This window comes from Candoia aspera, chromosome 1, assembly GCF_035149785.1.
Source record: "Candoia aspera isolate rCanAsp1 chromosome 1, rCanAsp1.hap2, whole genome shotgun sequence".
Taxonomy (NCBI): Eukaryota; Metazoa; Chordata; class Lepidosauria; order Squamata; family Boidae; genus Candoia; species Candoia aspera.
Genome location: NC_086153.1, coordinates 22687978 through 22809873, shown reverse-complemented (window position 1 = coordinate 22809873; position 121896 = coordinate 22687978). Strand labels below are relative to the sequence as shown.

General features: G+C 42.3%; 2 protein-coding genes across 4 annotated transcripts in view; one reads left to right on the top strand and one right to left on the bottom strand.

Annotated features, from left to right (window-relative positions):
- Nucleotides 1-2349: 2349 nt before the first annotated feature.
- Nucleotides 2350-96832, top strand: EFR3B (EFR3 homolog B). 3 transcript variants are annotated; one of them, XM_063300361.1, is made up of 23 exons: nt 2350-2538; nt 40079-40155; nt 43366-43493; nt 53671-53821; nt 60513-60634; nt 67564-67713; nt 69255-69389; nt 71454-71532; nt 72738-72873; nt 73464-73625; nt 77237-77348; nt 80622-80673; nt 81316-81488; nt 83023-83098; nt 83297-83458; nt 85746-85877; nt 86842-86909; nt 87268-87395; nt 89693-89784; nt 92604-92652; nt 92981-93087; nt 95533-95582; nt 96332-96832. In XM_063300361.1, exons 3-23 carry the CDS (start codon nt 43387-43389, stop codon nt 96435-96437), a joined length of 2349 nt encoding a protein of 782 aa, XP_063156431.1. In that variant the 5' UTR covers nt 2350-2538; nt 40079-40155; nt 43366-43386; the 3' UTR covers nt 96438-96832. The 3 variants fall into 3 exon arrangements, with proteins under 3 accessions (XP_063156431.1, XP_063156421.1, XP_063156412.1); XM_063300351.1 differs by having other exon boundaries at nt 2412-2543; nt 92984-93087; XM_063300342.1 differs by having other exon boundaries at nt 2412-2543.
- Nucleotides 96833-116006: 19174 nt separating this feature from the next.
- The window catches only part of POMC (proopiomelanocortin), a 6248-nt gene continuing 358 nt past the window's right edge, over nt 116007-121896 (bottom strand). Inside the window, exons 2-3 of the mRNA XM_063300329.1 lie at nt 118983-119140; nt 116007-117096 (exon numbers count right to left, since the gene is read on the bottom strand). Coding sequence (XP_063156399.1) covers nt 116431-117096; nt 118983-119114 — 798 coding nt within the window. The 5' untranslated portion in view covers nt 119115-119140 and the 3' untranslated portion in view covers nt 116007-116430. The remainder of the gene's footprint in view (nt 117097-118982; nt 119141-121896) is intronic.

The window sequence follows — 121896 nt, the reverse complement described above, 5'->3', positions numbered from 1 at the left end:
AATAAAGCCGGATTATGGACCCCTCAGGTGGGATGAGGAATTGCTGAGGTTCTTTTGAATACTAATGGTGTTTACAATGCAGCTAGGTTAAAGCCTTTTGGACCTCTAATTGCTGATAGTATCATGAGGAAAAGAAAATCTGAAGCTGCAAAGACAGAATTATATTGGGAACATGTAATGTGAAAAGCATGAACATGGGAAAGCTCAACATAATGAAAGATGAAATAAATTGACTACACGCTGACATCTTGGGCACCAGCAAATTGAAATGGATTGGAACTAGACACTTTCAGTAAGAAGATCATAAGTTTACTATTCAGGTCACAGACACACACACACACCCAACCCCATACCAAAAAAAGAATAGCATTGCTTTCATAGTCAGGAAGAATATTGCAAAGAGAAGTACTTGGGCACAATGCAGTCAATGACCAACTAATATCGATTAGATTTCCTGCAGACAACTCTTTAATATGACAGGTATTCAAGTTTACACCCCAACCACTGATGCAAAAGAAGAAGTTGACATGTTTTATGATTGAGTTCAGTCTGAAACTGGCAGAATATGCAACAAGATATGTTGCTTGTGATTGGAGACTGGAAGGCCAGAGTTGGCAATAGTAAGGAGGAAAAAATATATGTTTCTAGGGAACAGAAATGAAGCAGGAGAACAACTTACCAGTTTCTGCCAATCCAATGATTTCTTCATTCCCAATGCATTCTTCAAACAACCAAAACAATGTCTTTATACATGGACATCTCCTGACAGAGCACCTAGAAATACAACTGACTATATTATTGGTACTAGGAGGTGGAAGAGCTCAGTTATAAGAGCTCAGGTGTGGCCAGGGGCTGATTGTGGAACAGATCACAAACTGTCAGACTAAAGTGGAAGAACAAAGCCAATATGAAGTTGAGCATATACCCATCAGTTTCAAGGAAAAACATAAGGAACTGCCTTGAAGTCATGAATCTCACTAATACAGAACCAGAGGAGCTGCAGTATGAAACCAAATACGTTGTAGAGGACAAATGTGAAAAAAGACTGCCCAGTATGAAGAAATGGAGCAAAACAAACTGCATGTCAGAACAGATGGTAAAAATTGCCAAGAAGAGAAGAGAAACCAAAGCCAAGAAAGATGAAGATCTCAGGAAAGAACTTAACAAAGAATTTCAGAGACCTCTTAGAAGAGACAAGGAGCAGTATTATGACAACATCTGTAAAGACACTGAAGATAAAGAAAACAACAGAAAAACAATGGCAATTTTTCAAAAGACCTCCAGACTCATAAGAAGGTTTGAACCTCAAATTGACATACTAAAGGAAAGCAACGGACAAATAGTAACTGATTCAAAGAAGATCAAACAAAGGTAAAAGATGTGTACTGAAATTTTGTGTAATAGGGATATCAACGTCCAAGATATCCTACAAGATATGCAGTACATACAAGAACCTCTGGTATTGGAAGTTGAATCAGCACTTTGTTCTGGAGAAGACTCTTGAAATGCTATGGATAGCCAAGGAGACAAACAAATGGATCACAGAACAAATCTGTCCAGAGTTCTCACTCAAGGCACAAGTGACCAGGCTCAAATGATCATATTCTGGACATATTATGCAAAGACTCAGAAACCCTGAGAAGTTCATAATGCTGGGGAAAGTGGAAGGAAAAAGAGGACAACAAGCAGCAAGGTGGATGAACTCAATTACAGTGGCAATGGGTATGCCATGCTTTGAAGGGCAGGTTGAGGATAGATCTTATTGGAAAAAGAGTACCTATGTCAGTGTTTCTGAACCTCAGCAACTTTAAGATATGTGGACTTCAACTCCCAAAAGTCCCTAGCCAGCATGCTGACTGGGGAATTCTGGGAGTTGCAGTCCATGAATCTTAAAAGTTGCTGAGATTGAGAAACACTGATCTATGTGGTCACTATATTCAGCAGCAACTTGACAGAACTAATCACTTTTAAAAAAAAAATCAAACCAAGAGAAGGACTGACCCTAGGTGCCCTCATGATTCCTTGGGGATTCAACTGAAATCTTTTTGCTCCTAGTGACCTAATCCCGAAAACCCATTTTTTCCCATCCGGCACCAACCAAATGTGTTGGACTACAAATCCCATCACCCCTTGCCAGGGTAGAGAACGCTCCCCTAACCCCAACACCACCGCAATTCACCCCGTGCATTCTTAGAACGACGACTTGGTGTCCTCTCCAAGCGTATCAGGCCCATCCCTGATGCCCGCGGGGGCGTGTCTAGAGGAAAAAGGACCGCCTCCTGCTGGTCGCCACCCCGTCCCTCGCCCATGCGCAAAGGCAGCAGTATCCGCAGCCTGCTAGCGGGCCCGTATTGTGCCGCCGCCGCCGCCTGCGTGTGCTTTGTCGCTTCATTCATGCCCCCTGCTGGTTCCGCCCGCTCCTGGCTGCGCCGCGGAGGCCGCGTGAACGTCAGAGGCGCCGCAGAGGCAGAGTGAGCGCGCGCCGCGGAGCTGGAGTTTCGAGAACGGGCCGGCGGCCGGAGGGGTCAGCTGAGCCATGTACGGTAAGGGAGGACGGGCGTCCGTTTTCTGTCGCTTTTTCCTAGAAGTGGCTGCTTGGTCTTGCTGGCTGTGTCCAGAGGGGGGTTTCTTTTCTCCCTTTTTGTAACCTCTTGCCATGTGAGCCGCGCAGGTCCGTTCCGCTCCCCCTCCCCATTTCCCTCCCGGTCAGAGGCATTCAGGCACTCCCTTCCGCCCGGCGTTTTCGAGGGCCCACCTGCTCTGGGAACATCCCTCGTGCCGGGAGCTTTCCCTTCCCGGACTGAGACTTTCCTTCGCGAGCTCTCCGGAGAGCGGGCGAAAACGCGGTTCCTTCCCAGCGCTCCGCGCAGCGTTTGAAGGAGAGCGTGGTTAGGAGTTCTTGACAGCCGGTGGACTTCTGGTGGGGTTTACGGCACTGCCTTGTTCTGAAAATCAACCAAGTGATGTTACAGGCGCCAAGTTCATATTCTTCTGATTTGTAAACGAGCCGCTTTCAAGAGTCGTTCCTCCCTGTTTCTAAGAGCCGGTCAGACAAATGAGGTTACTTCTTTCTTATTCCAGCAAAGGCCAGAGATGTAGTTGGAAACACACTATTTGGGAGGGAAAAAAATCAAGAGTGTTTGCCTCTCCCCTTCTACCATTTTTTTTTTGAAGTAAATATTGGTCTAAAACAGTGTTTCTCAACCTTGGCAACTTTAAGAGGGGTGGACATCAACTCCCAGAATTCCCCAGCCAGCACGGGTTGAGAAATACTGGTCTAAAACATACCTGTTGGACATTATGGCCCCCCCGGGGGGGGGGGTTGTTTGTGATGGAGGATCCCTCTATCCCCCTCAGCAAAAAGATCTCCACATTGACAAAGTTAGCTGTCAGAAGGATTTTTGGTTTGTTTTGCTAGCATGTCAGAGAATTCCCTCTGTGAGCCCAGTCAGAACTGCAGGCAGCTTGGACACTTCTGGAGAAAGAAATCCTGCATGACCCCTTTGAGCAACATTAGAAACCCTTTCTCCAAATTGCTTCGTTCTAAGCAGAGAACCACTGTCTGCTTTCTCTCTCTCTCTCTCTCTCTCACACACACACACACACACACACACACAATCAGAGCTCTCTGATGCTTTGGGACCCAAACAGAACAGATGACAAGCACACAATGCTGCACAGGGAGCTGGAAAGGGGGTGTAGCATCAAAAACTAAAGCCTCTCTTTTTGGTCTTCAGCTTGCTCCATTGACAGCTAATCAAAGGGCTTGCAGTTTATATGGCATGGCTAGCATAGATCTTGCTGCAGAGGCACACCTTACTCTCTTTTTCCCCTGCTTGCCCCTTCCGCAAGCCATGTGTTATCTAATTCTCCTGGATTGCTATATTGCACTAGCTGCAGTTTTACTGGGCAGTTGTAGTCTGTCTGTGTCTGCAGCTGGCATTGTGCTGGAACAGGGAGGAGAAGTGAACCCAGTGGACGGTTTGAGTACAGGAAAAGCTCACCGACTGCGCTTTAGAAGATCTGAGTTACAGGACTGTGAGCAAATGAAGTAGAGTGTGCCAACCACGCTGTCCCTCCCCTGTAGTCATGCATTCCCTGCATCCTGGATATGCAAGGAATTAGTAGCAAGCTTCAAGAATCAGTAGAGATGGAGCTGCTCTCTAGCTGTGCCCATTCAGTGGCTGCCACAGTTGGATGGTGCAGATCCAGGAGTGGGGTGAGTGGTGGAAGGGATTCATTGAACCTGGGATGTGCCAGCTCCATCATCTCAAGGATTGCATCTGGCTTTGCTCGGCATGACAAGAACTGCAGTCTAATAGGGCCCAGTTTGAAGGAAGGGGACTCAGAAATTTTAAGGAGTAAAATGTGTGCTTTAAGCATCTTCAAAGCTTAAGTTAGCTATTTTGCCCCTTAGTCATTCCCCTCAACCCACCCAAAATGTCAGGGGAAAAAAAAACCCCAAATTTTCAGCTGGGCCGATTGCAGGGCTGGCTCTGAAGCCAGAAATCGACCCCTGATTGTGCATCCCTGGTAAACACATATATAGCTGGGTTCTGCTGAATGAAGCTCTAATGTTTGCAAACACTGGTCCGGCAGAGTTGTTCTGTGGAATTCTGGTCCGGTTTCAGTATTGCGTTAAAGTTGTCATTATAGATTCTAGAGGGGTAGCCATGTTAGTATTTTGCAGCAAAAATAACAGTCCTATGCATCTTAAAAGCGAACAAGTTTATTTTCATGTAAGTGTTATAGATCATTAGCTACTTTATTTATCTAATATAGTATGCTATCATCCATAAAATCTTATGATATAATACATTGGTTAGTTTTCGAGATCTGTATGACTCTATATTGCTGTTTTTTTACAGCAACTCCTCTAACTCAAAATTAGTTTATTTATTTATTTATAACTTCAAATTATACAGTTTGTGGTTTTTGTATGTTTTTATTTACTGGCTCTTCTCCAATGATGTGAACCAGCAGCCTTAGAAACCTGTAGAAGAGGAAAATTTCCCTGTCATTGCACAAGAAAATCTTTGGCTACTATATTTCTACATACAGCATTGGGCATTTCAGCATATTAAAGGCACAAAACTAGCATTAAGGTAGCAAATCTTATATAACATTTCAGGTTATGTTTAAATATAACCCAAACCTGGTTTACAATTCAGGTTTATAAGGGATACAAGACAGGAATTCAGTTAAGACCGTATGCTAATATTGACATTTCAGCTTGATCTTAGTTTAGCAGTTTATCTCATCGACAGAAAGACCCAAGTGGAAGGAAATAATTTGTGAACTGTAAGCCAGGATTCTCCAAAATCTGGCTTACTTTATAGGTGAATACAGGCATAGGCTGTGCTTTCTCTAGAAAAACTAGAATCATTTGGGCACATATTTATCCAATGTTCAGTTTGAGTAGCTTGTTGCTCTTCAGATGCCTACCCCCAGCTCTAACTGCTCGGTAAAAGATATAAATAAAAAATAATAATACCTATATGTTTCGTCTGTGGCTTGGTTTTCTCTTTCTCTTTCTCTTTGGCAATATGCTGAGTCTGAATGCATTTTATCCCTTTTTGACCCTGCTAAAAGCGCAATGACTTGGCAAGGGTCCCAAGAGACAAATCCTTACACTTATAGGGCTGTTCATGTCAAATAGATTGCTTAAATCCCTTCCTCTTCCGTTAACGTTGATCCTTCAAACATGCCAGGTTTAAAAAGTGTGGCAAGAGATTATTAAATTTATGTCCATCTGTTTTTTTGCATCAGTGAGGGTAAAGGACATTTGTGTCATTTCCTGGCCTGGATGGGGTACTTTTCCTGCAGGGGCTTGGGGGCCTGCCTGAACCAGGAACCCCCAAAAAAGAACTGGGTGAACATCATAATCAAAAAGCACCCAACTCCTTCCAACATTTGTTTTGGAAGGTGGTGAAATGGTACCTGGTATTGCACCAGACTTCTCATTCATAGTTTTTATTTTGGGGGTGTGGGGAGGAGACATGCAATAAACTTGCATTGTGTCTTGTCCTGGGCTTTCCTCAGCAAACGGGATCTGTTCTATTTCTATGTGACTCTTGCAAGACCTCTTGTTAATTCTTGCTCTTGTTTCCTTATTCTTCAGAGCTAGATAAGAAAGCATTTTAAAATATGCAGTATGGGTTCTTCTTGCAATAGGCAGTTTCTCTGATTTGCTACCCAGGAGTTTAAACCGAGAAGTGTCTGTTGCTGTGATTGGGTGGTAAAGTGGGAATTCTGCTGTGTTTCTAATTCTTAATGATCCTTTCCTGGTGATTCTCCTGAGGAGAAGGTGAAAAAAGGGCTGAGGGGCAGGGGCAAGGTGGTACAGGCATAGACATGCCCTGATGCTCACTGTGCAGTGTCTGATGATAGAACTTTAATGTATGATTATCATGAAAACACATGATGCTAATTAGTTTTAAGGAGACAACTGCTTTTCAAGTGGAAGGGTTGTATGAAAACCATGGAGAGCCTATTTTAGAAGAGAAAGTCTTAGTATCTGAAAAGTAAAAGGGGTTAATTGGCACGCATTGCAGTGAGTTTGTTAAATTTCAAGAAAGTTACATTTCATGTGAGCTTGCACATATACAGAGAAGCTTTTTGTATCTTCTTACTAGCAAGGTATCCAGCAAATGTTGAGAAGGCATCAAAGATAGTTGCAAGGAATAAATGCCTTTCTACCTGGCTTTAATTAAAGTTTTAATTAATTTTAATTTAATTTAATTTAATTTATATAATTAATAATGTATAGCATTTATGTCCTTTCTTTTCTCCCAGTATTAAATGGGGTCTCAAGTTTTATCCTCCAAATAATAACAAGTAGGTTGGACTAAGCCATAGTGATTAACTATGAGGTTGATGATCAAGTTGGGATTTGAACTTGGGTTTTTCTGAACCCAGTTCAGCACCTGAACCACTACACTACACTGGTTCTGTATCTTTAATTGCATGTTTTTCATTGTTGTCCCTAATAGAGCCTCTGGCTTATCTCTTTGCCTAGAGGTGACTGAGATGCACAGTAAGAAAAGTCCAGTATTTGATGGATTGCTACTCATCTTGTAGAATTTTTCTCTACTGTATCATACTTCCTTGTGCATATATTCTTGACTTACTAAGCATGGCATTGTTTGCCCAGCTCATTTATTAACTGCTGACTTGATTACTGGATATGCAAAATATTTAAAATAAAAGTGGGAACTATTACAAGAGCTGCATGTTCTTTGCAAAAGATTTTGCAATAATACAGAACACATGCACCATTCCCTGATCAGGTTTGCTATCCCTTTACATCATCTGGGAAGGTGCCCTTTATTAGCCCTCCCCTGAACACACATGGTAAAGGTCACATTGCAGGGGAAGATGCCTGGTGGTCTTCTCATGTAGGAATCTTTGTTCATCATTTATGATTTCTCACTGAGGAATCCACAGGGTCCCAAGAAGATAGGTTGAAGATATAGCTTGTGAGCTGGATTGAGTATCATTCTATCTGTCAATTAAATGCAAAAGTTTGCACAGCTGAAAGCTGACTAGCTTTCAGTTATGGATGACTTGGCAGAAGTGTTTGTCCAAGGAAAATAGCCCTGATGGAATATCTCAGTCAGCGCTGCATCATAAGATGATGCAAAACATCAGTTGATTAGGATTTACATGAGTGCAATTGGGAGTATAATTCTCCTCCCAGGCTCTCTTCTAGGAGTAGATGCTAGTTGTATCAGAAAGAGACTCTCGCAGAAAATGTACAATAAATTAAAGTTTACTGTAATTTGACCCAGACTGTATAGAGGAGGAGCTCTCTGAACATATAAAGAGGAGAATTTAGAAAATCGTATTTTGTTGAAGATGTTGGTGTAATTTGTACCTAAAGTCATAAGTCTTTATGTCTAAAGAGGCTAACCAGACTTGGATCAGAAGCACCTACCTCTCTATATAATTAACAACTACAGTTCCAGTAGGCCATTAATTTAAGGGGCATTTTTATTCTTTTCTTTATAGTTTTCCTGTTTGTTTTAATCCATAGCAACGCTAAGGACCAAGAATGATTACCATGCATCCTCTGTTCTCACAGCTACATGAACTCATATTCATTAACACTTATTAAGATGGATACGAGAATGGAAGAACATTTTCCTAGGTGGTGGTGCATCCTCGCAAATTTACTTGCTGTACTTGAAAAAAATGTAGACTAGCTATCTCTAAAATGGGAGAAAAAGAGTTTAAATAATGGTTTAAAGTCCAAATATACAGTCACGCATACACAAATGAGAAACATTCCAGTGCCCAAGCCTATATGATTGCCATAGCATGGAACTGTGTTTTACATAGACACAGACGGGGAACTTTGTAGTTTGCCAAATAAGGAGGTAAGCAGCTTTTATCAGTTGTGTATACAGGCAGATAACTCCCTTGCATACAGAAAGATACACTTTTTTTCCATAAACCTGGAGTAGAAATAGAAGAAAATGGCTGCTTCAAAGGGGATCATTCCAAAATAAGGATACACTCCGTATATGAAGAGCACTTTAGTCATTGATTATCATGAGTGGTATTGACAGTTGAATTCTCGGATATTGCCTTTAAATGCAAAGCTGTCATCCAACCTTGTGGGTAAAATGCCAGATTTGGAGGCATTTTGGAGGCATTTCTCAAGGGCAATTGACTTCCCACATAAGGTGCACAGATAAAACAGATATGCTTGATTTCACCCTGAATAGTCTGTACATCTCCAGGTCCTCTCCACTGGTTCATTAAATCTTGATGCCACCTAGCTAGTTGCAGGGTTTTTTTTTTTATGCTTTGCTCTAAAAAAGCAACAGAATTCTTTCTGAAGCCTCCTGTGACCCTGACGCCGAGAACTCTGCAATTCCATAATTTGTTCCAGGCATTCTCAAGGACTGGTTTATCCTATTGTTTCTCTTGATCAACTAATTGCAATTATAGTACACAAACTGAGGCTGGAGATTGTGTCTAAGGTATTTGGGGGCCAGGGAGCTTATTCTTAGTGACTCTTAACATGCAGGAAAAATCCAACAGAATTGGAAGGAGAGCATGAGTAATAGAGAACAGCTCTGCCAATGTTTATCTGCTCTCCATCAGTCACTGCCTCCTCCTCTTTGCAACTTGGAATAATTTGAAGGACAGCTTGTCTCATTATCTGACTAGTAGCCTGCAGGTGGGTTGTTGAGTGATTTTCCAGACTCAGGAGGAGGAGGAGGAGGAGGGGAGGCTGAAGCTGCTAGAATTTCTGAGCTTGCATTACCTCAGAAATTAGCTATTCTACCGTGGGTGGGAGGGAAGAGGGAAACCTAAGCAGAGTTAGGGGAGGCTCTTTGGGTAGTGGCCGTGGGAGAGGCAGGATCATGGCCTAGCTGGCTGGAGGGGCCAATTTTACTATCCAAGTTTCTGATGTGCAGCTTTTGTCTATTTGCTTGCTTGCATCTCTTAGAGTTTGGAGATCTGTTGCAGCCAAGGAGAGTTCCAAAGTGGTAGCTGCTGTGTTAAACCTGCCACAAAAGCTTCATCTGTGGTTCCTGTGGCTTTTTGAAGATTGCCGGCTTTATAGAGCCATCAGCTTTTATGGTAAAAAGTTGTTGTGGGCTTTTTATATATATATATATATATATATAGCCTGTCTGACCAAATGGAACATGGGAGTTGATACCATTGCTAACGCTTCTAACAAGCACGGATGCTGAGCAACAGAAGAGTACAGTGCTGATTTAAAAAAGAAAAGGTGGGGAGAGAAGAATAGGAACACATGACACTCTATGCTTGTCTTTTCAAGTCACATGTCACCCAGATACTGGAAATTCAAGGAGGTGTAATCTTCATTATGTCTGCAGCCCAGACTTTGGTTGGTGTTCTGCGTATTGGTTTAGAAGTGAACCCACCATGTTGGTGTGCATCCATGCATGTTCTTTCTTCGCTTCCTTGAAATAAATATCGGGTTGTATATGGTTTATTTGGGTTTGTTTTAACATGTGCAAACCCAATCAGTTTGGTTTGTAAGCCACAGTTTATTGATGAGCATATTATGTGAACCCAGCCAATTGTGGTTTAGCTGAAGGGAAGCAGTGGGAAAGGTAGAATACAGTGGGCCCAACTTGGCTTGGATTTTGTTGTCCTACATTTTGTAAAGGGGGTTTTGGTGGTTCTTGGGTTATTAAAAACATGGTAAGCCTTCTTTTAGGGCTGATAGTGCCAATTTTTTCAGCCTTAAAATGCTGGAAATGATTGAGGTGGTTTTCTGCTAATCACAGAGCTTAGGAAAGGGAACAGAAAGGGAGCTTGGGAATTGTCTATCACCTTGCGTCCATAGGTTGCCCAACTCTCCGTTAAATGTGTTTTCTGATCCTCTTTTTGCTATTGTGAATTTATAGCAGGATCCCCTCCAGTGTTTTATAGCATCTTCTAGCACCATTCAGCCATGAAGCTTGTCCTCGTTACTGTTATTTTGGGTCAAAGTAAGTTATGGGTAAGAGCCTCATATAGCTTTGGGCTAGATTTTTCCCCTGCATCCCTGGGGTCTGTTGGTATAACCAAATGATTGGTTGGATCAGGCACATCCAATTAGATGGTGGGGGGGCAAATTCAACATTTCTTCATTTTAATAAAGCATTGCACCTCCATAAGCCTGTTCAGAAATGGTGGATTAGCGATGGGGTTTCTTTGCTGCTCTTCTCACAACCTGCCCCTTGGTGTTGAAGTTTGTGCAAATGTATGAGGGACATGCAGTTTGGTCATGACCAGGTGTTGAAAAACTGCTGCCAGTCAAAGTAGATTATTTTAAGCCAGATGGGCAAAGAGTAATAGGCACCTTCTTGTGTCCTTACGTAGCAAGCAGACAGTAAAATTTGTGCAAAATGTGACTGGTTTTGGCAGGTAGTACATAATAAAGTTATCAAATCTATCTTACCTGCTGCTGCTTCCATTCCAAAGTCTAGGTTGGTTCCAACTGCTAGTAGAATTTAGGGACATAGGAAGAGTCTACATTATACTGCTTGTGTTCACACATCACAGTACATCATGTGTGAACCCAGAATAATGGGTGAATCTAGTCTTTGTTACTATTAGGCCTAGCATGATGTATGAATCAGGCCATTATGCTAACAAGCTATAGGTTAGAGTTAGCTTATAGTGGTAAAGTCAATCTAGTTTACTGTTAGGGTTGTGCAGTGCTTTGGATTCAGCGGAAAGAAATTCTTTGGATCACACAGTAACATGAATGGAGCACCTGTATGGAACTTATTAAGGCAGCTAAGCCTATTTCCAGGATTACAGTTGTGTGATTGGAAACAGTCACTGTTGTTTTAATGAGCCACAAATAAGTGCTGCACTTGTGCTCCCATGTGATCTGAAATATTTCTTCCTAATTAAGCTTGAAACATTGCACAGTCTTACTTGGCATTAGTTACATTGATAAGCATCAGCTCTCCAGGATTTTAGGTACAGTATTTCCCAACTGTACATCTGTATCTTTCATATTGAGATCGTATCTTTTCCCAGTGGCTGAATGTCCTTAATTTCTGCTGTTGGCTTTCTGTCTATGCTATTCTCTCCCAATAAATATATGTTCCATACTGTTAACTTCGAAGATTTAGGTTAAAAAGTTTTCTGCATCTTTTTCGTATTTGCTTTTTTGCCTTTTTCATAAATTAAAGTTTATGTTTCTATACTTAATGATACTTTTAATGTAAAGTCTCCTAAATCCTCTGGAAAAGTAAAGAGGTGTTAATGTTAAGTGTGTTGTTTTTTTTCACCTTGTAAAAAGCAGAGAGTTTTGGGTTCCAGAACCATTTTATTAATGTGTATACAGTATTGATTTTTTTCTGTTTTCTAGTATGAGAAGGAGAGAAGGAAAATGAAACTTAGATCCATTCCAATTTCATAAAGCCTTAGGGAATATGCTGGCTACAAAATTGTCTGGGACATTGAATTCACAAGCATGTTGAAACATATGGTCTACAAGACAGTTTTCATATTATGGATCAAAGAAATAAATTGGGGGAGGAATTATGGAATAGAAATCTTCTCAGGGTTGTTCAGTCATAATTGAACTTTGTCCAGGCAAAGAGGAAGCTGTTCCCTTCTCCAACATCTCTTCTCCCAGGTTTATGATATCAAGGTCTAGGACACTGTTTCTCAACCGTAGCAACTTTAAGCTATGTGGACTTCAATTCCCAGAATCCCCCAGCCAGTAATGACTTTATTTGCAGAGGATGATCATAAATCATAATGGACCAGCGTAACAATTCTCAGTTAGATTAACCATTGGTCAAGGTATTAATACAATCATGAATGTGTGTCATACAGGGCTGAAAAAAAGATATATTCTTAGTTTATTTGGATGACAGCTAAGTAAAATTGCTGCATTCTTGCAAGGAGAACACAGCAGTTCTCTGATTGCATTTTAAAAAATGTATTTGTTCTGATCCAAACATGGATCCCGAATGAAAAAGATTTCCAAGCAATTGTATATTTATCAGCTAGAACCTACTGCACCATAAACATTTATCCAGGCCATCCTGTCTCCCCCTTATAAACCACCAAAGCATATAATACCCATCAACATCCAATATTCAGGAATAAAACCTGGGGATCTGTATATTGTATTCTCACCGCTCTCCCACATTTAAAATTTCCCCTTCTGATCCACTTACTTGCTGGGCAGAAGATGTAGGGGGGCTATCCAGGTCCCAGCAATATATGATACAGCTCTGCTTGTTGCTTCCCCTTTGTGCACTGCTTCATCTGCTGTGATGCTGAGACTGTCCCTTGCCTCTTCTTGCTGCACCAACAGAGTTAACGCACAAATAGCTGCCACTCTAGACTTTGGAAATATAGAAAAGACTCATAGCTTAGTGGCAGAGAGCATGCTATGGATGCAAGGGACTGAGCGTCATTCCCTGGCATCTCCACTTTTTTGGAAAAAAGGATCAGGAATGGATGGCATGGGAGCCCAGAGAATTGCTATGGCCAGTTGTTTTAAGGCCGCCTTGCTGCTATGTTCCCGGAAGTGTTTGTCTTATTAAGTAGGATTTCCGTCAGTTTCCTGTCTGTCATGGACCCCTTGAGACTCCTAACTCTTATAATTAAAGATATAAGTCAGACAGTGTTAACTAGCATTTTTATTTATTTAATTCTAGGTGGCATGGAAGAAAAGAAGGATTAGAAACAGAAACACAATAATACAAGAATATAAGATAAGGAATAGATACATAAGCCTGCATGGGGAAACAGTGATATCATAAAGAGATATCACTGAACAAGATTACAATCACTCTGGCCCAGGGCCTGCTGGGAAAGCCAAGTTTTTATTACTCTTCCGAAGGCCAGCCAGGTTGGGGCCATGGAAATTTCTAGAGGATGCAATTCCACAAGGTGGGGCAGCCACAGAGAAGGCACATCTCCGGCATTCTGCAAGATAGTATTGTCTCACAGAGGTATCTGGAGCATGCTGACCTTGTGAGATCCTAGTGGACAAGCAGAAACCATTGGAGAGATGTGGTCCTATAGGTATCCAGGCCTATCGGATACATCATCTCTATCCCTAAATTGTTTTCTTAATAGTGCAGAATAGAGGAAGAATTACCTGGTGTCTTAACTTTCCATCTCTATTCTGCTATCGTTATATACTGTGGAGTCCTTGGTGCTCTCTGAGCCTGGTTGTTTTCTTGCAGACGTTTCATTGCCCGACTCAGCAGCATCTTCAGTGCACTGTTGCCTAGTTGGGCAATGAAATGTCTGCAAGAAAACAACCAGGCTCAGAGAGCAATAAGGACCCCACAGTTCAACCCTGAGCTACAGATATTCTCTTTGATTGATAGTGATATACAAAAAAGGGTTAAGCTGGAATAACCAAAGGCCACTCCCTTTGAGACCATTTTTGCCAGGAGTCCCCAAACTCTTTAGCTCATTGACCCCTTCATGAAGTTGCAGATTTTTCATCGATCGCCCCCAAACATTTATTATATGAAAATAAGTTAATAAATATTATTTTAACTAATAGTACAGTAATAGCATAGACCCCTTGGATAGTCTTATTGACCCTGGGGGGTTGATACTGACCACTTTGGGGATCCCTGGTCTATGCTAATTACCCCCAATATTGTTTCCAGTGGCTCTGAAAAGTTCTGTCCTTTAGATATAGACATATACTGTAGATAATATAAATTCTTGCCTGTTGTTCATCTCTCTCTCTCCCCCCCCTCGTTTTTGCTTGCCTTTATCCCATTTTTCCAATTAACTTTTTTATGTTTGCTGATGCTTAATTAATAAGCATCAAGCTATGTGTCTGCTACCTTAACTGAGTGACGTGTGTGCTTGCTCTGATTTGGACATAGGGACTGACTAGGAATATGCTGGATGCAAATTAAACTGGAAATTACCCATGGTAATTTTCCAACAGCCTCAAGACAGGAATAATAAGCTAGGAGTACTGGAAAATAAATTGCATTTTCTTGGATAGAATGTGTAAAATATAGGGTATGCTAATTTATTTTTCCCCTTATGCCTGAAATAAAAAGGATAGAAAGTTGACTGGGTTTTTTAGTGAATGGTATCTGGCAATACCTACCTTTCCGGCTCCTTTGCAGCTTAAATGGCAATGGGAGATAGAACAGGACGTTCCCACAATCACAAAATAAAGTAGGGGAAGAGTCACATGTTAAGGGTTTCAGATCCAGTAACATTTTAGGGTAGTAAAAATCAAAATCAGGACCTTGAATTTGTCAGAGAAGTAAACTCCTTTTGGATATACCAAAACACATGATTAATCTGTGACCTTCCAGAAGACTGGCAGACTGTTATGGCCCCAATCCTTGGAAGGGGACTTAGATGACCTTGCCTGATTGTGTGATGTTCTCAGGAAAGATAGGGAGGTTGCCAAACTCCATTCTCCATAGAGGCCCTGGGAAGTAGAAGAACAATTCCTAGAAGGAAACACCTGAATCACTGAAAGAGCTTCCTACACATGTTGATTTGAAAAGTGTTGTTTAAAAGAAAATGCACAGTTAGATCCTGAGTCAGCAAAACAGGAAGTAGTTTAAGCTCACCTCTGCAATTATGACCCCAAAAAAGGTAAAGTCTCAAGGCAGGCTCAACTCTGGATGATTTCATGGAGATGTCAGGTTGGTCGTCTTGGCAGCAACATGGAAGTGATTTGCCATTGTTTTCTTCTAGGATGTTAGGTGGTGGTGTTTTTTTTAACTTCGTGGTCTGTCCTGTAGTACTGGAATTTCCTGGTGGTTTCCCATCAAAATGCTGACGGGTCAGCCTTTGATTTCTTTTTGAAATCAGCCAAAGACAGCTATAGAGGGTCAAAGCAAGATGCTTTATGCCAGGTCATTTTATTGTCCATCGAGTTCAGTGTTGCTTGCTTTGGCTGGCAGCAGCTATCCAGGGTCTCGTGGAGAGTGGGTCTTTCCAATTCCTTGCCATAAGCATTTTTTTTAAAAATAGGAAGTGCCAGGGATGTTCTTCTCATATCTGCCTATCTGAGCACACTTGTACCTTCACACACACTAAAATACATTTGACAGTAAGTGGATCAAGTCATTCTTAAATTCTTCCAGTCTAGTAAACAAAATCAGAGCACTTAGATACCCAAGGGTCTGCTTTTTATTTCTCCGCACTGATTCTTGCCTGATTGGAGCAATTGACTGTTATACTCCAAGGATGATAAAAGCTCTCTGCAGGCTGAGTGCTCCTGTTTATCAACAGCATAAGGGAAAAAAGACAGAGGAAAACAAATTTCTCAAAAGACATCAACTTAACTGTTTGCTCTCCAGGGTGCTGCACAGCAGGATGGAGCCGTTAGGTACTAATAGCATTGCATTTGGGTCATTTTTTCAGGGATTACCAAGAGAACCGTTGCCCCAACTGCCCTGTGTCATTCTCAGCTATGTTCAGATTGGCAGTGGTTTTCTTGTCGTGTTCCTCTTGAAGGCAGTGGGGAAAAGGCAAGGGAGAACCAGCTGAATTTGGCTGCTGGAAAATGGCAATTGTTGAGCCTCTCATTTCAAAAAGAACATTTTGTTCTCCAGTTCTGGTGCCCCAGTTCTCTAGATACAATAATTGAAATAATTTGTGAAAGTGCACCACTTTCTAAATTGCCAGTTCTGCTTTCTGTTTATCATATCTTCCTGATGAGTCCTTCTTGGCTTGAATCTTCTATAAGTTTTTTTAGAATTTCAGTCCTGCCAATGAGCCATTTTTATGGCTGTACAGGCAACCTATGCACTCTGTTTGTGTCTGAACCATACTCTCAACATTGCTCAGTCCATGTACTTAGTTGTGTGTGGGTAATGTGGGCCCATAAATACTAGTATTCCTTTGACAACTCCTTCGATGCCTGCCAGATTCCTTGTCCTAATTTCTATTAATTTTTAAACGCTTTTTAATTAGAAGACAAACAAAAAGCAAGGGGAAAATGAACATGCCCGAAAGCCAAGTGTGAATGCCATCTATACTTACAAGAATATCGCTGGGCCTTACGTAAGCTCCTTGGGTTTGTTTTAAAAATAAAAATGATATGTACCTGCAGCTTGCTACCTGGCTTGGAAATATGTCTACGTGGCTGGATATAAAGGAATGCAGAGCTGACCTTGGAGAAGGAAGGAGGGAGCTGTTAAGGGAGAACTTGCAGAGGAGAATACACACTGTTGAGAAAGAGGGAAGTGTGAGGAAAAAAATAACCCCACCTTGATTTTGTATAAGATGGGTTAGAGAGGCTTTTAAAACTCTACGTTATTCTACCTTACACAATAAAAAGCATTCCTGGAATTCCTGCCAAGCCTATTTCTTGACCTGCCTTACTTTGAAAGGGTGACATTGGAAAGGAGGCAAAAATAAACTGGGCATAGGAAAAAATCTGTACAACAAATTTGTCTTTCAGGAAATCTGACTGGCTGCGCCCTTTGAGGTCCCCATTTGGGAGAGTGCTTGTAGTATGTTCTCAAAATACGAAATTTACTCACTAACTGAAAAAAATTTACCTGGACAAAGTTATTCAAAATTTTACTGGACATTTACCCATACGGGCCTTGACCAGATGGGTCTGTTTTACTGCAGATGCTTTTATACCTCTTCAATTAAATTCAAAAATCAGTTTATAAAAGCTAACTTCAGAATAATACGTAGTATCAAATATATACATACAAAAAATCAGTAAACAGATCCACAAATTTAAAAAGGAAATAACTCTGCTATTTATAGATAAAAGGAGGGGAGGAGGGTTTGTATTCCATTTGCTTGCTTATCCAGAGGTAATTCTTATTCATCATAAGCATGCAGGCAAATGGTTTTTCTCAAGCATGTTATTATTCAGTCTATCTGTACTGATAACACAGCAGTGTTCTTCCTACCTGTCTTTCTGTCTGTTCATTTGAAATCCCTGCCTTTTACTGTCACTTCTGCTTTCATAACTGTTCAAGCTTTATGGATTATTTTAATTACACATACTTGATTTTTCCTCATCTGAAAGGATCTTTTGGATTTTTTAAATTAACCATTCTTTGTCATGATGCTATTGTCATATGTTAACAATTTTGTTTTTTTTAAAAAATCAGACCTTTGCATCTGCCCATCTTACCTTGATTTTACTTTGCTTTACTTTCCACCTTCAATTTTGGGAATAAAGGTTCCCTCCTTTTAATGCAGCTTTCAAATGAATATGCAAGCCAACATTGATTACCTTTAAGAAACAAAGAAAGAAAAGATAAAGAGGGACAATTTCCTGTACTGGTTCTGAATCTGATTCTCAGCATTCTCTAAGTCAGTGTTTCTCAACCTCAGCAAGTTTAAGCTGGGTAGAATTCAACTCCCAGAATTCCCCAGCCAGCATGGCTGGCTGGGGAATTCTGGGAGTTGAAGTCCACCCAGCTTAAAGTTGCTGAAGTTGAGAAATAAGGCTCTAAGTAAAGCATATTGGACGTGGAATTGGGTGTGATTTGTCCCAGTGGGAGAATGTCAAGGCAGCCAATATGCTGTTGGAATTGCCCTGCACTTTCTCCAAACAGGAAGGGAAGGATATTACTGGGTACGTGCATGTCTTTTATGTCCTGGATGAGCTGCTTCATGCAGGTTATGTTGAGATGAGCTGCCCAATTCATTCAGTGTGTGTCCTTTGCATTCCAAATGACATGGACATGTGGTAGCTCCCCATCCCTTCCTACATAGAAAAATGGGTGATGTAAGATGGCACCATCCTCTAATCCAGGGATTGGATTGTATGGATCCAGCTGCAAGACTAGATTTAGTTCCCCACTGCTATCTTGCTCTTTGAGATTGCTAAGATGGTACACATTTTGGGCATACCTCTAAGATTCTCTTAATAGTAGAGCAAAAGTATATTGCTTTGTCTTGGCAGCAGTAATGTGGTTTTAGGGGGAAAAAATCCAGTGCTTTGCTTTTCTATATGAATAATTATTCCAACCCACACTGCTAATAATGCAAATGCTCATTGGGAAGGGTGATATAAAATCAGTGGCACTTTCCAGCACAAAATTTATTTATTTGTTTGTTTGTTTTATCAAATTTGTCTCTGCCCATCTCCTCCAAACGGAGGGCCTCTGGGCAGTTTACAGCATAAAACAATAACTATACAATAAAATTCCAATATAAAAATAGGCTAAAACAATTTTAAAACCTTTTTTTTGTTTATTCGTTTAGTCGCTTCCGACTCTTCGTGACTTCATGGACCAGCCCACGCCAGAGCTTCCTGTCGGTCGTCAACACCCCCAGCTCCCCCAGGGACGAGTCCGTCACCTCTAGAATATCATCCATCCATCTTGCCCTTGGTCGGCCCCTCTTCCTTTTGCCTTCCACTCTCCCTAGCATCAGCATCTTCTCCAGGGTGTCCTGTCTTCTCATTATGTGGCCAAAGTATTTCAGTTTTGCCTTGAATATCATTCCCTCAAGTGAGCAGTCTGGCTTTATTTCCTGGAGGATGGACTGGTTGGATCTTCTTGCAGTCCAAGGCACTCTCAGAATTTTCCTCCAACACCACAGTTCAAAAGCATCGATCTTCCTTCTCTCAGCCTTCCTTATGGTCCAGCTCTCGCAGCCATATGTTACTATAGGGAACACCATTGCTTTAACTATGCGGGCCTTTGTTGTCAGTGTGATGTCTCTGCTCTTAACTATTTTATCGAGATTTGTCATTGCTCTTCTTCCAAGGATTAAGCGTCTTCTGATTTCCTGACTGCAGTCAGCATCTGCAGTAATCTTTGCACCTAGGAATACAAAGTCTTTCACTGCTTCTACATTTTCTCCCTCTATTTGCCAGTTATCAATCAAGCTGGTTGCCATAATCTTGGTTTTTTTGAGGTTTAGCTGCAAACCAGCTTTTGCACTTTCTTCTTTCACCTTCATCATAAGGCTCCTCAGTTCCTCTTCACTTTCAGCCATCAAAGTGGTATCATCTGCATATCTGAGATTGTTAATGTTTCTTCCAGAGATTTTAACTCCAGCCTTGGATTCCTCAAGGCCAGCTTGTCGCATGATGTGTTCTGCATACAAGTTGAATAGGTAGGGTGAGAGTATACAGCCCTGCCGTACTCCTTTCCCAATCTTAAACCAGTCTGTTGTTCCGTGGTCTGTTCTTACTGTTGCTACTTGGTCGTTATACAGATTCTTCAGGAGGCATACAAGATGACTTGGTATCCCCATACCACTAAGAACTTGCCACAATTTGTTATGGTCCACACAGTCAAAGGCTTTAGAATAGTCAATAAAACAGAAATAGATGTTTTTCTGAAACTCCCTGGCTTTTTCCATTATCCAGCGGATATTGGCAATTTGGTCTCTAGTTCCTCTGCCTTTTCTAAACCCAGCTTGTATATCTGGCAATTCTCGCTCCATGAAGTGCTGAAGTCTACCTTGCAGGATCTTGAGCATTACCTTACTGGCATGTGAAATGAGTGCCACTGTTCGATAGTTTGAACATTCTTTAGTGTTTCCCTTTTTTGGTATGGGGATATAAGTTGATTTTTTTCCAGTCTGATGGCCATTCTTGTGTTTTCCAAATTTGCTGGCATATAGCATGCATTACCTTGACAGCATCATCTTGCAAGATTTTGAACAGTTCAGCTGGGATGCCGTCGTCTCCTGTTGCCTTGTTATTAGCAATGCTTCTTAAGGCCCACTCAACCTCACTCTTCAGGATGTCTGGCTCTAGCTCACCGACCACACCGTCAAAGCTATCCCCGATATTGTTATCCTTCCTATACAGGTTTTCTGTATATTCTTGCCACCTTTTCTTGATCTCTTCTTCTTCTGTTAGGTCCTTGCCATCTTTGTTTTTGATCATACCCATTTTTGCCTGGAATTTACCTCCAATGTTTCTAATTTTCTGGAAGAGGTCTCTTGTCCTTCCTATTCTATTGTCTTCTTCCACTTCCGCGCATTGCTTGTTTAAAAATAATTCCTTATCTCTTCTGGCTAACCTCTGGAATTTTGCATTTAATTGGGCATATCTCCCCCTATCACTGTTGCCTTTTGCTTTCCTTCTTTCTTGGGCTACTTCTAGTGTCTCAGCAGACAGCCATTTTGCCTTCTTGGTTTTCTCTTTCTTTGGGATGTATTTTGTTGCCGCCTCCTGAACAATGCTGCCAACTTCTGTCCAGAGTTCTTCCGGGACCCTATCTACTAAGTCCAGTCCCTTAAATCGATTCTTCACCTCCACTGCATATTCCTTAGGAATATTAGTGAGCTCATATCTAGCTGATCTGTGGGTCTTCCCTAATCTCTTGAGTCTGATCCTAAATTGTGCAAGAAGAAGTTCGTGATCGGAACTACAGTCAGCTCCAGGCCTTGTTTTTACCGACTGTACAGATGTCCGCCACCTTTGGCTGCAAAGGATGTAGTCAATCTGATTTCGGTGTTGTCCATCTGGGGAAGTCCATGTATAAAGCCGTCTCTTAGGTTGTTGGAAGATTTTAAAACCTACCTAATATAATAAAATCCCGATGGCTATGATCTCATTCAATCCTTGCGTAGGAGGGGCACTTCAAGGCACTAGCCAACCCCAAGTATGATTATTCTCCTCCCTGCCCCAAGCCCGATGGCAGAGCCAGGTCTTCAGTTCCCTCCAGAAGGCTAGGAGTGATGGGGCTAATCTCACCTCCCGGGGCAAGATGTTCCCGCGGGCGGGTGCTACTGCAGAGAAGGCCCACCTCCTGGACCCCACCAGATGGAATTCTCTTGCAGACGGGGTCCGCAGCATGCCCTCTCTGCATGACCGGGCGGGACGGGCTGATGAAGCAGGGATGAGGCGGTCCCTTGGGTAACCCGGTCCCATGCCATGTAGGGCTTTAAAGGTGATAACCAACACCTTGAATTGGACCCAGAAGCAAACTGGGAGCCAGTGCAGCTTGCAAAGCAAAGGTGTTACATGCGCACTTCTAGGGGCGCCAAAAATAGCCCGCACGGCCGCATTCTGGACCAGCTGAAGCTTCCGGATACTCTTCAAGGGTATCCCCATGTACAGCGCATTACAATAGTCTATATGGGAGATAACAAGGGCATGAGTGACTGTCCAAAGGGCCTCCCGATCCAGGAAAGGGTGTAACTGGTGCACAACATGCAGCTGTGCAAAGGCACTTCTGGCCATGGCTGCCACCTGCTCTTTGAGCAGGAGCCGTGAGTCCACGAGGACCCCCAAGTTACGCACTGGGTCTGTCTGGGGCAGTGCAACCCCATCCAGAACCAAAGATGACAAAGTCCCAGAAATGGCACAGCCCTTAACCCACAGCCACTCCATCTTACCAGGGTTCAGCCGAAGCCTGTTCCCCATCCAGACCCCCACAGGCCCCAGACACTCAGAGAGGGTGGTCACAGTATCACTTACTTCACCCGGGATGGAGATATACAATTGAGTATCATCAGCATACTGATGATACCACATCCCATGGTGACGGATGATCTCACTCAGCGGTTTCATGTAGATGCTAAATAGGAGAGGAGAGAGAACCAAACCCTGCGGCACCCCACAAAGGAGGAGTCGAGGGTCGGATCTCTCACCCCCTATCACCACCAATTGGGACTGGCCCTGGAGGAAGGAGGTAAACCAGCGCAGAACCACGCCGCCCATCCCCAACTCCCTGAGCCAACCCAAAAGAATACCATGGTTGATGGTATTGAAAGCCGCTGAGAGGTGAAGAAGAGCAAGGATGGATGGATGCACTGCCCCCATCCCACTCCCGCCAAAGATCATCCATAAGTGTGACCAATGCCATTTCTGTCCCATATCTGGGCCTGAAACCTGACTGAAAGGGGCCTAGATAATCTGTTTCCTCCAGAACTCTCTGGAGCTGTAATGCCACCACTTTCTCAACCACTTTCCCCAAAAAGGGGAGGCGGGAGACTGGACGAAAATTATCCAGCACAGTAGGGTCCAGCGATGGTTTCTTGAGGAGGGGTTGTACCAACACCTCCTTAAAGGCAGTTGGGAACACCCCCTCCCTCAAGGATGTATTGACCATCACCTGGACCCAACCACATCTCCCGAGCTGCCTTCACCATCCAGGAGGGACATGGGTCTAGATGACAAGTGGTGGCATTTACTGTCCTGAGGATCCTGTCCACTTCCTCGGGTCCAACAGGATCAAACTTTTCCCAGATAACATGGTAAGTATGCTCCCTTGGTATCTCCACAGACCATGTATCACGCTTGGAGTCTCACGTGGAACGGATCCAAGCGATTTTGTCTTGCAGATGCTCTGAAAACTCCTCTGCATGGCCCTGTAGATGAGTCACTGTGCCCACCTTTCCCAAAAGGGATTGAGTTATTTTAAACAGGGCCGTTGGGTAGCATTCTGCAGACGCAATAAGGGTGAAGAAGTATTGATGCTTCGCTGCTCTTATCGCCACCATGTAGCCCTTAATAGCATCTCTAACCAGTGTTCGGTCGGATTCTGTCTTTGTCTTCCTCCAGCGGCGCTCTAGACGTCTCTTAATCCTCTTCAAAACCCTCAGCTCCTTTGTAAACCATGGGAAGCATTGGGTACGATGAGGCAAGAGCGGTCGCACAGGCGCGATCCTGTCCAAGGCCCCGGCCGCCTCCCTATTCCAGGCTGCAGCCAGGGCCTCCTCTGGACTGTGCAGCAGATCCCGGGGTATAACCCCCAGCTCCCTCTGAAACCCTACCAGGTCCATCAGTCGCCGGGGGCGGACCAATCAAATGGGTCCCGCCTCCCTGCAGAGGGGGGTGACATAAGAGAATCTCAGGGCCACCAGGGCGTGATCTGACCATAACAATGGGGATAGCTGTAACTATCCCCTCAGGTCACGTATTCTGACAAGAAAACCAAGTCCAGGGTGAGGCCACTGCCTCGAGTTGGGTCCCGAATAATCTGAGTCAGGCCCATGGCTGCCGTGGTAGCCATGAACTCCTGAGCTGCCTCCGAGGCACGCCCCAGGGATGGCAGGTTGAAGTCCCCCAGAACCGTAAGTCTGGGGAGCTCCCCTGCCAGCCCTGAGATGGCCTCCAGCAGCTCAGGCAGGGAGGTTGCCACGCAGCAGGGAGGCTGGTACAGCGGCAACATTCCCAACTGCTCTCGGAACAGGGTCTCACAACCGTCTGCTTGTGGAGCAGTGCCCCTGAAGGCCACCAGAGACTCCCGGATGACAACTGCCACCCCTCCTCCCCTGCCCTGGGGTCTCAACTGGTGCCATGCCGTAAAACCAGCCGGGCAAATTTCCGAAAGGGGCACCCCCTCTTCAGGGCCCAGCCAGGTTTCGGTAATACATGCCAGGTCTGCCCCCTCCTCAGTGATCAAATCACATATGAGGGGGGCTTTTTTGTTAACAGGCCTGGCATTGAGTAGCAGCAGCCGGAGACAAGGGCCCCTATGGATCTGCTGACCAGGGCCTGGATCTGAGCACAGAGGGCCGGAACACACCACCAGTAACAAACACTGGGGGCATCTTCCCCACAGATGGCTCGCCCTCTGGCTCCTGCCATAGCGTCCCTTACCCATCACCACCTCAATAATATGACCCACCCTGCAGCCCCCAGAGACTCCCCTCAGCCCCACTCCTGCACTTCCAGAGTCCCCAACTTGGAATAGAGGTCCCTCCATCCACTCACACACTCTCACACAAACACCATTATCCACAGGGCAATGGCAGGCCCCCCGGCACACCAGCTCATGCTCTCGGCGCCGTCCAGGCCCAGCCATCACCCACCCATTCACTCTTCAGTCATTCACTCTTCAGTCACAATGCTCCCTGTTGGGCCTCTCTCACTGGTCGGCCAGGGGCATCTCATTCACTCCCCCTCACCTCCTGCCTCTCACTCAGGGGGTAAGTGCTCTCCCACACCATCAGACACTACCAGACTCCCCCCCCTCATCTCTCACCCTAGGAGGGGGTCCTCATTCACACTGGAGGGGCCCCAACAGCTCTCCACTTCTTCCAGACAGGTAGGGAGGAGGTGGCCAAGATCTCTGTGCCAAGCCCGCTCCACATCCCCGAGTTCTGTTATGCCAAGGCCTGTGCCCCTGGGTCTATCCTGGGGTCTCCCTGGTCGGTCTATAGGTTCGCTGTCTCGCTGGTCCACCAGGCTGGCCCTCCAAGTCCATTCTACCAGCTCGCTGTGCTGCTGGTCCGCTGAGCAGCCGCACCCCCGCTCTGCCCGGCTGGCCCTCCAAGGTGGGTTCGCAGGTCTATCCTTCCACTGGTCTGCTGCGCCGCCAAACCGCTCCACCAAACTGGCCCTCCAGAGTCATGCCGCCGAGCCGTCTGTCCACTGCACCGCTAAACCACCCCACCAGGCCGGCCTGCCGAAGCCGGTTGGCCGGTCCTCTGCGCTGCCAGGCTGTTCCAACTCGCCTCCAGGCTACCACAGGCCCACCATCCAGAGTCCCCCCCAGGGTCAGTGCACCGCCAAACCTTGCCGCCAAACCTCCGGAGCTCTGGAGCTTGCTGCGCCGCTAGGGCTCATCCAGACCCGTCGCTCCGCACAGGGCAGGGGACTCCATCCAACCCCGACCCATCAGATATGAGGGCCGGGGATCCTAGAAGTCCCCCTTCCAAGCCCCGGCCGGCAACGAGACTCGGTGGGAGAAGGTAAGACCCAGGAGACTCGGGGGGAGGAGGTGAGACCCAGGAATTTCCCCTCAGAGCAGCAACTGATGTCGGCGTCTGCTCCCGGTCGCCATCTTGGATTTTTCCCACAACAACAACCTTGTGAGGTGAGTTGGGCTGAAGGAGAAAACTGAAATTTGGGGATACAGTCAGAGGTGCCCTAGGAGTTGCCAGCAAAGGTCTCAGGAAGTTGCCCACCTTGTTTAACAGGAGCCCCTGTTTTTCAGCTTCTCATTCTCTCTTTATTACAGCATGTGGGCCTTTCATATTCTTTCAGCCTCGTATTCTTTCAACATCTCATCTCTCTCCAGCAAGTCACTTTTTGTGAGCAGAATCCCAAAACACAGTCTGATCCTATGCCTTTCCCCCTTCAGCCGGAGCCAGTAGAGTCCAAAAGTGGGTTCAGAGCTTCATTATGTAAATTGATTCTCTGCAGACTGTTCGTCCTCCTGCCATGGTTCTTGATATGTTTTTTCAACGGCCAAATGTGCTTTGTCATTCAATGGAGCTGCTGAGACTCATTTAGAACTTCAAAATGCATTTAATGTGTTTATTATAATAAAGTAATGGCTCATGCAGGCATCAAAGCAGCTGAATAAAGGTTGCAATCCCAAGTGGCAGTGGTTATAGAGGAATTACTGTAATTATCCGCTGTTAAATCAACTTCCCCAGCTCTGAAACATCTATTTTCTGTTTTTATGCTATCAGTCTGTCTCCAGTGTCTTGGCAGGTGGCAGTGCCTGGCTGACCTTGTTTGGATTCAGAAGCTATGTAGCATCAGGCCTGGTTAGGACTTGGATGGGAGACCTCCAGGGAATCCCAGAGCTGTAGGCTACCTTTGGAAGTGGAAAAACCTTTTAGAAGAAAATAGTGGAAAATCACCTCTGTACTGTTACCAAGAAAACTGCATGGTAGTGTCTATCTAGCCATTAGGCACAGTGTGGAGGTTTCATCTGCTGCTTTGATCAAATCCTTGAGGTGCCACCAATGGGCTCAGAACTTCAATACATTGCACTGTATAAATCAGCATTTCCCAATCTGAACATTTAGATTATTTTTAGCTCATTTTTTTCACTACAGTATACCACTCTTTCCTGTTGAAGGAACCCTGAATGGTATACCAAAAAATGCAACAATCAGAACCATCTTAAATAAAACCATCATCAGTAAAATCAATGATCCTGATTTAAAAAATTAAAATAAGGCAGTCCTGGAGCAGTTGTTACCCTACAAATGCCTAGTTGAGCAGGCAGGTCTTCAGTAGCGTCAGAGGGCACCAGTTGCAACTCCCAGAATCCCTAGCCAACATGGCCCCCAAACCAGCAGTCCTCGCCAGGTGGGAGCATAGCATTTCAGTACAGTTGATGTGCTTCAAGACTTTATGCATGTTGTGCTTCATGCCCAAGCTTGGCTTAGCAGATTTGGATTTGTTATATTTTGAAGAAAAAAGAAATACGGAACAGTAAAACAGTAACAGTTCTCCCAATCATGCCATCTAGAATTCTTGTTCCACAGCTCCTCTGTCCTGCTGAGATATCCTCAGACATTGGATGCACCAACAGATACATTTCTAGCATAATTTTGGAGATATGGATTTCAGTGTGTTTGAAGTATACTGTAAAGCTGTACATGATTTTACATAAGAATCTTCTGGCTATACATTTTGAACAAGTAAAACCTTATTCTAAAAAGTGTTTCATTTATTCCAAAAGAGGATGAATTTTGTAGACATTTTTCAGTGCATATGGACAAAACTCCTTCATTTCCCCCCTGAATATTTCTAGTTCCATTTTCTCCTACAGTCCTTTCTCACCCCAGACCTTCACTATTATGGAATCACTGTTGGCCTAAAGAGAGCAGTGTGTTGTGGCAGGTAAATTCTTGCCAGAAGGAAGCAGGGAGTGGTAATTCGCCATCTCAAGTTTTGGTTTAGGGGAGAAGTTTCCCTACCCTAGACTGCAGTTGTTGATATTACAGTATTTGGATTAGGGTGCCATTTTGACAGTCAATGTCTCTCTCAGCCTACTTAACGGGATGGTGGGAAGTTTAATTCCAAACTCCTTGGAGAAAATAAAAATGCAATACAATATAAAACCTTTAATAAAAATGGAAGGATTCCACACTTAATGTAAAATTCTTCACTTCCATGATATCTGAATGGTAGTTTTTAGCTCTTGACCAAAGTCAGGTGTTTTTCCCTTCCACCTATGCTGGTGGAGGGGTGTGTGTGTCTATGTATGATTGGAATTGTAGTCTAACATGATTGGAAAAGACTGATCAGCATTCAAGACTTGAATTTCAAAATACTCATGTGATTATTTTTTTGAAAGAATAACTTTACAGATAACTGTTGATTAAATATTATCAATAATTCCCTGCACCTATTACATCTGTAGACTATAATGCATCTTTTTGAATAAACTCACTTTGCAGCTTCTGAATTGTTGATGTGGCTACTCTTATTTTCCCTTCTCTTTCTTTATCTAAGCTTTGCGGAGTAAAATTTTAACACCACAATTTCTTGATCTGCTGTAATGATGCATTGCCATACTTATCAGCAGTTCATTTCTCTTGCTCTCTCATCTTATACACAGATAGGCTTCTCTGCGGAATTTTGTTTCAGCCAGTCTGGCAACCCAATTTTGCTTTTAATTAAAAATGCCAAGAAAGGAAAGATAAACTGACAAATCAAATCAATTCTATGGACAATCTTTTCTAATCTCTTCTACATGATTCTTGTAGTACCTGCTCAGGAAAGGCCTGAGTCATCAGGAAGTCAGTCTGGGATATGAATCAATACAGATTTTAGTTTGGTTGTACCCTTTAAAGCAGAGGTTCTCATTTCTTTTGGACAGTGGGCACATTTAGAATTTTGAGAACAGGTGGGTCATTTTGCAAAATGACTTCTGGATGGGTGGTAACCAGTTACAAAGGGCGTTACCCCTGTACCAAGTTACCATACCATCCATGCATCTTTGAGTTGGCAGAAAAATATACCAGCATGATATTTGCTGTCCCAATGCTGATCCCCATCTGTCCTCTGTTGACCTGTTCTTGGTTACTGCAGTTCACTGACTCCAAGGTGACAAAGCCTAACAGATTAGATACACCTTGGAGGCTATCCTTGAATAGTGACCCAGTAAGGGGAAAATATGTCTTTAATATCTGTAGAGCTAAGGTCACTTAGCCTGTTTCAGTCAGGGACTTGGGGTAAGATGGAAGTAATATGCATGGGAATGCTATAGAAACATCATGTTGCCAGGATGGGTTTGTCCTATGGTTAAGTATAAGTGGGGAAAAGCTGAAAGCACTAATTTATCAGAATGTTATTTGCCGTTCCTTGTATCCTCCTCCCCTTGGAATGCTCTCTGTTATCCCTACTTATTTTTGTCATTTTTCTGAAAGATGCACATGCCTCTAAGCAAAGAACTAGGCTGTATCTGCCCCTGGTTTTATTTCGTAAGAAAGCTAAAGGGGCCCATTTGAGCATTTTTTAAAGACAGATGGTGCTTGAAGCTGGTACGTTAGTTTATAGTGTGCTTGGTTTGTTTTTTAGTTAGCAGGCTTTTTAAATATAAAAACCAAATGAAGCTGGGAACATCAAAGAAGATGTCCAGAGAAACATTGGCTCCCTCTGGATGCAAGAGAGGGGATCTCAGATATTTAAAAAAATGGTTTAGATCAGGGTAGGAGAAGGCTAGATAGGTATCAAGTTCATTGGGGAAGATGAATATCTGTCTGGTTTAGCCCTGTGGTGTTGGCCATTAAATCTGGGGCCTTCTGGATGAGAATCTGGTGCTTGATCACTGTGCTCTGAACCTAAGGGCTCTTTCCCACAGCTCAGTTAAAGCATTCTGCTCTCATCTGTGAGCCAGCATAAAACTAAATTGTCATAGGTTTTGCTATTTTCATTGTCACATTATATTGTCTCTATTCTGGCTTGCAGCCACAGGACAGGATTTTTATTTCCTGTGCAGAGAAGCCTGCCACCCACCACTCGCCTTCTGATAACACTAACCAGCAGGAAAATGGTCTACCAGTCACAACAGTACTTGTGATTGATAATGGTTGGGCAGATGGCTAGATTTGTGGGCTTAGCCACCTGTCTAAACTTGCCTTCCCCCTTCACCTGACTTGTCCCTAATAGCTAACAGGCATAGGCTGCAGGGTTGCCCCCTTTCTGTTGTTTCCTGGTGCAACCCCACCACACCTTTTAACTATCGATGGCAGTCATTAGCCAGGCTGTTTTTGAACACAGGTTTAATGCTTTTTGCAGAAGAGTGCTAAACCAGTATTCATTTAGTACTCTTCTGGAAAAGTGCCAGACCTCTGTTGAAAAGCAACAGCTGTCAGCCAAGAGTAGGGATGGGACTTATATGAACTGGATCTTTCTCTCTGGTTCTGAGCAACCTCACTCACCATCTACTGTTGTTTCAGCTGCTGTTGAATAGGAGTTTAAAGCTTTTCCAGAATAGCACTAAACCTGTGTGCTGTTAAACTTTAGTTTACTGATCTTCTGAAGGGATGTTAAACCCTTGTTCAAAAGCAGTCTGAACAATAGCTAACAAGCATGGTAGAAGCTTGCACCATAAATAACAGGGAGATCCAGCCCTCCCTTATTTCACCTTATACTTTCCCTAACACTGATACTGTCAGTTCCTACTTAGGCTAATCCAGCTCTCCAGTCCAAAAACTGGTTCAGAGACCTCATTGTAGGGGTGGGGGTGGGGGTGGGGGTGGGGGTGGAGGGAACCTGGCTCAAAGGAATCAGAGTCTCCTGCTGCCAAAATAGAATGGCCCTGGACAATGGTCCTCAGAAGCCAGGGGAAGGATTGTGCGCACAGAAGCTTGGCAATTAGTTCCAGGCTGATTCTGTCCTCCTCTGGGTCACATGACAGTACCATCAACAAAATGTTGGTGAAGCATGTCAGATTGTACTCATGGTAAAACATCCATAGCTTATTGGCTTCTTGAGGGGGAAAACACTATTTTAACACTAGGACAGCTAAGGACAGCTTTAAGTTGCCTGAGTTACAGGCTGCGGACATTATTGTGTTGCGGCAGAAAAAAGGTGCAAGTGGGGAAAGGCCTTAAGTGTAAGTTTCATGATTACTTACATAGCATTGGTGGGCAACCATTTTCAGCTAAGCGTTGCTCTTTTCTTTTGTATTGTCCTTGGGGGCTTGATGGTGACATTGTATTATCTTTGGAGTGGATGGGCTGACATTTTTGGTATTTGGGGGGACTTGAGGAGGGTTTCAGTAGTAAAATCTTGCTCCTGAAATGCCTTTCCTTGTACAGTAAATGGAGAAATCAGTCTGATTTTTATGAATTTGCTTTTTTTAAGAGGTGAAACAGTGAATTGTGTCTGTGCAAGTGTTGTGCGAGACCCTGTTGGCTCACAAACTCCTCCCTCTATAAAAACCCAAAGGTGCTCTGTAAGCTGCAAATGGGGGGCTGGGAAGTGACCTGAGGTCTGCTGGCTTCTCATCCCAATTATAGAGTGTTCCTATATATTGGGTAACTTAAATGTCCCACTTTTCTCCCTCCCCCGAATTAAATTGAAAGCCCTGCTTTTACAGATCCTAGTATGGTCTTCCTGTACAGTTGGAAAATGTTCAACCTGGCTTGAATCACTTTACTTAATCCCTGTGTTTGGTGGGAGCCTTGATGCCTGTTTGCATTAAAGAAAAAGAAGAAGAAAAAAATCACTCTTCGGGGACTCTGCATCACTCGTGGTTGGGCTTCCTTGCATGCCAGAAACATTGGTCCAGTGACTGACACTTTGTCCTTTGCTCCAAGCTTCCCCCTACATCTTGTCCTAGGAGAAAACCCCGCGGCTCCCTTCCTGACCTCTGGGTGCCTGAATCCTCCTCTCAAGGAGCATCTCTGTGACTCAGCAGAATTCTGCTTGCACAGCAAATGCTCCTTCAATTACATCAGCTGCTGCCAGATGGACCCGGCTCTGGCTTGGGTGCCTAGCTCTCTCTGCTGGCAGAATTCCCAGCAGGTGCAACAGCTCTCTCGTCCCAGCCAGCTTTTTCACACTTGCTTATCTAGCATAGCAAGAAGCAGTGCATGTTGGAGACTCACAGTCCCTCCTTCACCTTTCCTGAAAGAGGCAAGTGATGACCTCTGCTGTTGATCCCTTTGCTGTGAGCCTGGCGTGGTGCTGGAAGGTGATCCACCTGACCAGAGGTACCTTTCTTTAGTCTTTGCTTTGTGTGGATGAATGGTCTAGAGGAGTGATTGAGGGACTCTAGGTATATACAGGAGTGGTTCCTTTTTCCTTCTTTCTTTTTAATCTCTTGCCCCTTGGATTATCCCATTGAGGAAAACGGAAATGGTCCTGGGGTTTGAACTATCAATAAACTATGAATAGGTTCCCACCCCATGTTACACCTGGTTAAAATGAGATTAGGAGCTTGCAGTGTAGTGCACTGTAGGAATCCAATCATTGTTTTAATGTGTTGTCTGAATGACATCATCGTGTTAAGCCGTAATATCATTTAATTGTTTGGGCATGGTAAGTTATGTAACATTGAAATTGTGCTATGTTAACTTGAGTTTTGGGTATGGCATGATGTGTGAACCCAGCTGATAGGTCCCTAGGAGGCAGAGTTGCCACCTTGCAGATGCAGCCTTGCTAAGTGAGAGTAACACCAGCAGCTCTCATGCTTTTCTTGGGATTCCAGTACCTGGAAGTGGAGGCCCTAAAGTTTAGAGGACAAATAAAGTCAGAAGCAGTTTTAGATCCTTTACCATGTTAGCTGATGTGCCTGTAGGCATCAGTAGTCTTAGTTTGACTGTGGCCGCTGGACGGAACTTAGGAAGATCAGCGCATCCTATTTTTGCCTTGTTCCTATATGCACTTTATAAAGCCAAGGAAGAAGTTAAGTTTACATTTGATTATTGTTAGTTTTTGTTGTTACAGTATACTGCTGAGGTGGCTAAACCTTAGTGCTAAAATGGTATTCAAGAAAGGGCTTTCAAAATGTTAGTAAGGAATATGTGGCTGTATCCGCAGGGGGAGGAGAGAAAGACTTGCTTATTCTGAGGAAGCCACGCTGTTGGACCTTCCATTGTAAGAGCGTTTAGGAACAGTGTTGCATAGCAGGAGACTGTTTCTCTAACCAGTGCAAGAGAGAAAGGGGGGGATTCAGCAAGGAGTCCTGAAATGTTGGGGTGGAGGGGTAGAAGTGAAGTCTTTGTAAACTTACACAGCAGCACTTTGATTTTCCCTTCTTGTCTTCTCTTAGTTTCACCAAACTCTGCGCATCAGCAAGAAATCCCCCAGAAGGGAATTTTCAAAGCTATAATGGATCTGTTTGCATCAGTGAAAATCCAGAGTCTGAAGTGCACATTGATAGAGTAAATGTCTGTCATAATTTAAGTTTAAAACAAAGTAATGGATTAGCATTTCAGTGCTATAACATGTGGCCATGAAAGACAATTAAAATGCAATACTTCAAAAGTATTGGAAATAGTTACTAGGCGAAGGATCTTATTTCCTCAGAAACCAAATATAAAAAGAAAAAACAGTAAGTGTTGAGAATAGGCATCTGATGTCCATGCAACAAAAGAGTAAATGCAGGGGCTCTGTGCTTAGCATTCTGGAAAGATCAAGCCATACTTCATGCCTGGGGGCGGGGGGGGGGGACTATTGCAACATTACACTCATAGATTAGTCGCAACTGATTGGAAGCCTGTGTTAAAAGTACATGGGGTACTAGGAAGGCAAATCGTTCTTTGCTGTGGTTGTACCACTAACCCTACTCTACAGCCTGCCTTCCCTACTCTCTACAGTTGAAATCGCTGGCAGCTGCTGTTACATTTCCTTGCTTCTTGCCTGCTACTCCTTCATCCACCCACCTACCTACCTACCCATCCCACTCTACCAACATGGAATGGATGTTTGCCTGCTGATAGTCTTTTAAGTTGCCAGGTGTAACAGTGGCTTATGTTGCAGATATGGCTGCCACTTCCATATTCAGTAGAACTGAATCTACATTGCTCCTCATTAAAGTCCCGTTCTCTGCTGTTCCATTCTTCAATCTCTCATCCTTAAGGGAAACAATACAAAACTCTTGCATCAGGTTATCTTTTTCTTTAAGAGACAGAATAAACGTCCATATTTACCTTCTCCTTGCAGAGGAAAATGCTACTGTGTTGACATCCATGGACTCATGTCCCATCTGCTTCAGCGTGCAGGGAATCAGGCCTATCCAGGGGGGAAAAAAGGGAGAGGTTTGTTGTTAGGAAAATGGAGCAGACTCTTTAATGAGCCCCAGCAATGCTACTATGTGGGTGATGCCCTTTGCCAAGCAGATAGTTTCAAGGGATTCCTCCCTTGGTAGCAATCCCAACCTCATAGCGAAGGCGGCATTGTTTGACTCCAATGCCTGGAGAACAAGAGGCTTCCATGAGGCCACTGAGGTGGTTCCAGTCCTTGGTACAGCATATCACAGGCACAGAATGGGCCGGGCTTGCTGACAGGGCAGTTGCTCTGTCTCTTGAGTTCGTTTAACTCTTTGACACAAAGACAAAGGGCCAGGCTTTAGCTGTCACTGGCTTCATGATCCCGTCTGAGCAGCAGATGGAGGCTGCAAGTAAATCAAGGGGGTGGTGGGGGAGGGTAATATATGTGCAGGGCATGCTTCTCTTTGGGGTGGAGGGTACTTCTCCGTGTATGCTGGCATTGGCTTTTTTTCTTTCTTTTTTCTTTAATTTATCATGTTGGCTGGTGGTCATCAATGACTTTACCCCAGTAAGCTGCTTTTAGAGAAGCAGATTTGGTTTAGCACTTTGCTGTACAATTTTATCATGGGGTACCATCTGCAAGGGGGGAGGGGAGCTCTCCTGTAGAGTCCTTGTTGAAAGGAATTGAGACTGTGCAGCCTGCGGAAGAAGCTCTCTGTAGATCATGTCCTATGAAGTATATTTCACTCATTCAAATACGATTGTTCTTTGGCTCTCAAAATCAGTTATCCAAGGGAATTGGTTCCTCTAGTCTTAAGATAGGTCTACCTTTTCTATCTTTGCTGCAAAGCATCCAAAAAGTCTTGGGCTGGCTGTTTTTCCCTGTTGTCTATGTTGAGGGAGTGTATGGCTGTGGTTAAGCAAACTCTGGTGCTTATAAAGGTGTGCATTATCTAGATCAGTGTTTCTAACCTTGGCAACTTTAAGATGTGTGGACTTCAACTCCCAGAATTCCGTAGCCAAACAAAGTTGAAGTCCACATATCTTAAAGTTGCCAAGGTTGAGAAACACTGATCTAGACAGCATTCAGATGGCACAGCTGGACTGCTTAATGACTAGTAATATTGCAGTGACTACCTTTTGAGCACCTTTAATGCTCTGTCCAAATTATTACCTGGGTACATTGTTGGAACTAATTTAGATAACTAAGCCTGAGAGTTAACGTTTGATGTTTTATTAGGAAGTTTAGTGTTCATTGGGTACCCTACAATATCTTAAGCAGTCTTCATTATCAGCCTGTATGTTGTACTGTTGCTATCATTCTCATAATTGGAGCTTATGGAGAGAGATAAAATTGAGAGTGTTATAGTCTCAATATATATGAAAGATGGCACCAGGTTAGAGGAAAGCTGGCTGAAGGCCACCAGATCACATTATTGCATAAGTTGACTCTTGAATTTGTGACTTCTGGCTTTCATCCATACCAGTGGCCTGGTTCCTGAGAGTGTGGTTGACCAGTATTACCATTGGAACTAAGACAGGCAACACAATTACTATATATAAGCTACATCATTGATTTTTAGACATTAGTGTCATAAAATATAGTGGTAATGGTGATAACCACTGGTTTTGATGTCTTTGGGTAGGAATTCTAGGGCTAAGCAAAAATGCCCTCTTAAAAAAAAATCTCCCCCCTTTCATAGGAACATAGGAAATTTCTGTTTCTTTTTGTTGTTGTTCAGAGGCCACTCTTAAACTTAAGGAATTGGAAGTTGCTGGTTCAAGGGTTCTTTCTTTCTCCTTCCCCTTTTAAAAACGATCTTCCTCCTGCCAGAAGCAGAAAGAACAAAGTCCAACTCTGAAAAGATGATGCCACTGCTGTCACCATTACATGGTAAACTCATTCCTTGAAATTACGAATAATTTCACTTGATCATGAAGGGAGCCATATGGATGTTCTAATTGAACTTCAAATGAAACCTGTTAGGCAAAGAGTTTAGCAAAGAGGTTGGACAACTACTTTGCATGAAAAAATTCAGTCCTAGGGATGTTGGACCGTCCTAGGGATGTTGGACTCCAGTCTGAAAACCCAGAAAAGCTGCTGTTACTGCCAACACTATTAAGCTTGATGGGCTAGTGTTTTGACTCCAGAGCAGGCAACTTTGTAACTTTCAGCTCAGCTGTAGATAATGACAGATTCAGAGAGAAGGATGTCAATTCTCTCTCTGAATCTGTCATTTAGGAACTATTGTTGGCAATAGTGAAGAGTAGAGCTTCTGAGTTGGAAAGCGGCAGAACTTGCAGCTGCTTCCATGTCCAACATCCTAGAAAGATCTGCCTTGCCCGTTTAGAAGTGGAATGCCGGATTAGATGGTAGTTGAGTCTCACCTCCCAATATGGTCTCTGTGGTTTTTTTTATTTATTTATGTACACACACACACACATACACACACACACACACACATATATATATATGTATATATATATATATATATATATATATTATAATATATAGTATAGTATAGTATAGTATAAACAAACAAACAAACTCTTTAGGCAGTATTAATGAGAAGACCTGGAGAAGATGCTGATGCTAGGGAAAGTGGAAGGCAAAAGGAAGAGGGGCCGACCAAGGGCAAGATGGATGGATGATATTCTAGAGGTGATGGGCTCATCCTTGGGGGAGCTGGGGGTGGCAATAACCGACAGGAAGCTCTGGCATGGGCTGGTCCATGAAGTCACGTACTAATAACTGAACAAATAAACTGAACAAATAAAACAACAAAAAGGCAATATTGATTAATTTGTAATCGGTAATTTGTGTCTGTTTTCATGCAACTGTAAAAAAAATGGAATACTTAGCTTCTCATGCAGGAGAGGGGAGGAGAGAGGAGAGTCCCATGTTGGGTGGATTAATTAGCTAATGTTTGCAAATTGTGTTGAACATGGCAAGAATGAGATAAAAGCTAGGCCTTATTATGCAAATTGCTAGCAGCTTTTGGCTGCTGGCAAGGGGCCAGAATGGCTCTTCTCATTCTCCCATCTTGCCTTCCTTCTCCTCCTGTTGAGAAAGATCCTTCCATTCCCCAAAATAAGGAACTCTGCCACTCCTCTAAGCTTCCTTTCCAGTATAACTGCCCCAAGTCTGTTGAATTTGCTGGCAAGGCAGGGACTCCCTCTGCAGGCTGCTTCTGCGGGGTGCAACTATGCTGCTGGCTGTCCTGTGGGCGAAGTAGGGAGGGTAGAATTATGACCTGCCACATCATCTTTCAAAGCTGACATGAATTTGGGCTGCTGCAAGGGTTGGGGGATTAGTTTATGGAGGTGTTTAAAATGAATCTGTCGCATGTTAAGGAGGTCAGTGTTTGCTAGATGTTAAATTCAGCTAAAAATTATTGTTGATGAAGCTTTGGGTGGGTGGGTTCATCAATTTTTCAAAAGGAAAATCTTATCTCTTTTTCTGAGCTCCTCTTGCCATGTCCTACTGACACCAAATCCCATTTTTGCAAGCAGCCTGAATGGGTCATATATAACTTCTTTTGCTACAATGTATGGATCTGCCATGACATCTAAGGCTTGTTCTGGGATGATCATTCTTTGCGCAAAGAGGAATTCTGTGTATATATATAATAGCAGTCCAAAGGCACTAAGTAGAGCACTGGACTCTATTTCCAGACTTTATTATGCAGCCATAGGGACTAGAAACATGTCTGTAAAATTGATCGCTTTCTCGAACAGCCTTGGGATTTAGTTAGGCTGTGATGAGCAATAGGGGATGGAAGGTTTTCATTAAACATGACAAGGCTTTGAAGCACCCCATGGGTATGGGACTGTTCTCTGGAGGCATATAAAATTTGAGAAGATGCTGGGAATAAGAAAATAATTTTCAAAGGTCTGATTGAAATGGAGGGATGCCCAAATTCAGAGAAGGTTGGGTTTGCAGATGGGTATTTTTTAAATCCTCATCCAAGAGGATTTTTTTTTTTTAAAAATGGAGTGTAAAATTCAAGTACTATATCTCCCTCTTCATACTGGGCATCAAAAGAATGCCCTTGGCTTATCTGTGTATCCTGGTGGTTTGGATATTTTTCAGTCGCAGTTGGTAGGGGTTGTGCAGTTGGGGACCTATAGATATACAGTACAGGTACAAGAATGCTGGCATTGACTATGGGAGCTCAAGCCTGTTGGGTGACATGTTAGAAGTAGGAACAGAGAAGTCCAGTTCAAGCCAAGGATGCAACTTGTCAAAGACTGCGGTGTCTCTCAGCCTCATTTCAAAGTTTAAAATGAGAATAACATACTATTGCTCAATATCAGACCCCAAAATAAAATAAGACAAGGCAGAACCCATTCTGGGTCGCACATGATTGGTGATTTGATGCATGATCATAATAAACTGTTTGATCATGAATTTCTGAATGTAAGTGATAAAAATTGAACTTCCCAAACCTTTACGGTGTGGAGTTAGGAGAAAGCAAAACACTTGTCATACGGACAACTTTCAACATCAAATTCCTTTTGTTTTTGAAAACATATTTGTTCTGTGTAACAGATTATTTTCAAATAGAAAAATGCTAATCTTATTTTTAATAAGGTTTATTAAGAATGGAGCTACATATTAACTTGTCAGTTGCTTGGCTGACTAACAGTAATGTAGGTTGAGAGGCTGGCTAGTTGCAAAAGAAATCAATATATGGGGAATGTAGCCATTCCTGTAGCCATTAACCCTTCTGCGATATCTCCTCTCCCCCCACAATCACTCTCTTTTTCTCAGAATTATTTATAACCTTGGATCTTGCAGGAATGAGATTGCCCAAGTAATGGGGTAACAGGGAAAAACATGGTTTGAGAACAGGATGGATGGATGGTACTTCCGCCTGCCAAACTTTGATCATTTCCTCACTAGTGATTTATAGCATCTTCCAAACTCATCTAGCCATCATTGTGCCAGAATAAGAGTAATGTGGACAGGCATTTTATTAATTCAGCAATGGCTGGTGATGCTATGAAGAAGCTATGGAAATTACCTTTATAGTTTCCTCTTTCCACATACTTGATAAAGTTGCCTTAAATAAAACTGAAATATGCATATGTTGGAGAGGAAGTAACAGCTGTGATTTACTCAAAGGGATACTGAGACAATACTTTATGGCAAGGTTTCTCAACCTTGGCAACTTTAAGATGTGTGGACTTCAGCTCCCAGAATTCCCATGCTGGCTGGGGAGTTCTGGGAGTTGAAGTCCACACATCCTAAAGTTGCCAAGGTTGAGAAACACTGCTTTATGGGGAGAAAAAGAACCCCACTTTTTAAAAATCTGGATTCCAGGGTAGTTTTACTGTTGATCTGCTTCCTTTGGGGCAAGAGGTCCTGGATGGACATAAGCCTGTAGTGTTCAGCCTGAACACCTCTTCTTAGGAATTCTTCCCACTGAATCAGTCATTGGCTGATGCATTTTTTGTAGCATAACTCATTTAAAGACAGTATGTCTTAGAACTTAAGTTTTGAAGCTTTGTAAGAAATGTATTGTTGTATTAAATTAGAAATGGGGTAAATTTACACTACTCAGAATTCTGAGATAATGAGGGCATCTTGCTGAGGATTCTACACCCAGAGGAAGGGAGAAGAGGGTGGGCACTCCATTAAGGCATTCAAAACCTTATGTTTACATGGGTGTTTTAATACCTAGCAATACTCTCTTCTATGAGTGGTCTTCAGTAATATGTTTTATGGATTTTATACAGGGGGTTTGGGGTCGACACTGATGGCTTTTCCTGTTATCTTATTCAGGCAGTGATGAGTTTTGGAGCTGAATGGGTGTGGTCCAGCTTTTTGGTCTCCTGGCATTTGCCTGTGAGCTGCCAAGGAGTACACTACAAAGCCACTCACTCCTCTGAAGACACCAGCCACAGCTGCTGGTGAAACGTCAGGAGACCAGAAGGCTAGACCACAGCCATTCAGCCCCAGAACTCACCACGTTTTCAGAGGTCATGGGAAGTAAGGTTCCATGTGAGTAATGCAAGAATTCATACATACATACAATAAACATACTTTGTATTTAAAATAGAAGAGTCAGCTGTTTGTTTGTTTAGAGGTAGAAGCCACAGAGAATAGGAAAGAAAGTAAAAGTATGGCACCATTACAGGTAGTCCTTGACTTACAACCACAATTGGGACTGGAACTTCTGTTGCTAAGCAAGGAGGTCATTAAGTGAGTTACACCCAATTTTACAACCTTTTTTGCTGTGGTCGTTAAGTGAATCAACATGATCATTAAGTAAATCATGTGGTCGTTAAGAGAATCCAGCTTCCCCCATTAACTTTCCTTGTTGGAAGCTGGCTGGGAAAGTCACACATAGTGATCACGTAACCCAGAATGCTGCAGCCGTTGTAAATATATGCCAGTTGCCAAGCACCTGAATTTTGATCACATGACCACGGGGATTCTGTGATGGTTGTAAGTGTGAGGACCAGTCATACGTCACATTTTTCAGCACTGTTGTAACTTCGATACGGTCGCTAAACGAATGGTCATAAGTTGAGGACCGCCTGTAAATGGAGAAATGATGACAAGTTGGCCAACTGCAGAATCCAAAGAGATATCATTTGTTTCTTTGTTTCTTCAGTTTGTATCCTGCCTTTCTGTCCATACAACATTGTATGTTATTAGACTTGGTTTTGATGCAAGGAGACTGGTCTGCATAACTAGTTGAAAACAAATCTAGAACTCATTTCTACTACTCCTTTGTTGTGTAGAGGATTCATTTCCTTTCTGTTTCAGGTGTGTGTGGCTGTTGTGGAGCATTGCGACCCCGTTACAAGAGGCTTGTCGACAATATCTTCCCAGAGGATCCAGAGGTAAATGAACCTTAAGTGAAAGCTTCTGCACAGCCAGGGGTTAATAGGTATAGTTATAGCCCCATTGCTTATCCTCCTCTTTTGTTTTTTAAAATTATTTATTTATTTATTCGATTTATGTGGCTGCCCATCTCAACGAGTGACTTGTTGAGGATTTTATTTCATTATGCTAAACTAATCAACAAAAGAAAAATGCAAATACATGCAGGAGTGTTAAGGATCAACCCAGTCTCTAAGCTGAGAAACAGCAATTATCAATTCATGGTTTGTTTGTTTTTTAAAAATTGTTTCAATTTATTCTGGATTTCCTCAGTCTTCAGAAACTGCCAGGAAACCATATCAAAGATTTTCTTCTTGTCCAAAGAAATTAAAGCTACCGGATCTTGCCTCTTTTGAACTAAGCCGGCCCTCTTCTTCTCTTGCTCCCAAGCTCCACGGATCTGTCCAGTCCATTTTTAAAACTACAGGAGTGGCCATTACCAAATCAGACAGCAGTTAATTCTGCAATTATATCTATTTTATTTTATTTCAATAATTTATATGGCTGCCCATCTCATGACAGTGACTGTAATATGTTGTGTATTATGTATATGTTGTGTACACATTAGATAAAGGAGTACTTCTTCCTGTTATCCATCTTAAGTCTCCCTGCAGATAAGTGAGTTCTAACACAGTGAAGGAGGGAAGGAACCTTTTCTCTGCCATATTTTTCATATTATATATGAGTACCTCTATTATGTCTTCCCTTACCTATCTTCCTTTCAAACTAAAGCACCCCGAGCATTCCATAGGGGAGCTGCTCTAGTCCCATACTCTTTACAGTTGCCCTTTTCTACACCTTTTCTGCTCTTTTTCACCCCAAAGCTCTTTCTGAATAGCAGATGGGGCCATCTGCCTTCATGTGTGCAGAAACATTTCCCAGAATGGTGGCTGTTTTATATTGTCTCCCCACCTAATATGTAAGAGGTGGAAGTGCTTATTGAATCAAAGTTAACTCAATCCTAAGAAGAGATCTCATGTGGCCATGCAAAGTTCTACATGCATACACACACATGTATATATATGCACACACACGAACACACAACGTGGAAACTTAAAACTAGCAAAACAGAAGGAAGCAACTAAAGAAAACCATATTCACATCTCCCTACCTATTTCCATATTCCATCCTTGGTTCTGAATTAAGATGCAGCATGCATGAAGAGGAGATCTGAGAGAGCTGCCAAATCCCTTTAAAAAAAAAAGGAGCTGTTCTTTTAAAGCTTGAAGGGTACATGAGTGCACATGAGGACAGTGGTGATAGTTATACACCCATGTGATACTGTAACCGATTCTCTTTTGCTTTGAAGAAGCGGCAGTCACCCTGAAGCAATGTCTTTATCTCTTTATTCAGCTGGCCATGTGGTCCATTGGTGCTCATGTGTCCTCTAAGGATCCACGTGTGAGCCTTTCATTGCCCTGAGGGAGGCAGTGATACAGAGGTTCTTTAAAACCAGCAGTTCATCCACACGTGCTTTCCAAGCTCTGGTTGCTCCATGAGCATAATAGGAAACCCAGAACACTTTCTCTGCTCTCTTATGGTGTGGATGGTGTTTGCAATGTCATCAAATGGTGCTGTGGTGCATTGCTTAGGAGGTATGGAATCTGGTGGAGTTTGGATTGTGGAGTGATAAAACTGAATGTCCTTAAAAGGCAGACAGTTCAAACAAAGCTTTATTTGTTAGCCACCTTTCTGATGGAAAAGGTGGGATGGACATTCAGTAAATCAAGGTCAACTAATCTAAGCTAAGCATACCCAGTTCCTTTAACTGTTCTTCATAGTGCTTAGCCTCCAAGCCCCTCATCACCTTTGGCAGTCTTCTCCCCACTTTTTCCAGTTCCTCAGCATCTTTATTGTATTGTGGAGAATAAAACTGAACACAGTATTCCAGAGACGATCTAACCAGTACAGAATAGAGAAGAGCTATTACTTCCCATGATCTTGATATTATACCTCTGTTGATACAGCCCAAGATTGCATTGGCTTTTTTGGCAGCTACAACACACTTCTGGCTAATGCTTAATTTGTGGTCTATTAGGGAGAAGGTCTATTCAACCTTCTCCCTGTTGCCCATTACCATCTCCCTATCTTCTCCAACCAGCAAACCAGATGCTTTCTTGACTTTCTTCTTCCATACATACCCAGTGGTGTCCTAATGTATATTGGCATAACTCAGCTTGGTGCTATATTATTGGGTAAACAACAAAGAATAATAAGCTGGCAGACAAAAAGGCAATCCATAAACTTCTATAAGTAGAGTTAATTTCTGTCAAGCCCAGCCCAGGAACGACCAAGGATCAGTCCAGCCAGACTAAAGCAACTCTACCTAACCTCAGGGGAAATAACCTGGGAAGGCTCTAGGGCAGGGCTACCCTGAACCTCTTAGTCTTCCTACATCCCATCCCTGGACTCTTATCTTGCCCTCCTCCTTGGAATGTGCTCCCTTCTTCCTGAGAACCAGCAGCGCTGCCAAAATCCACCTTACCTTCCATAGGTTCTGTGAAAAACAGTAAGGATCAGAGATGGAGTGAGATGTGATGTGACCTCTCAGGCAGATCAGCCAAGCAAAATCTGTTTGGATTTTAGTTCATTTGTTCTTTTCTTAGTTCCTTTTAAGTCATGGAAAGGGGAGAAGTTAAACTAGGCAGGTAGACCAAAGGACAGCTTCAGCAAAGTCCTGGAGCACACTCTTGTTTTTACTCAGACTGACCAATAAGTTGAGGGATTTTGTAGGAACAGAGCCTTAACATATTTCTGCTCCTGCAACTAGCTTATTAAGAGCCCCTGTGCATTTTCCTCTTTCCTTTTTCAGACACAGAACCATGCCTGACATTTGGGGGGTTCTGAGTACACGAATATGTGAGAGCCAGGATGGAACACTGTTTAAGGTCCAAGGGTAGGTCATGGGAGACTCAAATTCAAGTCCAAGTCCATACTCAGCCATAGAGACTCACTGGTTGACTTTGGGCCTTTCCCTCTGTTAACCCAATCTAACTCATAGGATTGTTTTGAGGATAAATTGCATGTGGGAATACTATGTACATTGCATTGAGCTCCTAGAGGAAACCTGGTGTGTGTTTGTGTGTGTGGGGGTAATATATTCAATAATATTACTAAGCTAGTTGGAACTTATGTTTTAGCATGTTTTAGCATGAAATGGTTTCTTTCAGGATGGGCTGGTAAAAACCAACATGGAGAAGCTGACTTTCTATGCCCTCTCTGCTCCAGAGAAGCTGGATCGCATTGGAGCTTATCTGTCAGAGAAACTGATCAGAGATGTGGGCAGGCACCGATACGGGTAAGGGATGCTGTGTATTTTCAGAAATGCCCTTAAAGTAGCTCTTTATTACCCTCTTTCTTTGCCATTGTTTCCCAATCCTTTCTGCATATTAAATATAAGTTGTTTCTGTCTTTGGATATATGGATCCAGTTTCTACCATGCTAATCCAGCAGTTCATCTAGTTCAGAATCGTCAATGCCAACTGTTAGCATCTTTCTAGGGCAGCAGTGCTCAAACCAAGGCCTGGGGAGTTTACCAGGTAGCCCACCACAGCCTCCATACATTCATGTTCAGCCACATTTTGCCAGACATGCCAGCAGTCAGCTGGTTTGTGAGAATAGATCAGTGTCTGAAAACTGGTTTAACAGTGATAATACAAGTGGCAGTACAAGTAAGAATGTGTGTACTGAAATTCGTAAGATGGACAATAATGAAATGGCCTCAAGTTCAACTTTGAGCCCATGTGTGCTATGCAAAATGGAAGTGATAACAAACAACCCCAAAAGAAAAATGTTAATAGGAAATGGGATGATGACTATCTAAAAAATAAGATTTCATTGGCCTGGAAATCTGCTTGACTTTAGTCTTGTAGTATTCAGAGATTTTTACTGAAGAACATTCTTGACAAGTTTGTGCTAAGACTTGTTGTCATAGCATGAGTTACATAAAACGATTTAAGTGGTAAAAAAAAAAATCTGATGTTAAGTATTTTGATTCCAAATTTAGTTTAATACTTCTAATAACAAACGGAATGAGAAAGCATGCACAAAGCCACCCATAATCATCATTTTATTGGCCCAAAAATGTGAATGATCGCAGTTAAAGACAAAAATATAGGGAGAATGCTGCTTGTAAAACTGAGTGATCTCTGTTATTTTCTAAATGCTTATTTAATGATTCACAGTTGCAAGATATTTGAAAAACACTGCAGTAGATTTATCATAGATTTCAATTTCCTGTATCCTAACGGAAGTTTGCACCTAGAACTTTCCTGCAGGCAAAGCCAGTTTTACTGCCACTGGACTACAGTATTCTGCATAACAGCACTTTATTTAATTTGTATCCAGTCTTTCCATTAGTAGATGGAGGACAGGTCTGTTTCACCACCCAGTGGCAATATATCAAGCCATAGCATAAGCACACACATACATTATTGTTTTGTTCTACCTCCCACCAAGAACTGACCTAACTTAACAAGGAAAAGCAGAGACTGTCGTTGCAACTGCTGGATCACCCTCAACTTTCAGGTCATGTGGTACACCTCACTGAACAAGCAAATCTTTGTTTCTCTTTAGCATTATTTGCTCTTTAAAAAAAAAAGACTACCTCAAGATCCTGAAAGGACTTTTAATTTTTAATGATGGTATGTCACAGCTAGTATCTTTTGTAATGGATCATAGAGCCATAGATTTGGGAAGGTTGCTTAGACCCCTTGCTCAGTGTAGGAATCTAAATTAACATGTCCAGCAGATGACTATCCAGCACTGTTTCGACATCTTCCACTGCTTCTCTGGGTAATTGGTTCCAATGTTCAAATATTGTTACTATTACCTAGTTTGTCTAACAATTAGAATCTCCCTTCCTATACTTTAATCCAGTGTTTCTCAACCTCAGCAAATTTAAGATGTGTGAACCATGCATGGGCTGGGGAATTCAAAGTCCACACATCTTAAAGTTGCTGAGATTGGGAAACACTACTTTAATCCATTATTTCATGTCCTGCACCCTGAAACAAAGAGAATAGGATTTGATCTTCTTTCATGTAGTTGAAGAATGCTGTCGTACATCTTCAGTCTTTTCATCTCAGAGAAGAAAGCTATTGGGCATGTTATTTCTCTGCTAAGTTTCAGTTGGAGAGCCAGTTTGGTATAGTGGTTAAGGCACCAGGCTAGAAACTGGGAGACTGTGAGTTCTAGTCCCACCTTAGACACAAAGCCAGCTGGGTGACCTTGGGCCAGTCACTCACTCTCAGCCCTAGGAAGCAAGCAATGGTAAACCACTTCCAAAAAACCTTGGCAAGAAAACTGCAGGGACTTGTCCAGGCAGTTGCCAGAAGTCAACAATAATTCGAAGACACACACACAAGTTTCAGTTGGAACTGGTAAAATGCAACTATGCTGAAGAATTCCAGGGGAGTGAGGGGAAGAGAATGGACAGAATTTACTCATAGTTCAGCCTTCAAGTCCTTCCTGCAGCAGTGAGAGCTGCCCCTTCACACCCCCACTTCAGCATCGGGAACACTGCTGGTCATTCTGGAAAGTGTAGCTTCTGGGAGCTCATGATGTTTTGGATATGACTGTGAGACATCTGAGGAAAGTTCATTTTCCCAGGGCTTCTTGTTCCTGCAGTGTTGTTGTAGTGAGGCACAGCAAAGAAGGGATGGTAGATAGAAGAGCAGATACCCTATTTGTCTTCTTTAAAAGGGGGGCCATCTTTTAAAAAATTTACAACTTAGGCAATTTTTTAAAAATTAAAAATGGGCAAATTAGCACATTGATATTGATGACTGCAACTAGTTTGGACATAGGAAGCTGCATTATGCAATAATGAGGCACATTAAGCCTGGACAAATTGCTTGCCTCCCTTTAGAGTCCCAAGTAGAAAAAGATTTTATTCCATCTCCTGCTGCCTTGTGATGCCAGGGATTGAACCTGATCCTTTCTCTATCCATGGCATATGCTCTGTCCCTGAGCTGTAGTAATTTATTCCCAGTGGTTAGAGTGAATACTCCATAGCAGACAAAAAGCACAGAAAGAACAGTTGTATTGTTGCATGGTGTTTCACAGAATGATGTGTTCAGTGGAGCCCTTTCACAGACAGAGTTGCTGGCCTATGCATGGATTTGCAACAGTCAGCTGAATGTCGGACTTCGTTGGAGGCACTGTAGCTTAGGATGCAGAAAATGACTGTGTTGTGTTTTTCTGGGCTGATACGTTTGCTCATGAAATGAGCAAAATGTAGTCTTGTGACTTAAATATCTTTTCCATAATAGTCTGGGATGCTCTCTCTATGTTGGTGGGGATTATGGAAGTTGTGGTCCAGTTCACTTGGAAGACACCAGATTCAGAAGGCTACTTGAGTCCCTTAACAGGTCCTAAAGTGATAGTGTTTTGTGCTTGCTGCAATTTGTTTGGCTCAGCTGTCTAAGTCAATTCTATATCTGTATATCTGTATTTCTTCTCCTAGCACTTGCCATTCATTTCACAAGTACAGCTGTTCTTTGAAGAGCTGGTGTTTATTGGAGAGAAGAGGTGCATGCATGTATCTTCTGTGGGCGTGTGGTTGCCAAGAATAAATTGCTGCTCCAATTAGAATCTTCAGATGAACAGATGGAATGTGGTCTTCAAATAGTTCTGGGATGGATTCTCTTTTTTATCTTACCAGCGCTACCCAGATATGTAAATATCCCTATTATAGTTCACAGTTTGAATTGGCTTTTATCTGTCATAGATAGATGCAAAGGAAGGAGGCAGCAGCAACATTAGAGCACAAAATAAAGTAGTTCCAAGCCACAGAAAGTCTTTTCATCAGAGCCAACAGTGCCTTCGAAGTTGTATCAGAGGGTCTGTGTTTAAGAAACGGTTAACAAGATTTAACTTGTAATGGGGAAACAAAAATAATGATAGATGGTGAGAAGTTGTTGAAGAAAAGATTAGGTACAACCTACCTCATAGATTGTCTTAGTAGCTGGCAGCACCTGGCAGACCTTGTCTGGGCTTGTAAGGTAAGCAGAGTTAGATTTGGTTAGTATTTGGATGGGAGGCAAATGAAAAATTCCAGAGCTGCTGACTAGATGTAAGTCAAAAACCATTGTGGAAGATGACAGTACAGTAGTGTGTGCTTGCCACATCCTTCCTACAATGTAGGGTCTATCCCAGTGTTTCTCAACCTTTGCAACTTTAAGATGTGTGGACTTCAACTCCCAGAATTCCCCAGCAGGCTTGGAAATTCTGGGAATTGAAGTCCAGACATCTCAAAGTTGCCAAGGTTGAGAAACACAGGTGTATGCAGTCACCAGTATTGAGCTCGACTGAAGAACCTATTTTCCTTTTACATCACAATGGAAGGGTTGAGGCTGGTGAGGTGGGAACCAGCAGTTCCCAGGCTAGTGATGGCTGTTGTGTAAACATACCACCACCATCCAAGATACCAGGTGATGTGCAAAGTATTTGTTACTTGGAAGGATGGCTGAAAGAAGCCTAGAACTTAAACACTTCAGAAAATATAGACATCAGGTTCTTTGTGTTCTGTAAAGCTTGGTGGTTGTCCTTCAGATTTTTCATTTCCAAGCTAGGGAGCATCATGGCAGAGTGAAGTTTGTTGCTTGTTTATATGTGGTAGCTTCTCTTGCCACTCTTGGGTGAGGTATGGTTTCTTCCTTGATAGTTCCTTCATTAGGGCATTGTTCCTTCCCTGATCATTTATCTGGTGCTGTTTCCTGCTTATCTGGAAAGTTTTGGTTGCTGAGGAGGATATGCTCTGGGTTGTTTGTTTCCTTCCTAAATTTTTGGTTATATCTTTTAAATGGCATTTACCATTTATTTCTACATGTCTGTTGATGGCTGATTTGTTAGTGTTCGAAGCTTCCAGAAATTCCCTATCATTTTTGGATTTGGGTTGGTCTAAAATGTTGACAGCTTTCCAGTTGAGATTGTGGTTGACTTTGAAATGTGTACAGAGATTAAGGAATTTTCATGATGTCTTCTGATTGCCAGGTGTTGTTCATGGAGGTTCATGTTCTGCTGATCTTATGCCTGTCTTATATCATATGTTGTAGATGACTTCTTTTCTTTCTTCTTTGTGTAGTGGGTCTTTGGGTTTGCTTATGATTTTTTGGATAGATTTCATTGGGTTGTATGCTACAGTGATGCCAAGAGGTTGCAGTAGTCTCTTGGTTGTCTCAGAGATGTTGTTGATGCACAGGAGATATATCCTTTTCATAGGCTGCGATGGTTGTATTGTGATAGGTTGCATGGCTAGGCACTTTTTAATGATAATTCTATTTCTGAGAGAAACTGGATCTTATCTCTCAGTGATACAATCCAGGAAAAGCATTGCCACTTGAGATACTTCAGCAGACACATCTCTTCTTCTAAATCAGGCCTGCATAACGTGTGGCCCGCCAAGCAGCCTTGGGTAGCCCGCTGACATTTTTTAAAAAGTGGTAAATGTACAGCCACCACTGTACCGAAAGACATGCTGAAAGACCTCCAAGCCTCACCACCAGCTCCGGTGCTTCTGCTGCTCCACTAGCTGCAGAACAGCTGATTGGCACTCCAGTATTTCTTTGTGGCCCACAAGGATTTTTAATTTATCAGCGTGGCCCTTTCCTCTCGGCAAGATATGCGGGCTTGTTCTAGAGCAGTGTTTTTCAAATTTGGCATCTTTAAGATGCTGATGCTAGGGAGAGCGGAAGGCAAAAGGAAGAGGGGCCGACCAAGGGCAAGATGGATGGATGATATTCTAGAGGTGATGGACTTGTCCCTGTGGGAGCTGGGGGTGTTGACGACCGACAGGAAGCTCTGGCGTGGGCTGGTCCGTGAAGTCACGAAGAGTCGGAAGCGACTAAACGAATAAACAACAAAAAGATATGTGGACTTCAACTCCCAGAATTCCCCAACCAGAATTATTACAGGGCAAATTCTGGAGCTGAAGCCTAACCTGGCAGGGCAGTCCACTCAGTAGCATATGTCCAGTCAAGATGTGTGTTCTGCCAAGACTGTCTCTTTCTTCCTTCTGCTCTCTTCATCTCTTTTTTCCCATGCTTCAACTACAGTGCTACAAGGATGATTTAAAGTGGCCTCAGTCATCTGCTGGGGCAGCAGCACTGACTGTGCCAGTTACCTCAGTCTATAAGTGTTCTAGTTTTCTCTTCTGACAGGTGATTTGTTTTTTCCTGTTGGCCAGACTAAACCCTAAGGGAATAGGCACCCCTGTGTTTTCTGTTGACATCAATTACAGTAGTTACAGAGCAGAACTTGGGTCCCCCTTGGCTTTGTTAAATGAAAGAATATACGTTGTTATGTTGTCCCCTGTGCATTACTTTCGGTGCCCACAGCCAAGGTAATTCTAGGCTCAGATTTTGGAATGTGTGAGTGCCCTACTTGAGGTAGGATATAAATCAAATCAATAATAAAACCTCCAGTGCTCAGGTTTAGCTGAGAAATCTGCTTTAGAAACAGACCAGATGAATAAATACAACTGCTGTGTTCACATAAGATACAATGCCCAAATTACCTAGGTGACTGGAGGCTTCATACAAAATGCTGAGATGTTGGTTTCTCACAACATTCTCAACCAGAGACAGGGGAGGCTGCTCTTGGGGAAGGCAATCTCAGTGTGTAATACGGATTCTGCATTCTAGCCCCTAGTGCTAAGCCCTAATGCCTGGGCTTTCAGCTGTTACTGTTGAATGCCAACTTGCCTATAATAAGACCTTCTTCATCCCAGATCTGATAGTGAATGAGATAGCTAACCTGGTATGCATTATTGCAAGCTACTGGGCATGGGGGCACTCCCCTTTTTGGAAATGTACCCACCTGTGTTTTGAGTGTGGCACCAGCCATGATCGCAGGGCAGGGATGGTAGAGTGGCTATAGTCATCCAAGAGACACTGGTGGCTTTCAGTGGTGCTGCTGCTGCATAGATAACTGGTTGTGTGGCTCTTCTAGTGGGGTTGGGTTCTAGGCATCAGACAGGATTTCTGCTGCTATAGTGGCCTTCCTGATTACATGTCTGGATTGCCAGTGGAATTCCCCAGGCTCATGGTACAGGCAGACTTTACTCTGCCTTCCCTGGGCATGGGGTCAGAGGCAGTTTGGAACATCATGGCCACCAAGGCAACCATGTACCTGACTGAATTATTGTGGGCCTATTTTACAGCAGCAGTCACACATTAGATCTGTTTTTTGTCTCAGGGCAATGGCAAAGTGATCTGTGTGGACTTTCTCTGGCCCTGGATCCCAGAGAACTCCCTGGTTCTCAAAGGAACTCTGGGAGCCTCCTAAAGGGAAGAAAAGAAAGAGCACACTTGATGGAGTATGGGTAAGAATCTTGATTAAGGATTACCTCATAGTGATTAGAACAAAAAAATATAATTATTTTCCGCTCCTATTGCTTCTGCAGATGGCTGTTTTATTTAGGCTGTCCCAGTTCCTCCTGGGGAAGGAGGGGCTGGAGGAACATCTGCAAGGCTGCTGTAAAGAGTATCCTAAGCAATTGTCAGATAAAGTCACTCAGGTACCATGTGAGTTGGACTCCAGTTGTGCAAAATCTTTGGAGTTGACTGAGGCATAGTCTAGCATGGACAGGTTCAGACTTTTTGGAAGAAAATCAGTGTTGTTGATCCTAAAGAAATGAACAGGTCCTTGGGGCTATAAGAATGGCAACCTGTGTATTAGATTTGGGAATTTAGTTTAGGCCTCCCAGGAGATGATGTGTGTGGTTGAATCCAGGCAGCCTTTCACAATCAATCTTATATGTCAGTTGTACCCATTCCTGGATCAGGAAGCCCCGGTCACAGTCATGCCTTGGTCACCACCCAGTTAGACTATTGCAGTACACTCTTGCTGCCCTTGAAGACTATCTAGAAGCTGCAATTGGTCCAGAATGCAGTGACACAGGTAGTTTTGGCTGCACTTCTATATGCCGATATAACCACACTACTTTGTCATCTGTACTTTTTCCCTGGATGCTTCCAGGTGCAGTTCAAGGTGTTGGTTACTACCTATAAAATGCTTCATAGCACAAGGCTGGGTTATTTGCAGTTATCTCTGATTGTCTCTGCCTATCCCATGAGATCCTGCAGAGTCTTAACTTTTAAGGTCCTTAATACATAAGGTCGGTGCTGTCAAACAGTGTCATCTAGTGGGACCCAGGAAGTGTGCCTCTCTGTCTAAGTGCCTGCCTGTGGAATAGCATACCACCCAAGATTCAGATGGCCTTAATCCTTTAAACTTGAAAACCTGGCTTTTCCCCAAGCACTGAGCCAGAGCATTGGATGAGCCTGTCCTGTTATGGTTCTGGAACAGGAATGTTGTGGTTTGGCCTCAGTTATGCTGTTCAATCTCATTTTAGCCTAGTCTACAGTGTCGCACAAACTCTGCCAATGGGTTGGAAAAAGTAATTTAAGCCATCTGGCCCAAACCTCTGCTCAGCGCAGGAATCCAAATTAAAGCATCCATGACGGATGGCTGTCCAGAAAAAGGCAAAAGAAACCCTTGCTATTAAATCATAAGAAAAATAAAAAACTGCTTTTAGAGGAAGTCAGTCCTTGAGCCATCTTACTCAATACTGGCTGCACTGATTGGCAGCAATTTTCCAGGTTTACAGGTATATGTCCTCTCCAGCTCTTCAGAGATGCTGAGGATTGAACTGGGATCTTCTACATGCTCTATCACTAGGCTACAATTTTACTCCTTCCAGTGAGTCCCTTTCACTTAACACAGTAGTTGAAGTATTTGAGATCTTGACATCTTTACTGTTCACAGTGAATTATTGCACACTAGCTAAAAGAGTGGGATCAATTATGAAGATGCTTAGCTAATCTTGGAAGCTAAGCAGGGCTGGCCTGGTTAATATTAGGATGAAGGACGACCAGTGAATTCTGGGGATGAACAGAATTGGTTGAACAGAACCAGAAATCTGTGACTCTGCCAAATTACTTCTGTAACTTTGCTAAGGAAATTGCATGACTGAGTCACCAAGACTTTAGCATTACTCGTGAGTCTTTTTACCTTTTCATTAAGATGCTTGAAGAATTTGAGGTTTTCAGCTTCTGTTATACCCAATTCATCCTTCCAAACTAGTATATGAATTAGGATGTAACTGTCCACCAACTTCTATACTTCAAAATACTCTAGCATAGTTCAAGGTTTCCAAAGTTCAGTATTTTTTTTTTGTTAAGGACACATTTGGAAAGAAAACAGTATATTAAAAATACATATTGAAATGTGTTTCTACAGAAATAGAATGGAACACACTTAGGATGAACATCTGTGAAAGTAATATAGGTTAAAAATAGACTGATTTGTCCTGCATTAAGATAACTGATGATGCTATATTGCTGCAGCATATATATCCTCTATCCCTCACCCCAAGTGGTGCACTATGTTCATTACCACATGTCATACATGGCATCCTGCTCTTCAGTTTGGAAACCTTAAGATGACCTGCGTTAAGACTCTCTGCAATCCAAATAATACACAGTGATCAGTGCGTGTTGTATTCCAGTTCAACCTCTTCCCAATCCCATTGAAAGTGAAGAATACCAAAGAGCTCTCATGGGAAAAGGAGAAGCCTGCACAGAATTATCTTGCATTCATCATACACACACACTCACGTGTTTTATTGTTGGTTATTCCAATTTATTGAACATTTTTTAGAAAAACAAGCAAAACCCTCAAAGCAGTGCCTTCCTCTCCCTGCATCTTGGCCAATAACAGAAAAGGAGATCGGGGAGGTTAGAAGGGCTCAGCAGCAAATGGAGGAAAAATTCATCTCTCTACATGTCCCTTTGGGATTTTCCCCACCTCCACCTGTGTTTTCATGTGGTTGGGCCAAGCCATGATTAGGGTTGCATATTTTCTATTCCTGACACAGGTTGCTGTGTCCCAAGAGCTTCTCCTCCTGTAGAGGAACAAAAACACATCTACTAAGCTTCAAGAATGTTTCAGGGTCTGGAGGTCACAGACAACTGCTTTTATATTAGCAGCTGGATTTGCACGACATTCTAGTCCAGGCCAAAATGGGGTTGGGTAGTGCTGGTTCAGCTTATTACCTAAGCATGCTGGGTGAACCCAGTTCATTACATTAAGCCATACAACTGTTCATTTTTTTGGGACATATTTCGTGAACTCAGAGATTAAAATCTTTTATACTGTGTTTCACAAAGACCTGGGAAATGTGGATTTTAATTTGGAATCAGCCATGAATCTCATTGGCTGATTTGGGGCCAGACTCTTTGTTGTGAATGGACAGTGGAAGGGGGGCACCAGGAAGGGAAAGGTGGGATAAAAATCAAAATTCATTCCCATTCCCTCATAACTACTTTCAGCTTGGCTGGGGTGTTGGAAAGTCTGCCCATCCGTGACAGCTTTCTCTAACTTTAACCTTCTGGATGTTTTAGACTTCAACTCCCATAATTCTAGGGAGACCTCTTCCTTATGTTGGATGTACTCTTATGCCCCACCCACAGGTATGTGTGCATTGCAATGGAAGCCTTGGATCAGCTACTGATGGCCTGCCACTGCCAGAGCATCAACCTCTTTGTGGAGAGCTTCTTGAAGATGGTGGCCAAGCTACTGGAATCAGAGAAGCCTGACCTGCAAATCCTTGGCACCAATTCGGTAAGCATTTCATTTGGACATGGTCTTGAGGAAACATGGTCTGGAGGAACACTAGGTAACTAACAATAACCAACCATTCTCCACCTTAGAATGGGAGTTTAGCAAAATGTCTAAGCTACTGAGCATTGAATTTGGAAAATTCCAGTTCAACTCTCACCTCACAGGCTGTTGTCCTGTTTCACACACGCTCAGTTGCTAGGTAAAAATAGCAGTTTACTTAAGGCTGAGAACACATCAGAGCAGGAGATCAGATGGTTGTTTCCAATGGAAAACCATGGCTCAGGGCTGCCTCTTAAATAAGGCTTCAGCCAGCTGTCTTTAATTAAGAGAGTTACTCCCTTGTTTGGCAAGGAACCTCATTGAGTGTCTTTGCTTTACTCACCGAGTCCGTGGGCTTGTGGGCCATATGTCATCATTTGACTGTTCCAGCTGTTCTGATGGTGCCTGTGTTTGATCAGCCTCAGGTGATTCCTGGCTTGGTGATTCCTGAGGCTGACATTTCATTGGTTCAGCTGGAGCAGCTGAATCAGAATCCTGGGCCATGACAGCTGTTCTTAAGAAAGTGGTTATTAGTCTCAATGACAAGCTTGACCTGGGATGGGAATGTCCTGCTAGGTGTCATCAGCATACTGCTGATAACTCAGACCAATGGATACCCTCTGTCGGTGGTTTGATATGAGCGTTAAACAGCAGGGGAGAAAGATCAAACCCTATGGGATTCCACAAGTGAGAGACCAACAGACTGACTTCTTCCCCACTGGCACTAACTAGTACCCTTCACTCAGAAAGGAGAGAAATTAATGAAGTACACTGCTCTCAGTTCTTCATAGGTGCTCCAGGAAAATACCACAGTCAATAGTATCAAATATCACTGAGAGGTTCAAGAGGAGTGTGCTGTCCCCATTCAGATCCCAGTGAAGGTCATCAACTAGCTATTTCCATCCCATGATCAACTCTGAATCAAGACTGAAGGGGATCTAGATAATCTACTTCTTCAAAGATACTAAATGGCTAGCACTATAGACGTTACCAAATTCATCAAATGCAGGGGTTGCTTTTTGAGGAGAGAGAATACCACTGCCTCCTTCAAAGCTGATGGAAATACACTCTCTCCCAATGAGGTGTTGAATGTTTACCCACCCAGCTCATCAGAGTCTCCCCACCAACTCAAGCCAGGAATCAAGTTCACAAGTGGCAGAGGTCACACTAGAGGAAATGAATACCAGATAACATTGCAAAGTATTGTCATATCTGATTGTGCCTTTGAAGAGTCAAGTTTATGACAACTTTGAGTGACTCTGACAGCAAAGTGTGGTGCTAACAGGTCATACTGACCAAACAGCAGATCCTCATGCTCAACAATCTCTAACAGGGCAACCTTAAATAAGGTTGTTAGACAGCAACCCACTGACAAAAAGTAAAGACAAGACCTTTGCCACTTGTATTTCCATGATGTAGGCTCAGACATGAACTCATACCCATGCTCTGCCAGATTACTTTTCATCTTACTCCACTGGCTCTCCAGGCATCTCTCTGCTGCTTCATCTCCTGGAGATCTTCTGCAATCCAGGGGAGCTCCCTGGGATTGGCCAACAGTAAGAGACCACTTGGAAGCAATCTGGTTGAGAGCCCTAGTCACCTACCTATTGAAGGGATCAAGCAGGTGCTCAGTGGTTGTCTGCAGTCCCTTTCCACATCACTGCAAGTCCAAAGTCGAATCCACAACCACCACACCCAACCAAACACTCCACACCTATGCTCCTCAGTTATCCTGAGTTAGAGGCTAATATCTGGCAAGTCATTCTCCCCAGCCCCTAAACATATCCTCACTCTCCCTTCAAGCTAACCTTTACTCCATCTATGCCTCATAATTCCTTTACTCTCCTCCATTCCTCCTTCTATTCCTCTCCCCCAAGAACCTAATTCTCACTCAAGGTTCTCCAGGTTTAAAGTCATTCCCCACCCCCTTGTTCCACAGGGACATCTCACTCAGAGAAACATTACTTAAAATGAACCAAAGCCACCCACAGACCTCTTGCTAAATGCAGTTCTTATTGGAGGTTGTTTTTCAATGGCCAGCTGGGATTGCTTACTTTCTCCTGCCTCTCCCAGGGGACTGAAAATGACCAGGAACCAGTTTCCTTAAGCAACCACCTCCATTTTCATCAACACAGGAGGTCTGACCAGATAGCCCTGTCTCTACTGCCACCAACTCTGTCTCATCCTTTGTAGCTACGATAATGGTGACCCCCATCTCAACTGGCTTTCAAAGAAGAGGAGTATTACCATACTATACTGCACCATTGCATTCTCTAGACATCTTTCTCTGGGATGCCATGCAGGAATCTCAGGGCACTCTGCTTTGGGGCTGTTTGGGGATTTAATTGCTCCAGTTATAAGCAATATTTTTCTGAGCTACACAGCCACGCAATTTGTTGTGAACCATGCTGATTCCAGAGATCACGCAGTTCTTTGCTAGCATTTTTTCTCTACAAAAGCTATATAATTGGCTGAGAGATCTCATTAACTTCTGAAAATATCTTAATTGTCAAGGACAAAATAATTTAAAGTTTTATTCCTCCCACCCACGTTTTGGAATAGTGTTGTGCAGGCCATTGACAAGCCAAGTATGGGCCTTGGTCTAAGGAAAGCTGCATATCCCCTACCTTATGGAGATGTTGATAGTTAATGAGCCTTCTCTTGCATGACCAGATGATCTTAGTCCCAGTGGGGGAGGGTAGAAATAAGGGCCACTTTCCTTCCCCCTTCTTGCATGGCAAAATATTGGCCTTAGAGTTTTGGAAAGAAGAAAACAATATCCAGAAGGAATGTAAGGCAGAGCAACAATGAGATGGAAGTCTTGCCTTCAGCTAGTCTTGCCTAGTCAGCTGGCTAGAAAGGCAGTAAAGGTAGACATGCAAAGAGAACTGATAAAAATTGATTTGGTGCGTGGCAGCAGGCAGCTGTCTCTGCTTCTGTTAATTGCAAAATAGAGCCTGCCTCACAGTTGGCCAGATGCAAGTCTCCTAAGCTGAGCTTCCTGCTTTGGGAGGGAAAAATTGTTTGTCCCGGAAATGAGCTGGAGTGATTTAGAGGTAAGAGCATCTTTGGAGGGAGGTTGGTTGGACTTGGGGAAAGAGCTGTTGATATGTGCATCACACCTGTGCTTTTATTTAAATTGCAGGGATTTATTAGCACTGAGCAGCCTCTGAGCTACCAACTAGAGGAGGAGAGAGGGTGGCAAAGGGATTGCAGAAGTTCCCATCCACTGTAACACAGTTTCATTTCCTTTAACTTAATAAGGGTAAATGGAAAAAGAAAAGAAAAAGGACAAATGGGTGATGTAGAGGCAGGAGGCTCTGAACAGCATTTGAGCTGGACCTCAATTAGATGTCTGCAAACATTGGAGTCCATGACACTATACATGAATCAATTAGTAGCTTTCTAAACAAAGACAGATGTTCTACTCTGTGAACAGTGAAATCGTGCAACCTGAACAGTCTCCTTTTTCCTATGATTTATTTACAAGTGTATCCAGGAGAGGTGGAGTAACTCATGATGTATAATGTCTGTAATATTTGCTAGCCCAGTATCGTTAAATTAGATGGGGAGAGGTCACAGTGTTGAGAAGCATACAGCAAAAATGGGTTTATGCACATGTACAAATACGTGTTCTGTCTGTACATACACAATATGCTGTTTCTTACTGAGGAACTGCATTCATAGAGAAGGCTATCACCTGTGAAGCAGCCAAACATTTACTATATTCTATCTGCAATGTCAGTGTAATTTAATTTAATGTATTTGATTTAGGTACCACGCAACTCCAAACTGATTCTGGGCAATGTACAATAAAACCGAACAGAATAGAAAATACAGTAATTATAAAAGAAATAAGAAATAAATAAAAACCGAGAACCAGTAGTGAGTCTGGCTAACCACACCCATGTCCTCAGACAATGATTGAGGCTCCAGCCACCTTAATCCAAGGCCTCCTGTAGAAAAAGGAAATAAACTAGGTTAAAGAAAAATCTTCATACAGGACTTTAGGAATGAACCATGCTTTGCATGTGTTGTTTGCAAAAAGAACTTGAAGCATCTTAAGGAGATGGAGAAGACTGTAGAGACTACAATGGAGCCAGTGACAACACTACTATGATTTCAGAAGCCAAATGTTTGTCTGTGGAGAAGTTCAGTAATTCATTCCAGAAACTCAGCTATGTATAGGATTAGAGCATATGCAGACAAGTAAGGATCATGTGGTTCTTGAAAGATTCTCATATGCACATACTAAGGTTTCAACCCATAGCAGATAGATTACTGAAATGTCTTTAAAGGAATCTCAATTAATTTGCAGGTTATTTTTTTTAAAGCTTTTTTATTAACTACTGGCACTTTTACTCAAAAGGAGTGCAATTGACTGATTCTGCTCAAGAGAGTTCTCCCTTTAGGCTCACACAGGAAGGATTTTTCTTTTAAGATGGCAGCTGCTGCAATGTGTTTCTGCATAATTTCCAAACAAAGGAGTCATGCTTCCTCTCCCTTCAAAACACTTCCTTTAGAATGATGCCTGCTTTGAAAAATGAACACTTAAGCTAAATAGAGACAACATTGTTTATCAGATAATATGCAGAGTTGAACAAATCTTTTATGAATTAGCCAGTCATATCCTCATCTTTCTATATGTACCCACACACCCTTTTTGTATATTTTTCTTCATATGTTTCAATTCGTTTCCTATTCCAAAAACTCCTCAGGCAAGGGAGTTTTGCCATCCGCTGAGATGGATTTTGTGAGTAGGCATGGGAAATACAGCTGCTTCTTGGTTATCTAAAATGCTAGCACCAGGTTAACCCCTCAAATGGTGAGGAATGATGGATTTTTAAAAACAAAACAAAACCCTATTTTGAATTGTTCTCAGCCTAAAAGGACCTCATTGTAAACTAGAAGACTGGGCCCTTTCTGTGGGGGAAGGTTGGAATACAGATACAGCTCCTCCAACTCATGAGCTGGGGCAAAAGAAGATTATAGATGCAGTTTATGGAAACTATAGCTTAAATTCATCCTAAACAGCTTTTAGAGGGGTGGGGGAGTCAAAATTCAGTTTCTAGTGGAGTCAGATGATTATCATAAATCAGTGAAGATGCATTTTCCATTGGCCTGGGAATCTACCTCAGTTAGACATTTGTGAAGGATCCTCAGGGGTTGGAGAGAAAGTAAAATTCTGAACTAAGTCCAGGCATGCAGATAGAAACAATTCACATTCAACTGGGAGTGGTACATACACACTGAGTAGTCAACAAAACATTAAAAACAAAAAATGAGCAAATAGAAGCTATGCATAAGGGGAAGGAGACAGCCTTTTACAGTTCAGGAATATAAGGGTAGAGGTTAAGAGTATGAGGAAAAAGATACAGTTTTAAATATCCATATTCAGTGTTGCTGTTTAAAGCATTTGTATAGATGAGGGTACTGTATTCTATTAGGGATTATTTTTAGGATGCTTTATTAATTTTTCAGCCAATAAATGCAATTCCCCTCATTTTTAAATATTCCAAAAAAAGATATAATTTTACAGTCTTTTATTATACTTAAACTAGCAGCTAACAACAAATTTGATTTCTTCCATTGCTTTGTTTTGTCCTGGGAAGATTGGATGATAAAACTGTACTAATATAATTATTCAAGACTATTATGTACTTTCTCCAATTTCTTTCTTTGTTTCGGCTGCTCTAGAAAACTCCTCCCTGCAGCTGGATAGGTACCAGGTTTTCAAAAATTAGATGGCATTATACATACTTTTGTCTATAGGCCATTTTTAAAAAAAATACTGTAGAAAATGTTCCTGCTGTTTATGAGAAGAGGCTCATAAAACTACTTTTAATAGAAAATGAAGACATTCGAGAAAAATATGCATGCACAGATTTTGACCTCTCCTCAGGTGAGGCTGCATGATTCATAGATGGGAAGAGTGGAAGTGAAGAAATCTTGCTTTAGGTTCCAGGAAAATTGAGGCAGAAGCTCCACTGAACTCAATGGGACTTAGGGACTCATGAGAATTCCAGGAATCAAGACTCATGTTTCCCCTATTTAAAATCTTAAGCCATCTTTTGCTTAGTTTAGTTTAAGAATGGACCATGCTTCTGTGATAGAGGCTCCAGGTTGTGAATGCCTCTATTAAGTGAATTCTGGAGAGAGGCTGTAGAGGTCTTCTCCTACAAGAGACCTTGCAAGCCAGTAAAGAGCCTCAGATAGGATAGACTTAATCCAGACATCATATAAACCCTCAGATAAGGCAGAGCTACATGGATCAAGGGCTGCTTGATCCCATCAATCTAGAAAGCATTGCTCAGATTGGGGTAATCTGTTGCTTTTTACCTGAGCTGTGCCCAACATCACATTTTTTTCCTAAGCTCTTAAGCCTGATATGTACCCTTTAAACGTAGTTTTCAATGTGAACTTGAATTTTGAGGAAGAAAAATCCCTGGTACCACGTGGCCATTTTACAAGTGCAAGATATGGCTTGTGCTGCTGCCCCGTACCCTGAACTGCTTATGGATAACTTTTTATTATCAAAATAAAATCCTCACAAGCAAAGATGTTATTTGGTGATTTTCTTAGATTGGTGCATGAATGCAGTATTCTTAATGTCTCTTTCTCTGCCCTGATGCCCCTTCTTCCTTTCCTCCAGTTTGTGAAGTTTGCAAACATCGAAGAAGACACTCCATCTTACCACAGGAGCTACGACTTCTTTGTCTCCCGCTTCAGTGAAATGTGCCACTCCAGCCACGATGACGTGGAGATCCGCACAAAGTAAGTAGGGACCTGAATGGATGCTGGCAGCTTCAGCAGCCTCAAGAAATTCCTGATTTTCTACTGACATTCCAGTCCTTTTTCCTTCTCAACTATTACTCAGTAATAGCATTCTCACACCACAGTTACCCAGATAAAAACTTAGTGACTCCTAGGCTTGGTTAGTGATGACCTTGATTCGATTTTTGGAGAGCCTAGCCTGTTGTGCAAACCTGCTCTTTAGGGTTATTTTATGATTCAGTGTACTGTGCAGACTCAGAAAATGGATAAATCCAGTAACAAGGTTATATATATTCTATAAACACAGCCATGGGTGAGGTTTGCACAGCATGCTAAACTCTTAAAGCAGGCTTACAAAATTCTTTTTTTTTCATGTTGTGCCCAGCTATTTACATAGATATTCATCATACGATTCCCTTTCAGGGTAAGCAACATTATATAAAGCCCAGAAAAGGCATAAGAAAAAGCCAAAGACATTAAAGCATGAAAGAGAAAAAGGAGAAGGAAATACAACTAAATTTAGTTTATATCAATTCCATTAATTATACCCCTTCATACTTTTCTGTCCCTATCCTGGCTTCCACCACAGCCATATACCACTGTATATATTGCCTTTCATACTTTAACTTCTCTCTTTTTGAAGATCTCATCAACTCCATCCAGCCAAAACTGAATGTATGATTTGTGATAATTCACTCCATTATTCCTGTCAAACACAGCTACTGTGGTCTGTATGAAGCAGCATATGGGAGTTATAGTGAGTGGGTTTGATATAGAGTTGAATTAGGTATACAGTATAGCTGATTTAGCTATATTTCCTTTCCTTTTCTTCCCCATGCCTTTATGCTTGTTATTTCTTATTCTCTGTCTATGCTTTGCACATTGCAAATTACCTCAGAAATGAATACTGTGATAGGCATGTATGTACTGTATGTAAATATAAACCATATGAATACATATTGTATAAGAACAAATACTATACTATGCATTGACATAAAGGCCTGGTTCCTACAACAGGCTGAACCACAGACTACCTAACCCCATTTTAGCATAATGTAGCATGCTGCACTAACCCATGAATATTGCAGAAAGGCCCATCCTTCAATCAGAATTGAATAGTAGCTCCCTAGATTCACTTTGTAAGTCAAAGCAAATTTTAAGGCAGTGAGCATCGCTACACAGTTTCAAACAGTGTTATGTCTTGAAAAAAAAATAGTTTCTTTTTTATAGCCAAACTCTCATGATATTAGCAAGATTTTAGCTTTAAAAAAACCAGAGATCAGTGGGTGCCATCTGGTGGTACAAATAGATGCTGAGTTGCCACTGCACCCCTCAAACATAACTTAAGAGAGGAAAATGTGCCTCTCTTGTCTGCCCTGAAGGGCCAGAAAGACTTAGAACTGGTGTCTTGGAGTCTTCCCCTCCACCGCATTCAATCCTCATCCAGTTTGTGAGCACATCTGTGGGGATCAGTGCCCCCAGCCACAGAGTTTTTACCACCAATGGTGATGTCCATCTTTAATACAATGAATGTATCTCTAGGATGTTGCAGTATGACCTTTGACTCAGTACTTGGAACTTAGATAAATTAGGGGGCAGCCAACAGTTCCTGTATTTTCGGGAGCTTAGATGCTGTTTTAAGTGCAAGCAAAAACAACATGAGAAGCATTAGTTCTTTCTTGTATATCACATGTTCAGTATATTATTGGAGAGGCTGTCTTCCATTCCTAAGTTTTCTGAGTACATGGAAACCCAGAAATTCTGTATGAAAGTAGAGGGGGTGGAGAGTGTGGTGAATATGTGTGATTAACATTTTAAATAGTGGTGATGTTAGCAATCCTAAAACAGCATCATAGAGTAGGAAGAAATATTTAGGCAGAGTTTGTCAACCTTGGAAACTTGAAGATGTGTGGACCAACTCCCAGAATCACCCAGCATGCCCCAGCCAGAATTCCCTAGCCAGCATGGAAATCCACACACCTTCAAGTTGACATGGTTGAGAAACACTGATTTAGACCATGAAGTCCATTCTCCTACTAAAGTAGGCCCCCTTTTTATCACCTCTCATCAGATATTCAGTAAGCTTTTGTTCTTCTTCTGCTGTCTTCCAATTTCCTTTCCCCACTGTAATTGGGCTTTTAGTATCTCCCTTTTTAGAACTCCTACTTACATTTATTATTAGATTTTTGTCCTGCCTTTATTTTTGTTCAACTCAAGGTAACAAGGCAGCATATATACCTAATGCTACCTATTTTTCCCACAACAGCCCTATGAGGTGGGTTGGGCTGAGAAAGTGACTGGCCGAAAATTACCCAGCCAGCCTTCATGCCTAAGGGAGGACTAGAACTCATCATCTTCCAATTTCTAGGGCAGCAGTTTAGCACTACACCAAACTGATTCTCAAGTCAATATCAAGCCAAAGTTAACTGACCTTTTTATATTTTCGTTTCTCCTCTGAAAGAGAAATTTGTCAACAATGTTTGGCAGAGGCTTTTCTTTTCAATAGATGTGAGGATAGTTAAAGTCTTGCATCACTAACAATTCATGCCATTTTAGAAGATCTGAAGTTTGCCTTTGGACAGCATCATCCACATCTTGTTGTTGGGCAACAAGTAAATATCAGTAACAGCTTTTATCCATTCCTCCACTTATTTTACCCCATTGCTCTCTACTGCATCTACTTGGATTTTTGAGCAGGTATAGGTATTTTAACATACATCCTCCCTTTTTATTGCTTTGGTTCCTTTTGAACAATTATACATTTCAGTTGCTGTTGCTGATGTAATAGATTCCATTAAAGCATACTTCCACTCATTTCTGCAATTCACAAATCTTTGTCTGGGTTCCTTACTTCAAGATTGTTGTCTTCAACTCCCATAAGATGTAACACATTCTTAATCATTTTCATGAGGTACAACCCCTCATATGTCAGCCATTTTATTTTTATATCCCACTTTTTTTATATTTTGGTCAATGAAGCAAGTAAACCTAATACTCCTTCCTCCTCCTATTTTCCCCACCACAACCCTGTGAGGTGAGTTGGGCTGAGAGAGAGAGACTGGCCCAAGCTCACCCAGCTGGCTTTCGTGCCTAAGGGAGGCCTAGAACTCAGTCTCCTGGTTTCTAGGCCAGCACCTTAACCACTACACCAAACTGGCTTTCAATTTGAGTTGATATTATGTTAATAATCTAGACCATGGTCCCAGAAATCAGATCTCTTTCATTAATACCATTTGTATAGTCATTTATTTTGCAGTACTCTTGCAGTACTCTTTCATTTTCCATCTTCTTCCATAGTCTGAAAGCATCTGAGCCCTCAGGTTCTTGAGCCTTTTTCCTAGATCCTCAGAGGCCATGATAATTTAATTGGTGATCCATTGCAATATTATTTGTCATCAAGTGGTTTAGAAGGAAAAGGTAATTATCACTGCACACTGTAATTTGGAAGTTGTTCTGTAACATCTATAATCCTTGTGTCTGGTCAACTGTGTACCTCACGAACTAGTGGGTCCACTAGGCCCTCATTTCTTTCAGTTCCTTGTCAAAGTATGTCAACAACCACTAGAATTGATCTGTTGTCTTCTTGCAGGCTTCAACTGTATCCCAGCTGCCCTTCAAAGACCCACTGTCCTATCTCCTCTTCTGCAGTGTTTCTTCTTTTCCCTTCAATGCTGAGCGACTTTTTTCTTTAAGCACCTAAAAGTTGTTTCAGAATTCCAGCAATGTTTTTTCTACATTAGTTCAAGGGAGTTGTCAGACTAAGCTTGCTCCTTTGTTCTGATTGTCTTTCTTATGGAGATTTGCTTCCTTTGTCAGCTCTTGTTGTGGTGTTTCCTTTGTTTCATATGATAAAATTCATCATCTTTCATCAGCGCAGCTGTTCAAGAGGTATCCTTCTCATCCATTACAATTGAGCACATAGTCCCTTCAGATACATAGCTTCTCTAAACATGTTCCTCTCTTGTTTTTCTCTTTCTCCTGTTGAACTTCCCTAGCAAACTCCTAGCATAGTAACCCATGCAGACATTTTTAACCCCCTTGTTGTTCAACCTAGCTTTGTCAAGGCAAGGTGGGGAAGAAAGAATAGAGTCCCTCCAAGAAAGAAGAACCAAATCCCTAAATCAAGCAGACAGATGAACCAGGCCTGATATAAACAGTCTCACTCCATCATAGTACCATGAAGTAGTTCATGCCTTTTCTAATTAATCATGACATCCAGACCCAAGGGCAAGTATTTGCTGCAGTCTTAAAGCCCAGGGCAAGTATTTGCTGCTTGTGTGCCCAGGGCAATATGAAATGAAATGAAATGAATAAATCTGCTTTTCCCAACTTCTTCGTAAAGCTTACACAGGATGGTTTCCTGGTGATAGTGCCCTGCATTAATTTAGCTTATAAAGAATAGATATACCAGGAGCATTTCCTAATTCAAATGACTTTAAAATTGGAAGGAGCAACCTTTGCCTAAGTCCAACCTCCTCTTTCATTTCAATACAATTTTTTCCAAAGTCTAAAACATCCCCCACAGATGGGTGGCCAACCTCTGTTTGAAGAACTCCATTTAGACCCCACCACTTTCCTAATTAGCTTGATTCCATTATCAAACTGTTCTGGAAAAAACCCTTCCAATGTTCCATTGAAATCTAGTCCCAGTAATTTAAATCCACTCCATCTATCTTGTCCTCTGGAGCAGTGAAGCTCAAGGCTTTGCACCATTCAAGTATTCCAAGCATGCTGTGATGTTCCCATCAGTCTGCTCTTTTCTATACCAATTCCTTCACTTTTAATTAGTGAGTCTTGTATTCCTATCCATCTGCCATCTATGGCTATTCTTGTTGGCTGGGATGAGTTAGGTTAATCTCTAAAAATGCAACTGAGGAATATGAATCTCTTCAATCAGTAGGCCCTTCAGCCTTCCAATTTGTTCCTGCAACATCATAAGAATGATACAACAGAATTCTGGATGTGATCGTAATTGAACTGTGGAAGTTGTAGTCACCGAAAGGACAAATTTCATAGAGAATCCACCTTCCCTTTTGATGAAGATGATTCTTCCTCCCAAAAGGATTAATCATGAGTAGTAGAATCAGATGCATATTATTTACTGCCAGCCAGCTCTGCCTCAGCCACAGCATTTTTTAAAAGTGATTTGTACTTTCTTCCCCACCTACAAGCATTGTGGGTTGCTGCTGTCTTAGATCTATTTTAGCATCTGCCCACCATCACCCTCCCTGCTGTTCTTGGGATGATCCCTGTCCTACAATTAACCTGCTAAGGACGTACTGTTTCTCCTTGCCCTTTGACAAATACAGAAGCCTGGAGAAGCTTTTCAGAAGCTGCGGGATAATGAAAAGCCAAGGCTAAGGGCAAAGGGGTTAGTTTACAATATGGCATACCAGGGGGCCTTTTGATGGAGCCACCTTACGGGTGACTCACTCTCTTCAGCTAGTTGCCTCTTATTAATGCTGTTATTTTTATTCTTTTCTGCATGTTTTGGAAATGTGGGTTGGGGAAAAGGTTGTCCTCCCTCATATTAGTGTTAAAACTCTGTGTGACTTGGTTTGGCAGGAGGTTCAGGACAGATTAATGAAAGGGTTATTTTCACTGGAGTTTTAATTTCCCAGATGAAACTCACTACCATGCTATCTTTTGGGGCCATATACTTAAGCAGGGATGCTTAGATTTTTATTTTTATTTTGAGGGGGAGGGGAGGATGTTACAATAAGGCAGCCATTCTCAACCTTCCGACCCTGGAGGAACCCTTGAAATATTTTTCAGGCCTCAGGGAACCCCTGCACATTCAGGCTCAGATATAGGCCACAAGTTACAAAATTATTATATTTGGTTCATGTGTAGGCCTGTATATGTGCATTAACAGTGTTCTTAAACTGAAAATAAAGAATGGAACTTAGGTTTTTAATGTGAAGTTGCCCAAATTTGAAATAATTCTTTAAATAAATCATGATCTCCCAGGGAAGCCCTAGTGACTTCTTGCAGAACGCGAGGGTGCCACGGAACCCTGGTTGAGGGAACTCTCTTCTCTTCATACACACACACCCCTGCCCCCCCCCCTTCTTTCATGGGTAAACTGTCAAGGATAAAATGGATGAACTCTAAGTAACACACACATACTCAAATTGTACATGCACAATGCGTGATTTAGGTGTGTTATTTGATTTTATTAGTAATGTAATATGTTTATTTTTTAATATTTGTTAGTAATTATTACTACAACTACTGGTATATTTTAATTCCTCTTTCATCCGGAGGGCTCAGAACAGCATAGATGGTTCCCTCTCCTACACCCCTTACAATGCTTTTATGAAATTTGCTAAGAGAGGACTCTGGCCCAAGATTAAAATGGCCAGCTAAAGTATGCATAGGCTATAGAAGAATAAAGGGTTTGAACTGGGATGTTCTGAGTCTTTGACATAGTCTGACCACTGTCCTGCTACTGTAATCATTTATCTTTGTGCATCAGGTTTTCCCATTTCACCATTTGTACTATTTAAACATAATGAACAGTTATGGTTTGCTGTGACCCTTGATGGCCATGGTGCTTTTTTTTTTCACTTTGTTATAAGCCATTGTTGCAATAGGGTCTCCTTTCTAACTGCTGGACAATTACCAATAAACTCTTACCTCCCTAGCACAGAGGTTTTCAAACTTCCTCAGTTCACAATGCCTCTAGCAGTTCCCAAACTGTGCACTGTGGCAATCTGGGGCGCTGCAGGAAATTCACAAACAGTTCTGTGTATTAAGTAGTAAAATATCCCACGGCCCCTATGCATTTGGTGTGGCACCCTGGGAACCATTGCCCTAAAGCATAAGTGTTCAGTATCCTTCAGAAGCCAGGCATTACAAACAGACACAAACAGAAGGAAAACCCCATTTCCTGTTACTTTTTTTAAATTCGTCTTTTACTCCTAAAGGATCCGGATGTCTGGCATCAAAGGACTACAGGGTGTGGTCCGGAAAACAGTTAATGATGAGTTGCAGGCAAACATCTGGGACCCTCAACATATGGACAAGATTGTGCCTTCATTGCTCTTCAACCTTCAGCATGCAGAGGAAGCAGAAAGGTACCTGGAATTGTTGTTACTGTTCTTCCAAAATTAGACTTTGCTACTTGTGAAAACTGAGAATTGGAAATATGTCAGAGGCTCGCCTAGCAAATTTGATATTATGAACCTTATAATGAGTAGCTTGGTCCCTACAGAAAGTAATCATTTTTCTCATTGTTTTTATTATGTGCACATCATCTGCTAGTCAAAACCAGGTTATGTCCGTGCTGATTTAATCTTGGATTCATTTGTTTTCGCTTGAGCTGTAGCGTTCCTACTACAGTCTCTTGCACTGTTTGGTCGTCTTAATGTTTGTCTCTGTGTCTATATCTTCAATTTAAGTGATTACCTCATGCATCTAATAAGTAGGTGTATATTCTGCCTTTCCTCTAGACTGCAAGGTAGCACACAATTTATCCTCACACCAACTCTGTGAAAAAAAGATTATCCTCACCTCTCTTTTAAAGTTGTTCAAGTTTGCAGCCATCACTGTATTTCCAAACAGTAAATTGCAGAGTGTAATAATGTATTGTATGAAGAATTTACCTTTATCTGTCCTGAGGTTCCCACTATTCAGCTTCATCATAGTCATGGAATTATAGAAGAATCACTGAGTGGAAAGAAATAGTTCTGTTCACTCTGACATATATCAGAGGTGGGCAACCTATGGCTGCAAGCCACATATGGCTTCCTAGCTCTGTGTTGCCAGACTCCTTCCCAGCACCCTGAAATTGTACCACTGACATTTGGAGTAGATGGTCAAGTTTTGGCTGCATGATTTCTCATGTTTTTGTCTGCAAAGGAGAGATTGGGAGCCATAAAGCACTGGAAACCCTCCTGCTCTGAGTCAGGCTTTTAAACATCCCACCAAAACAAGCCATGTTCTCAATTTTGGAAAGATCATAAGGGTACCTTAGTATGCCATGAGGAATACCTGAATAATTAGGGATTTCTTTAAACTAAGGGGAGAAAATATACAGTAATTCAGGAATAGAATAGCTAGCTAGAATGCAGAAGGTGCCACATTCAGTCCTTGACCGTTTGCAGGTAGGCCTTGACTGAAATCCTGGAGAGGGCTTCTGCTCAGAGTACACAACTCTGGCTAGTAGGACTAAGATTTTTGGTAAGGCAACTTCTTACATTTCTAAATTCCTATCTTTGTATGATTCATTGTCCTGACTCAAATAGTTATATGGTTTGCATTCATTTGATCAATTCTAGTACAGAGACACAATAGAATTACCCAGAGGATGCTATCCACTGGATCTCTGCATGACTCATCCAGTGTCTTATGACTCCTCATACATGGAAAGGTGTGGGGATCCTCTGCAGAGGAATGAACATTCCCTGTGGTCCTTTCCCAATAACAAAATCTTTATAAGGGAAAGTGTGCCTCCAATTTTCATTCTGTGCACTGAGAGAAGGGAGTGACTGCTTCAGCCTTCCAAAGTCTCTTTTTAAGCAAAACTAGAAAAAAAGCCACTTGCATGGTGTCTGTGAAATGGATGTTTGACATTTAAATTGCAGCTGCTTCTTTTTTCCTTCCCTGTTTCCTTTAGCCGTTCCCCTTCACCCTTACAAACAACCGAGAAGGAGAAAGAGAACCCAGCAGAGCTAGCTGAACGATGCTTGCGGGAGCTCCTGGGTCGGGCAGCTTATGGCAATATCAAAAATGCAATCAAGCCTGTCCTCATGTAAGTCCCCTGCATTATGTGTTCTACACCTGCCTCAGTATCCCTTGAGAAGTTTATCAAAGCCAGGTGAAGGTAGTGCATTGAATTTCTTCTTCCTCACACCTAATGACTCATGGTGTCATGAGTAAGGATGGCGAGCAGGGGGCTCCCATCCAGACTGTTAAGCGCATGCGTAGCACTGAGGAATTGGGCAGTCTGGATGGGAGCCCCCTGCTCGCCATCCTTACTCATGACACATGGGCAGAGCAATGATGATGATCACCATCATTATTATTATGTTTTCATTCCAGTATTTTTCCAAGGAACTTGGGAATATTGCACAAAGTGATCTCATCTTGTTCCTTTAAATCATCAAGCAGAAAACAAGCAACTGAATTCCCACAACAGGCTAAATCCTAGAGCCAGCTTAGCACTTGTGTAACCTAACATGGTGATCCCTCCAAATAAACCATATTAAGATTTGTTGTCATGGCTATGGTTCATCCAACATGCTAAGACAACAGTGGATTCCTACAACCTTCTCAGCCATAAACTGACCCTCATTTTAGCCTCATCTGGCATGTTGTATTAAATCCAGTCACTGATTCTCTGGCAGAGTTAACAGTATTAGAGCTCTAGTACAAATCATCATCAACACTTTTAAACCTTGCTCTTCTAATAGATATCTAGGGCAGTGTATAATAAACCTTACATTAAAACAAACATAGAAGGAAAAGCCATTTAATAAAATTGAATTGTGGCACTAAATTTAGAGAACAAACTTCATGTAAGTTTTGAAACCCCAATGCGACACAACTATTTGTACTCCTGTCTAATGCTAAATAAGGAAGCAACTCATCTCAGCTCCAATGACAAAGCAGTTCTTATTCTAGCACTGGGGCTCTTCGACCAAAAGGGGCCTATTTCTAGATCAACCAACCTAGTTGCTAGAGTACAATGAGCTTCCAGTGAATGAATGTATTTTTTCATTCATTCTTTCTTTTATATGCCTCACAATCTAAGATTCTGAAAGGCTGACAACTTATAAAATTACAGACATCACAAATATTAATTAAAACATGATTAGGTCTTTTTATTGAGGTTTATGATAATCACAAACAGAAAATTAACAGCAACCTTACTATATGTGATACTGTGCCTCAGAAACTCAGTGAAAGATACCTGTCTTTACCACTTTCCTGAAACATAAGACCTCAGGAGGACAGCTGTTCAGTGGGATTGGGTGGCCACTGAAAAGGCCTGCTTCCAGACACACCACCCACACACACATACTGCCCCAAACATCCTGAGAATGATTAGGGTACTGTTTCTTCCCTGATTGTTTGTCTGGTGCTGTTTCCTGTTTACCTAGATGTTGGTAGCTAGGGAGGATGTGATTTGGGCTGTTTGTTTCCTTCCTTGACTTTTGGTTATATGTTTTAAAACGTGTGTGGATGTGATTTATCTTTATGGGTCTGTTGATGGCTGATTTGTCAAAATGCCAAGCTTCCAGGAATTCCCTAGCTACCAACACCCAGGTAAGCAGGGAACAGCACCAGCAAACTCCACTCTCCCATGCACTAATGATGTTATCTAGCCTTGTATTGAAACATTTGCAAGAAAACAACCAAGCTCGGAAAACACTAAGAACCCAATAATAGAACCTGCCCCCCCTCTCTGGACTGAGCCTATTGTTTGTTCATCCAGGCAATGATTTAGGATGTCAACAGTCTTTCATGGACTATTTGTGGACTCATTCTCCAGAAACAACTGGGTGGCCCTATAGCAAGAAGAATGATGGATGTTTACCTGGAACCACCTTTGGTTTGGTCCAACTTAAGCTTGTTCATGAAAATAACTGCCTCTGACTCATGGGCAGACTGACCTAATTGGTTTGAATCCTTAAGTTCTGCTTCGTAGGAGAGAGGTCTTTTTACATTTTAAAAAATTAGCTAGGTTTGGTTTCATTTACTACTCTAAAGCTGTTGATCTTTGAAAATGATTGTCTTTCTAATTTAGATGACTAATCAATTGCATCAAGTCTACTAGATTGATATCTCTTTTTTCCTTCTTATTTCCCAAAAGCCATTTGGATAACCACTCCCTTTGGGAGCCAAATACATTTGCAATCCGCTGCTTTAAGATCATCATGTATTCCATCCAGGTGAGATCTGCATTGACATTTCATTTTTTATTCCTATACTATAAAGAAATTTGGTTTCTACTACAGCAGCAGCCCTCAAGTAACATGAGCTTAAACTTCAGGACAGAACCTCCCTTGATGAGTCATGGACTCCAGCAACCTAAATACCTACCTCCTTGCACAACCACAGTCAAAAGAACATTATTTATTTGTTTAAAAGATTTGTACAGTTACCCATCTTAAAACACAACTCTGAGCAGTGCACAGCAACAATAAAACTCAAAAAATATTTCTTAAAAAAATGTAAAGCCATAAAACCCAACCAAAGCCCCTGTGTTCATCCCCTTGTTCACCCCTTTGGGTTCCTTGTTCATCCCCTTGGGGTGTCCAACAACCACCTGAAACACCCTCATCCTGTCCCAGCGCCTGGGTAAAAAGCCAGGTCTTGAGATGGCCTTCCCGAAGGCTAAAAGGGTGGGGACCTGCCAGATCACTGGGGAGAGGGTGTTCTATAAGGTAGGGGCAGCCACTGAAAAGGCACGCTTCCAAGGCCAGATATTCAGGGAGAGGCAGTCCTGCAAATAACCTGGTCCCATGCCATGTTGGGCTATAAGGTAATTATCAGCACCTTGAATTGCACCCAGAAGGAAACTGGAGTTTCCAGTGCAACTCATACAACAGAGGTGTAATGTGGGCAAACCTAGAAGTACCAAGCTTTCCTGATTTGTTATGGAATCTCTTTCCTTAAGGAGGTTCCAATGTTCTCATATACTTTATAGGTTGAAAGAATGAGTTATAAGATGCATGAGCTAGCCCGATCATGCACCATAGCCACATATGCACATATCCAGCCCATGTTCAAGTGGTGTGACAAAAGGCTTTACTGATTTAGGCACATAGAGCTCTTCTCTATCCAAGCCAACATAACATGAAATTCTTGTGCATGTCCTGCACTTCCATGACTGTGGTATTGTAATCATGGGTATTTTGTTTTCATTAAAAAGCAAAGCATTTTTAACCTGGGAGGGAGAGAAGGGAAAGATGTGCAGTGAACTGATATGTTTGCTACTTATGTTGAGTGTGAAGACCTCAGTACCCTTATCTCTGGCCTCCATAACTCACCTCCCAGTAATCCAGATTCCAATGCAATCCTCTTATAGCATCTGTAGTTCATAATGCTGTTATTCCCCTATCTGCTATATCACTTCTTTTTTCTTTGCATCTAGCCACAACATTCCCATTTGGTGATCCAGCAGCTCCTGGGCCATTTGGATGCCAACAGCAAAAGTGCTGCCACTGTGCGGGCAGGGATAGTAGAGGTCCTCTCGGAGGCAGCCATCATTGCAGCCTCTGGATCTGTTGGTAAGCAGCCTGGATGTCCTTCAAGAGGGTATCTCTTCAAGGATCAAAGTTTTCAAATTCCAAAAATTGTGAATTTCCCAAAAGGATAGTCAATGTACAGATCGACCTATTTGCAGGCACCAGCCTAGATGGATCAGTGAAGAAGATTGATCAAGAATTGTTGTTTGGGAGATATTTCAGAGTAGCCAAAACTAGACTTTTAGCATAAATAAGGAGCAGCCTGATGGATGAACTGGACCTTTAAGATCAAAATAAGTACATTGTACTTAACAATAAGGGATTTTTTTTTAACCCTGATGGGATTTATAGGGCAACACAAGTAGAGGTGCCAAGATTGGAGAACTATAAGGAGAAAATCAACTCTGCCTGTCCAGGAACTCTAATTTTTGCATCAAAAAACCCTGGATACTTCAGCTGGAATATAGATGTGTTCAAATCCCTAGTCAAGAAACATCCCCTTTTTTTTGGGATCCAGCATTCTGGTAACATTTTGTTTTGTTGCATTGGAGGCAGAAAAGTCCTTTTCTATGTGCTGAAACCCACAGATGTGCTTCCTTCCAAAGATACAGTATATTCTGTGTTTCTTCTAGGACCAACTGTGCTGGAGGTGTTCAACACCCTCCTAAGGCAGCTGCGGCTGAGCATCGATTACGCTTTGACAGGTAGCTATGACTGTGTCATTGCTGGTGGCACCAAGATCATTAAGGAGCATGAAGAAAGAATGTTCCAGGAGGCCATAATCAAGACCACAGGTATGCTAGCTAGCCCCAAGCATTGGCACCATTTTCCCTCAGAAACTGGGAGGAGGGGACTGTTGATTTTATCCAGAGCTGCAGATACTTCCTTCCCCATCCAAGGTTTCAGTTAGTCTTGTAAATTTGAATGAATCCTGCCAACTCTTTGTCTCTTTGCTAAACCTGTAAGGAATAATGATAGGAAAATATAAATAGCATCAGAGTAATTTTTCTTGGATGCTGCAGGTCTTGCTTTTATCAAGGGGAATCAAAGACATCTATATCATGCATTCGCCAAAACATGTGCGATCCTGGATGAGAGTCTTCTGAAACTTCTCAGACATCATGAGCTTAGAAGCAAGCTGTTTGTTTGTTTGTTTGTAAAGGAAGAAAGTTATGACTGATCACCACTACTGCCAGTACATCAAAGCTGGGCTTTGATCTGATCTTTCAGATTTGTCCTATATATTTGTGTACAGAAAACTAGTAACCACACATTGATTGTCCCCCAAACTCAGCCAAAATCTATGGGCCCCTGCCAGTGTGTAATTTTGTGCAAAGCACAGCTCAGATGTGAAAGTTCCATCTTCTGTGCGAGGTACAGATCTGTCAGTTATGTGTCTCTTGGAGTTGGAAGGAAGGAATAAACACACTGATTTTTTCTATAAACATTCTCAGAAAAGGAAATCTTTCTAGGTTTTTAACCTGACTCCTTCACTACTGTTGATTTTTCTCTTTACAGCAAAAGCAAACTTGAGAGCCTTCATTAGACTCTCCTTTAATTCTTTATCTTGCCATTTAGTTGAATTAGAACCGCTTTCCGTAGCTTCCATAAGCCCCAGCCAGGATGGCCCTTGGCTCTTGATTGAGAAAGCCTGAATTAGAGTCAAGTCTTTGTAATCATTCTGTGTTACAGGGACTGTTTTATTAGGTTTGCCTCTGTTTAGCTGCTTTAAAAAAAATTAACTGAGCCCTTCTCCTTCTCCTTGAATGCTCATAGCACAGTAATAATTAGCAATAAAAAAAACAGTTTGAAACAATCAGCCCGTTCCTTCAGAAACCAAGTAAATTCCATATAAAAATAATGAAAAACCTTGATGAGCCACTTAAAAGCCCCGAAGGGACTGTTCTAGTCTTGAAATATTCAGTATCTTTCTAGGAATGGGTGTGGGGCTGTTACAGTATTTGGATGCATGCTGTCTTTTTTGTACAGCTCACAGTCCAGTATAATCTCTTGGAATTTTTTTAGGGCTAACTGGAGTTTCTAGAACAGTGTTTCTCAACCTTAGTTATTTTAAGATGTGTGGACCAACTCCCAGAAGTCCCCAGCCAGCATCTCTAGTTAGAAGGATTTTGAGAAGCACAACTTGGGGAAACTTGGTAAACTGTTGTCAATCTAAGCAGACATTTCTGGGCTAAATGAGCCCAGGATGAACTGTGTCTAAGATGACATCACATTTGCTTAGTTCCAAAGTTTGTGCTAGAAGTACTGCTATCTGCAAGACAAGAACCATTCCTTGCAATTTGCACCAAAAAGCTACATGAAATTCTCCTTTACTGCAGCCTTTGCAGTGAATAGACATTTAAATAGTTCTAGAACAATTAGCTTGGTCTGGAAGAAAGAGTTCAGCGCAAGTGTTCTTATTGTCTTCCAAGATGAAGCTCCAGGAGGAACATTTGACACACATGATGTCACCAATAAAACCTAGTTGAGTTTTAGTCAAAAAAGCAATGGCAAGTTCTCTGTTTCTTCCTTTTTTTTCACCCTTAGTTGTTTTTTTTTTTCATGTCAGAAGCACCTACCAAGGCGCTTCTGTATTGAAAAGAATTTGCCGGTGATGTCACCATTGCCCAGGGGACACCCAAGGGGGCTCCTTTCATGTCCCTGTTATTTTTCCACCGAAGTGGTACCTATTTATCTACTTGCATTTGCATGCTTTCGAACTGCTAGGTTAGCAGGAGCTGGGACAAGTTGACGAGAGCTCATCCTTAGATAGTCCACAGCTATGCTAATTATGGGCAGCCTTGGGCCCAATCCACTGGCCTTGAGATTGGTGGGGAGAGTAAGGACCTACCCCTTCCCTTTTCCCTTCCAATATGGTCTTTGTATGGAACGAATACATTTCTCCACCAAATCCTTTGCATGCCTGATGCTAAAGCAGGAACCTGCCTGCTGTTTTAGTACAAAAATGGTTTGACTCCCATTGCACAGGGAGAGTATTGCTTTGAAGTTGGTAGTGAGAGCCCTGAGCTAATTTCAATGCTGCGTTAAGCATTGGTTCTTAATCCATACAAGTGAGGTTGATTCTGCCAATAATGTATTGTCTTTGATATGACAGTTCCACCTTCTGTGGTCAGTCATGTGTATAGTGTTTTCTATAAGTGGGAGGATTACTCTGTGAGGCTGCTTACAGCCCCCCTTCATCCTTGCCTCATGGCAAAGGAAAGGTATGGTAAATTCGTGGCCCTCCAGATGTTGCAGATTCCATCTTCTGTCACCCCAGCAGTTGTTTTGTGATGAAACAACAACAGCAACATTTGGCAGACCAGTGTGCCTGACCATATCTGCTTTTAAGGGTTTAGGTTAGGTACTAGAAAGTTAAGCCTGGTACTTACTAAACCATGATGCCTGGATTCACTGATCTTTGCTGTATGGAAATATTGGAGCAGCTTCCTTAGTAGTGAGGAAAAAGCCCCTTGCGCCTGCTCACCAGAGTGCTCTTGAGGGTCTGTTGGTTCCAATGCTGAGCAGATTAAAAACTAGTCCCAAGGCTGCCCTGTAGCTCCCACTAAGTCCTAAATAACAAGTGTGATGGAAGTCCTCATGTTAAAATCTAGAAGAAAGGGAGAAGAAGAGAATATGCTTCAGTCTTCACTTTCATGCACTGCATGGCCAATAGAGGTCAGAAGAGACTTGGGAATCACTGGGACAGTTGGGAGAGAGAGAAGGAAATGAAGAAGGGGAAACCATTCCAATGTTTCCCTGGAGTTTTCAGGTTATAAGCAGGCAGTCCTTTGGGGAAGGAGAGGTTTTGAAGCTGTCTCATAGGGAGTAAACCTCAAATATTCTTCCTGTACATATATTTGTATATGTACGTTCTCATACTTTAATCCCTACCATTTAGAGGTGTGTTTTTTTAATTACTAAAGTGCTTTAGTGAAACAGCACTTTATCATAGAAAAGTTGGTTGGCTTAATTTTTCTGCTGCACCTTAATTGCCGAGCCAAGATGGTTTATGAAAAAGGCCATTAAAAAAAAAAGCCAAAGAGCCTGGCAATCTGGATCATTGGAAAGATCCAGCACTGTGTGGTTCTCCACTGTCAGTCCAGCATTACATTCACGTAGTGGCCAAGTGTGAAAGCTGTAGCCCCACAGCAACTTGTACAGCAACCCATTAGAAGGGCTTGATCTCTTTTCTAACAGTACTTGGGCATCTGGTTTGTGGTTGCTCCTTCTGATAGGATAAGAAAGGCTTTTTCCTGGCAGTAAGAAAATCTTGGTGAAAATCTAGACCTTCCTGCTAGAGATTTTTTGGTCCTTTTTTATATTGGGTTCCCACGCCAGCTCTGTACCTTTCCTCATCCCTGCTAGACTCTCTTGCATGCTTTCCTGCTCTGTCTTTCCCCAGGTTCTTTTGCCAGCACTCTGCCTACCTATCAGAGGTCGGAGGTCATGCTGTTTATCATGAGCAAAGTTCCGCTTCCTTCTCTGCATCACCCTGTAGACATGGGCAAAGCTGGGTGAGGACAACACTCTTTTTTCAGCACCTTTTTATTCCTTTTTCCTTTTTTCCCCTCTCTTTTGATTTCCTTTCCTACAGTCTAGACTTCCCCAGCTTGGAACCCTCCAAGTATGTTGGATTATGCTTCCATTATTATTACACTGTGATTGGCTGGGCTATCTAATAATTATAGCAGTATTATCTAACACCCTAGGAGATGCCAGTTTGGGGCAAGTTGTTTTTCTCTTTCATCCTTTTGTCTTTTTTTCCCTCTTCCTTTCCATATCCTTTTTTTTTAAAAGTAATTTGGTATCTCAAATGTCACAGTGCAAAAATTGAATGGGAGAATAGCATAGTCTTAGAGGGCATGTAATTTTGTCCAAAGAATCTTATAATTCCTTGTCCATCTTCAGGTTCATTACATGTAGTCCAAGCAATTACCCATTAATTTGAATGCTAAGCTATATCTCAAGTCTCTCTGTTTATGCAGAATCAATTTTTAATTGAAGAGAATAGAAAAGTGCAGGAAAGTTGTATATGTTTCAGAGCAGAAAAAGTTTTACCTACAAGACGTTTTCCAAACTCCCATAATCTGTACCTAACATGGCTATCTTGAAAGATACCAGTTTAAAAAAGGTGGGTGTAGAGAAAATGCTTAGAAGTGAACCATTTTGGGGGAATTGTTTAAATGTGTTTAAACAGTTGGGGGCATCTTTCCAGGCTATAAGGGATTCTGTTTGACAGCTCCTGTTATTAAAAATCATTTTGCCTCTGAGTTCTGGAATCTATACTTATGCTGGGCTATGTCAGACTAGCAAAAATACAGGCTTCTGGAGAAGGGAATTTATTTCTGGGCTATAACTCTTCCACATAACTGAATGCTCCTTGATGTCAACACCTCATCAAAAGATCATATAGACCCTTGTTAGCTTTCTCTGAGTATGAAACAATAATCAATTTAAACAATAACTCTACTTGCAGCCAGAAATGGGTACAACCCAAACACAGGGCTATCAGTTAATCAGACTTCAGGCCAAAAGAGGCAACTTTCTTTCCTCATACTTGACCCTAGACAAGATTATTAACATATATTAGTACTTTCTGAGGAAGATACTTAATATTCTGTCAGCGGGGCAAGAATCTTGCTTAGAAAGTTCAGTGCCCAGATTCAGAGTTTGTCGTAACCATTTAAGTCAGAGACTAGGAAGCAACTCTGCTTAACAACCTGGAAAACTATAATAGGCAGTGGAGAGCTGGGAAGAGGATGAATGAATTTAGGAAGGGAAGATAATTCTAGAAAATAGTATGGATAGATGGTGTGGAGGTTTATGGGAGGTGAGTGGCTACTGTGATGAGTTAACTACTGCTCTTCTTGCTGTCCTTGACATACCTGTGGGCACTGGCATGCAGGAGATAACTGATCAAGGGAGAATTGATTATTATTGGAAATGTGATGAATATTCCCCACAAGACCAATAAAACTAAAGACTCGCTCGATTTAAACTTGTCTCCTGACTATTAATATGTCCAAGTAGTTTTCTTGGCAGTAGTATGGAAATAGGTCACTTTTGTCATCTTCTGAGATTTTCCTTTTTTTTTTTCAATTTTCCAGTCTAGCCTATAACCCTGGCATTTCTTGGTGGTCTCCCATCTAATTACTAATTGCTTGGATTGTTTGGATTAAGCCAAAATTGATTAGGCATTGCAACTTCCAACCCTAAATATATTTTGGACTGGAAGAGTAATCTCTGTTTGTTGGCTGACCATGGGCCACTTACTTTCTACCCATTGTGTCTTGTCAGATGGTTGTGGATTCCTTGAAAAAATAATAGGAAACAAATACTTACAAAATCAGGAACATCAACCCATTCCTGAGCAGAAGTTTTACATGGAGATGTTGCAGGAGCTTCAGTTGTTGAGGAGCTTGATGAGAGACTTGACTGACAGTTATATCAATTGGTAGTAAAAAAGACTGGCCCTTTATAATATCAATTGGCACATTAGAAGTCCACTTTTTGAAGAGCTTATCAGTCCCATTAGAAATTCCTGGCTGTTTAGATCAGGGTGTTTTTCTTCCTTGGGGTTGGGTTGTGGAGGGGAGGGTGAGGGAAATGACTCTTTAATCTGACCAATATGAACTTTTTCAAAATGTGTCCATGATACTTCTGTTGCCAGAGAGAAAGGTGATCCTACTTCTCAATAATGTAAAAAGAAGCAGTTAGGCTAACAGGAATTGGCAGTGGGTCGTTGACAATTGGGTGGAAAAAGCAGTCTTTTTGTATAAGTGTACAGACATGAGTGGAATCCTAGCAATAGCTGTTAGGATGTTTTGCTGCATGGTGGGCAACCTGTAGCCCCACATCCCTTTTCTATAGCCCATGGAGTTTTCCTCTGACCATAATTGCTGAAAGGTGAAGGTTCAGTCTTTCACCTTTTTAAGGCATGCAACACATGGAAATGATAACATAGGGCCTCAAAGAGATCCTGTAGAGACTCAAAACTCTCCCACATCCTTCCATTGTGTGCAATATGGCTTCAACTGTTTTGCAGCCCTCAGGCCCTCCCCAGGAAAATGTTAATGGTGGCCCTTAGCCACTGGAAGGATTCCCACCACCACTCTCTCTGCACTGGGAGCCATCGGGGAAAATAATCTCTGAGATGTGTTGGGGGCAATTCCACAGCTTCTGTGATCCTGTAATGGATTTTACACAGGAGTTTAAGTTTCAAGTTGTCTGATCTGGGCAACAATCCATTGTTCACCTCCATGGGAATCAGTGGACCTTACTCCTGAGTTGGCACAAATTAGGTTGCTCAGGGTTGCTTAGCATATGTTTAAAGCTGCTTGTAGGTATTTCTAGGATTAGCCTGAAGAGCAGGCAAACAAAAGGCACCACAGTGGTGAGATTTTCACAGCAAAATGGGAGGCAGTACCTCCCTGTTCCTTCAAAACAGTGAAAGAAAATGGTGGGAAGGACCAGTTGGTGTGACAACATTCCTGGCCATACCCCAGTCACACTGGAACATCTGCTTTGGTGACCGTTTGCTCACTTAACCCACATAAGCACAGCAGGTTTGGATTTTCTCCACCCTGTGACTGGAGGGAATGCTGTTTTGCTCCTTAATGATACATCCATGTAAGCGGTTGTGGGTGCTTTGCTATGTTTCATAGACAATTTCATTACCAGCTGATGATTTTCTTTTTTCATCCTGTCCTGGTTTTGGTTGGCTTTTAGTTTTTGAAGGCTGTCTTTTTTCCATGGGGCTTCAATCTTGAGTGTTTATCTTTTCTTAGGGAGAACAGGAATCGATTGACGCAGATCATGTTGCTGAAGTCTCTCCTGCAGGTAAGCGACAGTGGTGCTCCATTTGCATGTGGCGTTTGCAGGGAAAAATAGACACCACATTTGTATAGGAAATAACATACCTTTTGGCCTCAGGACAAACAAACTCAGTCTGTGCCTAGACAACAGTCTCCACTGAATCTGTGAGATCTAGTTTCTTCTGTTCACAGACACATTGATTCAGGCCCAGCAGTGAGCACCAACTTTCTTATCTCCCCATACTCATCTGTGCTACAAATCACAGTGAATAGAAGGCAGGTGATCACACTGTACTGCAGACCACTGTTTGTTCAGTAGGTGGCCAATACGCTTGCCACAGACTGGCTGACTTTACATGACACATTAAACCTAAACTTAGGTTAACAAAAGGCAGTTGGTGTATTTCTATAACTTGCTGTGCCTATGACTTCTATCTCACATGCTGAATTACAAATCACCCAATGCCATTTTAACATAGGCTAACATGTGTGAAACCAACCACTATATCGCTGAGTGTCAATAGACAAATTAAGACTTCAGAAAAGAAATTAGGAAGGTTGTTTCAGCAATATCTTGCCCCTGATTTGCTACAGCTGCCATTATGATTGCACTGCAAACGAACTGCTGGGTATTGATTAATGGAGGGGCTCTCTATGGAACCTGCAGGTTTCCACCGGTTTCCAGTGCAGTAACATGCTCACAGCCCTCCCCAGCTCCTTCCTGGACAGGCTCTTGTCAGCCACATTAATGGAGGACGCAGAGATTCGCCTCTTTGTCCTGCAGATTCTCATCAGCTTCATTGACCGCCATGGGAATAAGCACAAATTCCAGACAATCAGGTGTGTTTTTTTGTTGCAATGGAGAGGAGACCATGTTCTGGGACAGTATCATAGATCGTTCTGGCTACAAACTATGTGAATATATATATATTGAGTTACACTTGTCTATACTCTGTCCTCCTGAGTAGAAACTGCATAGTTTCCTGTTCACTGTTGTAACAGCCTCTTTGTCTTCTAGCAAGCCTGATGATCATGGCATTTATATGAACTAAAGGTTCATTCAGCTATCCTGAATGTTCAGATTAAATATAGTTGCTTCAGAAAAAAATAGAAATATATGCAAAGAATATTTGTACAAAAAGTTTTTTTTTTCTTCTCCCTGGCAATCGCGTAATAAACATAGTACCATTGTGATGCTGTCATTCAGCCAGGTTGACTACATGGTGAGGGTGCTTAGAGCACCAGACCGTCTTTGTCACAGTAACCTTCTGTTGATAAGAGCTGTTTTGCAGTTAATGGTTTGAATTCAAAATTGTGAGTTGTTTTGGCTCCGACTTAACTTGAATTACATGTATCCTTCTTTTCATAAGGCTTATTATATAATTTGCTGGAAATTTCCTTTGATTAATAACACTACTGTAATTTCACCATTCCCTTTGATGATTAGAAAGGGTAGACTATGGAAAGAAAGAAAAATTATGTTGTAACCTTAGACAGGGTAAAATATAAATGTATTTGTAACTGCTGTTAAGAAGACTAGAAGCCACTTCTTTATAACTTTTTCTTTCCCTTTCCTTTTTATTTTTAAATTTTCTATCCCACCTTCATTATGTTTATAAATAACTCAAGGCGGCGAACATTCCTAATACTCCTTCCTCCTATTTTCCCCACAACAGCAGCCCTGTGAAGTGAGCTAGGCTGAGAGAGAGTGACTGGCCCAAGTCACCCAGCCGGCTTTCATGCCTAAGGCAGGACTAGAACTCTTATACCACCTCTGATTGGCTCTTGGGCTGAGAGAGAGTGACTGGCCCGAGGTCACCCAGCCGGCTTTCATGCCTAAGGCGGGACTAGAACTCTTATACCACCTCTGATTGGCTCTTGGGCTGAGAGAGTGACTGGCCCAAGTCACCCAGCCGGCTTTCATGCCTAAGGCGGGACTAGAACTCTTATACCACCTCTGATTGGCTCTTGGGCTGAGAGAGAGTGACTGGCCCGAGGTCACCCAGCCGGCTTTCATGCCTAAGGCGGGACTAGAACTCACAATCTCCTGGTTTCTAGCCCATTGCCTTAACCACTAGACCAAACTGGCTTTCCTTCCTTTTCCGTCTTTTCTCTATTTCTTTCTTTGTTCTTTTTTCACAATACTTTTCTTTACTTTTTTTACTTTTCTCTTTAAAAATTTATATTGTTTTTAATTATTTTTCTTTAATAAAAATTATATATTAAGAAATGTAATTTCACCTCCCTGAAATGCTCCTATGAGTTGCTAAAAAGGACGGGAGATGGACAATCTCTTTTCTCCAGACATTTGTTATGGCTTGCTTCCATATACAATTACCCCCCTTTAATTTTTTCTCATTTTTTTTCTGCACAGCACCATCAGTGATATCTCCATCCTGAAGCTGAAAGTGGACAAATGTTCACGCCAAGACACTGTCTTCATGAAAAAGGTACTTGAGGACTTGCCAAAAACTCTCCATTAAAAAATAAAGGATAGGGATTGATTGGTTGTAATCACTAGTACTAGATGATAGACCTGCAAAAAATATCCTGCTTGATCATGTTAAAGTAGTGTAAAAGCATTGCGTTCAACACCTCCATTAAATGGCAACTTCCTCATAAAAAGCTATTGTTATATTTGTTCACAGCACTCCCAGCAGCTGTATCGACACATGTATTTGACTTGCAAAGAAGAGAATAATGGGCGTGCTCACTATGAGTCCCTCTACAGTCTGCTGGCGCTCATCAGCATTGAGCTGGCCAATGAAGAAGTGGTAGTGGACCTCATCCGTTTGGTTCTGGCCATACAGGTATGTGCAGGCTGAAGAATCTTCCAAGCAAATGTGCATCAGAGATCACAGGGGCACAAATGTATTACCTCTCTCTAACTCCTTCAATAGGTATGCCTTTTCTTGGGACTTCCTAGCACCTTTTTGCCTTTGAATCCAAAGTGGTGCACAGTCCTCCTCAACATACTCTGCAGGTCCATATCACAAACACCTACCAACTGCCTCCTTTTGTGCAAGGTAGCTTTGGCATGGAAGTCAACTAGTATGGCAGAGTGACAAGGGAATAGAAATATGTAACTCTCCCATATGCCACACACCCACATTTACCATTCTTCACATGTACTTAGACTGCATCTGGTTATCATAGAATCATAGGGTTGGAAGGGACCTTGGAGGTCTTCTACCCAACCCCCTGCCCAAGGCAGGAATCCTCATACCATCTCGGACAAATGGTTGTCCTATCTTTTCTTGAAAACCTCCAGCGATGGAGCACCCACAACTCCAGGAGGCTAGCTGTTCCGCTGCTTAATAGTTCTCACTGTCAGGAAATACCTCCTTATTTCCAGGTTGGATCTCCCTCTGACGAGCTTCCATCCATTGCTTCTTGCCCTACCCTCAGGTACTATGGCGAATAGATCGATGCCCTCTTCCCTGTGGCAGCCCTTCAAGTATTGGAAGACTGCTATCATGTCTCCCCTCAGCCTTCTTTTCATTAAGCTAAACATACCTAGTTCCTTTAGCCATTCTTTATAGGATTTAACCTCCAAACCCCTTACTATCTTTGTTGCTCTTCTCTGTACTCTTTCTAGGGCCTCAACATCTTTTATAAGAGAAGTATTTATTTATCTAATGCAATTTCATACATTTTAGAGGCTTCCTGACTCCAAATGACTCTGGGCAGCTTACATTTTAAAAAATTAGGAATAATTTAAAAAGATCACAAGCATCCAGTATGAGGAAGGTCAAGTATGCATGCACTTCTTTCCCCCAGCCCTGCTCGGATTCAATAGATTCCTCAAAGAAGCAACTGGCAAGAGCTTCTTGCACATATTCTGTGTCATAGAAAGAGGTGGATCTGTTATACAGTTCCTTAAAAAAAAATCTTCCCTGCCAATTATTGTAAGATGCTCTTAAATGCTAAAAACATAATTTAATTCAAACCACAAAGCTAAAGCAGAGAAAACTGCAGAGAAAAAGAAAAAAATATTATTAATAAATTAGGGTAGTTGGGGCAGTTCTGGTCTGTTAAAATAAAGTTGATGAAGGCACCAGTCTCATGCATGCTCAGGTTCAATAGTGCTTGTGTCCACAGGGCTGGGGTGGTAGGATGAGAGGAGCCTCAACCTCCTCTCCCAGAAGGCCTCTGGATCTCCACATCCTAGCTCCTTAGTGCTGTCATCACTTGTCCACCAGAAGATCACTGTTCCTGGTGTGTTCCCCCTAAGCCTGGCGTGTGAGATTTAGGGACCCATAGTCCATGTGTCTTACTGGAATGTAGAAGGACCAAATGAAATACAGGTAATCCTCATTCAGTGACCACAATTGTGACCGGCAACTCCGTCATTAAGTGAAGCGGTCGCTAAGTGAAATCGCGACTTTGCTTATCTTACTTCAGCTTTCCTTTGCTTTACAGACCTACAAGGGTCGTAAATGCAAGGACTGGTTACAAAGTTACTTTTTCATCACCATTGTAACTTTGAATGGTTGCTAAACAAGGCAGTCGCTAAATGAGGACTACCTATAATAAAAGGAAATAGATTTTATAGCACCACTCCTAGCCCTGTGTGTTGAGGTGTTTACCTGGGAAAATCAGCCCCTGTTGCTTTGAAAGAGAAATCAATTCAAGGTATAAATAGAATCAAAATTAGATTTAAACATGCACCACCAAATTAAAAGTAATCTTATACAATATTTCTATCTAAACATGTTTTACCCATCCTTTCAAAGATGGCGTTTTTCCTGAAATAGATCTCCCTCAGTTTTTCTTGGACTCCCCTCCAGATCTCTGAGGGTTGAGGCCAGTTAATTCTGAGGCTGCTGGGGACAGGAAGGTGCCCTGTTTGTCTTCTCCACCTCCATTCACAACTTCTGCCTTGGTTCTAAAAAGACAACTATTTTTTTCTCTCTGGCGGAAGAGATTCTAGATTTGGATGATCCGGCTTTGTACATCTTCTGACCCTGATGCAGATGCAGATTCCACGTCCGAGATGATTGAATGTAGACTGAAACTCGGACATGTCTGGCTGTCAGTGAATGTGGGGAGGAGCTTTCTTGTCCTTTCACTACAATGCTGAAGTCCTGTTTGCAGGAGCTGGCCCAGGTGAATGAGGATAACCTGCCATTGTACAGCCGCTGTGCCCTATATGCCCTTGGAGCTGCCTACCTGAACCTGATCAGCCAACTGACCACTGTGCCTGCCTTTTGCCAGCATATTCATGAGGTCTGCCACTTGGCCTTACCTTTGCTTACCTTTCCTTTACCTCTTTTTTTTCTCACCAGGAAACCTCCTCCAGCCTGGTCCAGATATGTTGGTTGGGAATTCTAGGAGCTACAGTCCAAAACAGTTGGAGGGCACAGGGTTGGGGAAACCTGTCATAAGAATATCAAGTCCCAGCACTCCATACCCTGTAGGAACCAGTGGGATTTTTTAGGAAACCCACAAACAGGACTTTCCCCTACTGTGACTCCAGCCACGTTAATCAAATTACCCACAGCCTCAGAGTTCTTGCATGTATCAGACATTTCTGGACTCAGTCCATCCACCCAAGGCCTTGCTGGACATTTCCTGCAAAGCGTAGCTGTCCCTCTTCAGTATCTCTTCTCACTGCCTCTCAGCAAATTAGAATGCAGAATCATCACAGTAAGTGGTTTTCTGCCATTGCATTGCATCACTGCCTATATCATATGGAAGGAAGAGACTCTGAAGCACCAAATTTATCTATTTTCAGCTAGATGTGATTAAGAACTGTGTGTAAAGTTGCCTTCATTAGCAGCCACATATTGGGAGTGGATAGCAGGCTCCCAGATTTGCTATATTGAGAACTCAAGTAAGCCAACTCAGTAGTACTAGTCAGTAGAGTCCTGAATAGCAGTGCTCTCTGACTCCAATTCTTTCTTTGCATCTCTTAGTCTTGCACTAGAGAAATCATGGCATCCAGTAATATCTAGACATACTGTACATTAGAAACTAGTGGCGAAGTCACAAGTAATTCTACCTGGTGGTCATGTCGCAGCACTTCCTCATTCTTGCTGTGGCCATACTTCTGAGCACCCCAGACAAGCAGGGGAGCTTATCAGTGCTGCCAGGCAGAGTATCCAAAGATAATGCACATTCTGATATTTGTTATGGTGGGAACTGGGTGCTCCAAGTTGGTGAAAAAGTCTTGCATTTTTCTTCTCTTCAGGTTATAGAGATGAGGAAAAAGGAGGCTCCCTACTTGCTGCCTGAAGGTGTCTTTGTAGAGAAACCCAGGTATGAGAGGCATTATTGGCTTAGAAGATACTGATCATATCCCTGGTGTACTTTAGATCAGTGCTTCTCAACCTCAGCAATTTTAAGTTGAGCGGACTTCAACTTCCAGAGCTTAATTTCTGGCCGGCGGAATTCTGGGAGTTGAAGTCCACACATCTTAAAATTGCTGAGGCTTAGAAACACTGGTTTAGATAATCATGCTTTGAACAAGTTGGCTTTTCAACCCACTTAATTCCCACCCCCCCTGCCTTCAGCTCTGTTTTTCACTTTCTTCCTTGGAGACCAATTGCTGAATGATACGGGTAGGTGAGGAGTCATTGGGACAGTCACATGTCGTTTCTCTTGTTCTGACCCAAAGGCTGTCACGGAACCTGGATCGCCTTGGCCCCGAGATCCTCTTCCGGCAGAGCAAGATCAGTGAAGTGCTGGGAGGGAGTGGCTACAATTCAGATAGGCTCAGCACACCTTACATCCCTCAGCTGACAGGTACGAGAGTGTCTGTATGGGAGAAGAAGATGGAAGGAAAGGATGTATGATTTGCAATGGGACATATATTTCCTCAGCCCAAGAATTTTATAATTACTTTTTTAGAGCAGATTTCTGTTGTATTATGACTTAAAAGTATTCCCTAAAAACCATGCTTGCTGAAAGATCCAAACTGATGATGGTTGATTCTTCATTGTGGCCTCTGCTTCACACAGCTGGGCTTTGCACTCAAATACAGCGTTGTCTAGAGCAGTGTTTCCCAACCAACCCTGCAACCGGCAAAGGAGGGGCCTAGCGAGTGACCTCTCCCCACCCACCCCCATTGTGTGAAGCACAGAGTACACAACAATGAAGGCTGCTTTTCTGTAACTGTGGTTCTTCAAGTAGTCATCTGTGTATTCATGCAGTCCAATCTCTGTATCCGCCATGGCTTACTGGTGGAAAATTAGTGAGCTGAATTCAACTCCCTGCAAGAGAGGGTTAAAGACTCTTTAGCTTATACAATAAAATGAAGATTTTTTTTTGCTTAAAATTTAGCTGAAGAACATTCCTGAAAATGATTTTTGAAGGCACAGAATCCAGTTATGCAGCCTACTTGAAGAACTGCAGTTAACAGGAATGAAATCTATTCTTTCTATGCGTAGTAGACCACTTCAGGACTATCAAAACAAGAAATAACTTATGCAGACTAGCAATTAAGGATAAATTATACAATGTCCTCATTTTGCTTCATCCATTGTTGTTTATTGTACAGGATTTGAGTTGCACAGCAACACAGCTTTATTTTTAACTGTTACATTGCATTCTTTCTCACTGTTGTTTAATTGAACACTTGCAATTTTCCTCTTATAGTTTTCTAGGCCCTGTGGGCCTCTCACTCAAAGAGGAAAAAAAAGTTAAAGATGCATGGTCCATCAACCTCAAGAACTGTTTGTTGTTGCTTTACAATACAGTATTTGTCATACTGGGTGGGGCACAGATCTGAGAATAGGCAAGGGTTGGAAAGTAATTGTCCCTTTGGATGCAACTAGCATATACTGATTTAGAAGCAATGTTCATGGTTGCTTTGCACAGTTGCACTTGTTCTCATGTACACATTGGTTCAGATCTTGGGAAGAAATATCCTCAGTGCGTTCTTATTTTGCCAGAAGACAAGCTATTCTGAAAGCAAGTCAGTCTTGAAAATGTCAAGGAAAGCTGAGGGCTTTGTCATTATAATTAATTGCCTAAAGCAAAGCACTTGCTTAAACTTTAAAAATGTACAGATTGGTTATTAGAGGTGCAAAACTGTGGCATCTTTCTTTGTCACAAGTTGGCCTGTCTTTCAGGAGTCCTTCTATGCTTGCAAACTTCCTCATTGCTTTTGCTTAAAACAGTCCTCTGAGTGGACTTAGTTGTGTAAAGAACATGCTTGCCGTATTTTTTAATTAAAAGATTACGAGCAAAAGGGCTAGGACATAAAAGCAAGCTCTCTTTGCCTTGGAGATCTATGTCCCACAGTATAGGTTATATCAGCCTTCCACTATAACTATTTTGCCTGGGAGATAGCTGTAACTGTAGCCAACACATCTGGAAGACAGCAGATACAGGAGGCTGGACAAAGGTGAATCAAGACTCTAAGTCATTGATGGGATTCACGCAACATGCCAAACTAAGCAAAACTGGGGTTGGTTAGTGATTCAGCATGTTATGGGAACTCATTCTCTTAGCATCTTGTGTGAAATAGGCTATCATGTTGAGGCATAATATGGGGGGGGGGGTTGCCTATAACATGTTCAAAGGAACACAACAATTACGTTTGTTAACCCATATTAGAGTTTATCATGTGAGAATCCAGCCTCTCTAAAGCAGCATTTGTTTATTTATCACTGGCAACAGGATAGAGCCACTTTGGTCTAGCGGTTAAGGTGCTGGGCTAGAAACCAGGAGTCTGTGAGTTCTAGTCTGGCCTTAGGCATGAAAGCGGGCTGGGTGACCTTGGGCCAGTCACCTTCTCTCAGCCCAACTCAGTGCAATGTAGACTAGCCTCCTCGTGGTGCACCCTGGGCAACGTGACTTGTCACAGCTACATAGTCTACACATCTGGCTGCTGGACCTCACAAGGATTTCCCAGCAAGAAAAAGCAGCATGAACACCAAATTTCTATGCCATGCAATTAAAAAAAAAAACTGGCAACAGGACTATTTGAGAAAACCAGGAGCAAATAATTTCCCTTGCTCTGTAATTCCCTACAAAATGCCAGAAACATAACCTTCACAGCTGGGAAAGAAAATGACAATCTCCCTCTCCCCTTTCAGATGAAGATAGACTGTCTAAGAGGAGGAGTATTGGAGAGACCATCTCTCTGCAAGTTGAAGTGGAATCCAGGAATAGCCCCGAGAAAGAGGAGGTATGCCATTCACAATGTACACTTTTTTGGCTAGTCTCAACAAGCATAAGTTGAATGAGAAATGGATGATTGGGAGCCTCCTACCAGTCCTGTGAAGTCCTCTTTGCTTTATTCTGAACTTCTCTTCCCAACATCGCTAATATTTTTTGAGAAGCTATTTTATTTTGTACCTGCCATGGGGCAGATGGGTTAAGGACCTAAGTAGATGGTATGTACTGATTTACTGGGTTCATTTGCTCAGGCAATAAGAAATGGAGGTTTCAAACTAGGTAATCTGTATTAGCAAGTTAATAGGAAAAGGGTTTACTTCGCCCCACGTGTTTGTTTATGGTCTAAAATCTTTGGCTGGAGCTTTGCTGTGTTCCATTCTATGTTATATTAAATTAGATTTCCAAGTTCAAATTTTTAAGACAGGATGAATTGCATCCCAGGTACCAGAGAGACATTGATGGTCTTGCCAAAGCCCTGTTTACTATCTTTGGAAATTCTGGAGAGTACCAGATGATTACAGAAGGGACAAATATTGTCCCCGGCTTTGGCAGGGAGGGCAACCTGGGAGAACTCTAAAACAGATCATAAAGCATTCAGTCTGTAAGTATCTTGAAAAATGCACAGTGTTTACAAGAAATTAACCTGAATATCCTAACAACAAGCACTGTCAATTAACTTTCATTTTTGGTAGGGTAATATTCTTAGTATACTGTATTGTGATAACACTATGGACATAATATATCTTGAGTTCATTTCTTTGGTCAAGTATATTGTGTAAATGCACTGATCGAGCGCCCATCAGTGGTTCCACTATTCTTGCAGTATTCTTCAACATTTTCATTAATAACTTGGATGAAGAAGTGGAGGAAATACTTGCTTTGTTTGTAGATGATACAAAACTTGGTGGAACGGCTGATTCTTCAGAAGACAAAAGCAACATTCAAAATTATTTCAATAGGCTAAAGAAGTTAACAGAATAAAATTTAATTAATACAAATCCAGAGTTCTTCTCTTAGGAAGACCAACTCAAATGCACAGGTGTAGATTGAGAGTATACCCATGAGCATTCTAAGGCGTGGTGCAAATGTCAAAATGGGCATTGCTATGTCACGATGCAAGCTCCACCCCTTTTGTATATGTGTCACATTATTCCACATTCATAAGGGCAGATCCTATCTTGCAATATCACAACACTTGTTTGATCATCCTGATGAAACTATTGGATTCTGTGTAAACCTGATATGGTAATATTGTATGTTAAAAGCATCTCGATATTACATACAGTTGATCTCAAGCTTAAGTTGAATCAGCAGTGTGATGTGGCTGTTGAGGAGGCCAATGCAATATCAGGCTTCATTAACAAAAGTGTCATTTTCAAACCACAGGAAGATAGTTCCACTCTAATCTGCATTGTTTGGACCCAGTGTTGAGTACCCTTCCTCTTTCTGGATACCACGTTTTAAGGAAGATTCAGAAAACTAGAACAGTTGCAGAGAAAGTAGTAAGGATAATTGGAGTCCTAGAAATTCTTTCAGTGAGGTACTGAGGGAAATGATTATGCCTAGCCCTGAGAAAAATGACTCTGGGAAGATAGACTTGCATTGTTTGACTATGGGTATCACACAGAAGGCCAAGACCCATTTTCTATTACCTCACAGTGCAGAATATGGAATAAATATTTTAATTTAGAGAAAGATAGATTCCAGTTGAATATTAGGGAAAAAATCCTGGCAGTAAAAACAGTTCATCAGTGGAACCGGTTCTCCAAAGAAAAGTTGAGCCCCAGTTTGCTGAATGTGTCAGAGGGAGGCTGAATGTCCTTATCCTCCCTGTCATGGGTGCTTTAATTAGGATTCTTGCACAGACAACATATTAGACTTAGTGGTCTTAAAAGCCTCTTTCAGATCTGTGGTTCAGTGGTAGGTCAGTGTAGGAGGAGACCTGTTTAGTTTATGGTAGCAATAAATCAGGAGTCTGGCAGCACCTTTTCTGACTAAGAGATTTTAATAAAAGGCATAAGCTTTTATGAGTTGCAACTCACTTCATCAGTTGCACAGAGGTGCTGCCAGATTCCTTTTGATTTTATGGTAGGTCAAGGAGCAGAACTTTTCATTCAAGAGAACTCTCAGTGATTTTTTCTTCTTCCAAACTGGTCAGCAGCCCAACTCTGGGTAAGCATGTATGAAATGCTAAAAATGCTTTTTATTCCAGCAAGTACAAAAGAAGGAACAACAGAGAAAGAAGCTAATGAACTTTCATACTGTTGCTCTTGTGTTTGTTTATCTGTTTTTACTATGGATCTGTCATACTTGTGGTATGTTCTAAGCTACAAGAGAGTTCATAGAAGCATGAGAATAAATGTTTTAATACAAATGTTTTTCATTAATTAAACTCCATAGTAGGATTTAAGAGAAGAAAATGATGGACTGCTCACCAAATCCCAACCAAGTACATGAAGGATGGATTGTCTAGTTGGGTAGTTGAGTGTCTCCAATGCCTTGGGCCACTTAGAAGTTTGGCATGCAGCAAGGAGAAGTGTTTTAGGGCAAGTGGCATAATTGTTTAGAAGAGAGGGTTGGTTAGAGTGGTGCAAGAAAGACAATATGGAAAAGGGGATTCATGACTTGTTTATATTCTTAGGATAATACATTATACAGATGATTCATTTGATAAGTTAGATTTTTCTTCTAATAATTAAAGTTTCTTTATTCCTACTCTGCCTCTAAAGTGGGATTTCTTTCTAAACCTCTTTTCAGATTTTAACTAGTTTCTAACATACTCTTTTCTCTACCATTTTCTGTTGTATTCCCTCCATCAATCCCCAAAAGAGAGCACCAGCTGAAGAGATCACTTATGAAACCCTCAAGAAAGCAATTGGTAAGTCTTTTCATGAGAGTACAACTGGCCTCAGTACTATTTCTGCTAAAAGTAGATTGACTGGGGGGGTGGGGGAAGTTTTGAAAGTCTCTGAGCCAATTAACTCCCTCCATCCTTCTCCTATTCTATGCATGCATCCCAGAATAATAGCACAGCAATTAGAACCAAGGGGGTTTGTCTTTGAAAATTAAGCCAAACTCTGCTCTTGGTGCCATACAGATCTTCTTGTGTCTTTCAGCCTAAGCCAGGAAGCTGAACAGAGTTTATATGGACAGGATTTTAATCCTGCTCCTGCCCCAGTCATTAAGTTCTCCTGCTTTCTTGTTAGTAGACAGTGTTGCTGTAGAGGAACAAGAGAGGGAAAGAAGACGGCAGGTGGTTGAAAAATTCCAGAAAGCTCCCTTTGAAGAAATTGCAGCTCACTGTGGGGCCCGGGTAAGTATCAGGTTTTCCTATTGTGTCCCATCTGCTCCTGCTCTGCCTGCCTATATTGTTTCACTTGGTTTATATTGAGGAACAGTCCTGGTACAGAGGGTAGCATCTCTTGAGAGTAGCTAAGTAGGCTAGAGGGAGTAAGGGAATCATACCACATGGCAATAGAGGAGAAGTGTTTTTAAGCTGCATTGTAATTTATCCTTGATGCTATTGCACGTGTTGATTCAGCTTTGTAAAAGCTGAATAAGCTTATTTTGCTTACTCAGACCAGTAACAACATTCTACAGAGTGTAGAATGCCCCAAAGTTAAACAGCTTATCACATTTCCTCATTTATGATTTCACCTCTGTCCCATTGTCAGCCCACTGCTAAGACAAACTGAAAATGTTGTGGGTGTTCCAGAATGGAAATGGTATTTTTCACGTTATGCCAGCACAGACAATCTACACAGACAGTGTAGGGTATATGGAAGAGGCAGCTTGAAATGAGGTGGTTTGGATTTTGAGTATTGTTAGAAGAGTATTTTTCCTTTATTCTGACCCTGTCCAAGGGTAACATCATGCTGGGTGAAATCTCTTAGACTTTGTGCACAGACAGTCCCAAGTGTCTCCTCAGACACTTGAGCAGGAAGAAAAGCATGTCTGCATAAAATTCGTTGCCTCCACATTTGTACCCTAATCTTCCTCAGCAACAAGGCCAGTGTATGGTACTTCCTGTACAGTTTTAACCCCAGACAAGTTAAGGAACACAATTGGTGGAATCCCCAGGCTACTGAATCTTGCTCCTCTTTTGAAACACATTTCTAGAGCCCTTTTAGAAGAGCACTAAAGTCATGTTTAGAAGGAGCTTGTGTAAGACCTGGGAAATGCCTCAGAAAGCACTAGTTGGGTATTATGCAGGCAGATGCTTCTGCAAGTCAGATATCTAGTCACTCCTACAACCCAAGCCTACATGACTCTGGAAGGCAGTGCCAAGTGACCTGTGTGTGTGTGCCCACAGCAGTTTTAAGTGGCCAGTAGGTGCTGAGCAAAAAGTGTGTAGGGAGAAAAGAGAAATTGGAAAAATGAAGTCATAACAAGCAAGCAACTGTCAAAGACCATTGTCAGAATGGAGAGTCCCACAATTCAGTGGTTTGTTTGTTTTTAATCGTATGGCATAGCAGTTCGGTGTTCATGCTGCTTTTTCTTGCTGGGAAATCATTGTGAGGTCCAGCAGCCAGATGTGTAGACTATGTAGCTGTGACAAGTCACGTTGCCCGGGGTGCACCACGAGGAGGCTAGTCTACATTGCACCGAGTTGGGCTGAGAGAAGGTGACTGGCCCAAGGTCACCCAGCCGGCTTTCATGCCTAAGGCGGGACTAGAATACACAGACTCCTGGTTTCTAGCCCAGCACCTTAACTGCTAGACCAAACTGGCTCTCAATTCAGTGGGGAAAAAAAAAATCAGTGTTATATCACTTGCTTTGAATATGCAGAACAACTGAATGTCAGTCCCTGGTAACGCAGCACTTCCCTCTACATTAAATGGGGGTGTGGGCGGAGGACTTTACAATGGCCAAGAGCCACGGGTCATTTTGGAGAGGTGAAGAGGCACAAAGTAGATGGAACCATAAAGGTTGCTTGCGGGCCTGTGTTAAGAGAACAAAGGGGAGAAAGATGTCTTGCTGTCTGGCACCCAAAAGAGCTGTTGCCTATCCAAGTAAACTCTTAGCTGAAGGCATTAAGAGTCTGGTCTGGGGTAAGCAACTTCCTGTGTTCATCAGAGTAGGGTTAGGGTCAGTATGTTGGTTAACAGGCATTTTCTTCTGTACGGGGTCTGAAGTGTTCAGCTTAGACAAGATTCTGAGTTGCCATTCTCGGGATTGTTTTTGGAGGTCACTTTTTCCATTTCCAAGCTGGAAGGTATATGAATATTGTTTAACTTGCAATTCCTTAATTGACCAAAGATTGTAACAATGGACTGTTACTCTGGTGTCTTAAATTAAACAAGCCTCCCCCCACCCCACCACAAAATTGAAATGCTTAAGACAGTGTTTCTCAACCTTGGCAGCTTGAAGATGTGTGGACTTCAACTCCCAGAATTCCCCAGCCAGTCTTACTGGCTGGGGAATTCTGGGAGTTGAAGTCCACACATCTTCAAGCTGCCAAGGTTGAGAAACACTGGCCTAAATTAAATGAAATAAAATACTTTTCCAAAGTGCTTCTACTTGCTCTGAAATCAGGTACCACTGGTGCCAGTGGAATTGCAGAGCTACCCATGAAAAGGAATCCACTTTAGGTTTGGGGGGAAAACTGTAGTAAATTTAATTAACAGGATTTTATTATGGTGCTATAAAAGCAAGTAGAACGTGCTGCAAACACTTCAAAAAAAAAATCCCTTTGCGTTCATTGCAAGGTGACTTTCCACTTGCAATGCTTAAAATCAACATGTTGTTCTTTTTGCAGGCAACTCTACTACAGAGCAAGCTCAATCAGATCTTTGAGATCACAATACGGTAAGGGAAGATACTTCTCATTAGGGATATCCAGGCAGAAGATTGCCAAGAGTAATGGCAATGTTAGTGGTCCAGCAAGGCAGCAAGATTGGTTAGTGGTCCAGCAAGGCACTAAAGGATCTGAATGGATCTGAAGTGAGCCAGAACACTTTAGATCTTCTGTAGAGACCCTCCTGAACCAACTGGCTGCTCCCTAAAGAAGGCATGCCTTTTTATGGGGTCTTACAGTAGCCATGTGGGCTCAAGGAAAATCTCTCTCTCTTTCTGCTGCTTGCAGCATCTAGTAGCCATGAGTTCCACCAGGTACTCAAGCTTCTGCAAAAAGCATTAGTTGTCCAAAAGTTTGTCCCTGTAGAGATAACAACCCCAAGAAGCCAGCCTTTCAAACATTTCTCTTCACAAACTTGCTAATATGATTCAGTCTGTATGGGACAGGGAGGTCGGAAGGCTTTCCTATTTCTCAAATAATGATTTATTGCTCTTGTACTTCTTCCTTCCCAACTGATGGGAACGGAGTTTCCCATCACATTCTGTGGTTTAGTTTTTGGGATAGTTGCCATTTTCATTTTCTGGGCCTCTTAGATGTCTTGTACCTTCTCTGCACAGTGTTTCTCAACCTTGGCAACCTGAAGAGGTATGGACTTCAGCTCCCAGAATTCCCCAGCCAGCTTTGCTCAGGTTGTCAAGACTGAGAAACTCTGCTCTGCATGCTTGTTCTCCTGTCTTCCTGTCCTTTCCCTTCATTGCAGACCCCCTCCCAGTCCCTCTGGCACCATCACAGCTGCTTATGGCCAGCCACAGAACCATTCCATCCCGGTGTATGAGATGAAGTTCCCAGATCTGTGTGTGTACTGAGAGCCAGACTGCATGCCAGGACGAGGCTGAGCAACAAATCCTCCAGGACTACGTTGAGTGCTATCATGTCGCCTTCACAAGCTGCAGGGAGCTCCTGGGACCAGGGAGCAGCCCCTCGACATCCCTTTCAAGCGAGAGGGTCAGAGGCCTCCCTTCGAGTCACTTGGTTGCACTTGGTTTCTCTTCCTTCCTCGAGCTCAACCCATGTTCGGTCATGGCAAAGGCTACAAAGTGCATCCCCAGAGACTTTTATTGACTGTGGGAAAAGGGGGCAATTTGGTTTGCTTCCCTTTTTTAGAAGCTGTTTTAATAGTGTTGAAGGATTGAATGTTTTCTCTCTCTGGTAAAAGCATGTGTTGATAATCCATTACATAAAGTGAATTTATTCTCTGTGAGTCTGTCTCATTTGTGTTATATGTGGTTCCTTGTTCAGAGCAATTCCCTTGCAAGGATCTCTCTCCCTCTCTCTCTCTCTCTCTCTCTCTCCCCCCCTCCCTCTCCCTCTCCTTCCTTCCTTCCTTCCCATAATTGAAATTTTACTCTTCATTTCAAATGTTCTAATGAAAGGAAGGGCAACTTTTTGGTGCCAGGGTATGTACTTAACCTTTTGGGGAAGGCAAGCACAAGCACATACATAAGCAGGTGGGAGGTGGTATTTTTTTTAGCAATATTAAGATTATTTAATGCTATTCTTCCATTTGCATGTGTGTCAAACCTCATAATAGCAAGAAGCCATGCTGCTGATTTTTAGCAAGTTGGGCGGGGGGGGCAGGTTTAAAAAAACCAAGATGCGACTTTTCTTAAACCCTCCATCCTTTTTACAGGGTGGTACTTCAGTTGCAGTCGCCACCTTGACATTTTAACCCCCCTCCTATGGACAACCCTATTGGTTGGAGTTCTACGTGCTGCTAAAATAAGCGGGGAGGGGGTTGAGGGCCTGCATACAATCCTGGGGCCTCAAGTATCTCTTCTAGGTTTTGAAATACAATTTTTAAAAATGTAGTGTAGAAAATTGTTCCACTCTAATGAAAAAAGAAAGCACTGACGTATTGTTTGGGGGAAAAAAGAAAGTAAACTGTAGGGAGGAGCCCCGGGAAATGTGCTGCTCATTAAATGTTCAGCTGTGGCAAAAAGCATCAATTTTCTGCAACTAAAGGAGGGTTGCTTTGCTGCAAAGATGTCCGTCCATATGGAGAAAAAAGTTTCTTCCAACCCTATGGTTTCTACAAAGGAGTGGAACATGCAAGTGACCAGGAATTATTGTTCTGTCCATAGGAATCTATTCCTAACCATGATTACCGCAAAATTGTGAAATATGTATTGTGATGTCGCAACACTTCGACCTTTCATATTAGTGTTGCAACTTTGCATACAAGTACAGAGTTTGTACCACAATGTTATGATCCATGTTTTACCGCTTGCCACCATGCCCTCCCCTGCAGACACCTATGGTCCTGATTTCAAATTGGCCTTATTTGCCTGCTGCGATATTTGCACACAGCAAATCTGCCTGGCTGCCTAGCATGATGTCATTCTGTTTATGCTATGACCAGAAGCTTGGAGCTTCCCTCAGGGAGAGGCAATGACCCAAGAGATTGAGAGAAGTGAATTTTAAGATCCTCAGGAAACATTTTCCATCCATTCAAAAGTTATTTTCTTGGCCTGAAACATCAAAGCAATTGGGTATGGATAAACTTGCCAGATTTCCTACATGCAGTAACAATTCCAAATACAGAGATATGACTTGAGGTAGTGCCAAAATGTAATGGTGGAAGTCAGTAATCAGACTTAAAAGTTGCTTGTTTGTGATATGGGTGGCTATATAAATTTGAAAAATAAATAATAAAATAATAGTGCTCATATACAGGTTCCCAATTCAATTCCTGGCTGCTGCCACCTAGAAAGATTCCATTCTGCTTGAGATTTTAGAGCAATCAGAACATCTATTTGCTAGAAGGCTCTCTTCCACCCTCTCTATTTTTCCAGGATACCAGCCAAATTTACCCTTATGTTTTTTTCTGGACTGCTGAGCTGTAGTTAGCCATCATTTTTATTTACCAAGAAAGCCCATAACGTTTTTGCTGAGTTAGAGGAACTCATGTAGATAGAGAACATATAGAAGAGGGTGCTTTTCTTTGCAATGTGCCAGTTTCCTATTCAATCATCTGGTTTTAACTGACCATCTTAAAAAGTGGCCAGCCCAACCATGTTTGAGATAGATTCCAAATGCTGTCAGCCTCAACCATCATGCCCAGTGGTCAGGGATTGTGGAAATCCTACCTTAAAAATATCAGGAACGGATGTAGTTGTCTATCTCTGAAGAGCAAGTTTGGACCAGATGCAGTCTTCCATCTATAGCTCTTCTGTAGACTAAGCAATAAAACTCATTTAAACAAGCAGGTTAGAAAGGAGCCAAACAACAAAAGGCACTCCTGCTAAATTATAGCTTCCCGCATCCCTAGCCAACAGGTCAATGGTGAAGGATGTCAGTAACATCCAAAGGACCAGATATTTCTTATCTTAGGCCAAGAAGTTCTCAGGATCAACCTTTTACAATTGTAAGGTTGAACCGTGTACTATGGAGGTTCAGTTAATAGTGAAATGGGATTCAAATATGTTGCTGTTATGGAGCTTTGGAACTGCTGAACAAAACCACAGCTGTCATCATATTGGCTGTAGAAGACTTGCATGTGAGTGATTATTTGCCAAGGGTGCATCTGAAAAACTGACAACAGCTAGGAAAGTCACCCAAGTCACCTCTTTAGTGCTAAACCACAGAGTATATCAACCCTTTTAGGTAAGCCAGGTCAAGAACAGACATCGCAAGGATTCCAGGTATGCTACTTTATTTTTGTAGGGTAAAATAACAGTATTTTGAAAACCTGCACAAAACTTCACTACTCCTTTTTAGGGACAAGAAGCCAGGGCTGTTCTTTCTCACACTTCCTACTTTCCCCAGGCTGAGTAATTGTTACACCTCTCAAGGCCAGAGCTAAATTCTTTTTACATTTTAGTTAAATACATTTATTTGCAACCATAGGTTTTAGCAAAATTCATACAAAATTACAACAATCCAAATCAGTTCCATTCATCCAACCTAAAATTAACAGCATTAACTAAATTAACTGTCAACATCTGCATTTGCATCTTCCTTGAGGCCATTGCAAACAACGCAACTTGTTTTGTTACATGTTCATCTATATCAGTCCACAAGAAATAAGTTTTTTCTTCTATACTGGACTGATTCAGTTGGGTTAACAAAGGCATAATAAATCTAGCTCTGGGTTGCTCATATAGTTTGCAGTGTGATAAGTAATGGATCAGATCTTCCACCTGTGAATTCTCACAAATGCATAAATTCTGTGTAATCCTGTATATCTTCCATCCAAATAGGCTGTTTGCATTCTCTGAAAATGAAGTTCTGTGAAAGCTTGTCTCAGGGAGTGAAATGTAAGACTGTAAATAAGATGACATTCCTTTTCCATCTTTAAGTGATTGGTACTACTTGGCCAACTTAAGCTTGTATACATGTTCTTTATCTTGTCTAAAACCTTTTAGAAATAAATAGTCCTCAATAATGTGTGGTAATTTATGTCATTCAATATTTCCTGATCTAGTGAAAATCATGAGAATAGTTTTAGATACAAATTCATCCATTCACTACTATTAAAGCTTTTGTGGAGGCATTGTTTTGTCAAAAAAGTATCAGGCATGAGAACTAGTCTCCTATAACGTAGAATTATTGCCTTTTTTACCCTTATATAAATTGATAGAAGGCCCACTTCTAATTGCAACATCACTGCTGGTGTACATGTAAATCTAGAATTGATCTCATTAATTTGTTCTGGACCACCTCAAATTCTTCTCATTTACATAAACCCCAGATTGGGGTCCCATATGTCAACTGTGAGATTGTTTTCCCCTGGAAGATCTTGAGAGCAGGCTGTACTAATCAGTCTCCTTTTCAACAGCAAAACAAAATTCCTTTACATAATGGAACCATGTAATATGGTACAATGGTAGCTGACTTGTGAATATCAATGGAAAAGCAGAATATAAATCAAAATGTCCCTTCAGCCACATGCTACAGAGAATATTAAAGGCTGCCATTTCAGTTTTGTTTCTAGTTTATCACATTCAGTTTGGGTTTTTCTCTTTTGGTAGAAATTTAGAGAAAACATAGTTTTTTTCCCTTTCTTTGTTCCATATTGTTACAGGTAGTCCTCACTTAACAACCATAATTGGGACTGGAATTTCAGTTGCTAAGCGAAGCGGGCATTAAATGAATCCAACCTGATTTTACAACCTTTTTTGCATTGGCCATTAAGTGAATCACTGTGGGGATTAAGTGAACCATGTGGTCATTAAGCAAATCACATGGTTCCCCGTTGATTTCACTTGCCAGAAGCCAACCAGGAAGGTCGAAAATGGTGATCACATGGCTACATGACGCTGCAACAGTCATGAATGTGAACTGGTTGCCAAGCATCCAAATTGTGATCACATGACCGTGGGGGTGCTGCAATGGTCGTAAGTGTGAGTACTAGTTGTAAGTAGTTTTTTTCAGCACCATCGTAAGTCCAAACCATCACTAAATGAATGGTTGTTAAGTGAGGACTGTCTGTATATGATAATTGATTCAGCCTGTGATGATTACAGATGTCCTTACAAAAACTGTGAGGCTGGGGTGGGATGGAAGAGGGATGGATTTCAGATGACGTTTGCCATCAACCCTTAGCATTAACTATGCTGGCAAGGGCTCCGGGGACTCAGGTTCTGACTATCTGGAAGGTTACATGTTTCTCTCTTTGCTTCAGTGCATTCAGCTAGAGCTGCCCAATTTCAGGCTTCTAGTCTGCACCAGAAAAAAAAAACCAAACCCTTTTCAATGCAATCCCTTCATTCCACAGCTGTCAAGTTATAATCTTTATTTAAATTATTCAATACATAGTGAGTGGTGGTATTGATTTTATTAACATTTTAAATCAAATGTTTCAGTCTCAGATCCAATCATTTGTTGTAATAACTTTGATTTCACTTTTTAGCGCCTTCCTTATAAAATTGAATCATTGGTTTTCGTTCAAGTGTTGCATCTCTTACAAATTCTAAAATTGCAAGTTGTTTGGAGGCTGCTAGAACATCCTGGCCACCCTGTCAAATTAATACATATTTCAGTAGAAGAGAGTAGCTCAGGGTTAAACTGTGGAGTTTGGGGTGCTCTCTGAGCTTGGTTGATTACCTGTTGTTAATCCCTGCTTATCTGACTGTTGGCTGCTGGAGAGGACTGTTCTGGTCTTTTTGTTTCCTTCTTAGCTTTTTTGTTGTCTCTTTTGAATGGTGTGTAAATATGGTTTATTTATATGTGTCTATTGATGGCTGATTTGTCTGGATGGCAAGCTTCCAGGAATTCCCTAGCGTTTTTGGATTTAGCTTGGTCTAGGATGCTCACAGTTTCGCAGGAAACAATACCCTAATCAAGGAACTACCAAGGAGAAAACCACACCCCCACCAACATTGGCAGGGCAAGCTCCTGTATATAAACAGGGAACAAACCCCACACTCACTCACACTGATGATGTTACCTAGTTGGGTAATGAAACATCTGCAAGCAAATAACCAAGCTCAGAGAGTACCAAGGACTCCATAATACATAGTTCACTTGTATATATTGCCAAGTGAATATTATAAGTAAGACACACTCAACACTCAATCTCTCAAAGTTTTTAAAACAACCATTAGAAATCAAGTGATCTAAGGTGCTAATCTCTAGTTTAGCCCAAGCATTACAGTAAAGCATCTTCCATGCTATTTTCAAATCTGGATTATTCCACAATTTCTCATTTGATTCAGAATTGCAATGTAACCTCTTACTAATAACCAAATATGCCTAGTTGCTTTCAGGGTTGGAAACAAAGTTCCCTGTTTAGTATATCCAGACCCTAAAACCTGCCAAGATTTCAGAGGTGTTACACATTCGTCCTCCAAAACGGCCTGAGGAGGGGAATAATCATAAAAAGACTGGTTCAAAAAAAACCTCAAATGTTAAAATGAAGGCCCAATGATATAGTTGAAAATCTGGCATGTTAAAACCACCACCATTATATGGTAACCTCAGTTTGGCCAAGGCTATTCAAAGGTCTTTATCCTGCAATAAAGATTTTCTCATTAACTTCTTTATCTGTGTAGTCTAATAGGAGTTAACACTGGAATCCCTCTTAGAATATACATTAATCTTGAAGTAATACTCATTTTGATGAACACCGATCTTACCAAAAGTTTTAATGGGAAGTTTAACCATTGAGTAATCTATACTGCTGAACAAATAATTGAAAACTACTATCCACTGGAATTGCATCTATACATTTAGACATATTTAATTCCCAGCCATTTGTTGAGGAACATCCCACAGCTTCAAGGCAAAGTGTGACTCTGCACTAGAAACAGGTGGAATGTTCCCAAGTTAGATAGCATTTCATTCAGTTTTTATGGGTAGATCTAAAAAAACCCGAAACACTATAGATGCTGTAATTGAGGTATTTAAGATACACAACATGCATTTTACGTGGGGGGGGGGGCAGATTGCACTAGGTACCAGCTGAGGCTGTTTTACTGTTGATCTTCCCAAAGGTCATTTTATAGATGAGGGACAGTGAGTTGATTTATTTTTGAATAAAGGTATCTGGATGCCCTTTTCAAATAAATGTTAATGTTGTCACCAATTCGGGCCAAACTATATTCAAGAGAGTAAAGCTCAAGGATATTTAAAGCATGAGACTGAAGGCAAAAGAAACCAAAATACGATCCTTCAGTCATGCTACTTAGATTACTCACATGGAAGATTTAATGTTACTGTTCCAGTCCTTGCATTTTGTTTTCCTGGTGTGCTCCTTTCTGTTCCTTACATTCACTTTCACGAGTCTCCTGTGTGAATTTTACATCAGCCTGGATACCTACCAGCTTAAAAAAGTACAACTTGCATCTGAACATTGTGCCATAATAAATATTTGGAATTACAGTTACTCAAAATCCTTTGTTGCTTTTAATACAATTCAGAGGTCCTCCTAGACAATGGAGTTCTGATTTCCTCTTAATGGAGCAAAGGAACTTTCAAAACTGAGTTAGGAATCAGGAATGTCTTCTGTGTGAATTTCACTTCAGCTTGGAGTTAATTTCCTAAGCTTCTGCTTCTTACTCTCCATTCTGCTGTCCTGGAGGATCACAGGAAAAGTCCACTATCCTATTTATAACAAGCCTTCCCTAGAAGATACCTAGAAGCAGGGTTACTCTGCACATGAAATTTTAACTTGGCAAATAACTTTGGACAATTCCATTCTCCCATATGAATCCGCCAAATTTCACATCAAAGATGAGGGCCAACTTGGTGGCTACATCTCACTAACAGTAGCTAATCTCAAAAAAGTTAAAGTGGTATCAGACCTGCTTAATACTAGGGGGAGAGATTGCAGGAAGTCCCAGGTTTAGGCTAGACTGGGAAGTCAAAAAGTCTCCTGGAAAAAGAAAGCAGTGACAAACCACTTCCATATTACTGCCACAAAGCTACAAAGATGTGTTTAGGTAATCACCAGGATCGAACTTGATTCAAGGAAGTCCTTATGTCTTCTTCAAAGCCAACAGCTGTCCCCCTCTCTTGTAGCACTGTCATTCATCTAAGACAGGCTTAGGCAATCTTTCTGGACCATCAAGCCATTTGGTCTTTTGAGAGCATGTGACCGGTCCACTAATGGCTTCCATAAGAGGAGGATGCCAGGCACAAAGTACCCATTTACCAGAAGGTGCACTAATGAGGTTGCTACTCTTCCAAGCTTGCTCCTCTGCTATTACACTTTACCTTCGGATACTTCACATCACCATTTCCATTTGCCCAAAACTTCAAAAGCAATTTGAAAAAGAATCATGCTTGTCTTCACCTCTGCTGCCTTCATACAGAGAACAAGGAGTGCAATTGAAGCCCTGCCCCATTTTTTATATGTGCAACAGGTAAAAAGGGGGTGTGGCTTTGATTGTGTGGTTGTGGCTAACATCTTGACCTTTTTTTTAACACCCATAAACCCTGCAGAGGCCCCTGCAATATATTATGCTTCCTGGGCAAGGCAGGTGAGGCTGCAGGCGCTGGTTGAAATGCTTATCAATTAATTCACCCCTGTCTGTTCTGAATAGTGAAAGGGGAACTGCAAAGCCATCCAGCTAGGATTTCCCTAACAGGATTTAAGGCTCAAAAACTGGGTGGAGGAATGAGGCAAGAGAGATATCAACCACATTAAGAAATAAATAAATAAAAAGCTCTGTTCTGCATTTGGCTTCAATTGCAGCTGAACTGTGGATAAACCAGCGCAGCAGCCCATCACTGCTGAAGTGAGCATCCAGAGGCTGAGAAGCTTTCAAACTGGTAAGAATTTTTAGGAGAAGGACTCTCTTTCTGAGCCAGTAAGAAGGTACAGCTACAGTTATTCATCAGTTGTCTGTTCTAAGAATGCCTTTGAAGTCTTCATCAGGTCCAGAGATGTTCTTGGAAAGACAAATGATGCTAGAGTGTCATGTTCACCATTTCAATGTGCATTGTACATCGTAACGTTTTGCATGTCAAGATAAGTTGCGGATGCGTGTTCTGTGAAAGAGGGGGCTGTGCACTCCTGCTGGGGTTGTTATCTGTGTTCAGGGGAATGGAATGTGTTTGGGTTTTCTTGTGTGTTCAAGGTTTTCTTCCCAGGACATCAGCAGAACTCGCTACCAGCACCTGGGCTTGGGGAATTTGAAACGGTTGGGCGAGGGGAGGGATTACGTTTGCACCGAGGGTTTTTAGTTTGTATTTGGCGCACTTTTGCTCATTCTCAGCTTTCTCTGTATTTGCATACTATTCTTTAATAAACCAGATATTCTTAAGCTCCTGCTTCTGAGTCGGAGTCTGTTAGGATAGGCAATCATTACATAAAGCTGAGAATCCCAAAATTTTACCGTTAGCCTCTTTCCAGATTTAATCTGTGAGGTAGTAGAGCTAGTGATGACAGAACCTAAATCCAAGACCGGTGGTAGTGGCAAAACAAGTAAGGGGGTGCCGGATTCCACGGTTAAAGAACCGAGAGGAGCTCTACCCCAGAACTATGTGAGGACCAGGAGGGTTCAAGTTCCAGCTCGGATGGAGAGGAGGCTGGAGAAGGAAGGGCACCCGAAACTACCGGAGAGTCGCCAGGCGAACTAATCACCTGGGATGAGGCACGGGGTCCTTCACCAGGGATGTCCAGGATGTCCTGGAAGCAGTGATACCCGTTATCCCCAACAGTTGTAACGATGCAGGGGAGGCAGGTGGACGAACGAGGGAAGGAGGACTCTCAAACCCCTGAAAGACTAAGGGTGATGGAGGCAAAGATGGAGTCGATGGAGTATATGTTCAAGAAATGGTCGATGGCATGGGGGGACCCGGTGAGAAGTGAAGGGAAATCAAGCACTAGGTATTCCTCGCCTTCCCCCCTTCCCCCCCCTGCGGTGCCACCGCTGGAGAGAGGCAGGAGACGGCACAGGGCAGAGGCGAGACCTCCCAGAGTTTGGCTCGCAAAATCCCCGCCTCAAGATCGGAGATCCCCAGCAAGCAGGGGTGCAAGTGGGCGTCCAGATGTGGGATGGGGCCCGTCTGGAGCGGGAGTGAAAGACTTTGGTGTCAAATTTGACAGGGATCCAACTAAGTTGTCGTTTTTCCTCACCAATGCAAAAAGTTATATGGAGGAATTCGGGCCATATTTCCGTTCAGAACGAGCCAAAGTGAATGCCATTGCCAACAAGTTGAAAGGGAGAGCAGCTGACTGGTACATCCAGTTGAGCAAGGGCGAAGCCCCTGAGCTGGAGGAGTTCGAAGAATTCCTGTGGGCATTGAAGTTACACTTCGTAGACCCCTTAGCCAAGGAAAGAGCCAAAAGAGCTTTAAAGGAGCTCAGCCAGGGGCAGCGGTCAGTAGCAGATTATGCCCTGGAATTTAAGGCTTTGGCTGGGAAAATTGAGGACTGGTCCCAGTCTACCTTAATAGAGCGGTTCAAAGAGGGTCTGAATATGGAGGTCCTGAGGTGGGTGTTGGGCAGAGACAACCCAGACACCCTGTATGAATGGATACAGCTGGCCGGGAAGGCTGAGCATGCCCAAGAGACCTTTTTGCAGGCAAAGAGGGCGGCGAGGCAAGCAGCGATCGTCAAGGGATCCTGAACCATGGCAGCAGCTGTGAAGCCCGGGTATCGAACCTGGGAGGAGGAGAGAGAGCGGCGTTATGCCAAAGGCCAGTGCCTCCAGTGTGGGAAGGAGGGCCACCGGGCGGCTGCTTGCCCCAAACCCAAGGCAGTGGAGCGGTCGGGAAAACCAGTGGGCAAATCGCCATCGTTGATCAGGAAAATGACAGCAGCCAAGGGGGAGACCGAGGTTGAGGAGGTACCCTATTTTGGGGTGGAGGAGGAAAGCGATCCTAAAGAGCTGGTGGGAAACGCCAGCCACCTGCTCTGAAAAGCGCCTGTGGGCAGGTGGTGGAGGATGGGCACGAAGATGTTTTGGTGAGTGCTAACTGTCCCACGCTGAACGTAAAGGTAAAGTTGGGATCCCGCACGAAGACTGTTGAGGTTTGGGCACTGATTGACTCGGGGTGCTCAAGATGCTTAATGCATCCAGATGTGGTTGCTGCTTTGGACTTACCCAGTTTTCCCCTTCAGCAACCCATGGTTTTCACACAGTTGGATGGCTCAGAAGTGGGGGGGGGGGGACCAGTGACCCATTTCACAGGCACGGTGGCATTGCAAATAGGTAGCCATCGTGAGGGAATGCAGTTTGTAGTGGCCCCTGTAGGTCATCCCTTAGTCATCCTAGGGATTCCATGGTTGGTCCAAAGAAACCCTTACATAAACTGGGAGCACAGGACTCTGACTTTTGCAGATGGGTTTTACCAAGCCCCTACCACAGACCAAGTTCCTGGTGCTGCGGTGGGGAGGGCTGCGGCGGCCACCCCAAGTTTCACGGGGACCCCTCTGGAGGGGTTGCTGGATAAATACCAGGAGTTTGCTGATGTGTTTGGGGAGATGGAAGCGGACCAGCTCCCTCCTCATCGAAAGACTGACTGTGCGATAGAGCTGGTCCCCAACGCTCAACTGCCCAAGCCGAAGATTTATGCAATGACTCAGAAAGAGCTTGAGGCGCTCAGGGACTTTGTGGATAAAAACTTGGCCAGGGGGTTTTTACAGAACCAGCGAACTCTCCAGTCGGAGCCCCTGTCCTGTTCCAGGACAAAAAGGATGGCACGTTAAGACTCTGTACAGATTATCGCGGGTTAAATGCGGTCTCAATATCAAACAAGTACCCTCTGCCATTAAGCAAAGACATGTTAGCCCATTTGTCAAAGGGCAAAATTTTCTCCAAGTTGGATTTGCGGGAAGCCTATTTCCGCATCCACATTAGGGAGGGGGATGAGTGGAAAACTGCTTTTAATTGTCCATTGGGTTCCTTTCAGCACAAAGTCCTGCCTTTTGGGTTGGCGAGAGCACCCGGGGTGTTTATGCAATTAATTAACGAAGTGTTACATGAACATTTGTTTAAAGGGGTATTGGTGTATCTGGATGATGTTCTGATTTACACAGAGACTGAAGAAGAGCACGAACACCTCGTTAGGCAGGTGCTCAAAAAGCTTAGGAGTGCAAAACTGTATGCCAAACTGTCGAAATGTGAGTTTCACAAAACTCGACTGGACTATTTGGGGTATAGGATTTCTGACAAGGGAATTGAAATGGACGCTGAGAAAATTCAAGCGATATTGGGGTGGGAACACCCACTCACTAGAAGGCAATTACAAAGTTTCCTCGGATTTAGCAACTATTACCACCAGTTCATCCAAAGGTTCGCTGAGATTGCCTTGCCCCTGACTGATTTGCTACGAACAAAGGGGTTGGGGGACACATGCAAGGTGAAAAACCCAGGGGCAGTACTCAATTGGACACCGGAATGCCAGGCAGCTTTCGAAAAACTTAAAAGCCTTTTTACTGCTGAACCCATTTTGCAGCACCCAGATCCCACACGACCCTTTGTGGTTCAGGGGATGCTTCTGATTTTTCAATTGGGGCACTTTTGCTGCAAAAAGATTCTGACAATCACTTGAAGCCTTGTGCTTATTTGTCCAGGAAATTTTCTGAGACCGAAAGGAGGTGGCATGTTTGGGAGAAGGAGGCTTTTGCAGTAAAGGCAGCCTTGGAGGCATGGCGCCACCTCTTAGAGGGGGCTAAATGCCCTTTTGAGGTTTGGACTGATCATAAAAATTTAGAAGCACTCTGCACCCCCCAGAGACTCAGTCCTAAACAGATTCGCTGGGCTCAATTTTTCAGTCATTTCGATTTCCAGCTGAAATTTATCCCGGGTAAGAAGAATTTCCTTGCTGATGCTCTTTCTAGGTTACCCCAAGATTCTGTTCACGCAACTGAGATTGTGGGTACTGTGTGGACAGAGCCACAGCTGGGTCTCCAGGCTGTGACACGCAGCCAAACCTGGGCACAGCTGCCTCAGCCCACAGTTGTACCGGCAAGGAGGACACAGATTCCCTCTCAATTGCAACAACAGTTTCTTCAGGCACTGAAATCTGATACTTGGTTGCAGGCAAACAGAGACAATGTTTCATTTGACAATGGGTTAGCTTGGAAACAAAATCGCCTCTACATGCCTGAACAGTTACGGGCTGAAATTCTGACCCGTTCTCATGATGATAAGGTGGCTGGGCATTTTGGGTTTGTAAAAACGTTGCACCTGGTTAGGCGCCAATTTTGGTGGCCCACTCTGAGGTGTGATGTGAAGGACTATGTGGCTTCCTGCACTGTGTGTGCCATGTCAAAATGAAAAGGGGGGGGAAAGCAAGGGCTCCTGCAGCCAGTGGCAAGTCCATCCCGTCCATGGGAGGAGATTTCTATGGATTTTATTGTTGACCTTCCTCCCAGCCAGAAGACAGTAATTTGGGTAGTAAAAGATTACTTTTCTAAGCAAGCCCATTTCATTCCATGTGCCTCTATCCCTTCTGCCCCCCAGTTGGCACGCCTTTTTCTAATTCACATCTATAGGCTCCATGGGAGCCCCTCCCGCTTGGTCATGGACCATGGGACACAGTTTACTTCCCAATTTTGGAAATCATTTTTGAAATTGGTGGGCACCAAGCAGGCATTGTCCACTGCGTCACATCCTGAGACTGACAGATCTACAGAGGTTTTGAATTTGACCCTTGAGCAATTTTTAAGGGCATTTATAAATTACCAGCAGGACAACTGGGTTGATTTGCTCCCTTTTGCTGAAGTGGCTTACAACAATGCTGTCCATCAGAGCGCTGGGCACACCCCTTTTCGTGTAGTTTCAGGAAGGGACTTTGTGCTCATCCCTGAGTTGCCACAACCTTCTACCCAACCCTGTTCTGCTTCTGATTGGGCGGCTCAACTGGCTGATTCGTGGCCGGTGATTCAGCAGGCTTTGGCTGATGCCCAGTCTGCTTACAAATTGCAAGCTGACAAGCGCAGAGATGTTCAGCCAGACTTTAAAGTTGGCGATCAGGTCTACCTGTCCACCAAGTTCATAAAGTCCACGCAACCGTCACAGAAATCGGCACCTAAATTTGTGGGACTTTTCCCCATTGTTGGCATTGTGAATCCAGTCACTTTTAAGTTGGATTTGCCTCATAATCTGAAATGTTTGCATCCTGTTTTTCATTGCAGTTTGCTCAAGACGGTCAGCCACTCTTCCCAGTGGTGTCCTCAGCCTCCCCCCGCTGCTCCGATCATGATTGATGGGCAGCAGCATTTCGAAGTGAAGGAAGTCCTTGATTCTCGCAGGCTACGTGGCACACTTCAGCACCTTATCCGCTGGAAGCATTTCACACACCCTGAATGGGTGGCTGCTCACAACATTAACGCTCCTGTTTTAGTTAGACACTTTCATTCAGCTTACCCTTTGAAGCTTGCTCCTTGAGGTTTTCCTTTGTTTTGGGGGGGCAGTATGTCATGTTCACCGTTTCAATGTGCATTGTACATCGTAACATTTTGCATGTCAAGATAAGTTGCGGATGCGTGTTCTGTGAAAGAGGGGGCTGTGCACTCCTTCTGCTGGGGTTGTTATCTGTGTTCAGGGGAATGAAATGTGTTTGGGTTATCCAGTGTGTTCAAGGTTTTCTTCCCAGGACATCAGCAGAACTCGCTACCAGCACCTGGGCTTGGGGAATTTGAAACGGTTGGGCGAGGGGAGGGATTACGTTTGCACCGAGGGTTTTTAGTTTGTATTTGGCGCGCTTTTGCTCATTCTCAGCTTTCTCTGTATTTGCATACTATTCTTTAATAAACCAGATATTCTTAAGCTCCTGCTTCTGAGTCGGAGTCTGTTAGGATAGGCAATCATTACATAGAGGTTGCTGTGTGCCTTGCAACATGGCAGTGTTGCACTGAACTGACAAAAAAAAAAAGACAGAATATTAGAAAAACTAGTTAAGCTTGGCAGCGAGCTTGGCAGGACCAAGAAGTATTTTTGGCCCTGTTAATAAATTATGCCTTTTGTAATGATGCAAAAAATCTTCAAGGTTAATGTTGAGAAGGAGCCAGAGCTTTTCTTATTGGGACTTATGGATAGCCAGTTAGAAGAAAACTAATGGAAGATCGGTTTTATACATGGTAACCGCAGGAGGACTATTATATGGACAGCGGTGGAGGGATACTGAAATTCCGACAATGGAGGAACAGGTTGTAAAGTTGTCAGAAATGATGAAACTGGCCTGTTTGGTCAGGGATAGAACAGTAAGTACCTGTTTAAAAGACTGGAAACCTTTTATGGACTTTTTGCTGAAAACAGAGAAAACTAAAGTGATGATTTATGGATGACTGAAAAAGGACTAAACAAGGGGCTGAAGGGGTATGTGTAATATGAAAATGGGAGGTTGGATAATAAGTGTTAATTTCTGTTGCAAAGAAGGTCAGAAGTCACTTACTTCTCTGACTTTTAGTCTCTTCTATCATTCCTTTTTTTCTTTTTGTTTCCTGCACCTTTTCTTCTTATCTTCATTTCTTATTCTTACTTTTGTTTTTTCTTTTAGATTTGTCTTTTACAATTCAAAAACATGTGTAATAAAAACTATTTTAAAACATAAATTAAGCCTTTTGTGAAGAAGTGTTTAATCTTGTTTCAACTCTAGTTCCCCAACATCCTAAGCCCATGGGCCAATCTCCTTCTAAATCTATTGGAATAAGGTCTGTGATACAGTCATAATAATGGTGGGATACAGTCATTAAAACCATAGAGGATAGAGTAAAAAAAATCAAGAAAAATTATGAAAGGCTAGAAGGTATGAGAGATACCTGAACTAAAAACAGAAAGATACATAAAAAACAAGAATCTGAAGGCATCTGAAAGAAGGGGTAGGAGCTTTAGGTGGGTGTAGGGATGTATTATTATTATTATTCAAATTTAATTACTGCCCATCTCCCCCAAAAAGTTAGTATGTGGAAGGCTATATCTATCATGTTACAGAGCATCCTCATACAGCAAACTAGGTGCTCATTAAATCTAGTTAGTAGCAGAGGTTGTCATCTGATGAATATTGACCACTGCTGCACAGAACCTGGCAACATTGCAAACTGTGCAATGTGTGGCCACCTGAAGTCAGTTTTAACAGCCTTGAAGGTGTGAGAGATTGCAAGGAAATTGAAAAAGTAATGGGAGAAATACTAGACATAAACCAACAGTTGGGAGAGAGGGAAGAGGTAACCAACCCTGAGCAGATGTCTCCAAAGTAGGTTTCCCCCAGTATATGAACTTTAATTCCTGGAATTCTTTAGCCAACATGCTTTTGCTGAGAAGTCTAGGATTCATTCATTCATTCATTCACTGCAAGTCTTGGTAGCTAGCATAGAATTAAAACAAAACAACAACAAAAAGCCAAGAAAAATAAGAACAACGTACTGTAGTATATCTGAGACCAACCATGATCATATTCTCAACCATTACAAAACAGGTTTTCAAGACTTTCCAGAAGGCCAGCAGGGTAAGGGCAGTCTGACTCCCAGGGGTATGCTGTTCCATAGGGCAGGTGCTGCACAGAGAAAGCATGCTTCCTGGACCCCACCAGATGGCATTGTTTCGTGGAACATGCCAACCCTGTCAGATCTCATTGTGTGAGCAGAGGTAATAAGATATAGGCAACTATGCAAGGCTTTCTTGGTGGTAACCAGCACCTTTAATTTCACCCTAACCCTACCCTCACCCAGCAGGGTAGGTGGGCCATAGGGATCTTAGGGGGAATGCTGTTCCAAAGAGCAGAGGGAGCAGTTGAAAAGGCCCCCCTCTGAGGCTTCTGCTGATAGCATTCCCTGAGTGAAGGACCTGAAAAGGGCCCGTTCTACCACTTCTGCCATTGGGCAGAAACAATTGGGAAAAGACGGTTCTTAATACAATCCTGAGCCATGAAGGTCTTTAAAGGTGATAACTAGAACTTTGAATTGCACACAGAAGCAAACAAGGAACTAGCGCACCTCTCAGACTAGCAATGTTAACCTGCTAGATTGTGAAATGCCCGTCGCTACTCAAGTTGCTGCATTCTGGGCCAATTGTAGCTTCTGAGTGGTCTTCAGAGGCAGCCTCATGTAGAACATATTACAACAGTCCCAACAAGAGCTGACTAAAGCATGAGTGGTGGAAAGGAGACCCTCCTGCTCCAGGAAAGGTTGTGGCTGTCACACCAGATGGAGTTGTGTAAAAGCCCTCCTGGTCACAGCTTCTACCTGTTCCTCCAGATGGGATATGTTCTGAGGTTTATTTGTGCCATTTGGGAGCTGAGAGTGAAATCCTTCTACCTCAGATGATTGGGAAGATGGTAAACTGGTGAAATTGGTGAGACTTACTTAAAATAAAAGAGAGCAGGGGGAAGTACCCGCTGCAGAAAAAACATAATTTAAAAAAACCTGCTGAGTTTTAAACCACCAACCTTCTCTATCCTAAGTAAAGATTTTAACCATGACTGTATGCTATTTCCTTGATCTTGGTAAGAAGTACAGAATCTATTAGAGAGCATATTGGAAAGAAGGACATTTTTTAAGCTGCTTGTTGGGCTTGCATGTATCTGCATGTTGATGCTTTAATCATGTAAATATAAATTTAACTTTGTACATGTATGTGTGTGTATATACATTTACATGTATGTCAATGTCGCTGTTGATATATCTCCTTGCTCTAGAGATACCTCTCAGATCTCTCTCTCCCTCCCTCCCTCTGGAAAGTAATTGGCAATTGCTTTCCTGGAAAAGAGAGGTGGGAAGGCACAGAAGCAGGGGAATTGTCCAATGGGAGGATGTGGTAGTCTGTAGTTCACACTGCAAGCTGTTGCCAAAGCATCTTAGTCCAGGCAGGCTTTTCTTCAACTAAGCCAGTCAAGCCAACAAGAGCATGGGATATGCCTTCAGTCAAACTTTTACTTTGCAGACTCTTGAATAAGGATGCACAGCTGTGAAATTGTTTTATAGTGTGTTTTATATTGAAGTTTTATTATACTGTATATTTATTGTTTTATACTGTAAACCGCCCAGAGCCCTTCCGCTTGGAGGAGATGGGCAGTGACAAATTTGATTGATAAATAAATAAATAAACTTCTGTTGGCTCAAGAGTTGCACCAGGCTTGTGTGGTAAGTTGTGAGTTGCATTCCACACGTAACAGGGCCTAAAGATACAATGGGGCCTTAACTCTTGCAGATGCCTAAGTCACCCATTCTTGCTAATTAAACCTTTCTGGATCTCCCCTCAAAGCAAAAATGGGTCAAATATTGGCCCTACCCATTCTGAGGAGATAAAATGGATGCTAGCAGGCCACAGGTGGCCACAAGTTGCACAGTTTGCATTCCTAGTTTATAAGTAAATGTACAAGATTGGGGAATGGCCATATTTAAGAAGATAATGTCCTTTGCACCTCGATGTTACTTCTTCACCCATTTCAGAAAAGGAGCCATGTGGACCTCCAGTTAAGTCTCGGAACTGGCAGTTTATGTCGAGGGCATCTTCTCATGAGGGATTGTGGCCCTCAGTCCAGAGCTGCTTTCCCGAAGCTGTGACATTTGGCCATGATAGTTGGGATTAATGGGTCTGTGATCCAACACATTTCCAAAGTATAACATTACAGAAGGCTGTCTACATGTTTTGTTTCATTGTAATCCAGTGCTGGGTTGTCTGAGTCCACTGAGCAATATGTATGCCCCTGGACATTAGTGCTGCACTGTTGTGTTCCCAATCCTCCCCTCTTCCTTTGGCAACTCAGTTGATTTTCTCCCAGGCTGTCTGCAGTGAAATTCAGATTTTTATTTATTTATTATTCAAATTTAGTCACCACCCATCTCCCCCAAAAGAGGGACTCTGCCATTTGCAGTGCTAGAGATCTGTACAACTTGAGGAAAGGCCAGTTTCCTGGAACCTTCTTTCCCATCAACTCCCACCACCTGAACTCAGAGCTCTGTAGTAAAGGTGCCAGAGAACCTGATTGTAATCCTTCTAGTTGGTGTCTGAACAGTTTCACTGTTGGACTTAATTTTCCCTGCTGAGGTAAACAACGAAACCTTGCCTCACCCCACCTCTCAACCCCTTTACTCTAGTGTGCCATTTCTGAGCCCCCACACCACTGCCCCACGGCCCTAATCTGTGAACTATAGGCTGCTCCTGGGAAAAGCACCTGGCTGAAAACTACGGTGTTATACTATCCTTCCAGTTTTCAGTGGGAGTGAAAGGGCAGTAAGAATGGCATCTTGATGGCTAAGCAACTTTCCCTTTGTACCAACAGCTTAGATTTTTGAAAAGTAAACAAATGTATACCACACGTACTGCAAACACAGGGAGAAATCTAGTCATTTCTCTCCCAAACACACACACAGACATACTTTTTTAGGTAGGGTGGGTTTGCAAGGGGTTTCTCTAACTCCAGCAGCAACCACACCTCAGGAGGCAGGGCACTGACTCAGTGATAATTTTTGGCCCTCTCCCATTGGTTAGCTGGAGGGAGCATCAATTGTGTCATGCTATTCCCTGCCTGTTCTCAGAGGTCCAAGGTCTCTAGAGCAAAGATGGCTGCAAACCAGCTTCAAACTGCTTTGGAGAGACTGAGGGGTCAAAACTGTGTTATGTGGAAGTTCCTTTGGGTGGTTCAAGTGTATCCTCATTTTCAGCCCAGTTGTGACCAGGTGATTTACCCTTAAAACTCAGCAGAACAATTCCCAAACCAAATTGGGTAGCCGATGTAATCTGGGAGGAGGGAAATGGTAAATATTGGGAGGTCACACCCATTTCCCTTGGGCAATGTATCTAAAAGTGATTTGGCCTTGCCCACTCTTGGTCTACTCACTTCTGGACTAACTCTTGGCCCACAAAAGCAAGTCCAAACATAGTCTTCCTCCCAAAGGTGTGCCTTCTCGGTCTTAATTCATCATTCTTTTTTAATGTTGATCCCATTCTAAATTGCATCCCTGCCTGCTGCAGAGCAGAAGACTCTGAAATCATGACAACTGCACTCCAGGTGACCAAAAGACAACCTCAGAGACTTAATTAGCTTGCAAAAGATGTATTATCATTATTCTTAGTAGTAGTATTTTATAACTTTAATCCTTTCATTTACAGTATTGTACAGCTGGTTTAAAATATAAAAATAATCTGTCCCTCTGAAAGATAACTATGCCTTTAGCTCTTCTTCCGGCTTACTTACACACAATGACAGATGCCACCTTGAACATCTGCCACCCATGCCTCCCACCAATTATTGGTATATTCAAAACCAGAAGGCAAACGTGAAAGCGTCTCCTAAGCAGCAAGTTTCTTAGTTAATATTAATAAGTAAGAACAACGAAAATAAATGATATCCATTAACAATATTGTCATGAAATATGTCAGAGAAATTTATATGCGGGGTGCCCAGACCCTTCTCCCCATCACCACCATGCAAGGGTGCTTTCGGTCTTGATCTCCCTCACCCTTACTGGCCTTTCTTATAAGCAGTTTTAATGATGGCATTCTTAAAAAGAGTCACTAGAGGAGTGTGACTGTGCTCTGAGGTCATGAAGCCACCGTAGCGCTTCTTCTTGGGCAGGGCTGGGGCATTCCACCGAAAGTGGTGCATCTTGTAGGCAGCATTATCTTTCTTTATTTTTCTCGGCTGCATTTCTTTGTCCAACATGGTGGCTTCACTGCTCTGCTTTTCCTCTGAGGAGTCAAGTTCAGGGTTCTCCAACTCCCAGGAAAGGTCTCTTCTGAACTCCTGGGGATAACTCTCTGATGACTCCTCTTCTACCCCATTTGGATTCACTTTGATGGGTCGTCTTTTCCTGCCCACTGGCTTCCCCCATCGGAAGTGCTCCATTGCATACGACCTCTTGCCTTCTTGCCTTTCACGGGACTCTTGCTGGCTTTCCAAGTCTCCTTCCCAGCTCTCTTGGGAAGAGGCCGAGAAGAGGTCTGCACTGGAGTCACGCGAAAGGTCCTTTCCTTTATAGCCTAAGTTGCTGCCATTGCTGTTACCCTTCCCAAATTTGTTCCAGTGGATGTACTTCTGAATATTTTCAGGCAGAGGCTGCATGTGACCAGTTCCTGGATATACTGGAGACTCATTTGAGAGGCCCGTTCTGCAGGCCCTGAGACACTCCTGCAGTGGAAACAGAGACAAGGCAGGAAGATGTTGATTTAAAAACCACTGTACAGCTTTCAATACCACCTAGAGCAAATTCCCCTTCCCCGCTTTTCTCAGTTTTGGTGCCTTGGCATGAGAGTCAGGCTCACCAGCAAATCTGCAAGACCTTTGTTAATTTGCAAGCAAGTATTTCTAAAGCTGCCTTTTCCTATTTAAATTAAATTCACTCATATTTAGAATCTTGATTAGCTCATAGATTATACATTTCTTTAAAGTAGGAAGCAGCTTGGGAGGAGACCTTGATCTAAGATTAGTTGGAACCTCCAAAAAGTGGACAAATCTCATCTAGCCTGTCAATCCACTCTTGACACATCTGCTTTTGCATTCTCCCATCCAAAGTATTTCCTATATGTTTCACTTGGAAGGGAACAAGTGGAAACTGCTTTTCTCAGTGATGAGAGGTGGCAAAAAAATATGGAACTTTTTTTTTTACATTCTCTTTCCCACTTGTGAACTTCTCGGAGATTTCCAGCCATTGTTGGAAATTGGATTCTAGACTAGGTGAGATAAATGATCTGAGGTCATAAATGGAATTAGATAACAAGACAAAATCACTCCTGTCAACACTTCATGCAGCTATTGGGTTTACATCTGGCCTTTGCTTCTCAAAGAACATTCAAAATGGGATCCTTTTCTCTTCAGTGAACATCCTGAACTTCCAAACGTCCTTTTTAGAAGCTTGACTTACCAGCAGTTTCCACACTGCTGAAGCCTTCCCATCTCTAACCCATTATAGATGCCTCCTTCCCCCACTATTTTCCCCAGCAAAGAACAGTTATTTTAATCTTTAAAATCTGCAAAATTACTGGCTTTGTTACTACATCAAGAAGTTCAGTCTTTCTGCAAACCAAGACGGGGTTCTGTTTCCCATTGGAGGGTATTCTTACCACATACCTCCTCTTTCCATGCTTAGATTAATTATTTCATTTCCATATGAAACCAAGGCAGATGCTGTATCAGCAATCAGTTTCCTTTGTGTGTTTATTGTTTAGCACTGAACTTTTCTCCTGCTCACCACTTCCAGTTTGTTACTCCAGGGACCACGATTTGGAAAGATTTTGCCACCATTCTGCCATCATTTGGAATGTCCCTTGAGGTTTTCAAATGCAGCTTTGCTGCCATGCTGATCATGAGGGTGCCCTTCCCTTACCACCATCCCTACCAGCCAGTTATACTGACCGTGAAAGTCATACTGGCCATGAAAGCCTACACCAGTATGTAGATACTAAGGCATGATAAAAACCATTTTTGATTGGATTGGATTGGATTTTAATTATGTAAAGTGTTCACAGTCAGTTGCCATCAGGCTTTTTAAAAAATCATAGCATACATACAAGCATACATAAAATTAATTGTAATTAAATTATGATTTTTTCCAATGTATATAATAGTTTCCTCCTTAGATCACATTACACATTACAATTTGCTTCTGGATTTTTGAAGACTACATCCAATCCTTTGGAGGGACTGCATGTAAGCTTGAGATCCTGCTTGTGGACTTGTTATAAATACTCTGATCCCAGGCCATTCAGGGCTTTAGAAGGGCCTGTGAAATAAAGCCAGAAGCACTGGCGTCATATGATTATCACAGCCAGTTAATCATTAATGATATACAATGCCTTCTTCATCAATTTGAATAATCTCCATTGAATCCACATGTAAGCAAGTGGCTGTCACTCACAACATGGGGTAACAAGTTCCATACAATCATTTCAAGGCATTTCCTTGGGTTTACCTGAATTGAATTTACAACCACTTCATGGGTAGTCCAAGTTCTATGTCTTCTCTCCCAAATACAACCATCCAAGAAGAAGAGGGACTTAGGTGACCAATCCACTTACCATCATCTTCACTTCCGTGTTCATGTCCCAACACCAACTGCTGTCCCAACAGAGGCTATGCACTCCTGCCACTGAATGGATGAGCAGAACTCCCATAATGGCCAAAAGACGACTCCACTGGGGATTCAGCATCTTCAGAGAAAGCCACGTTGTTTCTGCTGAGACAAAAATATTGGCCACCAAATAAAGCAACGTAATGTGGATTATAAGTAGCCTGAAATGATGGGGTGCATGAGCGATCAAAGGTTTGGTCCAGATTTAACCTAAGCTCACTACCTAGTCCTGGTTAACCTCATTTCTTCTACCTGTAGTATTATCTGGATAATACTAAGTTGCCATCAAAAATATTTTTCCAAGGATTCTAGGTGTAAGTATCTCTTCAGAAATCTTTCCCAAAATTTTAACTCCTCCCTAGAGTAGCAATGTCCTCTTGGCACATTCTTTGATAACTGCCAGACTCTTCACCCTACTTATTTTATTTGTTTGTTTGTCAAAATGATATAACCACCCATCTCAGCAGAGGAAGATTCTTCTTTTAGGTAAGAATAGGAGCCTGCATACTGCAAAACTAAAATCCAGCCTCAGGCATAACAGATTTCCATTAATGCCTCTGGATTCACATAGACCCTGGGGGCAGTCTTAGAAAAATAAAATAAATGGTCGGAGGCAGCAGCCCTGTCCTTTCTTTAAATCTGGCAGAGTTGGCCATATCCACTATGGCACCATTTTGTGACAATGCCCATCACGTGCTCTCAAAATTCCAAATGTGCTTATTTGTCCTAATAGGCAGAGGACCTCTGCTTTAAATGCTAGACAAGTCTAACATTATAGATTAGCACTTGCAGAGATACGCTTATTCCCTGTTCTCTAGCAGGGCCAACCTAAACCTGGCTAACATTGTATTTTCCCAGCAATTTGCTTAACCTCTCCCAGTCACAGGCTATGCTGACACACACATGCTAAGCCCTAATGCAGTTGATTTGCTCTTGCCTTAGCCTATTGTTCAAATCCAGCCACCACGGGTTGGAAACCACAATGGGAAGCATGGGAACACAGCCCGTTGTGGTTTATTCAACAAGCCATTGTTAAAATAAACCATTCCTTAGACTGATGGGTGAAACTAGCCAGAGGTGGTGGTGCTAATGGCTTCCCCAGATTCTTTGTGTATTTGCTGCCTCGCCATGAATAGAGGTACAACCTTCATAAAAAACAAGAGGACCACTCAGTATCTTATTTTATCCAAAAATGCCCAGTCCCAATGGCTGGAATTAATTATTACCATGGTTTATGATGCTATAACCATCTCTTCTACCCAAACACCTGGAAAACCATTCCTAGCTACAGCTGCTAATCCCACAGAAATACAGGAGATAAATTTATTGCAGTCAAAGGAAGAAGATAAACTTTTTAATGGTAGCAAATGGACTATTTGTACCATCCCTCCCCCCCACTCACCGCCACTCTACAAGTCTCCATGTACAGATAAGCCCATTTTCTATGCACATTTGAAACATTCAAATTATTACAACTCTCCTCCAGATGTTGGGCAGGACTGTATCATTACTCTTAGCAGGTATTTTCAAGTGTGTCCCTATAAACAAACACACATGTTGCAGGAGGAGAAGTGGTTTTGGCTCCCCCCCCTCTCTCATTTCAATGTTTACAGAAACTTTCCCCTTCTATTATTTCAAGGTCTGCTAAACCTTTCACAGACCAATGTGGCACCAAAAGGAAAATGAATTCCTGGAAATGCTCTCCAGGAAAGTCTATCATTCTACTACTAAGACAGATTGCTAGTCCATCTAGAAGATTAATATTGCAATATTATTGCAATATATATAATATTGCTGGTTAATGGACAAAATCGGAAGAGCTGATTGTATTCTGGAAGGAAATGTCTTCTTGCTAACTGTTCTTAGCACGTACATGTTACGCGTAACTCAAATTCATAGAGAAGCTGTGAGAGAGACCTAAGTGTCTTGGCAGTTGAAGGAGACACCAACTAGGGGCTTGATGATTAAAAAATGGACAAGAACAAAAGAAAACAAGAAGGGAGAAAAAGAAACTGAAATGTGCATAGAAGGATCTGTTTTGAAGTGGAGTGTCTGCCAGGTATTCCAAGCAGTCAGGCTCAGTACATCCCTCTTCAATCCTGAAACTGCAGTAGAACAAGAAAAGAGGCCACAGAAGGAGGACCATGAGTGCAGTTAAGAGAAGAAGGATCGTTGGATCCAAGGACATCATTCATCAAGGAGTTCTTTACTGTAAGCCACCTTGAAATGAATAGGAACTATGTTGGGCTTCAATAGCTTCCTTATTCAGCTCTCATTCATTTCAGTGAGACTTGCACAGAAAAATTCTGCAGAAGATTGGGTCCATGGTATTTAGGAGAAGAAATGGTTAGGCACCACCAAATTCCACGTGAACCCTGCTACAGATTGAATTCCCTTCTTCTTCCCATACTATTAACATGATGTTACCACTTTCAGGCTTTTACATGCAGGGATTTCATACATCTCCTCCATGTGATGACAAAGTTGGATTTTTTTACCTCCAAAATAATGGAATCACTTCAGATTTCCATAGCAGCTCCATAGAAGAATTATTCATCACTGGTCAGTGTCAAAAATGTGCGTTCTCTTTCTTCAATGAATTAGATTCCTTTTAAGTTATCTTACATTCTCACATTCTCCCCCTCATACGTTTTGGGGGATAACTATTACCTCATAGCAAAATAAAATTGTTATTCCTCCTAGTTGCAAAACCCAAGGTTTTTAAAAAAGTAGTTAGATTAAAAAGTTAATAGATTAAAAATAGTTTGTCTATTAAAAAGCTAATTGTATTTTAAAAGAACTGTCATTCCCGGAGCAGTTATTCTCTTCAATACAGATTTGAAGCTAGGAAGAAGGATAGG

Bases quoted from the DNA above. Each gene is read 5' to 3' on its own strand.
- EFR3B (XM_063300342.1), top strand. The intron at 43,494-53,670 runs GTAAGGGATGCT...CCCCACCCACAG, and splicing joins GTGGGCAGGCACCGATACGG to GTATGTGTGCATTGCAATGG. The intron at 85,878-86,841 runs GTCTGCCACTTG...TCTTCTCTTCAG, and splicing joins TTTGCCAGCATATTCATGAG to GTTATAGAGATGAGGAAAAA.